The following is a 143,118-nucleotide window of genomic DNA, read 5'->3' on the forward strand; positions in this document are numbered from 1 at the left end:
GTCGTCTGTTTTAAAATGATATTAATTAGACAAAGTGACTATTGAGCTATTGTCAATAACCTTTTCAAAAGCAAAACAAATGTTTGATCTGAAGTGTCATCAGTTTTGCACAATCTTATCTCACATTATAACAATCGAGTGTTACTGTTTATCCAAGGGGAAAACCCCAATGAATTACACATCCTGCTGGCATGTGCAGAATGTGTCTGCAACGAGCCGCAGGTTCACTGCCCCACACACAGATACTTCACTGTGGGGCAGTGACCTGTGAAACCAGAAAGCTACGATGTGGCAATCATTAAACCTCCGAGCAGAGGCAGAGAGAGTGGGCAAAGTCCTCCAGGATAGTAGGACCATTCCTCTGACCAAGCTGCATCGTCCCCATGCAGAGGTTTACCAGCTGTGCCAGCAGCAATGAACATCCTACATGGCTCCAGTGTGCACAGAGGCACACAAAAACAATGGTGAATTGTTAGAGAGAAAAACAGATCTAGGAGGCCCATGTTGAGGCTACTAGTCAGAAGCTTCTGGGATTATCCACAAGGCCATTTGCAAGGTAACCCAAACAGAGCCGCCAGCATGTTGACCAACAGAAAGACAACAGTTGTTTCTGTGTCAATGCAAACTGTTCCCACTCCTCTTTCAGAGAAAACAAAGCATTCATTTATCAGAGCAACTCAACTATGCTAATTTCAGAACTGAGTACTTTCAGGCATGTTAAAATCATAATTGGGAACACTTACTGAAAGCAGGCGTTGTGCCAGGTGTCCAGGAGGACTTTCATTTGAAACGAGTCTTGGATTTCTCCTCCACATCCTGCACAGTTACAGCTCTTAGTACCTGTAAGAAATGGAAAGGTATTCAATGGAGCAGCATTGTATGCTTCAAATTCTGGTAGTAGGTATAACTGTATGTGGAACAGGCAGTGGTGTAAAGTAGCTAAAGTACATTTACAATTTTGAGGTACTTGTACTTTGTTTGAGTATTTCAATGTTTTGCTACTTCTATCCAACTGCCATTCAGTGATAAAAAAAAGTGTACTTTTACTCCATTACATTTATTTAATACCTTTAGTTACCTTGCAGATTTGGATTAATGTTGTGTAATATTTAATCAACACTTAAATAAGACTTTAGTTACACCTGGAGCAAATTCACAAGCTACCCTGCAGCATACAAAGGAATTAAAATGAGCCACACCTTTACCAGCTTTAATAAGCACATTAATGCAATAATTATAATATGTTTTATGCTGTGTATGTAATTTATTATATGTAATGTCTCGTCTTTTATCTATGCAATGTATTGTCTTTTATCTTCCTGGTCGAATGCACTTATTGTAAATCGCTTTGGATAAAAGCGTCAGCTAAATGCAATGTAATGTAATCTGGACCCTGAGTCTGTAATAAAGTTTTGATTGATTGATTGATTCAATCAAAACATATAATTGATTATTATTTTGGTACTTTAACTATATTTTGATGCCAATACGTTTGTACTTTTCCATGAGTAACATTTTGAATGCTGGACTTTTATTTTGAACAGAGTATTCCTACACTCTGCACTTCTACTTGTATTGAAATAAAATATCTGAGCACTTCTCCCACCTCTGAAAACAGGTATGCTCGATGTAACATTGAAATGCACAAAATGAAACATAGTATCAACTCGCCGTGTAACACGATAGCCTATACAAAGAAAATAATGTAACCTCTCGTCTTTATAAGTTTTAAGTTACAGCTTGAGATATACCTCACCTTCTGGTTGCTCCATCTACTTTCTCAGAGTGTCGTCGTTATTGAAATCCTTCACAAGCTGTTCATACTGAGAGCTGCGATGCGCCGCTTCAATGTTTGATTCCTCCACGTCGTTCACCCAGCAGGACTCGCGACTGTGGATACCTCAGGAGAAAAACAAATCCCTTTAATTGTTCACAGGAAGAAAAACAAATCAAAAAACTAAGCACACTCCTCCTGTACGAGGCTGCTTTCTTGTCGCTGGCAGGATAACTGACGTAATGCAGTCTTCACATTCCTGTACGGAGAGCGGAAGGGCTCAAAGCAGCACCTGGAAGCAGGAGAAGAAAACTGAGGTTTGGGACAAAAAAACAAACTCAAAGCGAACAACAGTGGCGCCATCTACAGACACAACGACCACACTGCAGCATTGTTCTACCAGACACTGATTTCTACATAACATAACATAACGGAAACTCACATGTAATGCCGGGCAAGGGAGACAAGACAGCTTGTCCTAAAATTATATTATTTTCCTTTTACAGAAAAGAAAAATTGTATTATTGATTTTGTTTGAAATGTTTATGAATGTTATTGATGTCGTAATTGTACAAAGCATTGGCAATACTGTGTGTCATTATGGCCGTGAAAATAAAGCTATTTGACTTGAATTGACAGTGTTCAAGATGTAAACTTGTTCAGTCTTGTATAAAGGCATAGCATACAAAAAGATAAACATAAAATACCATCATTTTTTGTTTGTTTTTAATTTACGTGTCAATTACCTAGTTACAATTTGTGTTTAGTCACTTACTTAACCATTAATCTAAATGCATTTGGGATAATAATAATAATTATTATTATTATTTCTGCAGCCAAACGTTGTTTTTATTTCTTTTTGTTGTTGTTTGTAATTGTTTTAGTAACATCATTTGTTAAAGTAACCCCCCCCCTCCCTTAAATAGATCAAGTCCTGCTTCATAGGGCCCTACAGAGCATATTTAAAAAAAAATGTATTTCATGAAAGTCAGAAACAACAGACACTCTGGCTTAATATGACTTTTTATTATTTAATTTGATGAGAGTATCACTCCCCTCTTTAAGATGATAATAACAGTAACTGAACTGTGGCCCAAACACTACTGCCTTTTGCAGCAAGGCTTTTATTTTGAAAAGAGGCGTGCCTTAAACCGGTTTACTTAACAGTAGCCAGAGCAACAAGGATGGAAAAAGACATATGCACTAACAGTATGTCACATAAGACAAGTCTGTGCATGAGGAACAAACGTGGTGGGCTTTACACGTGCATGTTGCCGGTCTTTGTGTTTAAGGCTACCCTTATTCTCGCGCATGTTTTAGGCATTCATTGAAAATTACGCCTCATTATTAAGTAGCCATACGTTAAGAGACCTCATGTTCTGAATAGACCACCATAGATTTTTTTTCCCTTGGGAAACTTGACACCTGGGTTATTTAACGGAAACAATTTGTCTCGATTTTTCGGATGTCCGTCTAGCAGTCAGTGATTCGCTACTATTTCTCTCATCACTAATTAGCCACGATGGATCTCGGTGCAGAACATTTAAAGATCCCCGGCTCTGATGAGAGAGATTTTGCTCTAAAGCCCTTGGATTTCAAAGTAACTGGCAAGGAGAGTGCAGAGGCGCAAAGACCCACATGGAACAACCGGATGGAGTTCATCCTGGCGTCCGTGGGGTACGCTGTGGGTCTGGGCAACATCTGGAGGTTCCCCTACCTGTGCTACCGGAGCGGCGGAGGTGAGGCTTTCTAATGTTGTAAATAACAACCGGGGGTCTTACAGGGTTAAAGGGTCAATGGTGTAGCATGGAAGATGGTCTGACTGATGGTTTCAGGTGTATTGCAAATGTATTTTATCAGGTTAATAGACACAAGTAGGTAAAATGTATTATAATACAAATACAATTAAAATAAATAATGGTTTCTCTCTGACAGATAAGACACAAGGCAACAGAGTCGATGCAACAATATAACATATAACATATAATATAAAACCCCATAAAACAAAGTGAACATATAGGTACAACAGAAATACAAATGAAAAGATTAAAACCTATAAAATAAATAAAACAATATAAAAGTAGGTAAATAATAAAGAATAAAAGAACATTTAAAGTGGGGGGTTGCTAATAAAAACCTATGTCATGCACTGACTTGGCCTCTCTGATGTTTCCTGGTAGAGCAGGGGTGTCAAACTCAAATACACAGTGGGCCAAAATAAAAAAAAATGGGTACTAGTCAAGGGCCGGACTGGTTCAATGTTTATTGCAAAACTTATTGAAATGAACTTATTGCACATATTAAACCTGGAACTAACAAAGCTTAAATTATTGCCTATACAAATTAAATCCACCAAGGGCCTGATTTGGCCCCCGGCCTTGAGTTTAACACATGTGTGGTAAGGTGTTCCACAGTTTGGGAGCGGAGTGGATAAAAGCAGCCTCACCCATTTTATTTTGGGGGACTTTAGGGATGAGTTAGCCTACAGATTACATACATACAATTTACATGAACACATATAGGAAAGTTAGTACAAACTACAAACCATTGTCTTTGCATTCAAATGTAATTGATCACGATGATGTGTGATGTACCAATAATGTCTAAAATGCTCCTTTAAAGATCATGTTATTTATTATTCAGACTAAAAATGTTTATAGCTTTTTGTGTATAAATGTACAGACTCCTCACATGCAGTCACATGCAGAGTGATTCATATGAGTTACATGACAAGCTCAGTCATTAGGGTTTAAACAAGTTAAACAGCATTTTTGAAGCATATCTGTTTATCATTCGTATCCTTTATTGAATTTGTGTTTTAAGTCATTTGTCATCCAACCAGCCTTTCATCCATTCTGTATAGAAAAACAACTTTGTTTAGAGGGCGGTAGTGGTCCCAATAATTTACTGGCCAGGCAACTCTGTACAGGGTGGCAAGTATGCGTTAGATCTCACATGTACGTTCACACCATTTGATAAAAAATAGTCCCTGCCTTGTTTTGGACCGTGGGAAATATTCAAACTTATGAAACAGGTCTCGTTTTTAAAACTGAGGTAAAAAAAATTCTCTTCAAATAATTGATTAAGAACACACTACATATTTGATAACTGTATGTTTAATAACAATCACTCTACAGAAACATTATAAAGTAAATGTTGTCTCTCATCTATTGCGAGCTAGGATGACTCAGCACAATTCGTCTCAGCATGTGGCTGTGATTAAACGAGCTTCAGCGCTCACCTTTTATTTTCACTGAATTGACGTGAGCTTTGTAGTTAATCTAAAGGCATGAGTGTAAATCACTTATCCTGCAACTTCCAATTAAGACATACTGTATTAATAATAGTTACTTACATATATGTGCTAGTATTCTACCTGAGGAGAAACAGCTACGGATGTATTTTTTATGATTAAATATTTACATCTTTAAAGAATCATTTGTTAAGCAGAAACTTGTCACTCAGTGAATGTTCTTTTTTCAAAAACAGTATTCAACTCAGTGCAGAATGCTACATCTAAACGGCATGTCTTGCATTATGCAAATCGTAAATACTTTAAATAGTTTTCCTTTCTTTTGCAGGTGCCTTCTTGTTCCCTTATCTTACCATGGTGCTCCTGTGTGGCCTTCCTCTGCTCTTCATGGAGTTTTCTATTGGGCAGTACACTCGATTAGGGCCAGTGCATGCTCTCGCCAGAATCTGCCCCTTGTTGAAAGGTGAGTGACTCTCCAGGCCAAAGGCTCCTCTCATGTGAGGGGATGAACACAAGATGGTTTCCCTTCAGTTTCACATATTTGGGGACAGTCTTGCAAATAGACTTTGCTATTAAAGTCTGTTCAGCAAATACTTTACATATTTGTTTGTACCCAGTGTTGGACTTTTAAATAAAATAATCCTCTCTTACCTTCATAAAACCTCTGTGTACTCAGATAATATCAGCCACTTTTTTAGGCAAAGTTAGAATACTGTAGCCAGAGGAAGAATAATTGGAAAATCAATTTAAGGGAATGATTGTTCCTTGTTTTTATTATCTGCATGCATTGAATAGTGACCGCTCTATCGAAATCAGTCGGAAGTCGCAACATTTCAAAATAAACGTGGATTTGTGTAAAAACATTGTTTGTCGGGGTTCGGGTGTTTAGTTTGATTTTAAATAAACAAAGTCTTGGCTCTCAGAATATTAAACTTGTTTTGGCATATTCAGATGATAAATACAACTTTGAAGCTTGTAACGGCATAATTACAAGCGGAGAACGGAGTAACTTGAGGTCACAGCAGGCATAACAACAGCCGGTGTTCCTCGTGAGGGTTTTCCCCGGGAAACACACACAATACACACAAACGTAAAATTACACAAACACACACACACACACACGCATTACATACACACACACTCGCAAGCTTCCCCCAGACCAGTAAACCAAACGAAAATATCTTCCCTCTGTAGTATTTTGATAATTTGCTCCGCTAATAATCAATCAGATCGATTGATTCCAGAGAAGAGGAAACTTTGAAGGCCTTTTTCTCAAAATTATGACTCGGTGAAGATCATTATATAATGTGACATATTTTGCTTAATATTTGGAGTACAAAAACAATCCAGATATCATTAGAAAGCTAGGAATATCCTCTTTCCAGCAGTGTATACAACTCAAAATGTGTCTTCGGGTCAATGCGACTGATTTCGATGGAGCAGGTCACATCAGTTGGTATGCAATTTATTTTACTGCAACCTATCGTTAAGCAAATTAAAGCCCAAAAAGTAAATGATCAATCAGAGGTCCTAGAAATCCCTGTTGATCAATTAAGTATTTCAACAAAGAGAAAAGAGTTTAACATCGGTGTGTCTGGCAGAGCCTACATTACATAAAATGATAATTGACTTCCTGTTCATAGTAGTGGGTGGATTTCTGTTTCGTTATCCTGGGCACACCTGGGTTCTTTCTCATATTCTCACCTGAAGAAAAAAGCTTTAAAGGAAGATCAGGTTACAACCAAACTTAACAGACGCCAGTAAAAGATTACATTTGATGCTAAGATGGGCTGTTTCAGTAGTTTGATATCGATTAAACTTCACATATGAGAGTAGTTTGGAAACTGCAGGTGATAGTTTGTGTCTGTCAATGAGGTCATGTCTTTGGTCTGTAATGTGGGTCCGTTTGTTTGGATATCTCAGAAACAAACCAGATTTCATTAAGAAAAAATAAGGTCATGTGTCAAGAAGGAAACTTTTAAATAAACGTTTTTATGACATACTTTTATTCTATACTAATGAAAAGTACTTTGCACATCCCAAACTGATCTCATATTAAATGCAGATCTGGATAAAAATCCGGACTAACCTTTTATACAAAAACAGTTGTTTTAATAAGTCATCACTCATCAGTGTAGAGGGCAGTGCTACATCTTTGGAGTGCTTTCTATTATTTTAGAATATGTTCTGTCTGTTAAATGAATCTTTTTCACATGTTGATGGATGGGAACTTGTCTTGAGAACATTTCAATCACTGCTGTAATCCCTGTCTATTTCTTTATCTTCAAATTGTAATTGTACATCCTCTGGCATTGAATGAACATTTATTTATCTGAATGAAAATGAAATGTGGGTCATTGAATACGTTTTTGAAACAAATTTGGATAATCGGGCAAATCATGTGCATCAGAATGAAGAGTTGTTACTATCAAAAGTTTAAAATCATTCACGCCGGATTGTATAGGCAACATTTTAAACCAAACATTTGAATGAAGTGAAATGTGTGGACCCAGAGAGAAGGGGCAGATAAAACAAGAGCCCAGCCATCAACAAACAACACTTGGGTGTAAATTGAAAATGCTGTATATCTTGTTCTAACTCAAATGTTCTCGATGGTTTTCTTATCTCCTTAATGACAGAGATTGTCTACCCGATCAAAACGTTTGGGTCCTCACTTGATTTATCGCTCATTTCTTCCTGGTTAATGCTCTGTGCTTAACAGGGGCCAAAAGCAGGTAGTTTTTTCCCCCTGTATGTTCTTTGAATTGATTTCCATTTGCACCTCACTGCAGTTTGCTGTGATTTACCTGTGATCCGTGATTTAGATGCTTAGAAATATCTATCACAAATCAGCAAAAATGTCTTATTTACTGACTTATGCCTGATCGCAGCATTACAAGTTGTTTACATTTCCTGACTCAACTTTGGTAGTACTAAGTGAGGGCATTTAGTGGACAGGTGAGGAATCACAGGGTAATATTCATTGAGGACAGCTCCTTCATATTGCCTCTATTTGTTTTTATATCTGCCTTGTTTTGGAGTTCAGAACACTGATTTTAGTTTTAAATGACTTCACCACTTAGAGGGTGTCTGGTGTACCAGTGGAGCAGTCAGCCATGAAAGCTGGATGCTAAAGTGAGATAGGCCAAAGGCAATAACAAAGGAAGGAGCGCTTAACATAAACCATGCGCAGTGGATGTAGCTGCTACCAGAGCTCAGGGGGTTTCCTTTGGTTCTTTCATTATGATGACACAGAGTGGTTTTTCAGCCACCTCTCTTACTATTTTACTAAATATTGACACTGCATTCAGTGGAGCATGGCATTCCAGTCTACAACCTGTAGAAACATTGTTTTTATATACTGCTGGAAAACAGAGAGACATTTTAACATTAGACAGTGTTGAGATCAGTCGGGGGGAAATCCCTAGAAGTTCCAAATGACAAAGATAACAATGAAGGTCATGATAACATGATACAGTAATAATAGTTAATTAGTTTGAAAAAAATGTAATGCGCTTTTTGATGAGAGTTAAATGAGAGTTTACCCCAGCAAAGTTTATTTGAAGCCGCGTCTAGCAGCCAGATAAACTTAGCATGAAGTCTGCAGGGGAAACAACAAGTGGCTCAAACCTAAACATGAAATAAAAAAATGACCATTCCCTGTGCCAGAGGGTTTGTGCAACTTTCTCTTTACTAGGACCAGGAGATAAAACATGGAGATAAGCAAGATTTTAAAGGACATAGTAAGATCTTTGGAAAAACAACAAACCTGGCATTTTCGAGTCTTAGCTAAGCTAATCCGCAGCGAAGAGTAGTATCAGTACCGGTAATATCAGAATTATTGACACAAGAAAAAAAGTGTTTTCGTAAAAATAGCTATATTTCCAGAAATGTAAGTTTGACAGAAACATAAAAAAAGTGACCTAAACAGGATAATCAATGCCTTTCCTGTGTTTAAAATGGTTCAGGATAATTATAACTGTCCACGGCCCACTGACATCTCTTTGACCAAAATAAGTAGCCTCTACCGGCCCTAGAAGCCGGGCTCTTTAGCTGAGTCATTGCTCTGAAAGCTGTGTATACACAGACACAAAGACACAGAGCAAACTGAAATCTGACACACAGCTCAGAACCACAGATGTTACAAGACTGAATAATTTACATCTGTTGCCGGACTTTGATCCCACTTTTACCCATTTGATCAAGAGCCTGTTATACTCACAGGGTAGGATCAGACCAGGGAATTTCTAATCCATGGCTCCAGGAATCCCTTTTATTCGAGTTTGCTTGACTCCATCTTTGCCATCATAACCAGAGATGAACCCGCAGTAGCCTACATAGACTGAACCCAAAACTTTAACCCTTGACCCAAATTATTGACCCTATGGCAGAGATTGCTTAGCAGTTTTAGGAAGTAAAGTGTACACATGTTCCCCCACATCTGTTCTTATTTCTGCCGAGTCGTGTCTCACTTTGTGTCCCCTCCATACGTGTCACTCTGCAGGTGTTGGTCTGGCCACAGTTGTCATTTCCTTTGTGTTCTGCACCTACTACAATGTGCTCATGAGCTGGGCACTGTTTTATTTCTTCAACTCGTTCGGGGCGACGCTGCCCTGGACTTCCTGCAACAACACCTGGAACGTTGTCGAAAACTGTTCCAGTGGTTTCCCCGGCAACATCAGCCACCTGCAGTCTGCCAGCCAGCAGTTCTTCGAGTGAGAAATATACCTTATTTAATATATATTATTATATTAACAGTATGTGTTGCAATACTCAAGCTGTTTTTTTAACATGCACTGGAGGAAATAGCCGTTTCTAGATGATTTTCATAGAGGGCCCCTAAAAAACGTTTTATTGGTTGTCAATCATGAATAAAACAAGGAAACCCGTTCATATGTCCAAAGACAAACACACAGGCTGACCACATACAGTAACATGATGTAATAATGACTGAATTCATTTAAAATGGTTGACAACAATACAGAGAAATATCTATTTTAAAAACAGCAAGTAAGTAGAGTAAAAATAGAAATTGAGCAAAAGGGATATGAAAAAAAGCTTCTCAGAGATGACTTATTACAGACATTTTAATAAATTCACTATATCCATAGAGGACATCATTCAAGGTTCAAGGCTTTTATTTGTCATTATGTACATAGCTACAGTGTAGTTATGTCGAAGAATAATATTAGGTCACAGGCTCCTCCAACAGTGTAACACAATAAAACTGAAAAAATAGTGCAAGTAAATACAAAACACATTTTGAAATAGTGCAATAAGAGTCTATATACAATTGGAATATGATATATTGGATACATAGTTTGTAAGTTGCAGCCAGATTAATGTTATGGATGTTCTTTCAAAAGTTGAATATATTGTTAAATATAGTATTACTGTGGAGCAATATGAGTTGTTTTTGTCTGTGCTCTTCACTGGTGTATAGTTTGTGGTGCTTAGATGGAAAAACATTGCTAACGTTTCTACACCAATCAGGATTCAGCAACGACATTTCATTGATAGTTTTTGGTTTGTATGCAGCTTAAGTCCTAATGAAGGGTTACGGTTTCCTAACTTTAACTATAGTTTACCTTTTTTTAGATTTATGTTTTCAGGGGCTTCTAGGATACAATATGGGAATGACTTTCTGTTTGTATTTTCACATTTATCCATTATTCTCGTCTTTCTCTTCCAGTCAAAGACTTTTGCAGAAAACGAATGGCATTGAGGAAAGTGGCGGAGTGCGCTGGGAGCTCTTTGGCTTTCTCATTCTTTCCTGGGTCATTGTGTATTTGTGCATATTTAAAGGAGTCAAATCGACAGGCAAGGTCAGAACATTTACTCATGCACATTGGTAATTATTCCTAATGTTGTGCCTGTGTCAATTGTATTTGTAATTGTTTGATAACTTTCTGTCCTTCTGATATTTTATCACAATTTATGATTATAATTCAGAAAATTTTGACGCATAGATAATGAGGTTTATAGGAAAGGTGTTCATTTTCATGCTGATTAAAGGGATATGTTGTCTGTTGTTCATAGGCTTAGTTATTATGTGTTTTCAGAATTTAATTAAAAATAACATGCTTGTTAGTGTTTAACTATACAAATTTGTGTGCACCTTTTCCTTAGTATGTCAGTGTAAAAGAGCCTCAGTAACTAACTGTTGCTACGCCGCCTACACAACACAAACCAACACATCCATCAATGTCTGCTTCTTTCTGTTTGTGTCCCACAGGTCGTGTATTTCACCGCTGTTTTCCCGTACTTCATTCTGTTTGCCCTGCTCATAAACAATGTGCAGCTCCCTGGAGCCAAGAACGGCATCCTCTACTTTGTGACACCCGTCTGGGACAAACTGTTTGAAGTGAAGGTGAGACTGTTAATGAATGAGTGAAAAAAGTAATATGAACTGTAAGACTTTGGTTACACATTGGCATCACATCATTGAAATCAACTTTTGGTTTTCAAATTAAATGAATTATAATTATTTGTTGGATCAAATATATCTTTACTGTTTATGTCAGAGAATGAGGAATTATATTGAATTCCATTAAGCTTTTTTCTTGTGTTTGCTCTAGCCTCAAGCTTATCTACATTACATTACATTACATGTCACATGTTAGACGCTTTTATCCAAAGCGACTTACATACATGCAGTACTTTGGAAAATCCCCACAGGAGCAATTTGGGGTGAAGTGTCTTGCCCAGGGACACAAAGAAATGCTGACTGCAGTGGGACTCAAACTTGCTATCCCCTGATTTAAAGTTCAGCGCACTAAATTCAGCGCACACTCTCACTGAGCCACAGCCTCCAGAGCCAGAAAGTGTGAGAGGGAAGAGTTTGTTAAAGAGGTTAACTCAATAAACATCTTAAGTATGTCCCAGGATTTATTGGAAAATTAATAATTTGCTTTAAAGATTTCAGGGACAGAATAACATTTTATGCAAAGCTAAACTAGATTCAGAGAAAAACGTGCTCTTTCTTGTCCCTTACAAAACAACATGAACAATTAAGCTTGATACTTACTGAGGTGAAAGCATGACTTCCAATCTTGGATTTCTCACGCTCATTCCTTTGAACTAAATATGCAATCAGACTTGTACAACAAGTTGTTCTTGAAACGCCTCAAACACTGTTATCTAGGAACTTTATTAAAAGTATTAAATGAAACTACCCAGAAGTTAATCCTCGTGCTCCTCTTTCTCTTTACCAAAGGTTTGGGTAAATGCAGCGGCCCAGGTGTTTAACTCCATCGGAATAGCATTTGGCTCCATGATTTCAATGGCTAGTTACAACAAGTTCAACAACAACATCCTCAGGTAAACACTATGTTTGTTTGTAAAAGCTGTTCTGTGTCTCTGACTATGTATATCCTCTGAAGATTTGTGTCTGTTTTTAATGCTCGCAGTTTACATATAAGGAAATCATCACACACTTCCAAAGATACAACAGAAAATACATGCAATAAATATTTACCGCTTTTCACAAATAATTTCAGGACCTCCCACTATAAACTCAGCAATATGCTGTGAGCTGAGAGCTGCTAGACTCACTACAAGCCACAAAGTTCACCAGAGAGACATTGAGAAAGTATGAGGCTATACTAGACTGAGTCTCATTAAACAAGAAGATTGTTTTTATACAGTATATGAAGGCTAAAGCTTCTCTGTGGGATGTAAAAAAAACACACCTGCTGAGACAATTTGAGTTTTCACTGCCAAACAGTGAGCTTGTTAATCCAACACACAAACCTCCTGAGTTTCTAAGTTACTGTAAACTGTACTGACTTAAAACTGGAGGATTTGAACTGGCTCAAGGACTCAATTGCAAGATCAGACAAGTTCAGACTGAACATCAGGCAAGGACAAGATTGAGGTGAAACTAGGAAAGTCCAGAACAAAAACAAATAATGAAACACCAGAAGAGCTGTCTGCTTGACAATATGTAACCAGAGAAACTGGCAAAATCAGAATCAGAAATCCTTTATTAGTCCAACAGCAGGGACATGTACAGTGTTACAACAAAAAGTGTCATAGCGGGGGAAAAAAAAAGGCATGCAATAATAAAGAATAAACTAACTTATTAAATGTTGAGAAGAAAAGCACACATTAGTTGTACTATACTCAAAATAAAGACAAATGTGTAGGTAAGTGCACAACCATGGCTTATAAGGATGAGCAGCAACTCAACCCTCCGGTATCACGGTGGACGTTTTTGTCCATATGGGTCATTTTTCACTTTTCATTTTGCAATAACTTTGGTTGTGTTGGTGCAAATGGCCTGATTTTTTGTGACGAGGCTATTTTCTCGATCTTTTTTGGAATTCCAATTTAAATTTTTCAAATCGGTCTTTAATTCACTGTGTAACAAATCGACTACGCAAATTATTCATTCGAGACAAAAATGTCCACTGCAAAATACTTTGATAAAAACATTATATTAAAAGGTTTTTTCCACAACTTTTTTGGGTTAAATCTTTAAAGCAATTTCCGCCCTAATAGAAAATACCAAAAATGTAATCATTTTCAGGATTTTAACCTTTTAAAGGCCATTTTGAATACATGAAACCGCTGTTTTTTTTCATGATGAAAACAGAGAAAATTAGTTATTTTCCAAGATTAGCAGCAAAATTGATTTTTTTGCATTTTTAGTTTTTGCAAAAAATCAGATTGAACAAAAAAGTCACACATTAGTCATTCAGGACAAAAATGTCCACTTCCAAAGACTGCTCTAAAATGACAACAGATTAATATTTTTTTTAACTTTTTGGGGTTAAATCTTTCAATCAACTTCAGTCCTGATAAAAAATACCAAATGTTAAATTATGTTCATGATTTTAACCCTTGAACTGCCAGTTTGAAAACATGAATTTGCGTTTTCTATGAAAAACATGCACAAAAAGGCAGTTATTTTCGATATAATAAATGTTGGGGGGGTCGGCTTTTTTTTTTTATCACAGTCTTGGATATGTCAAAGATTAGCAACAACATTGATTTTGATTGATTATTAGTTTTTGCACAAAATCAGATTAAACAAAAAACTCACACATTAGTCATTCGGGACAAAAATGTCATGTCACCAGATATGTATTTTTGGAAAATAAAATCTTTTCTCTGTTTTCATCATGAAAAAAAACTGCGGTTTCATGTATTCAAAATGGCATTTAAAGGATTAAAATCCTGAAAATGATTACATTTTTGGTATTTTCTATTAGGGCGGAAGTTGCTTTAAAGATTGAACCCAAAAACGTTGTGAAAAAAACCTTTTAATATAATGTTTTTATCAAAGTCTTTTGCAGTGGACATTTTTGTCTCGAATGACTAATTTGCATAGTCCAATCGAATGATACCGGAGGGTTAAGAACTTAGTGACATACAGTATAATGTTAGGTGTTGAGACATTATAAAAGATGTGGGATATTCATTAAAATGTAGTGTTTTTCAACTTGACTGACTGAAAACTAAATACACTTAGCATGCGGGAAGGATAGTGAGCGACAGGGAAATTAATCTTGGTAGCCGATGGAAGTAAGCAACGTTTTGGAAAAGGAGAGCATATTTAAAATAAAACTGAATGATTGAAATAAAATTTAACAAGAATAAACATGACTTATAGAGCACGCTTACATTATTTATTTTGTCCTCCTTTTTTCCCAGGGATGCTTTGATTGTATCGTTTACCAACTTCTTCACTAGTATCCTGGCTGGGTTTGTGATCTTCTCAGCTATTGGCTACATGGCTCATATACATAACCTCCCGGTGGACAACATAGCAACAGATGGTAAGCACAAAGCCCGTAAAGAAAATGGCACCACAGTTTTAAAGCTTTGTTTTATCATGGGCTAAATGTAACTAAGACGTCAGAGTGTAACAGAAATAGAGAGGGACAAACAAATATATCCCAGCCTCTGTTTTCCTTTCATCCTCCTGGGATCCTTTCTGCCCTCCCTTTCACGGAGAAACAAGCCACAGATTTCAAGACGTGCACATCTGCTGTGCATATTTAAAGTAGGCAGGTCATACGGGGACATTTATGCTGCGTTTTCCATTACAGTTTAGGAACTGGAGTAGTAACTATAGTAACGCAGTGCCGTGATGTCATCTTCAATGCGAACCACAGAAAAACAACATCAGCCGTTTGCTGTTAGCACTCAGAGCTCACAGTTCCTCATATCTGTTCAGAAAATATACAAAAGTTAAACAAGTACAAACCACAGACTGTCTGTGTCATGGCGAATACAGTCGCTGGTTTATTTATGTCTGTATAGGCCGTTGTTGTGAGTGTGGACGGTCGGAGCATATAGACAACGTTAGCTTAGCCGATCTCCATTCAGAAAAGACGCATTTTAAAAGGTTTTCGCCTGCCGTCTTGTCTGCAGACTTGTTCATTAATTCATGGTTTTTACTAACCGGTATCAGTATGTTGTTACTTCGGCATCATTTTGAAACGTGCATTACAATTAAATAACGGTAAAATATGTTCATCTTGTAGTAGTTGCCAGCGATTCTCTCACTAGTTTAGCATACTCAGCCGGTTGTCGGCCCGGAAAGAACCTCGGTTTTGGAGAGCCAGAAAACTGTGAAAAAGTATCCGCTAGCCGGAACTACGCCAAGTGGAAACACAACCAAAAACGGGCCGGGCACGGCATGCTTAAACTGCGCTTTAGTAGAAATGCGCCATTAGTGGAAGTTTACAATTTCTTAAAGCAGTAGGCCTACTCTACAGATTTTACTTATGGAGCTCATTTTACACATCTTCAGGTCTGGGAGTACTTCTCAGGCTGCTGTATACTGTCTTTAATAAAAACAACTCCTATAATGCAAGTACTGCAATAGAAACTTGATGTGTGTAATGAATACATGTTAAGGCTGCATTTTGGGAATTCTATATCCAATGTTATTGAGATTGACCCAGAATAGTGACTAAAAGTGAGGATATGTGATTCTCTTTCTTGTTTAATTCACTCTTACAATAACTGTAAAACTAGACTCCCCTTCCCATACTGACTAAAACAACTCCCTGACTAAAATGGGAGGTTGTTTTGCTTCAATAACCAAGTCTTCAGATAACATCAGAGGGGTTTAGTCAGGGCCTGAGGCCATCAAAACAATGTAAAACTGCTCTCTGGAATGACTACCTGATCTGATCTTCCTGTAAATATGTTTTGAGTAATCTTAAAAGTATATAATTTGTGTGTGTGTGTAGACAGGGTGGGCCAACCAATGCATTTTCTATATTCCTCCTCCTAAGAAAAGCAATGCCTCTAAACCCTTTTAGTGTTTGAGTTTAGGACCTTCTTCAATGCATGTAAAGGATTTTAACCTGCAATCACGATACAACACTGACATTGCATCGTGTTTAAATGTACAACTTGCTATACAAGTCAACAAGTCAAACAGGGTTATGCACTCTGTCTTCCTTTAGTAGCCGTAACTCACACCATCATTCATTTTTTATGACCATAGCGTGTAAAAAAAAAAGTGTTGTTTGGTCTTGTCCTTCAATTAAATAGTACACCAAGGTGCTCTTTAACTCCTCATGCCGGGCGCAGAGACTGAATGAACTAGTCTTGCAACATCCCAGTAGCCTTTCAACCAGTAACTTTAAAATAGCTGAGTTTAAGTTTAACCACAGGTTCATGAACCTAGCTGAATTTGGGTATATTTGTTTAAATGTGCATCTCGGCTTACTAACAACTCCTGTACTGTGTGATGTCTCAGGTCCTGGCTTGGTGTTTGTTGTGTACCCTGAAGTCCTCTCCACGATGCCCGTCCATCAGCTGTGGGCTCCTCTCTTCTTCTTCATGCTGCTGTGTCTGGGCCTGGACAGCCAGGTGAGCATCTCTCACACACTCATATAAACACAGTGGCCCGACTTTAGTTTTTAAGGAAGCAGGCAGATATGGGGAAATAGCGCAAAACGGTTTTACGTTACTCAACTCATGTCTTCATAAAAATGACAAAAGATGTATCCCCGGTTTCTACAACTGTGCACATTCAGGTTGACTATTTCTCTCTGCCTGTTAACCCAACTGTGTCCACCTTTTGGCCATTGACATGGAAAAAAATAACCACTTACAATTTGAAGGTGTATTACATTACATGTCATTTGTTAGACGCTTTTATTCAAAGCGACTAACATACATTCAGTACTGTGGACAATCCCCACAGGAGAGATTTGGGGTGAAGTGTCTTGCCCAGGGACACAACGACATGCTGACTGCAGTGGGACTCGAACTTGTTACCCCCTGATTCCAAGTCCAGCACACTTTCCACTGAGCCACAGCCTCTTGTATTCAAGTGTATTTATTTAAAATGGTCAATCTACATATTGGTTCAAGTATAATCTGCAATCTTTAGGTGATTGATATCTTTTTATATGCTAAACAATTATTTGTATTCCTTTCTCGCACTAATCTCTTTTGTGGCTACACAGGTCTTTGCACAGACTCCTAATTGCATCCTAAAAATAAGTGCTAGAATGAATTAAAGCCAAAACAAATCAAGCGGAAACCACTTTTGACACAGTCATTTTCATTACTATTTTAAAACGCAGTTTGTGCTTTTTTGTGTGCCACAGTTCGCCACAGCTGAGGTAGCCATCACGTTCATAAAAGACGAGTTTGGCCCCCAAGTTCTGCGTTTCATAAAGAGAGAAGAGCTGCTGACCCTGGCTGTGTGCATCGTTGGCTTCGCCCTGGGGATTCCTCATGTGACCCAGGTACCGTCTGTGACAGCTAAACTCTTTTACGTCTCAGAGAAACATCTCTGAGGATGTGTGGTAGCCTAGTCATGGTATGGGTTGGTCATGTTTGTCTTCCTCTTCCTCTTGTCCTACCTGCACAGGGAGGTATCTACGTGTTTCAGCTGATGGACCACTACACGGCCGTGGTCTCCCTCGTGTTCTTGGCTTTCTTCGAAGTTGTCGCTGTCTGCTGGATCTTTGGTAAGATTGCGTTATTTGGTCAAAAGCAGACGCTACCAGAATCTGCTTTTGCTGGATATTTATTCAACTGAATTCTTACATATATTCACAACAGGAAGAAATCTAAATTACTGGTTCTCTCTCAAGTGTTTAATCAGCCTCTCCCATCAGGTGTCCCACGTATCTGCTTGATGATCACGAGGATGCTGGGAAAAACTGCAAACATCTACTTTCGTGTCTGCTGGGGGCTGCTCTGCCCGGTATTGGTGCTGGTGAGGGTTAAAGAAGATTATCTGTGCAATAATATTATTAATGATGGTTATTTAATACATTTGTTAAGACTGTCCTTTTCCCTTCATAGTGTATACTGATCGCCAGCGTTGTCCAGTACACTCCTGCTCACTATGAGACGTACATCTACCCGAAGTGGGCTGAAGGGGTGGGCTGGGGGGTCTCTCTGGTCTCCATTGTGTGGATTCCAATTGGAGCCATTCATGAGATCTGCAGCACCAAAGGCTCATTTCTTCAGGTAAGTGAAAGTCCTTATCAGATAAATGAAGGAAGCTTATGTTTAGCTTTTTAAAGTCTCCTGTGCCTGTGAGATTAAGCTCTAAAGGCCCACAGCAGTGCCTAACGTCATGTATAATGCTAACGTGCTGTGGATTTAAGTATGAAGCTCACCATCTCAGCATCTGTTAAGTGACACAAAACAAAGAAATGTAGCTGAGGCAGATGTGAATGTCATAGATGCAAAGGAATGTGTAGTTAAATAATGTGATGAAAACAATTCATCCTGAGCACATATATTTATATTTTACAATCTATCCAATAGTTGATAAGATTAAGACCCCAACAAAGTGATGGATCGACAGACAAACATTGCCATTCATACAGTCACAACAGGGGCTAACAAACGGGAGATATCAGTGTGTTTCGTGCAAAGCTGGGGAATACAAGAAATAAGAAAAACTGTTTTGTTCCGTTTGTACTTTAAAAACATTTTCTGAAAGGTTTGTTTCTAACACAGTGCTTTCTCTCACCCTCAGAGAGTTAAAACAGCTATGATTCCCACACTAGACCTGGATGCTGACTATACCCTGCCGGAAAAACAGATCATAGACTACCCGGCGGCTGAAAACTTGATGACTTCAGTGGCATGACAAGGAATACAACCGTATCTGTGCGTATATACAAAACAAGCTCTGTGTTAGGGCTTCTGGTGATGGCATATTTACACTGTCATACACAATCTTTTTGTATATCATCACATTACAATGTAATCATATTTGTTTTACCAAAAGACCGATACTTTACTGTACCTTTTGCACATTTGTAGCTGCCGTTGACTTAAAAAGCACAAAGAGCCTCCTTTTACAGATGGGAGAACGAAAACAGATTTTTAAAGAGATTGGATATGTTGTACACCAAGTAAAGAATACTTTATTTAATTTAGGTATGAGTGATTGTTTGCCCTGTAAAGATTATACAGGGGTTCATTCCAACCAAATATAGCCACTTAAATGATTATTTCATCCCCATCCCAAAAAGTGTATGTTTGTGTTGTGGTGATGTTTTATCTACCAATGTGTAAATAAGAGTCGTATCAATGATAGAGGCATTTAGAGGCATTTCAACTTTTTAAAGAGTCCTGTTTGAAGCTGGGAAATAAGTCTTATTTGGCCTACATGTTATGTTTGTGGCCTTTAAATCCATAACACATCGTGCTGTTATGTTGTTAAATGTAGGGTTCAGGCAATCTTCATCTGCTTAAAAATTTAAGAAAGTTGAGCATTGGCTAGGTTTTCTGGTTTTAGTGGTCAGCACCTGAAGCAGTCTATACAAAAACAATTTTCATTTCAAACCTTTATTTAACCAGATCGGTCCCATTGAGATCATAGATCTATTTTTCAAGGGAGACCTGCAGCAAATAGGTTCCAGATGAAACATAAAACAACATACGACATATTTACAGGCTACATTTACATACTTATCGACATTTACAAGTACCCATAGTTTCAAAGAGCATTTCACTTTGACTAGCTTTAAAAACATGCAGAGGAATGAAATTGCTCAGTTTCAATTCTAGCTGTAGACTGTTCCAAGCCAGTGGAGCTGCGCACATAAAAGCTGTCTTACCTAAGACAGTCCTTGCTCTTGGCACATCTAACAAGACTACATCATGCGATCTCAGACAATAGCTGCTTGCAACTCTCTGTGTTATCAGAGAGCAGATATAATACGGGAGTTTACCCAACAAAGCTTTATAAATAAACGTGTACCAATGACTGTGCCTCTTTACAGTAAGTGATGGCAAACCTGCCTTGGTATACAATGTACAGTAATGCAGTGTTTCCCCTAGGTTTACTGCTTTGAGGGGGTGCTGCCTGGGGGGGGGATATTGGGATTTTTTTTTTTTAAATCCTCTGGAGCAGAGAGAGGAGCTGTGGATTATTGTTATTGATTAATGCATCAGTGTTTCTTAGGGTCAAAAACACTAGACTCACAACTTAAAGTGAAAGCGTTTAGTTTATTTAATAAAAGAGCACATGTTCAATGTGAAAAGTGACAGTAGATATAGATTAGTTGCAATTTGGTGCTATATATATATATATATATATATATATATATATATATATATATATATATATATAAAAATATATATATGATATATATATATTTTTTTAAACACCTTGAATTTCAGGGGGGGCGCGGGACTCCTTTGGCGGGGTGCAGCGCCGCTCCAAGACAATGGTAGGGGAAACACTGGTAATGTGTAAGTGCTTTACAATTAGTGACAGATCTCAGTGCGCTGTGATGGGCAGCATCTGACTTGTTCAGGCAATGGGCAGGTACATTCATATAGACCAGATCACCAGAGGCCAGCACAGGTAAAAGGGTCACAGTGACTAGCCTTTTCCTGTCAACAATGTTGTTGAATATAAAAGTTAGACATAACTTCTCCACGGTTGGCAGCTGAACGTGTGCTGTTATTCCCAAGACATAACAGGCAAAGGTAAATGGGTATACGGACTGTTACCCTTTAACACGGTGTAAAGGTGGTCCGTGTTGTGTCCGTGTCTACATTTACATCATGTCCTAGCTGCTGGTACATGCTCGAAAACATTTTAACTTTAAGAATATCTTTAGTTGAAACTCTGGCTGGAGTTCCAACTAAAGATATTCTTAAAGTTCAAATGTTTTAATTATCATTTCAGCAGCAGGTTGTCGGGCCTGTCCAGCCTGAATTAGAACACAGATAGCATCCTTCCAGCCTGAAGGGATGGAGATAAAGACACTTGTCTAGATGTCAAGGTGTCGTTCATTTTTGTAAAGCATTTTTAATTGCCTTGTGTTGAAAGGTGCTACATAAATAAACTTGCCTTGCCTAGGTGTTTTAATTGCCTACGTGCCTAAACTGCCTTCACAAAAAATGAAACTCACAGTTTAAATAAAAACCATAAGCATAAACAGAACCAGACAAATAGCAATTTCTCTCAAATGCACTCGTATTATCTTTTTGTAATGCTGTTTGCTGTAAATCTTCAGGGAGACTCAGCAGGTTAATGTTATACTGATGAGTACTAAGCTCAAAGGACAGTGAATCTGTTCTGGGATTTCGTCTACAGATTGATCAATGGGTTAACGTTATTTTTCAGCCATGCGTGTGACATTTTTTTCATTCAAGTATCATGTAGCAAGAATTTTAGAGATTAAAAGTGGTGCCTTTGATCTGCTTTCACAAAGCTGAATTGGGCTGATGAGGGTAGATAATCTTTAGGAAACGTGTCCTCTCCATTCAGCGTTCCAGATGGTATCGGCCCAGAAGCTGCTGGTATTCACTGACAGAGAGGGAAGACAAATAGTTCATTAGTAGTATCATTCTTTTTCACCTCAAACTTTTTTTGTTTTTTAAATGATTGACCTCATCTCTCTTTGTCTAGGAAGACTTTAAATGCAGTTTGTGCTAGTTCAAATGAATAAAAAGGGTTTAGTCAGTGTTGGAAGGGCAAGCTTTGGGTAATATATAATGTAGATGACCTATCTCAACTGGAAATAACCAGAAGAGATTGACTAAAGTGTTGAGCCCTACATTGTGCTCTTGGCATTTCCTGTCTTAATAGGTAGCTGTCTTAACAGAGCCTCATCCGGAGGGCCGAATGTTATATTTAATCTCAACATGTATTTGTTTTAACATTTGTGCAAGAAACTAACATGTAGAAATTAAGAAATCTGAGGCTTAATACGGTTTGGGAAAAGTTACAAGAAAAGCATCTTGTGACTTAATGTTAAGTGCCTTTTAATGAAAGAAGTTTTGTGTTTAGTTGTTCTATATTGAATACAAAAACCAAAACCTGTATTTAGGATGTTGCATGTACATTCTGCTGTATTTAGGATGTTGCATGTACATTCTGCTGCTGTTGTAAGCTGTATGAGATGTAGAGTAGAGTGTTTGGATTTTGTTAAGGAAATACTGTGGTTTTGGGTAATTTTGAAAAAAGGAGTGGTGATGCCTTCGTTCATGATGTGCTAACAATGTTGGTTTTTCAACCAAAAATCACACCTGCTGACCTCACTGATCCTCTCCATCAGTGAGGTCAGCTGTGGCAGTTTTGCTAATATGTTACGTGTGTATGTTTAAGTTCTCACACAATGTAACAGTGAGCATGCTAATCAGACTTTATGCAATACAACTATATTTGTTAGGTGGGATTTTTTGTTTTCTCATGTTTACGTTTGTTGAACAAAATTGTACAAATCTCTGCCGAAATCCAATGTTTTTCCAAGTAAATATGTTTAATTCCTCTTACAATTTTTGTTATCTCATTTCTAGTATGTTGTTGCTCCACTGATTTATGGTGTCTTAACATTTTGTTCAATAAAAAGCCTTATTTCTTTCTCTGGTGTGTTAATATCTAAATATCAGCGCCCCCTGCATCACCCCACAGAGTCACTGGGTGGCAGTAGAACAGCAAAAACAACACCAACACCAATCTATTCTGCTCTTGTGTCACAATGTGTACATCTTAAATAAATGATTTGATGATTCTTTGTACAGCTTTAAATGGTGACAACATATTTCATCATAGGGATCATTTAAGCAGCACACACACATGTGTAAAGGCATGTTTACAGCAACTCTCCAGCCCTGCTTTAGTGCTTTGTTAATGCTCTTCTAGTGGTTTGATTGTGTTTTTTTAGTTCTATTGTAATGCATGCAACATTGAATACAACAATTCAGAATGACTGAATAACATTTCGCTGTGTGTTCTTACCCGAGTGAATGTTAGAAAAAAACACTTATTACTACGTTTGGATGTGCTGCTGTTGTTGTATTGTATGTATTGGATTTTAATAAATCCTGTTGGAAATCGTACAGTAAGACATTTCGATGCACTAAGGAGGTTTTATTGATTTGGGTTAATGGTTTCATTTAAACTGCCTACCAGCACCACCAGTTCATATATTTTCAGAACGGATGACCGCACTGGGCCCTATCAGTGCACTGAGCTGCAGAGTTTAAACCAGAGCAGAGCCAGTATAAATGTGAATGCGGTGCTCTAGGGCCGGGGAAGTTAATCAGATCTCTTGTCATGGAGTGGTGCTGTAGCAGCGCCCTTAGCACAACTGTGTGTTAATCAATACCTCCTCCCTGCTCCCTCATGACAGCGGATCATGGGCACTAAATTAGCACTGCGAACGCTGGTTGATCAATTGCCACAGACAGTGCAGCTCAAGGGGAAGTAAATCAACGTTTATACGTGGCAGAGGGGTGGTGTTTTTGAGTCTGAATGGGCAATCAAGGGGAGATAGGTCACTCCTCTATGAGGGGTGTGAAGACGTTAATCTGTGCCAGGTCGAGAGTTTAACCAGTGGCTGCTGTTGGAGCTGTTTCAGGCGGACTTTTCTTGAGTAGAAATAAATTGTTTCCTACCGTAGCACTTTCAGCCATAGACTGATATCACCGATAACCACCACACAGCGCCACAGGAGGTCTTTCCTCCCAGTGGCGATCAAACTCTTTAACTCTTCACCCTTAAGTAAAGGGAACTGAGAACTTCCACACCAACACTATGTGCAATATACATATCAATATAATTGCCATCATTACAATACACTCGCTGCTGATATATATAACTATGTGCAATATTATTAGTATTATTAGTATTATTAAAAATGCTATGATAACGTGCAATTACGTAACTGCCACTACGTTTAATTGTTTGCACTACTAACTACTAAATACTGCTAATAATTGCATTGATTGTGTGACCATCTATGTTTCTATGTTTCTACATTTCATGTTGTCTGTAGATATTTAAATTGCTCTTTTTGCTGCACTTTTAGTGTACAGTTTTGCTGTTGTGCTGCTGTGTTTATTTTGTTTATTGTATTATGTTACTCTGGCACAACAATTTCCTTCGGGATAAATAAAGTCTTATCTTATCTTATCTTATCTTATTGTGCAGGAAATCCACTCATCCTCGCTGCTCCACAAAACAACTGAGAGCCAAAACTGGGTTACTGTCTGTTAATGAACTTCAAGGGGCAACGTTTCACTCCCTTGTGACAACTTCTTTTTCTTTTCCCTCCTCTAGTGTTCCTCTGTTACTCTGAACCCTTATTTTGATACTTCCTTCCTGTGTAAAAGGAAGATGGTATTTGTGTGCGTTTCTGTCTATCTGTGTGAATGTTGGTGTAAAGCTGATTAACAAGAACAGATCAAGGTTGATAACATACTGCTTCTGGTCAAATACAATACAAGACAGGAGTTTTCCCTGATCTTTAGCCTCATCTTTCACATGCATGATGAGTTCATAGTGATGGTCCTTCACTGCAGCTGCTTTCCTCAAGCTCTTTGAGGAGGATTACTACATTACATGTCACTTGTTAGATGCTTTTATACAAAGTGACTTACATACTCAATACTGGACAGTCAGGAGCAATTTGGGGTGAAGTGTCTTGCCCAGGGATACAATGACATGCTGACTGCAGTGGGGTTTGAACCTGTGACCCCAGGTGACCCCTGATCCCAAGACTAAGGCTCTATCCACTGCGCCACACACCTCATCTACTATGAGTAAGATATAATGAAACCTGTTTCTAGTGAAATCAGCTTTATTTTTTTTCGCCACTCTTCAAAACCCTTGTGTGTGTGTGGGTGTGTGTATGAAGTCAACTTGAGGTTAAGATGTCATTTTATTGTCATATAGTAAAGGTCTGTAAGAAGTTCAGGGCAAAAAAACAAATGGAACTGTCGAACAAGTAAAGTTTTGATATCAAACTGATATCTGAATATAAGAAGGATACCAGAACCATCTCAATGAGCGTTTAAATATTGTAAGAAATCTACACATAGGAGTACATGTATGAGTGGTTGTATATACCATAAGCTCACACAGATTTGTATGTATAAACAATATCTGTATGTACATACATTCAAACTCCAGTTGTTTGTGATGAATTAATGGAAATATTGTTGCACCTGCAATGCTAATTAGAGATTTCCTCTCTTGTGTTTTCCCAATCTACAGGCAGAACCGATACACTAGTGGGTTCTTACAGTTCTCTATAGTGAGGAGGTGTAATCAGCATAGAAATATATGCAATACAAAGGTTTGTATTAACATTGCAAAGAACGAGGATGTAAAAAGCATTTGGCCTGAATCCCACTGCTTGTGAATTAATGTAACCTTCATCACATCAGCCTGTTCAAAGGTTTTACATGGCAGTCTTTACATTGAATGCATACAGGATTTGTCTGAGCAAGCCTAGTTGTTTATTTATGGTTTCCATTTCAACCAATTAAAATGCTAATCAGTATATCTTGCCAACTATTCATATGCAGATAAGAGCTTTGATGCTACAGTGTGCTGCTGCTGCATAACTGCCTCTGTTTAACTAGGACTTTTAGGGCGCTTTCCTTCAGTCTGTGTGTGCATACATAACAAGTTTGTCCCTAAATAGAGCTCACCTTTTGCTGGTTATGAGGCCAAAGCTTGTGATATTAGTTGGCCTTCCTCCTTAAAATGAACTGCTGTTACACTAACAGAGATACATTTGACTTTTCATGAAACATGGATGTGTATTTATGTTTACATGTACATCACTCATTGCTGCAATTAATTTTCCCTATACAATAGTTTCCATTCTAAAATAAAACTAATCCTATCGGGTACATCAGTAAGATGTATTGTAGGCTGATTTTTAGTAGATCTCATTTATTTTTAACCAATTTATTCTATTCATAATGTTTTACTTGTGGCGTGTCCCTTTTTAGTTGTTGATTTGGATTAATCGTAAGTCGTCCAATAGTCCCATGACTGAGCTTGTGGCTGAATGTGTCCGAGTTTGAAATCATGTGCAGATATTTATGAATATGCCTTGACTTCACAGCCCAGAACTGATCTGAGCTACGCCCTCCAGGAAAGTGAGAGATCTTGCTTTTTGCTTGATGGAATTAAAAAGCTATCTTTTCTGATTGTGGATGAGAATAGATGTTGTTGTATCTGCATACATATAAGGAGAGCCTGTCTTTTATCTCTCTGTCTTTGTATCATAGCAGAAGACAACATTTTTCCGTGTCTGTGGGTGCAGGACCAAACTGCTTCTTCCATGCTAACCTAATGAGATTGCACAGAAATTGCTTTCATAAAGTTGGCAGGGAATTGAATTTGGCCCCGGGGCTGATGAAGCTTCTGCATGCCATTCACATCCACATCCCTTTCAACATGAGGATTGTGGTGTCTGCCTTTATTCAATTTAAATTACATTTTGTAAATCAGCATCCTAGTTCAATTCATTTTATTATCTCTCCCCTACAATGTCCCCAAATATAGGCCCTCATTTGCATAATATTGGAAACCTTATTTCGCTTTTATGTTTCTTTAGATGGAAGACACTAACAAACGCTGGCCTTACCTGACTCATGCTGTATGTATCCCTTAAATAATGACATAAAAGTGGTTTTTTCTCTCAGTCACAAATATGCTTCTCCTTGATGACAAGGATTCGTATCAGAGAAAACCACATACTTATTACCGAGATTATCTTTTGCTTCATTGAGTAAAGATTATCCTCCTTACTTATGATACGCAGGAATGTCTAATCTCCCACTCTCAAATGTACTTTTCTCAACTCATTGTAAACATGGCAGTTATCTGATACTCGTTATCTCCACTTTTGGTGTGGATTGCTTATCCCCACACACCACATGCAGATGGCTCGTCTGAATGCTCCTTTTACAAACACAGCATGCTTTATATTGTTGCCCCATCGCACATTCAGGGTAACAAAAAGAGTAAAAGAAGCAAGGTTCCATGCACTGATCCTTGGGGGACACCTCAAATAAGCCTCTGTCTAGGATAACAAATGTGTTCAATGTGTTCTGTTGATTTTGCTATAATATTTCTTGATGTCCTACAACCTGGATGGACCAGTAAAAGGTCCAGTATGCTTCAACGGAAGAATGTTAATGGTTGAACACCTTTTGCTTGAACGCTTTTTCAACATGCCACGTTAAGGTGCAAGAAAAGGCGTGTTTTCATGTTTTTAAGTTAGATACGAAGGAGACCTTGTATCATGAAGCAGACTTCTCTCCTGCTCAGTGCAATAGTGAGCTCTGCCTACAATAGAAAGCTGGCATTACTGCTTTGAGCTGGATTTGGTCAGCTGTAAATAGATAATGTCACTATATTACATCAAGTTGATGCATTATGAAAGAATATTGTAAATGTTGTGCTTTAAAGGGCAGATATGTTTGTTAGTTTGCAACTTACTTTCAGTCGGACTCGACTAGAATGTGCTATCCATGAACCGTGTCAACAGCAGTGCTGTTTCTTTTTTATATTGACTGTGTAACAGTGCCAACAAGGACAGAGAGAAACAAAGAAGACAACTTCCTTCCCTTTTGAGGTCCCCTTAACTTCTTTTAGTTGATGGTGGCAGCAAAAGACGTGAAAGTAAGGGAGGATATCAGCGAGACAAATTTCACCACAAAGTGGGTCAACTCTCCTCTGCATGCTCAGAACGGATGATGCTGACACAACTGCCATTTGACAGCTACTTCAAAATATATATATATTGTATTCATTCAGACATAATAAACAACAGACGCCCATAAGATGGTATGTGAGTGCTCAGAAAAAAACAGTAAAAGCGATACAAAAATTAAGGGGAGACGTTTTAACAAAAGATATGACTCACTCAATGTTGTGTATGTGTGTGTTAGTGTGTGTTAGTGTGTGTGTGTGTGTGTGTGTGTGTGTGTGTGTGTGCGTGCGTGTGTGCGGCTTGCGTGTGTGTGTGTGTGTGTGTGTGTGTGTGTGTGTGTGTGTGTGTGTGTGTGTGTGTGTGTGTGTGTGTGTGTGTGTGTGTGTGTGTGTGTGAGAGAGCGTTTCTGTTGCCTGTTGCCATGAACAGTAAAGCTCTGGTATTGTAACTGCACAATTTGACACCCTGCAATATGCTGAAAGACACAAAGTCCAATTACCATAATGAGTTTTTGTTACACAGGATACATACAAAACCAACGGCTGAATGAACACAGAAAGAAAATCCTCCTCTGTAAAGTAGGTTAATGCATATTGCTCACAGATGTGGAAATGCGTTGAGGTCAATCAAATTGGTTTGGGATCGAAAGGCATCACTGCATTTACTTTCCACAACACATGAAGTCAATGGCCTTGTTACTGCTTTTGTCAGACAGGCTTAGAGTAGCAGTAGTGTGTTGTAATGTTTACAAAAGTGGCTTTAACTGTATTTCTCAAACTTAGGAAGAAGATTGCTTAAAGAGGATGTTTTTTAATGACAGGAAGCTGCAAAGTACTCAGATTTGCACGAATGCACTTTATTTGAATTGCTATTTGAGGAAGTTTACTTGAAGTTGTATGGGTAAATAGAAACATTGTGAAACACTGTTTGTTATACAGTGACATCAAACAGTATTAAATGATTTCCTAAAATCATGGAAATCCCAAATATGTGCATATGTAAGTATATGCTACAATTGTTTTTTTGAATCGTTCCATAATTCTCAAGTTTTATAGCTTTAATATTTACACACACACACACACACACACACACACACACACACACACACACACACACACACACACACACACACACACACACACACACACACACACACACACACACACACACTTCTTCTTTGTCTGTGTTGTCACTCATCATGCAGACTGCAGTCATTAATAATACAAGGCGGGAGTCAGTGCGGACAAAAGAAAGGGTGGAGCTTTCACACAGTTTGGCAGATAAGAGGGACTGCAACAAAGCCTCTTGAAAGCATGTGTCAAATCCAAGCCATTTATCATTGTCTGCAGTTCATCCCCAATTGTGTATGCTCTTGAAAAGAAGGAAACATCTTAGTATTATGGCTGGCGAAAGTAGCTTAGATTAACATCAGCATACCCTACTTTTACAGGAATGTGAAATGTTTTAATAAAATAAGCAAATATATACCAAGTAAACAGGATGTGCTTTTCTCAAGAGGGTTTGATTTTGTCGAAGCTGAAGCGCTGAGTGTGAAACTGGTCGCACAGGAAGCGAGACTACCGGCAAAAACATCCCAGATTGTGTCAGCTGTGTCTAATGAGAAAAGCCAGGCAGCAGAGACAAAAGGATCAAATAAAACTCAGAAGAGATTTTTTCATGCTGACTGAACGATGTAGGTCTCCGGTAATACCACCCCTGGCTGCAGCAACGACATTGAGACTCGTCCTGAATAGCAATTACATCCCATGGCTAATTTCAAAGCCTTGGTCTTCCAATTGTTTTTAGCGTCTAAAATCGACAGTCAAATATGATCTGTCCTTGATCGTCGGAGTGCTACTGCCAGTAGTTTAAGTTGAATGCTAAGGATAATCTCATTATTAATTCATATTTCTAATTAAGTCAGTGTGCACTTTAAATAATGCAGGATCTATTTTTTTTTTTGAAGTTTCAGAGACTGCTGAATTATTAATGCCAGCAGCCATCATCAGGTTTCATAGAGTTCTGCTACCTCCGTAAATCCTGCTACACCTGCTCCCTCCTCTCAGTCTTCATCTCTGCCCATTTGTCTTAATCTGAGTGCATTTAATCACCATTTCTTACATTACAACCCAATATGTCATGATAGTGCCTTTAGCTGTCCAAGAGGGTTTTCAGTGTTATTGTTATATGAGTGCTAGTGCTGAAACCTCACAGAAAGGACACAGTTTGAGAGAGAAGTCAGCTCTGCTCTCTGTTTTCTGGTACTTAACCCAGTCAGTCACAGAAAAACTGCTTCTCCAGACTGTCACTTCCATCACACAGAATATGGACTGACATTGGGCAGATGGATAAAGTCATGTTGAACAATTACATACTTCACTACATGACAAAAATTGACAGACTTGTTTCTGGGTTTCTGTGGATACAGGTTCACCAGAGTGCTAAATATTTACAGGAAGTAGTGTGAAAGTCTTATTTTCAGCTCTAAACAGAGATGATGAGGAAATGATTACTGTTAACATAAAGCAGCAGCATGGATAACACTCTTTCATCACTCATCATGTGGATAATGAGAATAATTGCTTTGCAAGGATAATGTTATGGTTGTCAAGGAAAACAACCTGGTAGTTAGAGCAGTGTTTTGTGGTCATGTGCTTTGTGCCTTAATCTCTGAGGACAATGAGAGCTGTAGTTACTGTATACATCTTCCCTGTTGTCAGAGGGAAGCTCACCAGGTCTCATTTCAAGTTGTTTGGGCCTTTGCCTGAGCAAATGTTGTTAGAAAGGAAATCAGCATGCCGTATTCTGAGCATTGACAGCTTCCAGTGCTATAATAGACAAATGTTCATAAACGTCCTCGCAAAGCAAACTGAATTGTATGTTAAAAACACTTCAACCGACGATAACTCACAACCTAAAGCTGTAAACTTGCTTATGTAATTGTAACTGTTGGTGCAGTTAGCTGCAGGAGGAGTGGGAAGCAAGTGGTTATTGGTTTAAATGTCAACAACCGAGTGCAGCAACTACACTTATCGACCGTGTTATCCTGTTATGTTTGAAATCAATAGGAACTATTTCAGGAAGGAACTGTAAGGTTTCTCATCAGCTAGAAATGATTACCGCAGTGCATAAAAGGACAAAACACACAGTGGTAGTGATGCCTTTTTTTTTAACGTGACAGACTCAGGAGCTTTTACTGTTGATGAGACCGGAAATCATGGATCGGCCCCATGAGCGCATGGCCAACAGCCAGATAATAAATCACTACATCGATCAATAAGCATGACAGGGGATTATCAGCTCATTGACCTGAGCAGTGCAAGTATCCCAGTGGAAAATGAGAAGAGGAAAACTAAATCAATTGTCTTTGTTGTATGTGACTCCAGTCGTGATATAGGCCTTCAAAGTGTTAGCTGGATGTGGACTGAGCAAACAACATCAGATCATAATGTAAAATTCATAATTTCTAGTTCCAGCAATTAAAAAGTTATCATTATCTGTTGTGATAGCTAACCTGAAGGGAATATCTTTGCATCCGGTAAGAGTTTGAGCATCTTTTCACACCGTCACATTGCAAGACATGTGACAAAATACATTTCTCATATAAAACTCCCAATAATGAAGCATGAGGTTCTGTTCACAGAGAAAAAGCTACATTGTTCTCTTGGATGAAAGCTTCCTCCATACAAACAGGCGATGTGTGGGATTTATGCATAAAGTTATCTTTGATAGACTTTGTACAAAATATATTTACTGCATTGTTTGTGCAAATCTAAAACCATGAATTCCCCTTTAGTTATTTTGTGTTTGTTGTGTGTGCTATCTGTGCTGATAACACCCATATGTCAGATGTTGTCACTGAACAGAACCCCCAGAAGCACCATTTAACCGGGCAAGATCAGCCAATGAAAGAACATTTTGTCCCTTTTTCATTCCGCTGCCTACGTAACCCCATGAGAGAGCAGGGTTTTGACACAATGAGCCCATTATCGTCTATTTACTTCAGTCTTCTGCATCTGACGGGCAGATAAACCAGTGGTGGTCACACACAGGCCAACGCACAATGTGCACAATGGAATGAACGCTGGCTGGTGATGCAGATGTATGAGGGTGGGCTGGCCCTGGAGTTTTATCTCTTGCACCACATGATTGACCCCCCACATCCGACCTCTAACAATGCATGCGTGTGTGTGTATCCTAAAAAATACAAGAGTTGTTTTGCATCAATCTGCAGCACTCCGCAGTGCAGTTTAACTTCCATAAACATCAGCCTGACAGTTTTAGGATTCTGTTGTTTGGCTGCTGTCCCATCCTGTCTGCCTGATTCAGCTTGAGTAATATCACTGATGCACACTGGTGATTTCAAGAGTCCCTCTAAGTTGGAGTGCTTCGCTGAGTCACCATGCAGACCAGAGTAATTGTAGGTGACAGCGCTACAGGCGACAGACAGCACAGACAGCTACCAACCCATGATGCTGATGCTGCTGAAATATGCAGAGTCATCTTCTGTTGTGTCAGCAAACCATGACTTAAGGACAGATCAGCTTTAAGCTTGTAATGACTAAGTGGCTTATTCAGACTGCAGGGTTTTCTAGAATAGATTTAGCAGGCTTTGAATAACCACATAGGTGAGACAAACCCATAAAACTTTTTCATTTAAACGTATTATTGTTAGACCCATTTTCCGGAGAAAAAAACATCAGGAGGCTGTTTTGAGGCTCAATATCCCCTGGAAGCTATCTGTGTATTTATGTTCATTCTGCTTGCATGTGAATGTCTATTTGTGTACATGCCCTTTAAGGATCTGTGTAATGCAGTTGCTTTAAGCCATTGATTCAACAGCCGGGACTCTCAGGGACACAACGATAAAACTGATTGAAGTGCAGTTTACACACAAGGAGATTTGCAGTTAAACACAATGGATGATCACCCCGATCTGACGCCGGAAATCCTGTGAGCAGCAGGGAAACACACAGCAGCTGAACATCTGGAGCTGGGTCTGAGAGGGGTGAAGCAGAAATCAGGATTAAAGTCAGACTGCAGAACGAGCAACAAAAACCTCTCACTGTTAATACAATATGACAGTGGTGTGGTATAACAATGTTGCTCACAGTGAGTCAGGAGCGGGTTGAGTGTCTGTGTTTATGTATTTACATTAAGTGACGTTCTCTCATAGACGCTGGAATCATAGTCAGTGAATGCTTTGGATGCTATTACACACAAATACACAGATAATATAGACAGATAGCTGCCACACAATCATCTCATTATCTCATGATTTTGAGAATGTAAGGACTTCCAAAAGCAGACATAAATGAATTAAATGTAACTGTAAGGGACAATAAAGAAAGAATAATGTACACATTGTTGGTTCAAGTCTTCTTCTGTATATTTTTTCATCAGATAAAATGATGATGTGACAGCACGTAATTTCACAATACAGACAAAACATTTTCCTCATAGGCTAATGGAATTAAACGGGGTCCAGCTGCACTCTAAACTAATCCTAAGCCTACTGCTATCAATACCATTTCTGCCGCACATCAATTTACCTTACCACTCTCCATTGCTGAAATCCTGTCAGCTGAGAAAGCACACTGCAGTAACAATGGCTTTGTATTGGTTCAACTGAATATAAACAGTTGTTGTTCTTTAGAAATGTAGTGATGATTTATAGTTTAAAGCAGTGGTGTAGAGAAACTAAGTACATTTACACAAGTACAAGTATAATTTTTAGGTATTTGTACTTTACTTCAGTATTTAAATGTTTTGCTACTTTGTACTTCTACCCAACTTCAATTCAAAGGTAAATCATGTACTACATTTAGTTACTTTGCAGATTTGGATTAATGATGATGAAAAGGGCCGATCTGCATAATGAGGAGGCTGTAAGAGCCATTTATGCACATTATTTTATGGTAATGAATTATGTTTTTGTGCGCGAATTGAATATTCTTTAATTTAACTTAAATGAGCTGAAATACTGTGAAATATTATTATACTGTTTTGTAACGTGTTATCTTGCTTATGGACAGCTCTAGTTTATGTTTTGTTATTTATAGAAAGCAATCTTAGGGCGTGCTCGGGTATAAATGACGCGGCCAGCATGACACAGCAGGAAGTCTCGAGAGAAAAGTTTTTGACCGTACAAATCCGTAAGACCGAGGGATCTTGTTTGTTTTCTTTTGTTTTAAATACTGTGCAAATGTTGCACGTCGGCAGTGGGCCGCCAGCTGATGTTGAACCTCTAAATAAAGCACCTGAATGGAACAAGCAAATATCTACTTTTTTGAATATACGCGAGTCAATAGGGGAGAGCGGGGTAATGTGGGACACCGGGTAATGTGAGACACCCGCTGTAACTAGGCAAAGAAACAAATTTGCGGTCATGTGACCATAATGTTTTCAAGCCCCTCCCACCCCCCACTTGTCATGAAGGAGAAGTTGGTGCTGGTTCTGTGGTAAGTATTTTTTTTCACAAAAATGTGTTTGTTGCATGTAAAAGTAAATTTTCTTACTGCGAACGTAATCAACTGTAATATCAAAGCAAATTGATTCAGGTTGAAAAACTTATATCATACATGTTGATGAACTTCCAACATATAAAACCATGTGATTGATGCTAGTTAAAGATTAGCCTGAATTGCCTAGAGATGTTGTTTTTTCTAAAATGGTGGCTGTGGGGTAAAGTGAGACAGATGCTGTGGGGTAAAGTGAGACGCTGACTCACTTTACCCCGACATGAAGCACAAGTTAAGTTTAGTCTTATATATATTTTAGTGTAATATTACAATACATATGTTTTAATTTTAATGTCATAAACATTGTAGAAAAGTCATCATGCCAAGACGATACATCAGGAAGACAGCTTGGGGCCAAACACCCCTCACAGAGATGGAGAGTGCAGCTGCAGAGGTCATGCAAGGAAAGAAGTCCTTAAGACAAGCAGGAAAGTGTTAAAATGTGTTCTTTATTCTCGCGTCCAGGAGAGAAGCTTTAAAATGAGACTAAATGGAGTCTCTGAAAAGATTCAAATGGGATACTTTAATTAAAAAAGGCGCGGTAGTGTTACAGACAGAATATTGTTCCGTCAGACAAACAGCTGTGGTCCGGTTCTCCTGAGCAAGAAAGACAGCGGATCTCTCCCCCGGCGCTGCTATATATATCCTCTGCTGGCTCCTCCCCGCCAGCCGGCTCACCTCGTCTCCAATGTCCGTTATTGCATTTAAACAGAGGATAGGTTCTTTTCACATTCAATATATGCTTAACACGCCGTTTCTCCTCATATTCTCTTTCATCACTTTTCATTTAACACATTCTAAACGCTGTAATCAATACTCTAAACAATACTTCTCGGCTCGTTTGGTTGCCGGTCATTCCGGATGTTGTCACATGCTACTCGTCTGTAAACAATAATGTATTCAAATAAACTGTACCTTCATTTAATATTCAGCATGGTAATATCTCGACATCTATAGTTGTAGTGTTAAATCAGTAGGCTTCGGTTTGCACCACTCCATATCATTTCGCTACTAAATTCACCTCTTCAGGAAATCGTATATTAGCCACATGCTACATGCTAACCGTAGATGAAGGATTTTCAGAATAAAAGCTTAACTGCTTGTGCACAAGAATTTCTGGTTTTTCACTATAAAAGAGCGTTTGAACTGACGGTATGTTTAAGCTACATTATACCATCAAAACATTGATTTTAATTTCTAACAGTCCCTCCTTACACACCTAAAAGGTGTGTATAATACTGAAATCAATGAGTTCTTCATCTGAACTTTGCATATTACATATTAACAAACATACAATCAAATGGAATGGTTTTACAGCCGGCTTTACAAAAATACAAAATAAATTCTTGTCTGTGTTCAAACATAAAAGTTTTCCCTTGTGCATAACTTCTAGTGTTTACATTCAATATCATTCTTCAAAATAGCAGCAATGGCTTGGTATCAGAACATTTCTTCCTCCCTCCTTTCACAGAAACCGTTCTCATACCACGCTCAGTGTTAAGGCACTTGTTTTTACAAAGTGAAAAGAAACAAACCATTTTAGAATAGCAATGATTTATACAACATGAAATCTACCATATTAGAATAGTATAAAGTAATAAAGTCAAATAAAATGGACTATCTTAGAATAGTGTAAAATTAATTGGAATAATAAAAATATTAAAAATATGCTATCTTGGAATAGTATGAAGTAAATTGAAATGGATTCACTCCATTTTAATTTTGCTCACTTCTTCACATGATTTCATCATTTAAAGAATCACATCGGCTGGACATTCATTGATCAATCTCATCTCCGAACATCCATATCATTTAAACTAACTCATCATTGTCATCCACATCTGTATACGGGGTGGGTCGTCTTGTTCTGCTAGCATTTGTAACCGTCTCCTCCTGAGAAATTTACCCTCCCTCCTTTCATACCATTTAAGGTATGAAAGTAATATGTTCTCTAGAAGGGGCCGTTGTACGTTCTACTCTGGGGTACGGCATTCTAGACAGTCATTTCTGGGAGAAGATTTTGCTCAGTTACAACAGTTGTAGAGTTTCATCACTTAAAAGTTCCTTCTCATTACCTTTGGGTGGTCTGTTCTAATGCAGTGATAAAGTCCCTGAAATGGTGTGAGAACCAGTGGAATATCAATAACTCATTATACTAATTTATTTTCAATTCTTGTCTACTTAAATAGCTATGCTAACCCCTTTTACAGTGTGTGGAACCTTGGGTGCCCGAGCATGTGATAATCACTCCCTCCTTTAACAAGGACTTTAAAACAGAAGTCATTTCATTAATGGTTTGCAGTTCAATTCCGGAATTTACACTTATGGCAGATATGTTTCTCCTTTAAATAACATCTCTAAAAGTCAGGTCATCACTGATTGAATGGATGACCTTTAGGAGCTGGTGGCGCTTGTCTTTTAAAACTCATACTCTGGTGCCGTGCGCTCCCTCTGAAGCTGCAAGTAAGATTTAAAACATCTGCAGGGTGGGTTGAGCGACCCCTTCTCCCTAAACGATGTTTGTTGTAACAAATATGCACCATCACAATGAGTGATCCAAGGCCCCGCATGTATTACTCCCAACTACATTAGTTTGTTTTTTTTTAATTAAACTTTGCTTTCGCTCTTTGCCCAGTGTCATTTTAAAACTCTACATCTTGGACGAAAAACAAATGTTATTTCCACCTTAATCTTCCCTCCTGAGGTAATAACCATGCTACAATGGAGAAATCAATACTCTAGATTGGAACACTATCTTTGGCTTGGTACTAGCTCTACCTTTAACATTTTCCATACAAATAAAGATTTGTCTGCTTTTATAGAGTGGTTACTAAAACCATCCCTTTAAACTGTAGGTCTATACTGTAACAAATTAAATCTTCCCCAAATTCACACATGAATAAAAAAAACTCTTAAAGAATAATTTGTTCATATTATGAAAAGATTGAATAATATGTTCTACCCTCAGTGTGTTTTTAGGGTTATTTAATAGTTTCCTCTTTTTTCTTTATAAATTCACCAATTGATTAATTCATGGCTAATAAATCTTTTTCTTTACGTATTTCTCGTTGGTGAAGAAGTGTGTTTATGTGTAAACTCACTCACTCCCGTTTTCCTTCTCTCCCCCTCTGGTTGTCGCCACGACCCCCTCACATTCTGCCGGACCATGCCAACTCCTCCGTTCTTTCCTCTCCTCCGTCCACCTTCTCCTCAGTCCATCCGCTCTTGGATCCTTCCGCTGTAACTCTTCTCAGTGTCCCATTTGCTTTGCTTTTCATCTCCTCCTTTACAGTCTCTACTTTGTTGCATGGAGGGCGTATTCCGCTCTCATGTCCCACACTCTGCTCTTGTGTCCAAATCTTGTGGCTCAGCTTGGAACTTCATGTCCTGTGGGGGACCGATGAGAGTGTGCCTTTTTATGTCACCTGGTTTTGGTTCTTGGTGCCTCAGGTGGAGATGGTTCTGGATGCAGCGTTGGAGTTGTTGGTTCAGCTCTGGTTCTCTGTCTGTTCTATGGAGGAGGAGGAGTCTTCCGTGGTGAGGTCTTTTGTCTGCTTGGACGATGGGGTCGTAGCGTTCTGACAGGTGGAGAGAGAGAGATCTCGGGAGGCATTACGTATAGTTAAATTCTAACACACTGAGGTAAAATAAATCCAACCTTTTCCACTCTATTTTCCTAACCATGCTATCCATCTTAGTTGTTAAATGCCATCTAAACACAATTCATGTCTACTAATAATTTTACCATATCCCTAAACATTGCCTTCACCCACTGTAACATGTTTATTCCAATTAACTCTTTCAGGAAACCATTTTCTTCTATACATTTAAATACCTAGATGTTTCAAGCACCACATATTTCACACACTATAAAAGAACGTCTCCATATTTTCTCCATCACTTTAAATCTCACTGTTATTTAGAACCGTAGTAACTTTTGTGACTGGACATATCTGCAATGTCGCCACTATCTGCTGGGGAATCTTGTTCATAGAGTTTGTACGTACAAAGCTGTACTTGTGGGTTAGTAGCCTGTGTCTAACAATCATTTTCAATAATTGTGCTCAGGTCACCGATCGGTTGTTCATAGCTTAACAGGGGGTGTTTCTGGTACAGACTAAAACATGGATCCAGTGTATTTAGAGATTCCCCTAATCTGTAAATCCCCATCACTTACATATCCCAATCACTTAAACCCATCTCATCATTTGATACAAGAACTGCATATAAGGGGGTGAATCATCTTGATTATAACCGCCTCTTGTTTGGGACCGAGTATTTCTAACTCCTCCTCTTATTGCTCAGCTGATCTTTTGGCTCTGGGGATAAGTGAAAGTCTCTGAAACCCAGCTGGAGTCTTGTTAGTGATGTGGGCATTCTATGAGTGAACTAATGGATCCATGCCTTACATAATATTGTACTCCCCTTCCAACCAGAAAGGTGCCAAGTGTAATGAGCACAATCAACAATGCTATTCTGACTCTTATCCCTAGGGGACCCCACAATTGGTTTGGCTTTGTTCTCATCATCTCTATTTTAAACCTGGTTGTGTCCGTTACAGAATTTAAATAATGAGTACAAAAACAACATAACAAATTGGACTCTTTTTACAGATGTAAAACAAAAAATAGGTATTCACATTAATGTACAATCTATAAAAATCTATAGACAATTTGTCTTTTGAGCTGTTTCTATCTTTATCTTATTTCTATTTATTGTTTTGTTCCAGCTCTGCCAAATCAGTCCTAACTCCCAATAATGTTCTGGAAGTTGCCAGTGAAGGGTGACAATGTGTGAGGTGGTGTCAATTTGCTCCTTTTTCTTTACCTTTAAACCGGAGCGCGTGTGAAGTTTGTTACAACCTTTCACGCTTCCGTCCACCGGGGATCAGCCCACTGTCTTTTGTGAACTTTCACCCTCACCCAATCACCTGGCCGAACAGGAGTCTCTTCTGGTGTCTCGTCTGGTATCTCTGTAGTTTTCCTAGCCTGCTGTGTAGACAAAACTTGCATAATATTACTCAGAGTTCTGACATATTCATCCACTTCTATTTGTCTAATATCTAAAACTGGACCACTCCCTCCTTGGAGAAGGCCCGAGCTTCGGCATACCTCTTGTTGACTACATGTTATTATTTATTAACTACAACGTCACTGAAATCAACATCTCTGTATAATCATGACACTCCCTCCTTTGAGCATAAAATGCTCAATTAATATTGCAATGATTACCCTATTCTGTACAGGACATGTAAAACTCATAACGTTGCATTAAATAAATATAACTTCTCCGTGTACCCACAAGGGGTACAAAAATATCGTATGATTTATGGTTTTCTGATGGTATAAATGCATATTCACTATAAAAAAAAAATCAGCAATTAGCACTTCTAATAGTTTACTTGTTTCAATAATGGCTTTTGTAATGGTATTATGCGTCATCGTTGCTGCGAAAAACAATACCCCTGGTGTCGCTAATGCGTCTCAATAACTCTAGGATTAGAGGATTGGTTGACACTGCTGAACTAACATATGATAAAATAATATTTCTCCAAACTGGAGGGAAAATATGAACTATTCTCTCAGAGAGTGACCTGCATGAAGGGCTGGTGCCCCTCACTCAAATGAGATATTGCCTTACGCACAACACCACAAATCAGTAAAGTTACTCAAGAATAAATAAATAAAGACTGATTCTTGAAACTGTTAAAGCATCTGATCTGATTTTTACCCTTTCCTTGATATCTGCAGTTGAGCCTGGCCCTGCGTCTAGTCTCAACTTAGTTTGTTTTGGTGACATGTTCTCTAATTATTTATTAACCTATCAAAGATGAAGCACTAATCTTCTGACTAGCACCGTCGTTGCTGTTCGTCCGAACTTTAATTTTTTTTTTTTTTTTTTTTTTTTTGCTCAAAGTTTTATTATTTTTATAGATGTCTTTTTTTTTTTTTTTTAAGTTTAAGGTAAAATATTAATAAAGTTAATTAATATATAAAAATATGCAAAATTAAAATATGAAATGTTAAAATAAAGTTGTACCGTGTATGGTTTTGACTTTGAAATATGAATTTGGTTCAAAATCACAATGTTATGGTGTTTCCGCTATTTGGGTAATAATTCTGTACTACCACCAGAGTGCGCTATTTTAAATTCCAGCTTAATCCACTAGGGAATAGCTGTTTCAAAACTGACTCGTTTTTGACAAAGGAGAACGGTTGTTTCCTCAAAAATATCTTTAAAATAGGAATTTACACTATGGTTAAACAACACAACACATAACCGCCAAAACACATTTGCAAAGAAGAATATTCACAATGTTATGGTGTTTCCGCTATTTGGGTAATAATTCTGTACTACCACCAGAGTGCGCTATTTTAAATTCCAGCTTAATCCACTAGGGAATAGCTGTTTCAAAACTGACTCGTTTTTGACAAAGGAGAACGGTTGTTTCCTCAAAAATATCTTTAAAATAGGAATTTACACTATGGTTAAACAACACAACACATAACCGCCAAAACACATTTGCAAAGAAGAATATTCACAATGTTATGGTGTTTCCGCTATTTGGGTAATAATTCTGTACTACCACCAGAGTGCGCTATTTTAAATTCCAGCTTAATCCACTAGGGAATAGCTGTTTCAAAACTGACTCGTTTTTGACAAAGGAGAACGGTTGTTTCCTCAAAAATATCTTTAAAATAGGAATTTACACTATGGTTAAACAACACAACACATAACCGCCAAAACACATTTGCCAGCAGAAGTACTTCCAATAGTTCTAACTCTAACAAGAAGTATGATGTTCTTTAGAAGATGGAATGCCCAGCCTCAGTGTGTTAAAGCAAACAGAGTACTTCAATTAGCATTTCATGAAATGGTGACTGCCGTGGCTCACCGTGAACATGAGGTCAAGACAAAATGGCAACTGGTTTTCCAACCTTTGACCTGAAGAACAAAGGGATTTGAGAAAACACCTGGAGTTGAAATTGGTGAGGTGATATTTTGTCTAGTAAATTCAACACACAACACTGTAGTTTAAAATAACATTTCCATTTAGTTTACAATGATAAATGGGCCTCATACCCTTACGTCATAGCCCTCTACCCATGTACGTAAATTTTTTTGACTTTAAGAGCCAGTATGGTCATTTCTTCTGTTTAAACACGCTATTTATGGGACAAATAGGACGCTAAGCAAACACAATTAGAAGAATATCGTCTATCTAACGCACGAATGTCGCACTTCCTGCCGTAATCCACAACGCAATGTCTTGAAAAACAGAATGGTGTAACCACTGAGAGCTTCAAACTGCTCAGGCCTTTTCCTTGAAATAGGACTTTTTTAAAACAGCCTCACGCTGTTTGTTACACAAAACACTCACTCCAATAACCTTAGCTTCAAACTTTGGCTGTGTCTTTCCCTCAAGCAGTCCCGACTGCTTAATGGCCTAAAACCATTCACGTAAAACGTAAAACGCCAAAAAAAGACACATATAGTGATTGGCCTCTAGCCGACATGTACTAACAGACAAACGAATAGCATGCAGGGTTAAATAGAAAAAAAGAAATTGAACTCACCCTGCCTGTAACAAAGCAACGCCACGTGGTAGACTACCAATATTTATCAATTTAGGCTTGTTTTAACTTAAATTGCACAGCTATTTTCAGGATCCGCTGGCCGCCGTCAAACACACAGAACTAACATTGTCCTACATTAACTATTGAAGAATTCGATATAACAGGTTTCTCCTTACCTAGTTGATTTGAGCTCTCTGTGTGCTGAACGGATGCCAGCGGGTCCAGCAAGCAGCCTGCTGTAGTCTCTCCCGGTTTTGCGAGATCCTGGGCTAGCTCGCCAATTGTTAAAATGTGTTCTTTATTCTCGCGTCCAGGAGAGAAGCTTTAAAATGAGACTAAATGGAGTCTCTGAAAAGATTCAAATGGGATACTTTAATTAAAAAAGGCGCGGTAGTGTTACAGACAGAATATTGTTCCGTCAGACAAACAGCTGTGGTCCGGTTCTCCTGAGCAAGAAAGACAGCGGATCTCTCCCCCGGCGCTGCTATATATATCCTCTGCTGGCTCCTCCCCGCCAGCCGGCTCACCTCGTCTCCAATGTCCGTTATTGCATTTAAACAGAGGATAGGTTCTTTTCACATTCAATATATGCTTAACACGCCGTTTCTCCTCATATTCTCTTTCATCACTTTTCATTTAACACATTCTAAACGCTGTAATCAATACTCTAAACAATACTTCTCGGCTCGTTTGGTTGCCGGTCATTCCGGATGTTGTCACATGCTACTCGTCTGTAAACAATAATGTATTCAAATAAACTGTACCTTCATTTAATATTCAGCATGGTAATATCTCGACATCTATAGTTGTAGTGTTAAATCAGTAGGCTTCGGTTTGCACCACTCCATATCATTTCGCTACTAAATTCACCTCTTCAGGAAATCGTATATTAGCCACATGCTACATGCTAACCGTAGATGAAGGATTTTCAGAATAAAAGCTTAACTGCTTGTGCACAAGAATTTCTGGTTTTTCACTATAAAAGAGCGTTTGAACTGACGGTATGTTTAAGCTACATTATACCATCAAAACATTGATTTTAATTTCTAACAAAAGGAAAGAAATATCGACAAGACAACCCTCCAAAGATTCATTAAGAAAATAGAGAAAGGGAGAGTTAAATCAGTAGCCTGGGGTGCAGTAGCTGAGGCAAAAAGAATACTGACAGATGAGATGGAGGAGGAGCTTGCCCAACATTTAAAACAACTGGCTGACCAGTTCCATGGCCTTGCTCCAGTTAAGTGCCGTGAACTGGCATTTGAATATGCAGACAAAAACCATATCCCTGTCCCTGCCAATTGGATGGAGGAACAATGTGCAGGTAGGCTAGGGTGCGCAAGAGATCACATGATTCTGTAGGTCAACTTAGGCCAACTGATCTTGCCACAAAGCTTATCTTATAATAACGAATTGTCCACTCTTTAGGAGTAGAGTGGTTTGGCAGCTTTCTAGCCCGTCGCCATCTCTTTGTCCGAACTCCGGAGGCAACATCCCTGGGAAGGGCTACAGCCTTCAATAAGACTACAGTGGGGGAGTTCTTTACAAATCTGGCTGTAGTGATGGACAGGTGACAGAATTAATTCTTTAGTTGCAAATGTTTTATGGAGGTTTTACCTGTAAGATTTGGTTTTGATTCTGATAAGGTTCTTCCCTTGCCTCTCTTCTTTAACAGACACACATTTCCTCCACACATGATTTACAATGTGGATGAAACAGGCGTCTTTACAGTACAAAAGCCACGGCAGGTAAGCTACTAGAGAGCAGCAGACTGATACTGAGTGGCTTGTGATAATGACCAGCTAGCTATTGGCAGAATGCTGAAACTAATGCTATTAGTAATGTTGTGAGCCTGTGAACTAGAAAAAAATGAATGGACTGCAACAAAATAAAATGTACCTTTAGACCAATAGTAGCCTACTGATTGCACATGCCATTGATTCTAAACTTTCTACTTGATTCAGGTTGTGACAGAGAAAGGGAAAAAGCAAGTTGGTTCTATCACATCAGCTGAGAGAGGAGAACTGGTGACTGTGGTGTGTGCAGTGAATGCTGCTGGGAATGCCATACCTCCCATGTTTGTCTTCCCCAGAGTTAGGTTTAAGGACGACTTCATGATAGGAGCACCTCCAGGAGCCAAAGGTGCCTCCACCAGAACAGGATGGATGAACGAAGACACCTGGCCTGAGTTCCTCGATCACTTGATAAAGCACACTAAGTGCACTCCTGACCATCCCATGCTGCTAATCCTGGATAATCTGAGAGCTCACATCTCACTCAAGGCAGTGGAGAAAGCAAAGAGTAATGGTATTGTTCTGCTCACCCTCCCACCCCACACATCCCATCGCTTGCAGCCTCTCGACGTGACAGTGTATGGCCCGTTCAAGACCCTATACAGCCGAGCTCTTGATGGGTGGATGAGATCTAACCCTGGTAAAACAGTCTCCATCTATCAGATTGCAGGATTTGTGAACGAGGCCTTCTTGTCAGCAGTGACACCACGCAATATCACCTCTGGCTTCAAGTCCACTGGGATCTTCCCATATAACAGAGATATTTTCCCTGAGGAGGCGTTTGCACCATCCATGGTGTCAGACCGGCCAAACCCTGAGCTGCGGCCTGCATCCACTGGTCCATCCACTTCAGATGATCCGGATGGTCCACGGCCTGCAGATGATCCACCCCCTGCAGATGAACCACCTGCTGCAGATGCTATTCCACTCGCTGATGCTATTCCATCCACTTTGCATGGTCCACATGGATGTGCCTCGCCAGCTGTCTCACGACCTGGATATGTGTCTCCTCAGGAAATCATACCACTTCCAAAATGTCCCCCCAGAGGACAAACAAAACGAAAGCGTGTGAAGACAGCCATCTTAACAGATACTCCAGAGAAGCAAATCATAGAACAGGCTTATGAAGAGAGACAAAAGAAACTGGCAGGGAAAAAGCAAAATAGCAAAGAAAAGGGAAAACCGAAAAAGAAGGCACCCAAGAAGAAAATCATAGATAGCAGCTCGGAGGAGAGTGATGACCCTGTCCCATTTGAGGATGATTTTGAGAGCTCTGAAGATGAGAGGAGTGACCCCGGAAACAAAGATCTGTCCGTGGGTGACTTCGTCCTCGTCAATTTTGCCACAAAACACCGAAGTATCCGTTATGTTGGCATGGTTGAGAAGGTTGAGGGGGACGAAATACTAACCCAATTCCTCAGAAAAATCCAGGGAAACAACAGAGAGTGGGAGAGACCCACGTTTGCTATGAAAGAAAAGGATGTGGCACATGTTCCTAAAGGTGATGTGGTGAAGAAGCTGCCTCAACCTAATAGGCCTGGAGGAACAACACGGAGAGAGCAACTCTTCACCTTTCCCTGTAACCTTCAGGGCTGGAATGTAGAGTAGGCCTTGTTTAAATATGCGGCTGATGTTCATATCATATCGTGTTCTAATCTAACTGGTTAAATGGTTAATTGAATGTTTATTAAAGCACTTTGAAATATATTATGTTGTATTTGACTTTGTTTGGAGTTACTTTGTTTAAAAAATGTGCTAAATTGACCAATCCCCATGATTATGTTGCGCATCCGACATTATTTTTGGAATGTGTGGTTGTCAATCTATCTGTCAGGATTCTAACTGTTACAACATGTGTTGTTTTTGTAGTTTAAAAGTGGAAAAGGTAAGTGGTTCACTTTACCCCCTTGATTTCTCTAGTCTGTCTCAGTTCACCCCTTAGCTGGGGTAAAGTGAGACACAAGACCACTTTTTAAAAAACAATCATATTTTCACTGCCCTTTGTCCTGAAGACATTCTGATCATTTCCAGTGCTAGGAAACATCCTGAATTAATGGGAAATGTGTACATTTTACTGATATATCATTTTAGCTCGCCTACAGGAGAGCAAATGTAAAAAATGTCTCACATTACCCCGCTCTCCCCTACTCGAACTCACCTCCTAGACTAAGTGGCCTTTGAACATTGATTTTCTTTTGGACAATTGGCCACTACAGAGTCGTACTTTTACTTTTGCTACTTTAAGTATTTTAGATGCCAATACTAATACTAATTTGAATGTACCAGAGTATTCATACACTCTGGTACTTCTACTTTTATCTAAGTACAAGATCTGAGTAACCTCTTGTTTAAAGGGGTGCATGGAAGCTGCTCCACGTTGTGGGAAAGTACTGACAAGGGGAAATGCTTGCAATCGCAAAACTGGTCTGGCAACATCTGATTTGGACGAAAGTACCAAAACTCGTCCATTAGCAGGGCCAAATATTTAATTTTTGACCAGAGAAGCCGAGCGGCAGCCACACCGTGTCGCTGCTGTGTCTCTGTGAGTACAGCAGGCAGTGCTGTTGATCCGCGCGGTGCGTTGGGAGCGCGGTGCGCACGGTGCGGCGCTGCCTCCGCGTCACACAGCCTTCATATCGGCCAGGCAACAGAAAAGACAGGTCGACCCAGCGCCTGAATCACATCCACGCTTTGAACAGCTGACTGGAGCGAGTGAAGCCAAGAAGGGACTGTCTGGTTTGGCCGGGGTCTGCCTTCAGGCCATTACTCCTGCCTTCTCCGAGTGAAAGCAAGAAGCGATTTGTCTGCGGTAGCGTACAGTAGATTATTAACAGGACTGAGTGGCTATGCGAGCTAATGAGGGAAACTAACGTCGCTTTTCTGCGGATGGAATCACAGTAAAAACTGCTGATCAGAAAGCATAATTGGCGGATTGATCGTGGAGATGAAACATCATGTCAGAGCCTGAGATATCCTCAGCTGAGTTGCGACAAGTGAACTGCATCAAACCATCAGCAGGAGCTTCCTCTTGACTCGTGTGTAAGGTAAGGTGAAGAAACGGCACATCCTGAATTAGATTTGATAAAACCCAGAAGAAAATCGTTAATTTAAGTTGTACATAATCCTGTAAAAGGTTCCCATATGTTTTTTTAATTTGTGGTGTTTCAGAACCATAATTATGCACTCAGTCTAGCTGCACCAGTATGAACACTGCTGGTTAACATCCTCGACGTAGACCATAACCCACAACCCAGCATTTGTTATTGTGTTTTTACAGTTTATAATGATCACCGGATTCTGAAAGCAAAGCCTGAGAAGTAGCTGCAGTACCTAAGCTTTGTTTATTCTAAGTCCATATGCTTTGAGATTGAGCCTCAAGTGATATAAATACCTGAGGGAAGCAGAGGTAGCAGCCCTTTCTGTTTCTGTAGCAGTAGGCCTAAAGTTCGAATATATTATAAATTGTATGATTTGACTTGTTATGTTTGGGTTATACTAGCAACTGTAGGGTTTGTATGCTGCTGTGTGACAGGCGTGAACATGTCCCTGCTCTCTATCATTGCACATTCATGTTCAGTGAGCAGTGAAATGCTTTTGTCTCTAACCAGGTGCATGGTTTGTGGCACCACAGGTTGAACACTCATTATCCCCAAAGTGTGAAGTCGCTGACTTTCATTAGAGCACTGTTGCTAATTTTTAACCAGAGATGCAAACACAAACAGACGGAACCCACTCTGCATTTCCAACCTTCATTTGTTGGTTTAAGAAAGTCATTTGTAGATTATTTTGGATCTAATAACATTCTTGTTTTCGCAAGCAATTTATTTATCATGTTTTTAAAACAACAGTTGTGTAACTCTGTCTGACAGACTGTTTATGTTTAGTTTTTGTGAACTAGGCTCTGTTGCAAGCCTTTCGGATGCAACCATCTACTAAATATCTTTTTTTTTTTGTATAATTTTAAATTGAATACCTCTGAGTTACTACTTTTTGTGGACAAACATATTTGAACATGTCACTGTGTTCTCTGAGAAATTACCCTTTTGCTTTTTTCTGACATATTTTAGACACAGCAGATTATTGAATGAAAAATAACCATTAAACTGGGTAACTGCTAATGATTTTAAGAAACATATGCATATTCAGCCCCCCCCCCCCCCATTGTTTTTGATCCCCTCAGTCATTTGATTGAACCAACCATACTGTGTTGTGTCAAAAAGAAGAAGAGCATAATGGTTGTTAGGATTGATCACATTGCTGCTGAAATCAATTTACAAATGGCACTAATTGCACATGCTCCTGATATTTCAGCACCCGGCATGACATTAATAAAAAGCATAACGCACAACAGACCTCTTGTTATGGCAGCACTTAGTTAATAGCCTCTGAATCTAGAACAAGCAGAACAGATCAATATCATGAACTGTCACTGTGAAATAAAAATCAAAGCTCCCCGTTCTCCTTATTTTATTTAAACCCTCTGGTAATGGGAGCGTCTATCCCATCATATAGTAATGCGGTTCCAGCTGCACATGGCAGAGATCTGTGGGCGCTCATTAAAAAAATAAAGTCACATAGATTGTATTGTTGCTAACAGCCGTTGTGCTGCCCTGAGAGCCCAGTCCTTTCAGAGGCAGTATCAAACAGTTGCAGGGGAATATGCCAACATCTGAGAAACATATTTGTACACTGGAGAATGAGGGTGCTGCTGCTGCTGCCTCAGTGAACAACAAAGTCTCAGCATCACCAAGAGAAGCCGCGTTGCAGTGGAGCACCATCAGATTGCACTAAAAATGTTGAATCCTAAAAGAAAGAAAGACATGTTTATTTTCACACACAAGCTGAGCTGTGGCTGCAGAGGAGAACTTGAAAGTGGCTCACATATGAGGTTCCTTGTGTAGTGATGAGGTTGCCGGAAGCAGAGTGAGAAGGCCTTGAATTCCTCCAGAGCTTATCTCTCTGTCCCCTTGGCGAGCTCTCAGGGACGTGCCGCTGATAATATCCAATGGCCTGCAGGCTTTGAAGATCGCCAGAGGAACTGACAGGAATTATACTTTGCATGCTTGTGCTAGCCATCGCACTGGAATAACAGTGGTGCAGTGTGAGCTGTGTGTGAGCTGTGTGTAGGCTGGGTGCTGTGCTCGCTCCTGATATATCACCATCAAATAAGGATGTCAAGATCCTCATTAGAGCTCCTTCAAAAATAGCTTGGCGTTAAATACTCCGATGTCTTTGCCATTGACCTGCTGAAGGTTTCAGCCTGTTTCTAGTGTCTTAACGTTAAAGAGCAGAGTAGCAGCTTCACACTCAGTGGCTTCAAATTATATTTTGTGTGAATTCAAAACACAAAAGCTATGCCTTGATGTGTTTAGTTTAATGTGTGGTTTAAAACTGCTTATTTAGCTTTTCCTCAAAAGTAAATACATTTCTTGAAAGAGGATCATCTTGAAAACTGTGTTACAGTTACACAGATCAGAGTGGGTCAGCCTCGCTGCATGTGCATCTCAGCCAGATTTTAAGATTATAGGAGGATTATTGACAGCACCAGCCCGTCCTCCGTAAAACGTATCATTGCCTAAACAGGTGGCAGGAAACACTGGGTGGTAGACATCAGAACAAAGCCTAAACTTTAACAAAAGGGTTTTGTTGATAGGTTTGAACTGCATATATTAAAGTGTATGGCTTCAATTTACACTCAAACCTTGATTTAAGAAACAAAGTAGTTTATTGAAATATGTGAAATGTTATGTATAAGGTTTTGTTATCCATCCTACCTGCTCAGACTTTTCTCTCAGACTGAGAAAGGTACCCTGCTGAGGACGTGGTGGTTGTTTAATCCAAACAAAGATAATATGAGGCAAACAAAGGTGTGTTTATCTGCTGTTTTCAGGGAGCACGTTTTCTGCTTCTATCTTGTGTACCTCCAAACATGTTTGGATGCAAGGCCAACCCAATGGTGTTTACATGGAGACATGTATCATCGTATCGTTTAACATTTTAACTTTGGGTGATCCAATGACCCCTTCACCCCTTCACCACTCTCTATCCTCCTACTATACATGATGCCCTCTAACCACACCGTCCACAGAAATATAAACACTTGGTTTATTTTTCTAAACTGTTCTGCGGTAGTTCCCGCTACGGTAGGAACATAATTATAGTGATCAAACTGCAGCATGTTTGTTTTTGAAGTTACATCATTTACACAGCATAATCATTTGCAGTAGAAAAACCTCTCTTCTCTTCCTACACTTTCCCCTAAAACGTGGATAATGAATGAATCATGAGGTTAGATCCTGAGTAAACTCTGGCTCCTGTCAGTCTGAACCACACTTTCTGTTTGCCTGTCTGCACCATCAAACCTGAATCACAACCTTGTGAACATCCAACACCAACCACTCAGGAGAGGCAGAAGGCTTGAAGAGCAAAGAGAGTGTGAAAGCAATGGAGAAAATAAAAAAAAGACAAGGAGAAAACACTGAATGTGAAAGCCACGTCCTCCGTGTTCCATGCGTGACCTTGAGATGCTGCCAGCCCCAGAGATCAGCACATCACCACTGTAATTGCTCACCTTGTGTAACAGACCATTGTCCTTTCTTTAACCTGATCCCTGCCTCACAAAAAGGCCTTTGTTGGCGTTAAAGTGCTTGGCACTGTTGTCTGAACTTGCTGCTCCAACAGAGCTCCAACCTGGCAACAGCCGAGCCTTTAATAAAGAAATGTTGTTTACTAACTCCACTTTTAGGTAACTGGAGGACAAAAGGGTGCGAGTGCTGCCTGTGTGTTCGACTGAGAGGCTTCTTGTCTGGGTCATGCTGAGCCTCAAACTAAAGCGCCATTTATAATCCTAAATGAGTCCCACATTAAAGGTATTTATTTCGTAATAGATATTAAAAACTGACTTTCATTTCAAGGAAATTGCTTCATAAAGACACTTTAATTACAGCAATCATATAAATAATTTTTAAAAGCTCTTTTAAGAAGGCATTAGGAGCAGCGACGAGTAGCCCTGAGGGGCTCTCTCTGCTTTGAGAACATCACCTTGAGTCTTAGTTCAAATCTATCCACATCCATACTGCACTGTGAAGAATTAGACAGGCTTTTTGCTTAAAAGAGGATGTCAGGAGATTATGATAAGCCCCGTCCTAACAACGGCGTGAGCCCGGTATGATAAAGAGTCAGAAGGGGTGGAGCCCCCTCTGGGTCTGTATCAGATATCTCTCCAGAGTGCAGGGCCCTAATTGAGCTCTCACACTTGCCAGATGAATTTGTCAGGTTTCTGTGAAATGAACTTGCCCAAATCAAGATGTGCGTGCCTCCACTGCTATCATGGTTTAACAGACAACTCTACCTTTTAAACAGATAAACTACTTTAGCCAATTTCCTGTTGGGAGTATGTCATTGCAGTTTACTTTGTCATGATAATTTTGTGCAGAGTAATTGCATCTTCTGGGATTTAATTTGTAAGATGTGCAAGCGTAACCAAACCCAGTCTATTTATACACTCTTTAAGTAAGGGCTTATTATTCTTACACTCAGCCTTACATGTTGTTCCATTAATTTCCAACAGCAAGCAGGATGAGCGCCTAAGTCTATCCCCTTATCAGCTACTTTTCTGAGTCTGGCAGTAAGCAGTGCACACACATGAGCTCCTCTGCTAATATTCTCCATCTGTCAGTGGAGCTGCGCAGGTTGGCCGTGATGTTAGGAGCTATCACATGCAGTAAATGAAGCACGCCTGGTCAGCCGCGAGCACATTGCCACGCCTCGTCAACGCCCCCCCCCCCCCCCCCCCCCCCCCCGCTCTCTGTGACCGTGCAGATTACTTTCCCAGGTTGCTTGAGGGTGGGATGACTCAGCTCGAGCTCCCACTCAGCGCCTCACTGACTCCCGCTTCAGATCAACCCTTAGACCGAAGACAAAACACAGGCTGCATTTTTTGTGTTACATTACATCCTCGAATGTAGTGATTAACTTTTTTCTCTATGATAAGCATCTCTTTATTGTCCCTCTCCAGCAGGGAGGCTTGATCGAGTCTTTAGGTAATAATTCACCACATAGAAAAACACAGACAGGCGGCTGTGGATCTTTCAAATATACATTATACAGGAACTGTTGATGATTAAACTGTCATTCTTTATCATTTGTGTAAGTCTCTCTCATACACCTTCTGGTTTTGAGAAGCAGAAACTGGATCCAAACTATTTTTTTATTATCATGTTGGCAAGTAATAGCAGTGTGTGATGCTCAGGTGTTACAACAGACTGGTTGGATGGAGGATTGCCACTGTTAGCAGAGTACGCTTCATTGCTGTTTAGCATCCAAATAAGCGGAGGAATAACGAAGCATCCGAGACAGTGGCATTTCATTCAACGGACACTCCCATTGGAGGCGTGGCTTTATTTATACCCATCATTGAACTTTAACCTGGTTCGCTATTGGCTGCCAGCCATGCACAACAAATCCCAAACACAAATTGGTAACACATTTACCTGAATGTTAACAGCCACGTTGGCCTTTTGATCTTGGATATTCCTTGCAAATTGTGACTATAACTCGATTCAAATGTATCATTGAAAAAGCAAAACTGTGTATTTTCTCTGAATTATTTGCTAACCGAAGCTTAAATTCTCAGTTTAGCCCCTTCCTGTTACTGTGATCTATCCATGCAGAAAGTTCCAGTTTTTTAAAACTTCTGCCTCATTTACAATTTGATTTGAGGTGTAAGGAATTTTGTTTGTGGTGATCACATTAAAACATCTCTTTCCATAAATGTCTCAGTTATGTAAAATCCACATAACTCACTGAGGAATGTTTTCTTTGGATCTACTGAAGAAAGAGCCTCTTTAAGTTTCTTTGGCAACATGTCAAAGCTTGGCCGCTACAGGGAAGTGAGAACATATTTTTTGGGGATATGAGACCATAAATAAAAGCAACCACCTCAGTATTGGATTGAAGCGCAGATATTTTTAAACAAAATAATCAAGCACCTCGCTGTTATCTCTCTCTGTTCTTTTTTAGATTTTTTTTCAGTGTCACCCACATAACAGCGTTCTTCCGTTGCTTCAGAGATGTTGTCCATGTTGCTTCAGAGCAACAGTGAAATACTGCTGCGTGCTCGTCATATTTTATTCATCTTATGAGACGCTGCAGCACCGAGGCTCGCTTCTTTCATGCGAGCCTAAAGGAGGCAGCTGCCAGAAAGCCTGAATACGCACACGCACACGCACACGCACACACACAGATGTAATGGCATAGTATATGGCTCCCCTGTGATCTGTTAACACACATACATGTAACTTTTCTATAATTGCAGAAGTCACCCTATCACAACTTCCTTTAGATTTTTTTTCTGTTACTGATTCTGTCAAAAAATGCTTTTACAGTAAAAATAACAAAATAGTTTCACAGGAACCCTGCAGTGAGTACATTATCAAGAACAGTATTCACAATATACTTTATTTTGTCCTTTACTGACACATTGTTTAATATTCGGCTTTCTAACATGGCTTGAAAATAAACTAAACAATAAAAAACCCATCAGTTAAAGTAGGAAACAAAAGTGAAATTGCAGATACTAGTGACTCAATTAACCATTTCTTAAATACACATACACACTTACACTTTCATAAATCTTATTCGTATACTTCCATATTCCTCTGCTGCAAAAGTTGTATTCTTATAACTACAGATTTGGCTTGAACATACATTACTGAACTATTCTTAGTTTAATCAAGAGTTCAAATACATGTTAGTTTAACATGCTAATTTGCTCAGTCATTGAATTGTCATTCCATGTAGAGCTGATGGGACAAACAGTGATGACATATTGATAGCTTGTCAACAACAACAACAACAACAACAACAGTTGTACAAAACAGGCTGTATGAGCAACAAGGACTATAATGATGTTCCCATGTAATTGGAAAGGATATGTCGACAGCCGGCCTCTGGTGCTGCTCGACCTTTACACGCTGATTTGCCTGATGCTGATGAGGTCCATGGTTCAGTACACATTTAGCAGGGCATTGCTTACAGAGCACCCTTCTACATGCACACGTCATGTTGCTCAGATGATTGCACCCAGACCACTGCACCCAGACCACTGCCCTGCGTGACTGTGCAAACTGGAGAGCTTATCAAAAACTGCTAAATGGCTTTCGTACATCAAGCTGACTGCTCTCGTGCCCCCCTTTCATTCTCCTTTTATTGAAGAAGATAAAGTCAGCGCTGATGTTCAATGCCATTCAGTAACTCTTTTGCTATAAAGTTATCTCTGATGTTCTTCTCGTCCTTCAGTTCACTTAGTGTTCATTTCCCAGAAAGACTTTGAACAGCATCAAATGCTTCCCATTCTGCTGTAGGTTTTTACATGTAGGTGGTGAAAGCAATATACAGTAGACAGCATAGAAACAGCAGGAGTATTTTTGCTTTCAGTGGAAAAAATAAATGGTGTTGGCAATCAAAACGTGCTTCGACCGGATACACCCTGTTCCGTTGATGCTCCGGTCTTTGTGGGAAAAAATTAACCCCATGCTTTTTGTTTTTTCCTCATATAACTGTCAACTCTCATTACAAAAACAGGCTTGAATGTTTTTTATTAAATATGTTTGTTTTATAATTCATTCCAAACATAAACGAAAAAGAAGTAGAAGTAGTTCCTAAAACATTTCCCTTTAAGAACTGCAGGTATGTACTATGTTGAGGTGCTTGTACTTACCTTAAATAATTACTAAGTACTTTTAACAGTGGTAAATGACCTGAAAAAGAGCAGAACATTACCCCTTTAACTGAGCTTTACGATGAAAAAATGTTCTTGACAGTGAGCTAAATGAATCTTAGAAAGCAGGGGCAATGGTTTTTGTGTTTGAAAATGAACTCAGCTTTGTAACAATAATCTGTGAAACCAAACCGTTGTTGTGTAAAAGAGAGGACTCTAGCAAAGTGGAAGTGAGATTTTGTCAACACCGATAACTTCAAACGCAACCATCCTCCCCCCGGCGCAATCTTATTCCCCCCCCCCACACACATTTACTGTAACAGTCGGTGCCATTGGCCGAGTAATTTCAGACTGAATCGTCATTCACCATCTTTCTTTCCAAATTAAATCCAAAAGCTTTTCATTTCTCTCTCCGGGTGGAGGGTTAGGGGTTGTTGGGACAATAGTGCTGTAGGACTCAGCTCCTTGCTTAGGGACACTTCAGCTCGTTCATGCAGGAGCTCGAATGTGAGGAGGGTCTGTATCCCCTCTCACTGCCCCCCCTGAGCACTCGCCTGGTTTCTTTTCTCACTCTGTCCAGCAGAGCAGAAGAAGACGAGTGATACCAAAAGATAGTTGTGTCAACTTCTTTCTCTGAAAAAAAGGAAACAAAGGATACTGCTGTGTTCATTTTGCTATCGTCCAAAAACTAGAGTCAAATCAGCTGGATTGAAATCTCTTTAATCAGTGTTTTATATCAACAATGGATCAAATGATAATGTGAAATGGGTCGCTGGTAGTTATGACGATAATGAATTGGAGACTAAAGGTGGTGAACATAATGGAGCATTTATCAGCTATGATAGATATTTATTGTAGGAGTCGAGAACAAAACAAAGCTTCAACACAGGGAATATTGGACTGTTCTTTAATTGCTGGCTAGTTTAATAAGAAACTGTTTGCCATCATGTTGGCCGATTCGATTTAAAAGATTGTAACCATGTGAAGAGTCAGTTTAGCTTAGCTTAGCATAAAGACTAGAAGTATGGAGAAGCAGCTTGCTCGGCTCTCTCCAAAGTTCATAATATCACGTGCAAAAAACTCAAACATTTACTTACCATCAATATAACAGATTGCAGTTAGGTTTTTCTGGCCTCTTGTTTAACAGAACAGTGGTCCAAGCTCAAAAATAATAAATACTGAGTCACATTTATATTAAAATATTAGATAGCAAGTGGTTCCAAAAATAACTGAGCCAAACACCCACTCTTCGGTGATGCTGAAGGCACTTCTCCTTAGTAAATGAAGGCTTTCTGGCTGTTCGGCATGGACAAAGAAAAGGCCTTGTTCTCACTTAATAAATAACTGTATTTCTGAGCATGCACTGCCTGTGTGCTGCTTTTCATACTTTAACTTAATGATATGCTACTGAAGATTGCCTCAAGTAATGTATAAAGGCATTTTTGTATTCCCCCCCCCCCCCCATCACTTTCTCCTTCTCACCAACTGAACATTGGCTGAAACCCACCGCAATCCCCTCTTAAGTCTTTCCAAAGCACAGAGTTCTGAGATTCGTAGCCGAACTGAGCCAGGAGAATTCACTTTTAATTAAAAAAGCAGAGAGATCTTCTGTGCTGGGTGGAGGTGGGAGAGCAAAGGGGGGGAAACGCTCTTATCCTGAAGTGAACTGCAGATATGTAAGGCTCTGAATGAAGAGCTTTGTTAGAGGAAGACATCATTTGATCTCCCATAGACAGCGCCTTCCCGATGTAGAATAATTACTTCTTTTATGAAGCCGTTAGAGAGGGCCGATTCAAGTGATTGTTTCTCAAACGCCCATCCATGTGGCCAACTGGTAGATATTGAGGGTGGGTCTGGAACTCACACCGCAGGCATCTGGGATAGTTGTCTCTGTTTGGGGCTGTGTGACACATCATTAGTGGCAGGACTGTCTTTCCTGTTGCCATCAAACTATTTCTTTTAACACGTCTCCCCCACAAATGGAAGGTTTTCTCTCTCCTTTTCTTTCTTTCTTTCACAAACAGGCTCTGCACGACCGGACAAGTCTACAAATAGAATAATTACTGCTAATCCAGATTTGTGGAGATGACTTTGTTTTGTTTTTGTCTTTCTGCTCATGCCTAATTGAACTCGGCTGCTTTGTGCCTTCAATCACAATCGAGCTTTTATCCATTCAACCCCATGTCTTTGTGGTTTTGTCAGTTGCTTATCACGGGTAGAAATTCTGATCATCAGTCACTTGATTACAATGCTGCAACTTAACGCTTCTGTGCATCAGTCAGAGAAGAGGATTACATTATTTTTCGGACCCTTTAATTGACCTTTTCTCTTTCAGAATAAAAGGTCACTGCTGAGCTTAATGGACCATTGAGTATTATCAGGATTACAACGAGCCTTTTTCCTGCCGTTCTGGGCTTAATTTTTTAAGCTTCACAGGGTATACTTAAAAGCCTCAACTGTGATTGGTCTGTTCAACCTTTTTATTTCCAAATGTACTCGTATTTCTAATTATCTGAAAGCTTTAGGAGGCTGTAACCAACAGGGAAATATGATCTCATGGCAGCAAATGATCTCTTTAGTGGGGGCCTGTTTCACATTTTCCAAAAAACTAATCAAGAGAACCAGACTCAGTCTACCACACAACCAAAGGGATGAATCTCGATTTATGTTGGTGTGTGTTGACCCTGTCTAAAACCAATATATTAAAAAACGACAAAAATATGTGCTGAAAACATTTGCTGCTTTGGGACTTTAAAACCCCTGATTTTACATTTCACGCTTCTACTGTCAGAGCATTGTGGGGAAAAAAGAGTTGTTATTTTATTTTTTACAGTAAGCTGTTCAGCTATTTTTCCACTCTGTTTTTTTCCAACCAGAGCTGCAGGATTTATACTCGTATGTGGTGCAGTGGGTTGTGCGTTGGTGTTGGGATCAAGGGGTCACAGGTTCAAACCCCACTGCAGTCAGCATGTCGTTGTGTCCCTGGGACACTTCACCCCAAATTGCTCCTGTGGGGATTGTCCACAGTATTGAGTATGTTAGTCGCTTTGGATAACAAGTGACATGTAATGTAATGTAATGTAACTCAGGCAGGTGAACTAGAGCTTCACAGTACAGCTGCCACTTGCTAATGTTGTAAGTCAAGGTATCAAACATAATATTATAAGACATTCCATAAAATAAAACCACAAAGGTCATACAACTCATGAAAAGTTAAATATTTTCATGACATCTTGTTTATTTAACCGCTCATCAACCCCTCATTAATGAATTAGAGGACACGGGATGTCTCACTGATCTGCTGACTTTCTACACTCAACAAAGTACAGGTTTGTCCTCTTTAATCCCCTGTTTGTCCCACATGTTCAAGACTGCAGACAGAGATTTTATAAACAGATAACCTTCTGATGAATAACAGCACTATTTGTGGACAGAGAAAGTCAACACTGAAGCAGTTGTCCGCAGTCAAAATTGTTCATATTTGTCTATTTTTGTCGAAAACTGCTTTTCTAGCTACATAAAATGTGTCACTATGCAGCGATTCTCCCAAACATCTTTGCTGATGAGCTTCCTTTTGAGTGGCCAACAGTCATTAAGTGTGCTGGGCATTAAGCCAATCGCTAATGCAGTCACACACTGAGATCAGACACAAGTTTAATTATAATGGCTGACTTGAAAATGGGAAGCTAAAACTGTAGCTCATATCGTGGAAGAATTAGCATTCAAAGCCAACAAAAAACTGCTTTGGCTGCGTGATCCTGTTATAATGGAAAGCAGTCATGTTCACACTCCAGTTTTCAGGGGTCATGCTCTCCTTAAGAGTTGCCATCTGCGCTGAGCGAGTGCCTGAATCTCTTCTGCAATGTTTGGAATCTAAATCTCAGAAGTGAACTGCAGCAGTCTTTCCTAGACTGCAAAGATCTTCAAACACGTGTTATCGTTTCACCTGCACCACTGTGTACGAAAACACAATTATCTTGTATTTTTCACATGCATTTAAGACTTTTTCAATGTAATAAATCATCGTCAGGAAATCACCATCATTAGGGTGGTCTTGAGTTTTCTGTTAGGTCTGTAATGAGGCAATAGGCTGCCTAAGTAGCATGACTTTAAACTATTTATCTAAACATGAACACAAGCATGGCCAGTGTTATCTCCCGGGGAGGAATGTGATCTTTAGTTTGATTTGATTTGACAAACACTGCTAATGCGCACTGGCAGGCCAAACACACCAGGAGAGCGGAAAGACCGGCCCCAGGGGGAGGGGGTGTGGTGGGGGTCAGGGCTGCTGCAGCCAACACTGTTAACCCTTCGGCTGCTGAACAACCAAGCATATCCAACATGTAACAAGTACAGTAGTCTTACAGGATGGGACTTAGCGTTGTGTGTGTGGTTGCTAATATAGAAACAGGAAGTTGAAAACGGGGACAATGAAAGGAGCCTCAAGTGGTTTCCTTTTCCCACTAATGCTTACAACCTCTTCTTCCTGCCACTGTTTCTGTCATAATAATGTGGGTTTCCCCCCTCTAAAAGCCCACTGTTACACATTTGTTTGGTGCAATTTATGTTTTGTTTTTTAGTTAATTAGCTTTGACGTGGTAACAACATGGGTATGTGCTTTCTTAATAACACGTTGATATCTGTTTCTGAGTTGTTCTGTCTTCAGGGGCTGTTCACATGAATTTTCCCGGTCTGGAACTCATTTTTGCCTCACCACATGTATGTATAGCACAAAGGGAAGGGAACATTTATTTATGTGTCCGCCCTTTTATTCGGACCTGCTCCAAAATGTAACATGTTGTTCCTTAGCCCACGCTACACCTCACCCCAAGTTTCATGGAAATCAGTCAGATAGTATTTTCATAACTCTGCAGACACACAAACAGAAAGACAATCCGAGATGAAAATATAACCTCCTGGGTGGAGGCAACCCCAGGAGAATATCACAAGTAATACAAATCAGATGGTGTTATTCGCATTGGGGATTTTAAAGTCTAACATTTGAACCCCCTCACCCAGGTTGGAGTGAGAGGAATGCTTTCCTGGCAATTGTGGGACATGGGGAATGGAAAGTGAACACATCTGCTGAATCAATTAAAAAAAATGTTTTGTTGTCTGCTTCTATTAGGAATAAATGTCAAACCTGTTATTATTCAACATGTGTTAGTAAATCTAGTCAGCACCCTTTGAGGATATAACAATGAGACAGACGCCTGCATCCAGTGTCTTTTTACTTCTTTTACTTTGTGTCTTTCCTTTGAAATACAAAACACTAATGAAAAATCACCCAGTTAGAGGCTTTTCATCGTCTCTGTTGTTCTCCCCCCTCCATGCTGGGATGGCGGACACTTATGTGTTGTCTCTGAACTGGAGAGGCGTCGCAGAGTTAGCCCCAGCTCTGTGTTGCTCCACCCGGCCCCTGGTCAATGAGTCCCAGGACGGATACAAAGAATATTTAGGGACTAACTTGGGGAGCCATTTGCCTGCAGCACGAACTAAGCTGGATGTCAGCCCGCTCTCAACAGATTAACTTTGACGTTTCCCCCCCTAAATCCGCTCTTGATTAAATATTTGCTGGCTCATTTAATATGAATGTGAATTAATGGTCAGTCAGTGAGTTCATGTCTGCTCCACTTGAGTAATTGCCATGATTTAACAGAAAGACCTTTGCTGCACCTCTAAGGTCTTGTCTGTTGCATTTCCTCCTTGTCTGCCTGTCTGTTCAAGAGTGTCACTCCTGATTTATATTCACATATTCTCTTAATGTGAATAGGGTTCGACCGCTAGTGTTTCTTAACAGCACAGACTGCAGAATGTGAAGCTGCAATGTGAGGGCCTTTCTCACATTCACTGAATCTCTGCCACGTAAGCGGCATGACTCTAGGGATGACAATGTCCATCTGTCAGTCGTTCTGTCCAACACTTTGGACCATATATCAACAAACATATCAATAACTGTGGGGAAACTTCTGTGTAGCAATGCAGGAGGAGTCACCGATTCAAAGGAGACACGGGGAGAGCTGGAGCTTTGATGTCAAACACTGATGGGTTTATTTAGGAGCTTCGGCCGGAGAATTCATAAAACAAGTCAAAGAGCCAGAGGTTCTGACTTCACGGTAGAGTTGCCGCGTCAATTCTGAAGAACTCTACCCCAGACTAGGGCTGCACGATTTTGGGAAAAAAATGTAATTGCGATTTTTCTGACAAATATTGCATTTGCGATTCGATTTGCGATATTTGTGTTTAAGCGACCCAACGGAAGTTTATTGTAAAATGCGGCCATATCTCCGGCTAGGAAGGTCGTATCCACGTGCTCCCGTCTCTAGCACCCCCGCAGCCCGAGCTAAAAGTGAAAGAACTAAACTTACATGAATCTTCCGTTGGGCTGCTTTAAAGTCAAGCTTCAGTTTAAGATTCACCCTGTAATAGATGTGAAACATGTGATGGAGCATTACTAACCTGACTCAGATGGTTTGTTTCACCAGGCCATCTAGGAAAGCTCCACTGGAAGCCATTTGGAAAGGGCAAGCACTTTCAAAAATACTTGGCAGGGGATTGGATCAATCTGTCTATCACCTTCTATCATGGGCCACTTCTGATTGGTTAAGAATGGCTGGTACATGTGGAGCACAGCACTTCTGATTGGTGTGGATGACTGACACACAAGAACAAAAAACTACCCCAGACCCATGTATTTAGCTAGTTTAGAGAGAATAATCAACATTGTGCATAACAAGATAGAATCATAACACCTCTATCAGCTGACGCCAACAGGCAGGAACAGGGAGACAAAACACTGAGAGCACAGCAGCCAAGGTTACAGGGGCGTGTGCTCAGTCAGGACAGAATGAACTGATAAACTGGGTCAAAGTTATGGGCCTTGGAAAATATTTCCCAGACAATAATTGTACACCGCCCCCTCCACACACACACACATCATGTTCCCCAGTCAGTTGATATGATCTACATGATCTCCTAAATGTCCTCTTGCACCACCTTCCCATGACCTTCACATGCAGGTTCTCATGAAGTGTCAGTTTGTACATATATTTTGTTCAGATATCCTCAGGATGAATTGTAATAATGTTTTTTTTTTTTATCTTAACAAATCCAATACTTGGTTTTATGACCAAAAAATGACAACCCCATCATCATCAGCTTTAGTGTATTAATGTTAGCATTTTGCTTTAAGCACCACAGTGCCTGAAGTGTAACAGATCTGACGTGACTGACATTTCACACTCCAGTCAGTGTCATTTCAACCTGCATATTACAGCCACAGGAGCTATTTCTATTTCGGATGAATATTTAACACCAAACCTGAGTGCAGCCATGTTGAGCGGGGAGGTGTCACATGTATCCTTATGTAATTTTCTCTATTTGCTCATGGTCATAAACCTTTTTACTGCGTTTTAACAGAAGGACCTTGCTATATTTTACCTGTGCACACACAGCACATGCTCTCCTGTGTATCTTTGCCCTCAGGACTTAAATCCCATCAAGAATACACTGTGGGAGTAAGAGACATATTGAAATCTGCCTTTTTGTTTTTCTATTTAGACCTTGCAACGCTGTAGGGAACCACATCTAGATCAATCTCTCCAAGGCAAACTAAATATGGAGTTTAAAACAAAGCCTAACTTGTGTCAGAGTTACTGTGTCTAGTTGTTGAAATATGAGTCATTTCTCCATCGACAATGCAATGAGCAAAATACTGACACAGGACTGAAATGGTTACTGGGAGAGAGTGTAGAAGCCACTTTTTATCATGATTTTACACCTGTCAAAATAAATCAAATAATATATTATATTGTGTACATGCATGTACGTGGACCCATGTGAAGGGGAAGCTGTTCATTAACGCAAGTTCATTGATGTTTTAAACACAAATGTGTGAAAAACGAGTTTAGGAAATCTGCTTTCTTCTTCCTTCAGTTAAATATATAGCTTTAGCTGATTAGTTGAGCATAGTATGAACAAATAGTCAGGGATATAACACTCCACAACCGTTTTTACATTCATGTTTTTGTATGTATTAAACAAGATATCACATGTCACAGGTATTAGTTAAATCTAAAGGTAGCTGAAGTTTTCCCTATAAGGCTAGGTGTTTTTGCTCCGTTCACAGCCTTTGTGCTAAGCTAGCTAACCAGCTGCTGTCTCTGACTTCAGATTTAGCACATAGACATGGAAGTGGTGTCAAACTTCTCACTTCAATCTCAGCAAAAAAGGGAACAATTACTTTTAAACAGGTGCAGATTTATTTAGACATGTTTTGAAATGTATTATCTAACTCTATAACAGCATTCAGACACCATAGCAGTTTATTTCTGTGTGGGGTTTTTTAAGCTGTGAAGCCTGTAAAATGTAATGTCTTTCATATCCTGTTTAAATTACTTACTTTGTTGTTTGTTAGTATTGACCCGTTGTGGGGGAAACTTCTGTGTAGCAATGCAGGAGGAGTCCCCGACTCAAAGGAGACACGGGGAGAGCTGGAGCTCTGATGTCAAACACTAATGGGTTTATTTAGGAGCTTCGGCCGGAGAATTCACAAAACAAGTCAAAGAGTCAGAGGTTCTGACTTCACGGTAGAGTTGCCATTCAATTCTGAAGAACTCTACCCCATACCCATGTATTTAGCTAGTTCAGAGAGAATCATCAACATTGTGCATAACAAGATAGAACCATAACACCTCTATCAGCTGACGCCAACAGGCAGGAACAGAGAGACAGAGCACTGAGAGCACAGCAGCCAAGGTTACAGGGGCGTGTGCTCAGTCAGCACAGTATGAACTGATAAACTGGGTCAAAGTTATGGGCCTTGGAAGATATTTCCCCAACACCCATCACAGTATATGTTAGAACATGAAGTGTCTTTCATGTGGGAACTTAACAACACCTTGGTAAAGGGATCTTAAAAAGAACAAAATACGAAATTATTAAAACGCAGACGTCAATAAATCAGTAATGAAATCTATCCTTGCAGATATTGAGAAGTGCTGAACAGGACACAGTGGCAAAGCTTAGAGAAGGAGGACAGGATGTGGATTGTCCTTGTGCCCGGATGCTGAGGCTTTGAGAACGCAGAATGTGATCCGTTTATCCTTGAGGGTCCCAAACTCTTCCCAGACTAATAGAGGGGTGGAAAGCCATGGGAGGTCTGCAGAGCCATTCAGGTCTCAGGTGACAAGTATTCTGCAGATTGTCCCATGGTAGACAGAGAGCCACAAGGGCGAGCGTCCCCTTGAATGTTCTCGAAATGTCCCTCACCCTTAGGAGTGTAGCGTTACACCTTCCAATTGTAGCCTCCCGGGCTCGTCTCAGAACAGAGACTCCTTTGAGAGGCGCTGCTGAGAATTTGGGAAGTCAGCCAATTAAAAAAGAAAAGGTTATCAGGGTAAAATCTAAAACAGAATTATGATGAGCAGCTCTTTAAACTCTGCATTCTTTGAAAATCTTGTGAGCCTGGTTTCCTTTCAAACATTCACACACAATTAGCATTGCTTAGTTTGTAAAGACATCAGTGAAAAATGCCAGAGGGAAGATCTTTGTTTTTGTTTTTCCCCCTTTAGGCTTAACCTAATTTATTTAAGACAATATTAAACGCTGATTTATTTGTAGTGAAGATTTACGTCTGTTTTGTGCAACTAATATCAGAAACGTTTCCCAAATACTTGATTGCTTTGAACCTTATTTTCTTTGCAATTCCATATTGCATTTTCATGAATAAGTTAGTTTGACAGAATATGAAAGAATAAAGACAATTGATCTTGTGATTCCCTGTAACAGCAGTGGTATGAGGATGATGTATTTCCTTGCAAGGAATCCTCCTTTATACACCTGCTGATTTTATTTCCCCTTTTCCATGATAAAGCTTTCTCAGGTGTGTACTCATTCTTCCTTTTTGTTGTGTGTGTCTTTATTGCAGATGGTGAGTCACGCCCTCTCTCAGTGAATAGCCGCCCTCACAAAGGCGAAAGGATCTCAGCCTGTAAATAAAACCCTCTTCCTTCTGCACAGCGTGGGAGAAAGTGCCACTGTGGCATCTCTGCAGGCTGATAACTGGAGTGAGGCATCATCTTTCACTCTGAGCCACTCACCTTTCATGCAGCGAACCCTGAGCCGGCTCTCGAGGCTGGACTGTCAGCACAGGGAGGCTCACATCATCTCCTCTTCCTCATGAGAATGCAGAAGCACACATGAGGGAATAATCATGCTATTGTTTGCATAGTCGTCATACAGGATTAAGACACCTTACCTGATTCATTTTCACTTTTTTTGGGGCCCAGTGGGGCCGTGTGTTGGGAACAGAGACAGCTGGTGTTGACTCTTCTGCTTTATGAGTTTTCATCACTGGCAGGGGGAGCCAGCATGGCCAAGCCTCTGCTGAAAATACAGCGCTATTTCCGCAGGAAACCTATCCGATTCTTTTCCCTCATCCTCCTGTACCTGACTGCCGGGAGCCTCGTCTTCTTGCACTCTGGCTTCGTCGGGGAAAGCCGCTCCGGGGCCAGAGGAGGCCGAGACTCCTTGGTAGCTTCAGAGAAGGGAGGCCGGACTTCACTGTCAGACGCTCGGGGGCTTGGCATCATGAGTCGAGTGTTTAAGGAGACTCGCAGGTCCGGGCGGAGGTACGGCCCTCCGTGGATGAAGAAGCCGGGACAGGAGGGCCAGGACACGGTGCGCAGGGGGGGAGACTACACCAACAACTGGAACCGGGCCCTTAAAGCACGCAGCGCCAAAGATGTGGACGATGGAAGAGGTGGGTTACACAAACACTCCTTCACGCTGTTTCAGTGGGATTGTTTGCAGCCTGACAGTTTTTCAAATTAAACCACCAATCATGTTTGAAACTAGTTGATGCATTATTAAAATATGGTCCACATTTATCCCTGTTTTCTCCACTGTAAAATTACCTATCAAAACAAGTATGATAGCTCCATGTGTGCTCACTTAATCAGATCAGCAAAGCGTAAATAGAATGTACTGGTACAGTATAATAACATTAATTTGAAATGAGGGAATAATCACAACATGCAACAGCAATCTCAAATATAATTGCAATGTTGCAAGATTAATGACTGCTCAGTGTTTACACCTGAAGTTTTATGTAAAAATAATTAGAACAATAATAATTACGCATTGTCGCTCATAAGAATATTGAAAAAATATAAGTAGGATTATTTAAAAACATTTGAATACAGGCTAATGTTCAATGCATGTTCCCTGGCAACAGGCCGCACTTGTCTCTCCAACACTTCACGTTAATAAGAAATTGATCCAAAGTAATCTGTAATTACAAACGGCACTTCTTAATGGCTGAGGATTTCTGGTTGTAATTGGTGGTGCAGAAGGTCTCTTGAGAGGGGAGTGAGATGATTATTATGATTAAGTCCTCCGTCTCGTCTCAGAGCGAATCCTTCGAGGGCCGAACCCGCAGAGCTTCATCTGCAACACAATCCCAACATCTAAATGACTTCATGATCACAGGATTTACAGTTTTATCTTTTACTGTGCTACAACAAAAATCCTGACAGAAATGGTTGCATGTAAACTCTGACTGGCATGTGACATCTTACTGAGTAACAAAACGTTTTGAAAACATGAGTGTGAGGACAGGGAGTCTCCATCCTCAGCCGACAGCTCTGACCTTGGATGGCACGACTATCTGTCTTTTTCCTTAGCCAATGAAACATGATCAAATGAGCTCTCTATCGGGCTCTCTTCCCCCTCTCGGCTTTTCTTACGCTGTCAAACACTCTCTCCTCTGTTGGAGGAACTATAAAATATTAACAACATAGTCAAACAGTGTATCTCTCCGACATCTGCTCGAGAAGTAGTGCAAGACCCCTACTTCTCTCACCATGAGGAAACACAAAATAGTGTTAACAATTTCAAAATAAATAGACCCTTTCACTTTTGTTAAAAAACTCTGTTACAATTAAATGTCCTTCATTTGTTTATAGTGGAGTATACTATAAACATACTTTCAAGCACTCACACTGAACACTACATATAATATTTAGTTGGATTATCATCACTGATTCTAATATTGCAACTGAGTTGGAGCACATTTGTGAACTACTTGATATACTAATGGGCAGTTTTATATATTAATCATGAGTTTTGGCACTTTCAACTTCAATCTTCTTAGTAACTCGGGTAGAAAGTCTATCTGTCACGTAAATGTAGTGGAGTAAAAACAATTGCACATTCGTAGTGTGAAATTAGGGGAAGCAAAAGGTATGAAAAAGGATATAGTCACATTTCAACATTGTAGTTGAAGTACATTACAGTAACCTAATTACTTTCGACTGCAGATTTTTAGACGCTGTCATAGATACCATTTCTAGTCCGCCAACTGAAATAAATAAAGCTCCTCACTTGCGACCAAGTAAAGGCAGCATTACCAAAACATAAATCTACTAAGTTACAGTGTAATTCTATGTATTCATATCCAGAGCATCTCATAATAGACACTGAGGAACCATTCCTTTCACCATAACCTCATTGTGGTCATGTGGGGTTCTGGTTTCTCTCCAGAGTGCAGGTGCATAATCTAAACTGCCCATAAATACGAGGTGTGTGTGTGTGTGTGTGTGTGTGTGTGTGTGTGTGTGTGTGTGTGTGTGTGTGTGTGTGTGTGTGTGTGTGTGTGTGTGTGTGTGTGTGTGTGTGTGTGTGTGTGTGTGTGTGTGTGTGTGTGTGTGTGTGTGTGTGTGTGTGTGTGTGTGTGTGTGTGTGTGTGTGTGTGTGTGTGTGTGTGTGTGTGTGTGTGTGTGTGTGTGTGTGTGTGTGTGTGTGTGTGTGTGTGTGTGTGTGTGTGTGTGTGTGTGTGTGTGTGTGTGTGTGTGTGTGTGTGTGTGTGTGTGTGTGTGTGTAAAATGTGGAGGCAGCTTTCATAATTATTATCTCACTGTACTCGGGCAAAGACTCCAACCTCTCTGAGCTTAAGGAGTAAGCAAAAAGTGATTCAATTACAAAAGCCCGGAGTCACAGCACAGTGCCGTACCCTGCTGCGCATCAGAGTGTCGAGTATTAAAGAACAATGTTTTTCTAGTGTACTGCTGAGCTATTTCTTTCCCAATTCAGGGCAGGGTAAATAAACACGTTTACAATGTACATTCAAGCTTTGGGTGGATGAAATGCAGGCCTCTCAGTCCCCCCCCCCCCTCTCCTGAAGCCTCACAGGGCTGCCACTGAAAGTGATGATGGAGTAATTAGCAGCTTCAAAGCATTCGTTTGCTCTCATACATCCAGCACCTCTCATTACTTTGCGATTTTTTTCCTCTTATGTCCTCTTCTCTCACTGCAAATGCACTCTTTCCCACTGGCTATGAATTTAAATTGAAGGGAATATTGCAGCATAACATGCCGACTGCGGCACATAAACACATTTCCACTGTGTGGTGCAGTGGCACAGAAGCATATACTGAGGGGAAAACAGGAGAGGACTGGGAATACAGATGAACCTCTGCTGACTCTTGTTAATATGATCAACCAGATGCAGGGTGGTTATTATATTGAAAGATATAAACAGATACTATCATCCGGTGCATCTGTCGCCTATCCTTTTCCCTCATAGTATAAAGACCATATCAAATATTGTCGTTGCTTCATGTAAACCAGCGTTTCCCTCCATCATAAAGCAGATTATTTTCCAGACCACATGCTGCCCAAATGCAAGCCTTTAGTCCACAACTATTAAGGTAATGCTAGGTCCGGGGCTCAGAGGGGTAATGGCACTGCACAGATGGCGAGAGGTTTGTTTGTTATAGGTATAGTAGAGCCAGCTAAAGTGACTGGTGTGTTTTAATGAGAGGGAGGAAGCTGTCTCGCTCTGCAGAGGTTCACTGGAGCCCAGCCCCCACACAGAGAGCACAGTTACACTTACAGGCCACTAGAAGGGGATGTGTGTCTGCCCCAGTTTGGACTCCTCGTGTGCTCTTTTACAAGTACATTTACTCAGGTACTAGTACAACTCTGAGGCGCAAACCCAGCAAATTGCATGAGTTTTTCCTTTTTATGCTGCTTTAATTTCTACTCCACTACAATTTAGAGGCGTAATTGGACTTTTAACAACCCTTCATTTATTTGACAGCTTTAGTTCCAAGTAACTCTGTAGATTCAGATTCTTAACAGTGTTTCCGCTGCGCCCTGCCAACGGAGCCCCGCTCCCCTCCTGAAATTCAAGGTGTTTAAAAAAAAATATATATATAATTTTTTTTAAATATTTTTATTTTATATATATATATCACCAAATTGCAACTAATCCATATCTACTGTCACCTTTCACATTGAACATGTGCTCTTTTATTAAATAAACTAAACGCCTTCATTTTAAGTTGTGAGTTTAGTGTTTTTGACCCAAAGAAACACTGATGCATTAATCAATAACAATAATCCACAGCTCCTCTCTCTGCTCCAGAGGATTTCAAAAATATATATCCCGATGAAGGCCCCCCCCCCACGCTCAGGCAGCACCCCCCCAAAGCAGTAATCCTAAGGGAAACACTGCTTAATATACATCAACTAATAAATGATGGTGTATTAATCTTTGATGAAGACACCCAGGAGGAGCGTACTAATGAATATAAATAAGTTACGCCTTTACCAGCTGCAACATTATGATTATTAATAACACATAATGCATAAAGAACTATTACTTAGTGATATAATACATATTAATATGCATAATGAGTACTTCCTTCTTTTGTACTTTGATGTACTTGTTTGTTTTGATGGTGCAAATACTTTTTACTTTATTGCTGTTTTTAATGAAGGACTTTCACTTGCTGCAGTATTAATAGTTTCTCAACACTTCTTTCACTGCTTGATGTTTCTGCACTGTGTCAACATGTGAGGAAGACCCCGAATGTTTCGTCTGTTTGACACATTATTTTGACTGTGTTGTACGGCAGCTGAAGGAAGTGTAATGTGTATATCTCTGTATTTTATTTAGAAAATATGTCTGTTTTTTAAATACATGACCTTGTTCTCTTTTTCAGCAAAGTACATTGGCTGCCACATCGATGACACACAGAAGCGAGCGCTGAGAGGAGTTTCCTTTTTTGACTACAAAAAAATGACTGTATTCCGTTGCCAGGACAACTGTGCAGAAAGGTATGGCAGCAGCAAACAACAAGAAAACAAGCGTCCATTAAATATCCTCTCTTTTTTTATTTCTACTTTCACACTGATATAATACAATAGAGCCATAGGCTGTATAGAGCTGATGCTGAGAACAGCTGGAAGAAAGTGTTTGTCATTAGTTTTTATCCTTGTTGAAAACACTACGCTGAAGAATAACAGCACTGTGCTTTAATAACATGGACTAAGGACAACATGAGAATAGACTTGTATGGGTTTTTTATTCTTGGTTTGGGCTGTCATTATATTTTACACAAAGCTACCTGTAAACCTCAGTTCAAAATGCTTTTCTTATTAAGATAATATCAATCAATCAATCAATCAATCTATCTATCTATCTATCTATCTATCTATCTATCTATCTATCTATCTATCTATCTATCTATCTATCTATCTATCTATCTATCTATCTATCTATCTATCTATCTATCTATCTATCTATCTATCTATCTATCTATCTATCTATCTATCAATCAATCAATCACTGTTTATTTATATAGCCCAATATCACAACTGTTACATTTGTCTCAGTGGACTTCACAGTTTGTACAGAATATCAGTATGACAATACGACACCCTCTGTCCTTAGACCCTCACATCGTACAAGGAAAAGACTTCCAGAGAAAAACCCCACAGTTTAAAGGGAAGAAAATGGGAGAAACCTCAGGGAGAGCAACAGAGGAGGGATCCCTCTCCCAGGACGGACAGACGTGCAATAGATGCCGTGTGTAAATCGAAAAGATAATACATTTTACAACATAGGTAGACCAAATGTTTGGAAATGCATGTGTCTTTAATAAGAAGATGAATCCACGAGGATGTCAACAATCCTGTGGGAGCCATCAGGGAAGTAGTATGATGAGAGTCAGGCAGGACCGCTGCAACAGGATAAGCCACGACTCAGGATCCCGGCGTAGATAGACACCAAAAAGAAATTTGGGGGAAGCTGGGTTATTCGGAACATGAGAGTACACAGGTACAGACAGAGAGAAGGAAGAAGTAAGGTGTCCCCCGACAGTCTAAGCCTATAGCAGCTGAATTATAATAATACAGAATTGAAGTAAGTAAACAGCAGAAGACATGCCATCAGAAATCATAATATCTAAGAACAAGGGCAGATAATTAGAAAATATTGATAATATGACAAAAGTGAAGTCATTTAAATAAAAAACAAAACCCTAAAATATGTAATAATTGTAGTAATGTAGTATGGATGGACTTTTTGATTGGTCATTAACCTAGCATTTAGACACTAACTGTGAATCACTGCAACCATGAGAGTTCATTTAGCATGCAGAGATAAATGGGAACAATACATCTTGTTTTTCCCGAAGTATGCAGGATGTGGAAAGACAGGACCGAACATGATCCCTCTAAGGCCTGTTGTGCTGTAGTTAAACCCTCTGGTGGTTATTTGCACGGAAGAATTGCCTGCACACTGACAGATGCAATAAGAATCTATTTATTCCAGGTGACAGGATGGTGAGACTTCATAGGGTATATTGCACATTGAATCAATCAAGAATTTCCTTTTCTCTTTTTGTCAATATGCATGTCATTTTTCTGTCAAATGAATATGCTGATTTGAGCCCAACACTGGGACATTTTCTTTTGAAAGCCTGTATTCAGGAGTGCCAACCCTTTTACGAGTATTTTTGCCCTGTGGTAGCTGCCTGCTTTATTTAGTTAATAGTCCAGCCGTGCAGATTGAATAGAAAAGTCACCTGAGGGTCAGACCTCATGGACCAACATCAGCACTCAGACTTAATCATGCTCTTAGGGCTGATTGGGAGCAAATGCTTGCAGCCAGGCTCCAGAAATCGTGCAGACCTGTGAATACTATTGGCCTCACCAGGTCTGTAGAAGAATCACAGCTCCTATATCAGCGTACTATTACCCATAGTTTTAAAAAGACTTGTTTAACATTCATATTAGTGTAGTTTAAAGGTGGCCGCATATATTTAACTATATAGAACAATTCATACAATATTTGTAACAGCCTGCTGCAATTGTATTAAATCATTTTCATTTATGTATATGTTTTTATTTTTTATTTAAATATTTATTCTACTGTTTCACAATTAGACAGTTTACACATCCAAAACAAAAAGAGAGGGCATAGCTTATACAGGAGTAGCCCTCCCGTTAGTCATCCTGTTGCAGGATAAAGTAAAAAAAGATAATTCCGTAATTAAATACTCACCCAGATAAACAAAATTCTATATACATACACATACATACATACATACATACATACATACATACATACATACATACATACATACATACATACATACATATGTACATACATACATACATATATACATACATACATACATACATACATACATACATACATACATACATACATACATACATATGTACATATGTACATACATACATACATACATACATACATACATACATACATACATACATACATACATACATACATACATACATACATACATACATAACGTAAACCCATTTATAGAATGAAACATCGGCATCAAATCAATGGTTTTTGTGCAGGATTTAAATCATACAAGTTTACGTTTGCTCCAGTTTTGAAAGCCTTCATGTCTCTTCCCATCTCCTCATATTTCTCCACATCCTGTCTCCCCCCCTCTGCTACCTCACCCATCTTTCCTCCACCTTTAACCAGGGCTTTATCTAATGCATTGATTACACAGACTGCGTTTCAAAGAGCAGAAAATAGGAACGGAGGGAGACGCTTGTTTTCAGCTCCTTCCTCGTATAGCTGCTTGCAACCTGCTCGCCTTCTCTCCTGCAGCGGGTTCATATAAACAGACAAATAAATGGCGGGCAATAGCAGGGCTCAGAGGATTGGGTTTGATTGACAGCCCAGGGGATTTGTGTGAGGGGTGTGTTCGGCGTTTAATTGCACCCCAAAGGCCTCTTGGGAGTAAAATCCTTCATGCAGCAACAGAAAGGAGAGAAGACACCGTTGTCAAGTATATTTATAATTGCCTTACATCATCTTCACCACAGTTAGAGATGTTATTCAAGAGAAGATGTATTTTCAACTACAGCATCCTCCATGTGCACCGTTTGGTTGTATTGATGACTGCTTATCCAGTTGCTCTGAATGATAATCTGTGTTGTCATGAGGAGGCTTAAGACACATCATCACGAGGCTCAGAACAATCACTTAAAGCTCTCTCTCCTTTGTTTACTAACCATGCTCATGCCTTTTTTCCCTTTCTCTTCCCCTCCAGAGGGTACATGTACGCAGGCCTGGAGTTCGGAGCGGAGTGCTACTGCGGTCACAAGATCCAGGCTCCCAATGTTTCAGACAGCGAATGCAATATGGAGTGTAAAGGAGAGAAGAGCAACCTATGCGGAGGAGCCAACCGACTGTCCATCTACAGGCTGGAGCTGAGCCAGGAGTCTGCGCGCCGCTGTGAGTGTGACTCTGCAACAACTACACACACACCTGAGTCTGTCAAATACACAAAAGAGAGCAATGTCAGATTAATACATTTGTTGACAACATTCTTATGAATTGATGGCCGTGGGCTTAGAATGAGCATTCCTGAGGTGACCGACAGCGAGGCACAGAGAAGCTATTTGATTTAGAAATACAAAAGCCCCGCTGTTTGTCAGGGAAATATTTGTTTTATTTTGGGTTGAAGCCAGAGATGGGAGCCTGCTGCTCTGTTGTGTTTACCCCTTTCCCCGGAGCACCGTGCTACCTACGTATCACAGCCAGTCCCGGTCCCATCCCAAACACTGACTGCTGCTAGAGAACTGAAGATGAGTGATACAAAAAAAATCTGAGTTGAGGTAGATTGTTTTAAATTAAAAACAAACAAATTCCCGTCCACAGTGGGAAGTAACTTTGGACACCCGTCCTCCATCTCTTTGCTCTTCCTTACCTTCTCTTACCTTCTGCTTCTTAGAAATAATCTGGTAATGCAGCATACACATTTATGACTAATATTTAAACATCTAAATGCTCTGGCTCGTCCAGTTCAGTGCTGTTTGTTTGTTATTCTTTTCATTTCTGCTTTTTTCCCTCGAGGTTTGCCTTCAGACTGCTGAATACGCTATTCGTGTTTTTGTTTCACCTCTGACCCGGATTTCTGTCATGTGAACATCAGAGAGGAAATGCTGGCAATGTGGTTTTTCACCCTTAGGGACCATAATGGTCACTTGGTTTATTGTTTTCAGCCAAATGTAATCCTACAAAGATAATATTATGCATTTGCTTCATTGTCACACAGCCCATCTGCAATTCATCATGGTTACAGTATGTTCTTCTACATTTCACTCAGCCACATGTTTACATCAAATATCTAATTATGTTGCCCAAGACATGTTTGGAGGCTGCTTGTTTGTGAGGCTAGTCAACAGAGCACAAAACAGCATCTCAAGATGATTTAATAAGCTCCGCCATATGGGAGGGCAAAGAAGGGCCGAACAGAAAGAGGTTGCAGTGAAGGCATACTGCAGGGAAACAAAGAGCAAGGACATTAAAAATGCAACTTTCAGCCAGGGAAAAAGGTCAAAAATAAATAAAACATTAGATAAGAACACATGGCTGGAGCTAATTTGCGAGGGGTGTTACCTTGTGTTAAAGCCTCTCAGCACAGATGGCTAATACTAGCAGTCTTGGGAAGGTGCAGGTTTTTGGTAGCATAAAATTAAGTAGCGAGAATTTCCGCCGACGCAAAGCTCCTTGTGCATATTTTATTTAGCTGCGTTTTAGCAAGCAGGCTGTCTTCGTCATGGTATGGCACGGCAAAAAGCTTTTAGTGTGTGGTTTCCCTCCTCTGTTATTAATGCACAAGCCTCTTGACAGCAGAGAAAGCTTTCTATGTACATCAGCACATAAGCCGTGTCGACAGGCTGAAATAAATGTGAAATGGATGTTTGGATTTACTTCCGCATTGACAGCATTTTTCAACCTGTAATGAAAAAGTTTTGCAGCTTTCTGTCACAGGCTGCAGATGATAAACGCTTCAATGCTGATTTTACCACTTGTTTTTGTTGAGAATTTGCATTGAAAAATAGCAGAAAAACAACATTTGACTTCCAAACTACTTACTTCCTGCTAAAGAAGGAAGCATCTCTTCTCTGCTGTTGTCTGTCCATCATAGGAGAGTGAGTATCTGAGATTAAAGGTCATAAACACACTGCAGGGAAGTGAGCGCTGCTATTGGCCGATGTGCTGGCAGGTCAGGGTCCCAGCAGAGTGGAGGGAGTCCCAGTGGGATCCCTCCATGTGGGGTCAGTGAATAGAGGCCAAGCTGCAGAAGCTGTGCTCAGTAACTATAAAACCGGAGTACTTTGAGTTTGTTCCCCTCCTATTGGTGTATGACATTTGTTTGTTCTGTGTGTTTCAGATGGCAGCTCCATTTTTAAGGGGTGTTTTCACAGGCCGGACAATGTCACTCTGGCACTTCCCATCAGCGCAGTCATCCAAAACATGTCTGTGGACAAATGTGTGGACATGTGCACGGAGAGGGTGAGGGAGTTAACGTGATGTGTGCATCCATGCGTTGTCATTTACACAAGAGTGTGTTTTCAGTGTTTTAATGGCAGCTGTATTTCAGGAGAAAACGCTGGCCGTCCTGGGGGGTGATCGATGTCACTGCGGCTTTCCGACCCCTCTCTTCTCGCTTCACGAGCCGGAGGACGAGAGTCTGTGTCTCCACCACTGCCTCGGGGAAGAATTTGAGACCTGTGGGAATGAAGAGTACTTTGTGGTGTACCAGACGCAGGTTCAAGGTAACATATGGTGTCTCAAAGGCCTATATAAAGGGCCCATAGGACAAAGAGACATGTCAGGGTGCATCATCAATTAATTATTTATCTAATATATCATATTCCAATTACTTGTAGACTCTTATTCCACTATTTCTATTCTATTTGTTTTTATTTGTAATGACTTGCACTATTTTAGCTGTTTTTATTGTGTTGCACTGATTTTCATCGATATAACTAGACTGTAGCTATGTACGAATTACAATAAAAGCCTTGAATCTTGAATCAGCCACACCCTGCGGGCAGGAGATACAAACAACGACCCTAAAGTAATGTTACACGTGTGAAAGTGCTGAGTTCTTAAAGTCCAGCAAAACTCTGACCCTACCCATGTTTGCCATTTTGTTTTTCTTTGACCCCTGTGTGTACTAGAGTCGGTATACATCTATATATCATCTATATTATATTTGTAAGAAATGGACATACACATTTCTGTCTATTCTGGATATAGATTTGTTGTTTCTACTTTTGTTTTACTCATGTTTGAAATTATTTTGTTTCCAACAAAGTTTTTATTTTCCACAAGGTTTTTATTATAACAATACAAATATAAAATAAAACACAACTAACATGCTCCATCTGTATAATACAAGCTAATATTCTGACAACATTATGCAGAAAAGGACACGCATGCATCTAGTAATCCTCTTGAACATTAGATACATTTAGATCCTTAACATAATCAATGAAGTGCCTCTTTTCCAACAAACCTATGTATAAAGGCTTTTCACCGTGTAAAGGTTGATCTAGTCCAGCTGTAAAATGTCCTGTCCCTAACGTACCTTAATCACATTGCTGTTCTTTGTATATCTAAGTAATCATATAATCATTGCGTAACCATATCTTTGAAAAATGGATAACCATTTTTCTTCCTTTCCTAAATATTGTTATCAGCCCCAGGGGTTTAGTATCAGTCCTTCCCTGGCAGAAGCATTTGGGAAGATAGTGTTTCCTCATCGCAGCTGGAGCTTAGATCAGCAGAAAAACAGCACCCAGTAAACAAAAAAAGGAGGTTTTATGCTGTGAACCAAAAAAACAAGAACATACTGCATCGGGAAGTGAACTTTATGTAAATAGTCTGGTCAAGCTGCACTACCAAATCTGCACATGTTCTGAATTTAACTCCAGTATTATTCTAGAGCAGGGGTGGGCAATTATTTTTTCCATGGGGCCACATGAGAAACAAAAAATATTGTGGAGGGCCGGGCCAAAAGGCTGAACTCAATTCTGCATAATATTAATTGTATTTCTTTATAAAAAGCAGTAAATAGCATTGTTTTGACAAGCTGGTAAGAGTATATGTTATAGTTGAGCAATGAAAAAGTGAGGTTGCCTTACAAAAAATGTAATTTATTCAATCAAATTTCCCAAAACAATGGTAAACAAAATGTGAACGTTTTTCACCATTTCTGACTCATATTAGTGAACATTTTCAGTCGCATTCACTACAAAACACATTTTGAGTTTCATATACTGTTGGAAAGTTGTGTAAAGGTTCTTAGCATTCTTAAGACATCACAACATTGTCTTTGTGCTCCAAACATTCAGCAAGATACATCATATTGAACTGTCACTGAACATCACTGAACTGTGATTTTGAGAAAAGGCTTCCAAAGAAAGTGTCCCAGTTCACTGCTAGTTGGTTCCTTTACATGCCTACATTTGTAGTCTAACCACCTCATTTGGTGTTTTTAAGTTCTTTTTTCTTGTTCAGTGAGAGAAATCTAGTCTCTGCTGGGCTTTAACGAGTGCATCGAAGTCAGGTTGAATGTCTGAGGTGGAGATGCGAAGCACAGCTGACAGATGATCATCAGTGAGAGAGGATCTATACCTGGATTTCATAAACTTCATCTTTGAAAATGTTTGTTCACATATGTAGGTAGAGCCAAAGAGAACCAACATCTTCTGAGCATGTCTCCTCATGTTTGGAAAGTTCTCCTCCTCGAGAGAAGAGTAGAAATCCAGCAGAGATCCTGACTTAAAGCGCTCTGCCAGTACTGCATCAGACTGCAGGTCAATGAGTTCCAGCTGAACATCACTGGGTGCATTATCCATACTGCAGGTAAAGGGAGAGGAAATCATGAGCATTTCATCCTCGATTGTTCGGAGATCTTCAAATCGCCTTGAAAACTCACCATGCAATGCTCCTAACATGGATGGATTTCATGAACAAAAAGGCCCTTGCCTTGCAGTTTGGTGTTCAGTTCATTCATCAGTGCAGTCACATCAACAGCAAATGCAAAATCTGCCATCCAGTCCTCGTCTGAGAGCTCTGGGATGTCTTTGCCTTTCTTCTCACAAAACTCTTGAATCTCTGCTTTCAGGTCCCAAACTCTTTTTAGCACTTTGCCCAGGCTGAGCCATCTGACAGCTGTGTGGTAGCCGATGTCACTATGCTCAGTCTCATGCTCCTCCAAAAGTGCAACAAACTGTCTGTGATTCAATGCCCGTGCCCTGATGAAGTTTACTATTTTAGTAACAACATCAATAACATGGTGAATTTTTAGCACTGACTTGCACAACACAAGTTGGTGTATAATACAATGCAAAAATACCAATTTCTGATCTGCGTCGATTTCAGTCACTTTATCTTGCATACGTTTCAAAAGTCCAACATTTTTACCTGTAAGATTTGGACAACCGTCTGTTGTGACACCTGCCAGTCTGTCCCATTTCAGTCCCAGCGTGTCCATGCACGCATTTACCTCCGTGAACAGATCGCTCCCTGTCGTCGTCCCTTTCATCGGCCGCATTGCTGCCAGCTCCTCCGTAATCTTGAAGTCCGGCGTTATCCCACGGACAAATACGAGTAACTGCGCTGTGTCGCGGACATCACAGCTCTCGTCCAAAGCCAAGGAGAAAAAGTCAAAACTTGCCACTTCATGTTGCAGCTGAAGCTCCAGATTCCCCGCAATGTCCTCGATCCTTCTCGTCACGGTTCGCCTGGACAGCGGGACTTGCTCAAAGGCTTCTTTTTTTTCAGGGCATATTAGTGCTGCAGAGTCCACTAAGCACTCTTTGACAAACTCCCCCTCTGAGAATGGCTTACTGTGTTTAGCTATTTTGTGGGATATCACGAAGCTGGTCTTGGTTGCTGCATCCTTGGATGTGTGAAGCTTGGTAAAAAAGCCTTGCTGCTTTTGCAGTTTAGTTAGCAAAGCGTTCGATGTGCGCGCCCTTTCAGCATCAGTCAAGTTTTTGTATTTCTCCGCGTGTTTCGTCTCGTAATGCCGACTCAAATTGTAGTCCTTGAACACGGCGATCTGCTCCCCGCAAACTAAACACACGGCTTTACCTCCGACTTCAGTAAATAAATACTTAGCAGTCCAATTTTTGTTGAAAACCCTACATTCGGCCTCTACCTTTCTTTTTTTAGCATCAGCTGACATTTTTGAGCGCTAAAGTCGTCTTGTGACAATTATCCAATAACGCGCACGTCTTGATTTGGCGTATTGCGTCATTATGTACGTGAATAAAAAACAACTTCAAAATAAAAGCATTGCAGCTTTAGTCCATGCATGAGGTAAAATTAGAAAATATGTTTATTTTGTAATTTCCAATTAACCTTACACGGGCCGGTCAGAGTCAACCAAAGGGCCGTATGTGGCCCGGGGGCCGTACAGTGCCCAGGTCTGTTCTAGAGTATAAACATCACACAATAATCAGTGACTGGGTATTGGGGGAAATGTTTTATAAAGAGCAAACAGCCGAGCTATCCCACGCAAAACAAAACGCCAGAATGAGGTTACTTGTTCTCATATGATGTTAAATGTCCTCGCCACAAACTTCCAATGTTTCAACATGACTTATTTTGTCTTTTCAACATTTGTCAATAAACAGGAAGTAACTAACCTTCAGTATCTATATGAAGCTCGATTCTGTTCTCGTCAAATATTTAGCAGTGTCATAGTTCACTGTCTTTCACCCCACGTCTAGACTCTGTCAAAGGTCGTATCAAGTCGATCATGTTTGCTTGATTGTGTTTTGATCACGTTTTGTTGCTTTTAACCTCTTATATATATTTATTAAACTGTACAGTGTCCTATGGTATCTTAAAATGTGCCCTTAATATTTTATACATCAACATGTTTCCCCTCTGTGTAAAGAGACTCTGAGAGTTTCAAGAACAAAGATTCTCTCTCTCTTTTTCTCCTGATCCATTTACGGTATATAAAAACCTGTCTGAAAATGAGCTGATCAGATTTTGGCCACTTTATGATGTCATAACGATGTTTTGGCTTGTTCAACCATTAGCCAATCACCAACCAAGGTAACCCCCCCCCTACACCTTATCACCTGAATCTCCTCCTAGAGCTCCATTGTGTTCTTTGTAACCAAATATCTCTCAGAGGGGCGTGGGGAGGGGCTCCTTATTTTCATCTAAAGTAACAGACAGAGAATCAGCACTTTGGAAGCAGGGCTGAAACAGAGGGGATTATGGGATGCTGCAATGATCTGTTTGGTATTTCAGACAAACACTTCAGAGACATGTTCTGTATATATCTGAGACCTATAATATATTGATGAAAAACAGTGTCATAGGGGACCTTTAAATAAAATGTATTATTATCATTATCAAATCAATAATATGACTTATCTGTGTTTGTGTTTCGTCAGATAACCGCTGCATGGACAGGCACTTCCTCCCCACTCGGGCCAAGCAGCTCGTGGCCCTCGCTAGTTTCCCCGGAGCCGGCAACACGTGGGCGCGTCACCTCATAGAGCTCGCCACCGGCTTCTACACCGGCAGCTACTACTTTGATGGCTCCCTTTACAACAAAGGTAGACATTTATCAAACACAAACAATTCAATAAAAAAATAAACCTTTGTTGGTTCAATATATTTACTGTGGGGTTGCCATTCTTTCCCAGGATTCAAAGGGGAGCGGGACCACTGGCGGAGTGGGAGGACGATCTGCATTAAGACTCATGAGAGCGGCAAGAAGGAGATCGAGTCCTTTGACTCCAGCGTCGTCATGATCCGAAACCCCTACAAAGCCCTCATGGCTGAATTCAACAGAAAGTATGGGGGCCACATTGGATTCGCTTCCCAGGCCCATTGGAAAGGGAAAGGTGAGCTGCTCGAGCCACAACATTGTACAGTAGTTGTTCCAATGCATCCTGAACACCTATGACACTAAAGAAGTTTCATTAACTACAGTGCAATATTTTGATGTTCAGACTGACTTTAATATAGGACACATCTTGTTGATGTTGATGCTGTTTTTAAGCATTTTCAATCTCAATCACTCAGAAAATAAGAACAGCTTCCAAAGGCAGACTAGATCAAATAACATTTATAAATAATGTGCTACCAATGTCTTCACTGGTAGTTTATTAAAAGAAAGAAGTGGGTGAATGATCCATGCTGACGTAGATTGGTAAGGAAATAGAGGAAATGTTTTAGTGGTTTTGACCCCTTAAACCAACATGGCTGAGCCATGAAGTTTTGAAAATGTTCAAAACCATTTCCAACCTTATATCAAACACAATCTGACGTTTTATAAAAAACAAGAAATGAAACCAACCAACCATGATATCAGTCAAACTTATTAAATCATGAGCTACATTATTTCACCAAGTCAACCAGCTTCTTCCTCAGACTCTCGTGCTACTTTAATTATTAAGTGTGATGAGACGTGGTGTGTAGAAAACACAGAAAACTGCCAGCCTGGTTTTGTCCAAAGGTACAAAATCATGATTTGAAAAACTCACAAATGAACACACAAACACAGCAAAATGGCAAATTGCTGTTGTTTTGCTCGTTTGTTGATCCTGTTCAGATGAATTGCATTAAATATATATGCTAAGTGGTGCTATGCTGTTTCAAGTATTTGAGAGGCTCTGCTGCCTGCTTCATATTTAATAGACGGATGTGTAAGTGGTATAAAACTTCTTATGTATATAAAATATCTATATGTTTCCATTATTGAACAGAATATGTTTTTAAGGCTTGTGCATTTATCTTTAATGTTACTGCATGTAAGGGTATCTTGATCTAATACTCCAGAAGTGTTGTTGTGTTTTTTTATAGTTAGCCACTTGATTTAAAATCATGTTGACATTAATAAATTATATTAAGAAGATGCACTGTTACAGAATGAATTCACTTCCAGCATGTAACCCATCATTGAGCAACCACTTAATTACGTGTCAGCACAATCTAGTGAAGTTAAATTCCTCTCAGGTCTACTTGTTTTTTAATGGTATCATTAAGGAAATGAACCTCTTGGTCGAGTACATCTTATCCATAAAACGTTATGTCCTTTTGCTAGAAGATTTATTTATATTTCCTGCATAATGTGCGTTCCTCGCTCCTTCGCCAGCTTTAGTGGTGTCTCAGTAACCATGACAACGAGTTTTGTCTAGTCCGCTAACCGTCTCTCTGACGTTCTGCAAGGTTTTAATCGATTTTCTCGAGGCAGGAGATTTGCCGACCCAGCAGTTGTCTCTCTTTGTTGAAACATCAGCACATTTGGCCTGCCATTCCCAATGAGTGTTTATTCCTGCTGTTGGTGGGGAAAATGATGCGGTGACATCATTAAAGAGAAAAGCTTCTTGACAGCTGCCACTTCCAATACAGAGCGAGGATCCCGTCTGAGAGTCAGCGTGACTTTGAGTCTGGGGCGTCACATCTGGTGCGCTCACCTCTGCAAGGGGAGGCCGGGGGCTTCGGGTGATGTTACCGACACTGATGCCTCCTTTTCTTGCTCAATAAGTCCTCTCAGGGGCGAGTGCAACTTGTTTTGGAAGTCATTTTACAAAGCACACTCTGTTATTTTCCAGTATTATCTGATGGCTTTACTTAAAGGCTCTTACATAAATCCCTTTATTTGGGTTTTAAAAGTCAAACCCCTGCTAATAAGAAAATAAGTATCTTAACTTAATCTGATATGTTCAGTCAAACATTAGCAGAACAGGCTGTTCAGGGGGAAGTTAATGATGTTGGTTCCTTCTTATTTGAAGCCCCTGATGCTTTTACAAGACTGATGGAGAGGAGAACAAACTCATTGTGGTCAGAGACGCGGTTCCTCAGAGTTTCTGCACAGCTACTTGTGTTTTTAGATGCATTCATAATATTCTGTCCACTCTCGTTGGTTCCTGACACAGCACTGCCAACTCAGCGGGCTGTAAACTTTAACGACAACCTCTCCCACAGTAAGATGTGTGCTAATGCAGCTCCTGCCAGCAGCCGGCTTTTTTTAATGGGCCAGTAGATTATCAATGAGTAAAAGTTGCAAGCCAAGGGTTTCTGCTAAAGTGCCACTGCAGTTTGATTGACAACCAAGAATGTCCACTTCCCTGTCCAAAGATTATAGAAATCACTTAGTGTCGGTCGGCGAATTGGTCCACTTCCCAAGAAAAATGACATCAGCTTTACGACTCTCACTTCCCCTTCATCCAGTACCCAATCTTTTTTCTAAAGGTCTTTTTGTTATTTTTGCATTTATTTGATTGCTCTGCTTTGAGATTGGGGCCTGTATTTATCAAACTGTTTCTGCTCTGAGCATGCATTTGATTAATTGTGTGTCCACTAAAGAGCTATTCCTTAACATTACTCATTGACTTCAATGTAATTAGGAGGAAGTTGATTAATTTGCTCCATTGTTACCAAAGACAGTTTTACTTGCTCTGTGTATTTTCCTTCTTCAATACTTCTGTTCGCACTTTTGTAGTACATTGACAATCACTTTTCCTCTCGTTGATTCATTTCTGTCCTCTCATTTGTCCCGCAGAGTGGCCCGAGTTTGTGAAGAACTATTCCCCTTGGTGGGCGTCCCACACGTTGGACTGGCTGAACTACGGGAAGGTGGTCCACGTGGTCCACTTTGAGAACGTGAAGAGGGACCTGTTCTCCCATCTCAAAGGGATGGTCCAGTTTCTGGGTCTGAAGGTTTCTGAGGAGCGCCTTCTCTGCGTCGAGGGCCAGAAGGACGGGAACTTCAAGCGGTCCGGCCTGCGAAAGCTTGAGTATGACCCGTATACTCCTGAAATGCGAGCGAGCATCAATGAACTGGTCCGGAAAGTCGACGCTGCCTTGAGGAAGAGGAACATGCCCGGAGTTCCAGACGAATATATGCCAAGATGATATACGTGAACCCTTCATTTAATTCCCCCCCCCTTCCTTTAATCGGACTGTTAATTGGACAATCTGCACCACATTTTTAGGATAACATGACTGAAATAGTTTGTTTCAATAATTTTGTAGGTAAACATAGGTCAAAGCTGTAGTCTCTTTACTCTTACTATTTTAATATTAAGGTTCTTTCATTTTCTGTTGAACCTCAGCAGCTTTAATAGAAGAGGCAGTTGTCCCTAGGAAGGTTTCTTTTTCTCTTTGTCTAAATGAAACGCCCTTCCTATCCTGCTCTATGCACATGTGCTGTGTAGGCATGTGAAAATGCCTTAACTCAAAGGAGGTACAATAGCTGTGACCACAGAGAGGCTCATCTGACGGCACTGGCTGATTCGTTGCCAGTCAGAAAAACATGTGACCGAAAAATCATTATACAATACTGCAAAGTTTGATGTATGAGCTTATTTTGTGCTAAAGAGAAATATGAGAATGGAAAACTTTAAATGTATGATTCTTGTGTTGCTGTCAGTTACAGAAAAATACTATTTTATACATAAACTTTAAAATGTTCCGCCCTTTTGTCAGAGGGAAAAATGCAATATGCAGGTTATAACTACTTGATCATGATACTGTGTTTCCAACTTTTTATTTAAAACAATCAGGAGTAAGAGGAATCTGTATTTTCAATGAAGAGGTTAAGAACTCCTCTTATTCAAGAAGATGACGCATCCCTCTTGAAGGCACTGACTCGAGGAGAGGATTTAACTTGACAGCATTTATTTATCTGTGGTGTGCAGTGTCCACTCGGTTGTGAAATGTTTCCTTAACACTGGACTTGATGCAGAAATCCAAAAAGCACTTTTCTGTGCAACACTCGGCCCAAAGATCACTGAGGAATTAAGCATTACACGTATATTAGATTGGAGGTTTCCTTTAGCAGTAGTGATCTTTATTGATTTATTTTATGACAGTTAATCATACTGAATGTGAAAACTGTTTTTACTTTTTGTTTTATGTCTTTGTTGTATAAAAAGCTATAACATAGTCAAAGCTGATAATACATTTACTCCTCATAATTTAAAAAGAATATCCACAAATGTGTTAAAAATTCATCTCACATTTTATAAGCGGCACGTCTGATACTGGTACTCAATGTGCTATGCGGTATGCTTTAAAACAAACAAATATATAAATAATTAGATACACAAATATATAAATAATTAGATACACAAATATATAAATAAATAAAACACTGGTGATTGAGAACCAGGAAATATTAACTGACTTCCATTTTCAGAATGATATAGATATATTTTTATAGTGTTTGCTGACACTTTGACAAGATTTGTATTGCAACTAGCAAAACGGGAGAAGTTGTTTCTATTTTTAAAACATGCTTTAAACTTTATTGGCTCTCGCTTTCATTGACAAGCAGGCACACAGTGTCACATTTGAATGTATTTTTTATGGAATGAATGTTATGTGATAAGGCCCAATAAATGAGTAAATAAAATAGTGTGCTATAGTCCGCTGTCATTTCTGAACAACTGTTGGGAAAGGTCATTAAAATGTGTATTCGAAGATCAAATAAATGTTTTTGTTGTTGGATCTCACTAGAGTTTCTCCAGGCCCTTCCATAGATAAGCCAAACAATAAGAAACGTACATTAGTACCAAAAATAAGCAAATAGTATTGCCGTCCACGTCCCCATAGATGTGTCAAAGCTGAAAAATAAGAATTTGTTGACACTAACAAATGAGTTATAATTAAAAAAGCGAACAACAGGACAAACTGTAACACAACATCTATTGCAAACATGTTGGCATGCAGGTGAACACATACAGCAGATGTGATGCAAAATGATCATTTACTTGGAGTTTATGAACATAAGTCCAATATTTAATCTACTTTTAGATAGATACTGTAGATAGATAGATAGATAGATACTAGATAGATAGATACTAGATAGATAGATAGATAGATAGATAGATACTAGATAGATAGATAGATAGATAGATAGATACTAGATAGACAGATAGACAGATAGATAGATAGATACTAGATAGACAGATAGACAGATAGATAGATAGATACTAGATAGATAGATAGATAGATACTAGATAGATAGATAGATAGATAGATACTAGATAGATAGATAGATAGATACATAGATAGATAGATAGATACTAGATAGATAGATAGATACTAGATAGATAGATAGATACATAGATAGATAGATAGATACTAGATAGATAGATAGATAGATAGATACTAGATAGATAGATAGATAGACAGACAGATAGATAGATAGATAGATAGATAGATACTAGATAGATAGATAGATAGATAGACTTTATTGATCCTAATTTGGGATTTGTTTGCGTTGCAGCAGCATAAAAAACGCAAGGCAATGTACATAAGAGAAACTTAGACACAAGAAATAAACAGTCCAATATATTTCAGAAATATAAATAAAATAGCATTTTAGCTCCATTTTGGTCTCCACCATAACACTATAATGGGTGCACTTGTTAATAGAAGCTCTCAAGGTAAAACTCTGCCCAGGTTATATTGTGATTCTCATGTCACCTCTGCAGTCTGGGGCTTCCCCAATAGCTTCAAGGTTTTTTTTATTTGTCATACGAACATAGCTACAGTGTAGTTATGACGATGAAAATCTTAGGTCACAGGCTCACTCCAACAGTGCAACACAATACAACAGATAAACAGACAAATATTGTGCAAGTAAATAGTAAATACAAAAATAGTGTAATAGTGAAAATAGTGCAATAAGAGTCAATATGCAATATATTAGATAAATAATTTCTAAGTAGCAGCCAGATTAATGTTGTGGATGACGTTGTTTCAAAGTTCAGTTTCAACATAAAAAAAACTCCAGGCACTCCCGCTGTTGTTATTCCTTTAATTGTGTTACTGAGAATAAAATGAGATTACTTATATGCAAAGGTACAACGCTCACAACACAAACACATTTGATCTTTTTGTGCTTCAGGTGAAAACACATTTTGACTCTGGAGGTGTTGCAATAGTTACATTTGTTGTCTTGAGCCTGATATAATCTTTCAGTCTTATTATTTCACAAGTGAACTTGATATCGACAATTGAGTAAATCAGAGAGCTGAATTTTGTTTTACTAGCTTTATTTCAGAAAACAGAAACATTATCTACAAAGTGACATTCGCTGTACAGCTCTGAAACACAACAACACAGAAATAGAGGTCCATTAAACATATTCTTTATGTCAACTGGTAATAGCAGCTGGGTGTGGGCTTTCTCTATGACTCATTGCACGTATCTCCACAGCAGACCACTCCTCAGCACACACTGTTTGGGTCAGTCTGACACAACAACATACTTAATGCTTCAATACAAAATAGGTTTTTGATCGGTTGAGGTTGTATGTGCATTATAAAGAAATGGAAGTATTCAATGGTCTTCTCCTTCAGCAACAGTTCCTTTCTGTCTTCAGTTTGTTTCCCAATGTGTGACCTGGTGCCTATTGGTTTAGTTCAAAGGTCAAACGATAACAACAATGTATTGCACAAACAGATGAGCAAAATACTCACATCCTGCCGGACCTCATGCCATTTACCCTCCTTCTCATTTTGATTTGTTTTCAAGAATGAAAGTAAATGCCATACTTGTTGCAATTCATGCATGAGCATGGAAGAGAACATTGTTCATAAAAGGAGCCCCTCAAGTGTGAATTATAACACATTAAAACAATTTATTATCAGAAACAATAATCCCTCATATTTTACAATCCTTGTATTTTAGAGAAAAAAAAGAAATCTCTTTGCTGCAGGAATGACTGCCGGAGAACTTTCCACAACTACTGCTCCCAAAACATTCTTTCTACTGCAAGAGATTTATGTCTAACTTGCAATTCCCAATGTTTAACTATTGGCTCAAGCTTACATTCTTCAACTACATTATGTGTTTGTATGCCTGAAGAACAACAGCTTTCTCCATGCTACCAACAGTAAAAGAGTACAACAAATAAGATCATTAGCGCCATGAAGCTACACATAATTCATTTCATGTGTCAATCAATTGCATATCGGAGGGAAACCAGATAAATATCTTTAGATGTGAGTAGAACCCCTCGCGTCCCAGGAGCTGGACCTGGACAGGTATCGGCTGGTGGTGCGGCCATCCTCTCCCATCGCGTTCTCCATCTTTGAGAGCACGGAGCTCTTAAACTTCCTCTTGAAGTCGTTGCCCATAAACACATACAACACCGGGTTGAGGAAGCTGTTTGCTGCCGCCATGGATGTGCCTACTTTGAGTCCGGAAGTCAAAATGCTCTTTTCAAACTGTTCATTGTTGACCTCAAGTAGGACGAACACGTGGAACGGCAGCCAGCAGACGAAGAAAGCAGCGACGAGCGCAGACATGACCTTTAAGGGCTTGTTGGATTTAGTCATCCTGTTGTTTCGAAGTTTGAGGATAATGATCGAGTAGCAGATGATGATGACAATAAACGGGACAACAAACCCTGCAAAGAAGCGGCTCACTGCAACTATCTTGTGACTGTGTTGGTGTAAGGTGTAATTATTGTAGCAAAGGGTCCTTCCCAAGTGACTGCTAACATCCCGAAAGATGGCAGAGGGAAGGCTCAGTGTGACAGCCAGAAGCCAGGAGATGCAAACAACACCCGTGGCTTTAGTCACAGTGCGATGGTTCTGGGCCCAGACTGGAAACACGACTGAGACGCAGCGGTCCACGCTGATGACCACCAGGAGGAAGATGCTGCTGAACATGTTGAGGGACATAACCGAGGAGGTGAATTTGCACATGAAGAGGCCGAAGACCCAGTCCTCCATTGCCATGTTGGCGATGCTGAATGGGAGGAAGGCGCAGAAGACAAAGTCGGAGATGGCGAGGCTCAGGTACCAGGTAGTGTTGACCGTCTTCGTCATCTTGAAGCCAGAAATCCAGATCACCAGAGCGTTTCCGAAGAAGCCCAGCAGAAAGATTACCACGGTGACCACGAGTAAAAACACACACAAAACTTCCTTTACACATGTTGATTTGTGCTGAAAAACCTGTTTGTCTTGTGGAATGTAATTGTCGATATCACTGTAGTTATAATCTTGATAAGAATAATCTTGAAAATTATCCATTTTGCCGTCTGGGGAGATTTCTGTAAAAGAAAAATAGGAAAACATTTGAAATAAACAACATCTTATCAAATTTAACAACATTTTCCAACATAGTGTTCGAATATAAAATACTATATTATCTCCTTTATGAAACAACAATGCGTACCTGCAGCAGCACAGACCTTCTGGTGTGTCCAGTTGGGTGTCAACAGAGATGTGCTGTTTCCTTAAAACTTGTTGAAACATATTACCCTATCTGCCTCGCAATCAGCTGACCGGGTGTTTCTCAACACTTCCATCCCCTGAATACTTTCAGTACTGCATTTTGAGGTTTGAAAGGAATCTCACAAATTATATAACATTTAGAATGTGACAGAAAAGAAAAACGAAATCTCTTAATATGAAATAAATGATATTTAACTCCTGATTAACAGAATAAAGATTGTGTTATAAAAGGAATGAAGTCCTAAGCTGTTTTTGGTTAAAATAGTTCTGTGAGTGCTAAAGATATATGCTGTGCTATAAATAAACTTGCCTTGCCTAAAGAACATTATTTTATTGAGCACACACACTTATACTCCCATTTTTTCCGAGTCTTGTGATATGGCATATCTCCTCTCTGCCAGATGCATGTTATTGGCCATGTGTAACTGTTCAAAAAGCAATGCAGGGGAGGCATGCAAGGCCACAGTATGTATTAAACCATAAAACATTCTGAGGCAATAAACACGTTGATTTTAATGTAATGTTTCAGCCTCAGCTTTTGATGCAGATGTTTCTAGTAACACAGCTGTTTGACGGAGAACATGGCTGTGGTTTTCCTGCTTCACGGAGTCATGATCATCGAGGCAGATGCATCCAGCCAGCGAGAAGAAGAACCGCAGATGGCAAAGTTACTCGATTTTGAAATAGGTTATAATAAGGGAGGAGGACAGCAACATTTTGTCAATAAAAACTTGAGTCTTCAATTTCATCTAAAACCACATTTTCCAGAAATGAAGAACTGATTTAAAACGTGTTGGTGAAACTGAAAAAAGCAATCTTAGGTGTTTTTGTTGTATTTCACTTTCAATGTTTCTTCACTTTGTATTTCTTGTTTTGATTTGAGGTGTTTGTTTTGATTTCAGTTATTCACTGGAGACGATACGGCATCACCATGAAAAAATACCTAAGACATTGAAAGAGATTGAAAACACTGGAAATAAAGGAAAAGATAATACATCGGTGTACTATTCAGGGTACATTAAAGCTTAACAATGTCATTTATTTTTACAATTTACTTTAATCGATTCATTTTCCCATCATCCCCCCCATTTCAGCTTTATTGAAGAGATGATCATATGAATCGGAAATCTTCAAAGCAACAGTCTTAGATGAATTTTAAATTAAGCTTTTAAAAAACATAAAGCGCACTACATGGTTTATAAATGCAGATATTTAATAAATGAGACATCCTGTATTGCACACCCATTGTGAACACACACAGGTGATTTTAATTTCTTCATTTCATCTAAAACCACATTTCTAGAAGTGTCAGAAAATGAAGAAACTGACTTCAAACGTGTTGGTGAAACTGACAAAAGCAATCTTAGGTGTTTTTCTTGTATTCACTTTCAATGTTTCTTCACTTTCTATTTCTTGGTATGATTTGAGGTGCTTGTTTTGAATTGTCTGGAGACTATACGGCATCACCATGAAAAAGACCTAAGACATTGAAAGAGATTGTAAACACTGGAAATAAAGGAAAATATAATAGGGGAGAATGGGGTAAGTTGAGCCATTTTTTAGTTATGTTGTCCTCTAAGCAAGGAGAAATGACACATAGTAAAAATGAAAACACACACCTATAATTCAGGATGTCTCCTATCAATGGCAATGATAATAATTCATATTTGATCAAGGGCAGTGAAAATATCACTTCTAAAAAATATCCAATACATCTTACCAATCAAAGACAGGGTGAATTCAACTTTAAATGTAGCCTACAATCAGCTCTTATTATCAACTGGGCCTACTTTCATTCATTTCTCCATTGAAAAACTGGTTCACTTTACCCCATTTTAGAAAAAATAGTCTAGCATTAAAATTCAGAGTCATCTTTAGCTTAATGATTCACATGGTTTAATACGCTGCCAACACATCAACATATACAATATATGTGTTTAATACTTTTTTTTTGACATGAAAGCCGATATAGCTGACATCTAGAAAGTGTACTTTGACAAGTAAAAATTGTAAAAATGTTTACTTACCAGACCACAATGAGTACCTCTCTTTCACAGGCAATGAGAAATGGGTGGAGCTTGCATAATTTCTGGTCACTTGATTACAACTATAAGGCGTTGCCTGGTTACAGGGGGTGGTTCAATATACCCACTGGCTCAACTTACCCCCTTCTCCCCTACATTGAAGGATTATTCAGGGTATATTTAAAGCTTAACCCTTAGATGCATAAGTGGGTATTTTTGGACCCGGCGAGGTGGTTTTCTTGAAGTATCTTTCTAATTACATTTTTTTATCATTTCATATTCCAGCTATTCCTCAAAAAACATGTTTTGGATATCATGCCACTCAAATTTTAAATTTCAGTCAGACAACTCACGTATGTCTTTAACATGTTTATTAGAAGCAGCATATACTTGAGTTTGGCGTCTAGGCCCGGATCTCATCACTCCACAGATACACATAGCACAATGAGTGATGATTGAATAACTAACCCCCGAGCCTACAGGTGGGGTGGAAGCTGGGGTGGTGGTGGGGCAGGTAAGCAGCAGTGACGTGGAAGTAGCTGCAGCAATAGCAGCAGCAAGCAATGCAGAGAGATCTGGCAGGTTAGAGCAGCATATTAAGGAGACTCTGGCCGTTTCTCAATCGCGAGGAAACTGGCTTCCAAGCCAATATTTCAAGGATACTACGTCATCGAGTGCCGCCGAAGGACTGTTCCAATCTCCATCATACTTGGAATTCCACCGGGGCCGCGTCCTTTGTTTGGGGGTAATTTCCAGGCTGCACATGGGTAGACTTCGCGTCCTTCAAATCCCCACAATGCTTTGCACACGGACCAATTTCCCCAAATCTGTGGCGGAAAATGTAAGGCCAAATCCGGCCTGTGAATTCATTTTCTGTGGCCCCATTGCAAATAATATTATATGTTTATTATACAGTTACATGATGATTTACAGAAGCACGTTGCCCATAAACTACATGTCCCTAAATGCATCTCAAATTAGACTTTTTTTCAGAATTTGCCTTTTTTTTCCTAAATATACCTTTTTTCTTAGAATGTGCCATTTTTTCTCAGAATTTGACCTTTTTTTAAAATGTCACCACCTTTTTTTAAATGTCATTTCTTTTTTTTGATTTTGACTTTTTTTTCCAGAATTTTGCTTTTCTTTTAAAATCATTTTGTGACACTCTCACTGAAGAGACTTGCAATTATTTGCCCCCGACTTCTGCTTTCAGACGTAGTTAATTATGAAGTTATTACCTTATCTGATAATAATCCAATGCAGTGGCAATAATGTAATATAATACATTATTTTACATATATATTTATATATGTATTTTTATATAGTCTTAAAGTTACAACCGGCCCTTTGAGTGCAACCATAATGGGAATGTGGCCCGTGATTAAATTGAGTTTGACACCCCTGGTCTACTCGATAAATGAATCACATTTTTTTCTGAAAATAAAAGCAATTCATTTTCCACACTTGAAAACAAGTCACGCAGAAAATCATTATTTGTGGAGCTAACGACATCAGTTTCATGCTTAGAGGAAAAAAACAGAAAACATTTATTTATGTTCTGTCAATTATTATAATAGTAACACAAATGTTGCTTATGCTTATGCGCGTAAATCCTGAGCCACACGCAGCTCTCTGGTAAATTAGGAAAGATGCCATTTTCACATTATGTCCACCTGACCTATTTTAATGTGTTTCAGCTAAATCACCTTCACTGCAGAGGGCAGGGACCTGCTGGTGCCCTGCAGATTAGACTTCCTAATGAATGCTTGGGTTATAAAGAAGAAAACCCCCACTAAAGAACCCCACACCTTTCTCTGGTATGCACTGCAAGGCACACACCTTCATATTTCAAACGATGCTCCAAGCAAATTCAGGGTATTTTATTCCATACTTTCGATACAGTTGATTTAAGCATTTATGGTATTAAAGGGGAATTTACAGCACTAAGTATAATGGTGCTTGTAAAATGTTTAAACCTCAGGTTCAGTGGAGGGAATAGCAATCCTTACTAACATTACTTAAATGTATCATTGGCCAATTCTGAATTATTACGTTCACACAGTTTTCTTTCCAGTGACATCTGAGGTTCAGACAGGTGGCAAAATAAAAAATAAAAGGAAGCCATCCTTCGACAGACAACTTCACTTTAGGCATCCTACGCTTCTCTTCAGAGCACACAAGAGAGAATAGATAAAGAATAGTATCTTTATTTCCATCTTTATCAGTGATTCTGCAGAGTGTAAAGTGGGGGAAAGCAAGATACAGGGATAAGGGTTTTAACAGTTTGTGGGTCAACCATGGGCCATATTGCACTGTAATGTTCCGATACAGAAAAAATACTGTGCGTACATTTGATATATTTTAGTAGAAGAATACTCAACCTTCTAAGCTCCTGATCTGTAGCCCTATCTGCTAAGGGTGTGAGCTATTTTTGAACCGAATATAGGCGGCTGTGGCTCAGTGGGTAGTGTGCTGGACTTCAAATCAAGGGGATAGCAAGTTTGAGTCCCACTGCAGTCAGCATGTCGTTGTGTCCCTGGGCAAGACACTTCACCCAACATTGCTCCTGTGGGGATTGCCCACAGTATTGAGTATGTAAATTGCTTTGGATAAAAGTGTCTAACAAGTGACATGTAATGAATATAAGGCTATTCTGTCCGGATTGCAAAGGTCAATTTATAAATCTTGACTAATACATTTTTAAGGAAATGAAAGCAACTATGTCTTTAACGTCTGACATCATAACCTGCCGTTTCCATGGTACCTGTGGTAACACAATGACCACCACTTATCCATTTCTCTCGGTCACATCGATGACTGTACACAGTTCACACTGAATTACTCATACTGTATTAGCTGATTTTTAAATAATTTGTCCTCAGGCTCGGCCATGACCACTACAGTATAAAGACAGCACAGATGTGTCTCATTTATTTATAAATCGTTCCTGTGTGAAATACCTCTGGATAACAATCAGCCACTGTGCAAATCAAGCTTCAAAACCTTGCAGCCAGGAAACCCTTTTATATATTTCCTACAATCAGGAGTGGTCTCCTCTGCTGCAGATGCTCGAGGGTCCTCTGCTGAACGGTATCAGCTTCCTCTCCTGCCAGTTTAATTGTATTTTGAAGTAACCTGAGTATTATCGCTACATTAGTCTTTTCTGCCTGAAAGCCATTATATAGATTAGAGTGTAGCAGAGATGCACCCGCCAACAGCATTAATCTTTTCATGGAAAATCCAACTCCACAATGCAGATTAAAGTGGAGTCCTTGAGTCATAATATCAAAAACAAAAGTTTAATTGTGTTGAAATCATCCGTGGAGCAAATCACAGAAGCCTCAGGATGTAATGTTGTAACTTCATACAGTACATCTTACTTATTGTTAGGTGAAGCTACAAAGTCCACGTTGAAATGTGTAAAGATCATCATGGCAGAGATTAAGACAGAGGATGACTCACAAGAAAGATTGTGCAAGTCTTTTGGGATGTTTGATGATGTCTGAATTTATGCAATGTAGGAAGTCTTTGACTGATTGCCACAGTGAGCTATTAGGGCCTGTCATCAACTCAGCTGCAGGGGAAGGCTGTACAATTATTGATTTTCTTTGAATAAAGGGAGGCTGTGGCTCAGTGGGTTAGTGCGTTAGGGCGCTGATCTTCAAATGAGAGGATAGCAAGTTTGAGTCCCACTGCAGTCAGCATGTCGTTGTGTAGCTGGGCGAGACACTTCACCCCAAATTGCTCCTGTGGGGATTGCCCACAGTATTGAGTATGTAAGTTGCTTTGGATAAAAGCGTCTAACAAGTGAGATGCAATGAACGTGACATGATCATCTTTAAAAGAGCGCTAGTTTCACTTTAGAACTTCACTTTGGTAACTTAAAAAGTTGTTGGCAATATGACTTGTTTTAGCCATGCTATGCTATGCTGCTTTTAAGCCATTCAGCCTTATTAGGTATGTCATTTTTCTTAGCGCTAATTAGCAATTGTTAGTAGCTTAAATGCTAAACTAAGATGGCGATAGTGCTAAAAGGTTCAGCAGCCTGTGAAGGGTACATGAAGAAAATCGTGAGTACGCTTGATTTTGGTCACTTAGCAGCTCACAGGTGGTGCGGTGATAGATAAGGTTACATATGCATTAATTGAGGTACAACTATTTGTTAACCAATGCAAAGCCAATGTAATTAATCCAGAGGGATATTGTTCCCTAACTGCCCCCATACACTGAAGGTAGACATTTCAAACATGTATCATTTACACATTAAAATGGTCCCCCCTCCGCAGCTCGGCCACTTTCAGGCCTCTTCTCTGCTGCAGCTGCTCATATCTCCTTTCTTTTGTTACATTCAAAAGAGTAAATGTGAAGTAGGGGAGAGCGGGGTAATGTGAGACATTTTTTACATTTGCTCTCCTGTAGCCGAGCTAAAATGATATATCAGTCAAATTTACACATTTCCCATTAATTCAGGATGTTTCCTAGCACTGGAAATGATCAGAATGTCTTCAGGACAAAGGGCAGTGAAAATATGATTGTTTTTTAAAAAGTGGTCTTGTGTCTCACTTTACCCCAGCTAAGTGGTGAACTGAGACAGACTAGAGAAATCAAGGGGGTAAAGTGAACCACTTACCTTTTCCACTTTTAAACTACCAAAACAACACATGTTGTAACAGTTAGAATCCTGACAGATAGATTGACAACCACACATTCCAAAACTAATGTCGGATGCGCAACATAATCATGGGGATTGGTCAATTTAGCACATTTTTTAAACAAAGTAACTCCAAACAAAGTCAAATACAACATAATATATTTCAAAGTGCTTTAATAAACATTCAATTAACCATTTAACCAGTTAGATTAGAACACGATATGATATGAACATCAGCCGCATATTTAAACAAGGCCTACTCTACATTCCAGCCCTGAAGGTTACAGGGAAAGGTGAAGAGTTGCTCTCTCCGTGTTGTTCCTCCAGGCCTATTAGGTTGAGGCAGCTTCTTCACCACATCACCTTTAGGAACACGTGCCACATCCTTTTCTTTCATAGCAAACGTGGGTCTCTCCCACTCTCTGTTGTTTCCCTGGATTTTTCTGAGGAATTGGGTTAGTATTTCGTCCCCCTCAACCTTCTCAACCATGCCAACATAACGGATACTTCGGTGTTTTGTGGCAAAGTTGACGAGGACGAAGTCACCCACGGACAGATCTTTGTTTCCGGGGTCACTCCTCTCATCTTCAGAGCTCTCAAAATCATCCTCAAATGGGACAGGGTCATCACTCTCCTCCGAGCTGCTATCTATGATTTTCTTCTTGGGTGCCTTCTTTTTCGGTTTTCCCTTTTCTTTGCTATTTTGCTTTTTCCCTGCCAGTTTCTTTTGTCTCTCTTCATAAGCCTGTTCTATGATTTGCTTCTCTGGAGTATCTGTTAAGATGGCTGTCTTCACACGCTTTCGTTTTGTTTGTCCTCTGGGGGGACATTTTGGAAGTGGTATGATTTCCTGAGGAGACACATATCCAGGTCGTGAGACAGCTGGCGAGGCACATCCATGTGGACCATGCAAAGTGGATGGAATAGCATCAGCGAGTGGAATAGCATCTGCAGCAGGTGGTTCATCTGCAGGGGGTGGATCATCTGCAGGTCGTGGACCATCCGGATCATCTGAAGTGGATGGACCAGTGGATGCAGGCCGCAGCTCAGGGTTTGGCCGGTCTGACACCATGGATGGTGCAAACGCCTCCTCAGGGAAAATATCTCTGTTATATGGGAAGATCCCAGTGGACTTGAAGCCAGAGGTGATATTGCATGGTGTCACTGCTGACAAGAAGGCCTCGTTCACAAATCCTGCAATCTGATAGATGGAGACTGTTTTGCCAGGGTTAGATCTCATCCACCCATCAAGAGCTCGGCTGTATAGGGTCTTGAACGGGCCATACACCGTCACGTCGAGAGGCTGCAAGCGATGGGATGTGTGGGGTGGGAGGGTGAGCAGAACAATACCATTACTCTTTGCTTTCTCCACTGCCTTGAGTGAGATGTGAGCTCTCAGATTATCCAGGATTAGCAGCATGGGATGGTCAGGAGTGCACTGAGTGTGCTTTATCAAGTGATCGAGGAACTCAGGCCAGCTTTCTTCGTTCATCCATCCTGTTCTGGTGGAGGCACCTTTGGCTCCTGGAGGTGCTCCTATCATGAAGTCGTCCTTAAACCTAACTCTGGGGAAGACAAACATGGGAGGTATGGCATTCCCAGCAGCATTCACTGCACACACCACAGTCACCAGTTCTCCTCTCTCAGCTGATGTGATAGAACCAACTTGCTTTTTCCCTTTCTCTGTCACAACCTGAATCAAGTAGAAAGTTTAGAATCAATGGCATGTGCAATCAGTAGGCTACTATTGGTCTAAAGGTACATTTTATTTTGTTGCAGTCCATTCATTTTTTTCTAGTTCACAGGCTCACAACATTACTAATAGCATTAGTTTCATGGCATTCTGCCAATAGCTAGCTGGTCATTATCACAAGCCACTCAGTATCAGCTTACCTGCCGTGGCTTTTGTACTGTAAAGACGCCTGTTTCATCCACATTGTAAATCATGTGTGGAGGAAATGTGTGTCTGTTAAAGAAGAGAGGCAAGGGAAGAACCTTATCAGAATCAAAACCAAATCTTACAGGTAAAGCCTCCATAAAACATTTGCAACTAAAGAATTAATTCTGTCACCTGTCCATCACTACAGCCAGATTTGTAAAGAACTCCCCCACTGTAGTCTTATTGAAGGCTGTAGCCCTTCCCAGGGATGTTGCCTCCGGAGTTCGGACAGAGAGATGGCGACGGGCTAGAAAGCTGCCAAACCACTCTACTCCTAAAGAGTGGACAATTCGTTATTATAAGATAAGCTTTGTGGCAAGATCAGTTGGCCTAAGTTGACCTACAGAATCATGTGATCTCTTGCGCACCCTAGCCTACCTGCACATTGTTTCTCCATCCAATTGGCAGGGACAGGGTCTGCATATTCAAATGCCAGTTCACGGCACTTAACTGGAGCAAGGCCATGGAACTGGTCAGCTAGTTGTTTTAAATGTTTGGCAAGCTCCTCCTCCATCTCATCTGTCAGTATTCTTTTTGCCTCAGCTACTGCACCCCAGGCTACTGATTTAACTCTCCCTTTCTCTATTTTCTTAATGAATCTTTGGAGGGTTGTCTTGTCGATATTTCTTTCCTTTCCTGCTTGTCTTAAGGACTTCTTTCCTTGCATGACCTCTGCAGCTGCACTCTCCATCTCTGTGAGGGGTGTTTGGCCCCAAGCTGTCTTCCTGATGTATCGTCTTGGCATGATGACTTTTCTACAATGTTTATGACATTAAAATTAAAACATATGTATTGTAATATTAGACTAAAATATATATAAGACTAAACTTAACTTGTGCTTCATGTCGGGGTAAAGTGAGTCAGCGTCTCACTTTACCCCACAGCATCTGTCTCACTTTACCCCACAGCCACCATTTTAGAAAAAACAACATCTCTAGGCAATTCAGGCTAATCTTTAACTAGCATCAATCACATGGTTTTATATGTTGGAAGTTCATCAACATGTATGATATAAGTTTTTCAAACTGAATCAATTTGCTTTGATACTACAGTTGATTACGTTCGCAGTAAGAACATTTACTTTTACATGCAACAAACACATTTTTTTGAAAAAAAATACTTACCACAGAACCAGCACCAACTTCTCCTTCATGACAAGTGGGGGGTGGGAGGGGCTTGAAAACATTATGGTCACATGACCGCAAATTTGTTTCTTTGCCTAGTTACAGCGGGTGTCTCACATTACCCGGTGTCCCACATTACCCCGCTCTCCCCTACTTGCATTATATGCATGAATTGAGCTATAAAAAAACACAAATGTTATTCTTATTCTTCTTCTTGTGCAGTAGACTGTGTGAAAGAGTTTTAGAAAGAATAGGTTTAGTAATATTTGACTTCCTGTGTCACTTGAAGGTTTGTACGGCACATTGTTGTGTTATTTTTCACATAAGTGATGCGAAGAATCCTGGTAAGTCCCGTGATTATTTGTTGATCTATTCTACACCAACCATAAAGGAGGAAATTAGATTCTTTAGGAAAATGTAACTGAGATTAAAAGAGGCTCCAGTCATGAAGGTTTATTTCTCTTGGGATTGCGTGTAGAGAGGGAGTAGAGGGAAAAAGAGAGACACAACAGGACACATACATGCATTGACATATGTGTTCATACACACACACACACACACACACACACACACACACACACACACACACACACACACACACACACGCACACGCACACGCACACGCACACACACACACACTCCGGAGGATTAGAGCAGGCTGTTTGCACAGATGGACAAACATGCCTCAATGTTAACTCTTTACATTAACAGGGTTTAATCCCTCCAGACCACAGTGTGAGGAAAAGAGTTCATCTAAGATACATCGGACTCTCACTGCCCTGACGTTGTTTTCCCACAATGTGACAATAAAACAATGTTCACCCCACATAAGCAGCCATTGCAGGTCATCTTAAATGAACCTCTGATGATTCACTGACAGTGACCACTTTGCTTTAAAAGGAGAATACAACACAGAAGCAGAGCTGATGCAAAACGACAGGCTGGTCGGACCACTGATGGACCTCAACACAACTTCAGGAGAAGTAAAGTGCAAAATACAGATGTTTAATCTCCTTTATTCCTTTCTTTATCCGTCGTTTTACCTCTTTCTAGTTTAATATGTTCTCATTCATTTCATTGTTATCATCAGCAATACCAATAAACAATATATCATTGTTTTGGAGATATTGGAGGTGTCATCTGTTTAGAAGACCTGCAGATACATGTGTTTGTAACTTCCTACCCCTGTATGATATCTTATTGAGAACCCGCATTCTACATTGAAGCATTGTTTAAGACATTTTTTTTTTTAGGGAAATTGAACTAATGGGACAAAGCTGACATTTCATAAATCACGCTGCTATGATAATCCAATATGGCTCTGGATCTGGGGCGTTATGCGATCATCTGCTCTGCGTTAACCTTCTAATTCCTGTTAGAATCTAAGATCCTGTGGCACTGAAAAAGTCAATTAAAAACTCTAATCCTCAAAGTGACCCAGACTCATGATCATGGGCTTTCTGCTTGTAATCAGAGGGTCACAACAGTTGGTTGTACCCATTTATATATTTATATATATTGCCTCCAAACTGTTTATGGTAAAAGTACAACAATCTCTAAAAAGCACAACTTAATGATTGACGTGTGACTTTTAAGGCAGCAGGCATTTGATGCAGACATTGTGACAAATTATAATATGTTATCTCTGACAGTTGGCTTCAGACAGCCACATCTCAAAAACATTTCAAACAGGGGGTTGTGAGAGTGTGATTTGTTTCCCCTGCAGCAAAATCATCAGCCTGCATTTGCAAAGGCTCCTAAACAAGTTACAAAACAGCCTAAGGCAACAATTTCAATGTAGCACACATTAGCAAACAATGCCATCCTGTTGTAGTGTGTTGTATTTAATCGTGTTATAAGGAGCTTTCTTTTTATTTTGTGCTCCCCCCCTGTAACTTAACTAACAAAAATAACACAAAGTCACCAGCCGTCATCTCTGGGTGGGTGAAGGAAATAATGAGCCACCCACAGCTGCTGAGTCATCGCTGTGTGTTGTAAGATATGCCTGTTAGTGCTGGATTTGGTGCATCTGACGAAGCTGGCAGCTTGCACACACTTCTCTGAACGGCACAGGATAGTGTGGAAGTTGGATAATAAGGGAAGCAGCAAGACTCGCCTGAGGGGGGTCCCTGGTAATCACTGCCCCTCAGAGGACACCTTAATTATTTCTGTCTCCTGTCTTTCCGATGGATGACTCACTTATCTCTTGGCCTGCTGTGGCTCTCCAGAAACCGGCCAGCCTGACCGAGCATGTGAACCGGAGGGAGAGCGTCTTATCTGAAGGTATAGCTACAGCTGACAAACAAGAACATGTCATCAAGACCAACGATCACATGTGAAAACCCTGTCTGTCTACTAGCCCCAAACAAACACAATCCATTGAGAAAGAGGACAGACAGCTAGAAGCATGGATTTAATAATTCATGCGTAGTCTCTCCAGGCTTCAGGCAAGTCATGAGGAAAAAGCATCTGCACTACCTTCTGCAAAGTCATTCAGTCAAATTAATTACCCATGATCCCTCTGTCTTAGATCATGTAATGCGTAAATGTATTTAGTTCACTCAGCCACCTTGGTATACCCCTGCTTCCAGGAAGCTTGTGGACATGACAGACTGTGGGACTTCTTTAGGAAATCCCAGAAGAGACACAGGAGTGAAGCAGCAGGTGTTTTTATTGCAGCAGAGTTCACAAAGGCACTGAGCAGAAAAGTGAGCTGGAGGACTAACAGCTTATTGTGAAGGCTGTGTTGTATATAATGTCTGTTGTAGCCAGTAAAGGACTCTCGAGACCCACATGAGTAGTCCTCTTGAACTGCAATGTATCCGTGGATGTGTTACGAATCAAAGTTTAGGGACAGATGCAAATCAGAAACTCACAGATTTCAGAGCCTGCAAGCATTGTCCCGAGTGTTCGGGGTTGTGAAGGGTTTTCAGTGGTCATTAAGACAAATAACTAATATACATATTTCAAAGGACTCTCGATAAATGAACAACAAAAGTTTTAATATAGTCAGTTAATTATTGTAATATTATTAAACTTGTTTGCACAGTAACAGTTTAATTTACCATGTGAAGGCAATCATTGTATTTTATAATATTGAGAACAGTATAGCGGGGGACACATTTACATTCACAATGAAACCTATCAACTGCTACGTTTTGAAAAGCTGCATCAGTTGTTCATGCACTTCACACAAAAAGTTGGCATTAGTGCCGTTGACAGTGGCCTTCCTCCCAGTGCAGAAAATCACCTGTTTGACACCTGGGGAGGCAGCCTCATCTATGATCTACTCTGAGGACAGCAGTCTGAGCATGCACTGTGGGAAAGAAGGCAATGGAGGAAAGATCAGATTTTTGTATTGAAACACTTGTTATTGGTAAAGCGGGGGGTTTAATCTCTCTGATTTACAGGTTGAGCTCCTAGCGGTCCTCTGCTCCTGTCAGCAGTGAAAAAAGACGTCCCGACCTCCCAAAATGTCTTGAAGCAGCTCTTGTCAGTCTGCCATTGTGTGTGGATATGTCATTTGAGAGCAAACCCCTTCTTTTAGAGGCTGACAGTGGAGGACAGTTGTTGCTCCCAGTGCAGCTTTCCTTCACTGTGTCATGCATTTTTACGGCCCCATCACTCCTTCTCCCTGAGCCATCCATACTCAGAAAGTGGAAAGAGAGCCACCATCCTTCTCCCTCTGACTGTCTAACGAGATGCTCTATCTCTGACACCCAGCTCTGTCGCCCGGAACAAAGCCTCTTCTCAGACACGGAGGCGAGCAGGCTGATGGCTCCGAGAGGTTGGAGGGAAGAGCACGCGCTGGTAGGGGGGGAGGTGAGGAGCGAGTGCCAGAGGGATTTATTCCCTGCCCTGACAGGTCGCATTTTTCCAGGTGGGCAGATGGATTTTTTACGTCTTGAAGCTCAGTTCTAGCAAGTAGTGAAAAGACAGCATGATATTTTACAGTCTGCGGCAGGTCATCTCTGGAGTGTGATTCAAGTGAATGCTCAAGTTGATGCATGAAGCAAATTATTCCTTTATATACTCATATTGAAAAAGTCAGTTCCCCCACGCAGTAAAAGAAAGCATGTCATTTGTGTTGCATGCCTCACAGTCATTTAACTACACTGATATGTGGTAGATTAAAGCACACTGTATTATTGCATTAAAGACCTCGCTTTTCATGAGACCGCGCCATTCTGATAATAATCCAAAAGTGACATTAGGCGTTTAATGGCATAAACAAAGCAAGAACAAAGCATCAAAGATTTTAACTGCAGACTCAGATGTATCTGTTTCCAAAGCTGAGGGGGTTATAGCTCATGTGAGCATATGCCAGATGGGCATAGAATTAGTCCACAAAAAGACCCGAGGGCCGTTCATTTCATGCCTTCATTTCATGCCTTCATTTCTTCTTTATCAGCCGCCCATTCTGCCCTATTTGTCATTGCTTTTCAACTAAAGCCGAGTCTAAACTCAGTTGCTGTGCAGCCTCTTAAAGTGGCAAAGATATCACTGCTTTTCTGTCAGTCTGTAAACATCTGGACTGCAGCCAGATAATAGAGTTGATGTTTCAACCTATAGCATCCATTTATTCTGTTGACCCTTAATTTAAGGAAGAAATATCTTAATTAATTTCCTCCTCACTTATGTGTTGGGAAAGCCATACCAGGGGGGCTTTCACTTTGAAGAAACTAGATCACGATTTCAAAGTCAGCTTCACAGAAATGATTTTAAAGCTCATTGCCAATTAACTTTTCAAAACAACATGAGGCATTAAAACAATTCAAAGCAGCTAAAAGTCGGATTTGAAGATACATCAGTCACAAAAACTGCAAAAAACTAAAATGAGGAACTCTTTAAGAGCTAGATTAAAAATAAATGGTAAACACTGGATTCTTCTTCTCCATAATGCAACACATCAGTTCCTCTTTGCCTGGTAAACTCATGTCTGTCAATCTCTCCAGTGCCAGACTGTGAGTCAATTTGAAGTGTTCAAACTGTAGATGAGATAACGCAGATTACATCATTACTCAGATTTGACTAAAATCCTCAAAGCCACAGAAAACATTAAGCGGCTGCATTCATAGGCTTTGAAGTGTGCCTCGCGGCGGGCAAACTGACAACTTGCAGGAATGATTGACCTCCTCAGAAGAGGATAGATAAATGATGTTGCTTGTCTCCAAATGAGAACACACAACATTGTGAAGAGGCACCTTCACAATGTGAAGCCCTATGCTTTGTAGAGAGTGGTTCAGATGCTGGAGACATCTTTGACCTGATTTCTTGCTTCTTTGCAGATTCTGATTTTGTGAAACACTTAAACAGATGTCGACTGCTGCCAACATTTAAATTGTGTAATGGAATTAAAATGATTCTGGCAGATCTGTTGATTGCTTCAGTATTTACATTCAGGGAATACAGGGCAATTTAGTATACACATTTTCTTTAAGATTATACTGCACACATATAAACTGAACCACATTGAAGCCAGAATCATTGGAAAGATCAAAGGACCATGCATCTGATCTAAGATGCATGGTCATACCCTTTACCAGGTTCTCAGATCAACGTTTAAAGTGGATAAGTCATATTCCTGAGAAATGTAATCGTTGCTTCATGAATAATGTTCTCACTGGAGAAACATCTGAAGGAGGACTGGATTAGTCTTTTTATATATTAATAACTAATACTATTATTCTGTGCAATGGTTCACTGCACACGTCCACCTCTCTGCAGTGTCTTAGTTTATTTTCTGTTTTTCTTTTTTCATTAGTAGTTTTAGAAATATGAAACAATTATTGTTACATTAACTCATATTGATGCCTTATCACCTTTTATATGCATTTAAATATTAATAATGTAAGGTTCTTATTTTTATTTTTTATAGTTTTCATGTTGATGCTCTCTCACCTTGTTATTACAGATTTATAATATTTTACAAAGATGTATGGTTTTGTTTTTAGAGACACATGGTTTCATTGTTCATTTATAAGGGAATCTTAAAAAGTCTATACAAAGTGTAAGATATTTAAGACTTTCTGGTTTTTTGCTCTAATATGAAAAACAAATGTGGAAAATGGTGATGTCATGCAGTTGGCCTGGTTTCATGCATTATTGAGGGGAAAGCTGCTTTCAGGCCTAACAGTAAAAGTGTCTTGGTGCAGTGGCGAAATTATACAGCACTGAGTGTGATGAGAGCCTCACACTAAATTCAGAGTCCGTATCCTACAGGCAACAGTAACTCCTTTCCCTCTACAGTTAATCATTGCCAGCATGTTGATTGCATATTCCCCAGAGGTCTCTTTTTTCCTTTCTGTAACATACTCATCATGGCAACTAACTATTGATATGAGAGGTGTGCGATAGGGCACATGAATAACAGTAAATAAATAACACATCTCAAGCATGGCTGCTCCATATATCCTCCAATGTGAGCGTGCTGTGGGTCAAAGCAGCACAGAGGGACTAGTGTGCGGCTCCACAGCTCACTGTGACTACAGTGTGCAACATGACTTGACACATTCAAACCCCCCGATTTCAGACGGACCCTCTAAATCTCTAACTCAACATAAAATCATCTATATGGTTGTTCATTCATAACTCTCTGTGTGGCAGCATCATGTTGCTACAGAGAGCAGGCTGTGAGAATATCAGCTATTTAGAGGAGATAGTTTGCCATCTGCTGAAGATACATCTTAAAGTGTTGGCGTTGGCACATAGCCAGGAATCAATCCTCCTCAGCACGGGCTGTTCCAGTTGGTGGAAGAGTCCCCAAAGGCAACTTCACTATAAATAGATGAAGCATAAAAGTATAAAAGCTTCTAATAAAAAACATTTAAGATAACAAACTGAATACTGATGGAATGAAGGACAACTATAAATAGAGTTTAAAGGTTATAGTATGCTAATAGACAAGTTGAGGCTGAGGGGGAAGATATTAACCATCCAAAATATAGATTCAGTTTCATTGCATTAACAGATTGGAAAGCATAAGAAGAAATCTTAGAGCGCTAGTGCAGTCTCAATAGGATATGCTCAGACTGATGTTTGTATAACAGAGCAATGCTGCCCTCTTCTGTTTGTTAGTACATTTACATTCAAAGGAAATGCAGAGCATAAGTGATACATTGGGGGCTTTTGTGGTTGGAAAGGCATAATCAGAAAAAACAAAATTGGGGGGTTAAAGTACACACGTCAGAAGAGCTATAGATGTGCCAAATTAATTGTGCCTACTATTCGACCAACCAACATGGGGCCACCTATTCTGTAGTCATCATAAACGCTATCTGTATTTATATGTACTGTTTGTACATATACATTTACATTTTTGTTATTTGCATGTAGTTGTTTTGTAAAATATTCATATAAAATAGACTCCTTCAACATGTTATAAGAATGATGCATTGATTTGGAGTCCCTTGGCCCAATGAATTGGAAGATATTTTCAAAAACAAAACCTTTCTATAGAAAAAAAAGCTTAATTCAAATTAAATAATCATATAAAAGGAGAAAAAAATACTTATTATATCTGTTGGGGAATATTTTCCAAGGCCCATAACTTTGACCCAGTTTATCAATTCTGTCCTGACTGAGCACAGGCACCTGTAACCTTGGGTGCTGTGCTCTCAGTGTTTTGTCTCCCTGTTCCTGCCTGTTGGCGTCAGATGATGGAAGTGTTATGGTTTTATCTTGTTATGCACAATGTTGATTCTTCTCTCAGAACCAGCTAAATACATGGGTCTGGGGTAGAGATCTTCAGAATGTGTTTGGCAACTCGTGGCACAGCGGATGTCTTGTGAATTCTCCGGCCGAAGTTCCAAATAAACCATTAGTGTTCCTGCTCAACTCGTGTCTCTCTGAGTCCTGTCTCCGTTGCTTCAGAAGTTTCCATCATAATAAGCTTACATATTGAAAAATATATATATTGATAGAAAATAGAAAACAAAATATGTTTTAGTGAGTTACTTGGTCAAATGACAAGGAAACTATTGAGGAAAAAAACACATTTCAAAAAATAAATCTGAATGTTCAACAAGTCAACTCGTTAGGTGTAGGCCTATATATTACTAATTAATAATTGTATACAAACAGAAATAAATACGGTAGGCGAATTAACATAAAAAACGTTTAAATAGAAGTTTCTTAATTGAATTGCAAACGTGAAACACAATAAATATCTATCTTGACTATTCCTGTTTTACCTTTTCAAAAGGAGGAATGTTTTTGCATGCTTTTAATTTGCTGCTCTTGCACACTGCGTGGCCGGAAAAAAATGTAACCAATCAGAATCTGTTACGAACCGTTTGGTGTGCTGCGTTTTCAGCCAATCAGCACCGTCCTTCAATAAACTTCTGGCCAATGATATTGCGGGATGTTAACATGTTCGGAGCGAACCAGGAAGTCGATGATGTGTATTATTGGTATTTTGTGAACACAACGTACAAACTGTACTGACGCTGACAATAGGTTAATGGCCGTTTATTCGTGAATAAAGTCGTTGTTTTTAGTTTCAGCTTCGAGTTAAATAGTAGCGACAGAGAGCTAAGTTAACTTAACTAACGATACCTTACTTTCAAGCTTTAAAAGTTTGGTAACAGTTTGGTATATCCTCTGTAGTGTCGGTAGTTTCCAGCTGTCATGGGGACCGCTTTTACCTCCTGTCAGTCTGTTTTCTGCTCTCCTAGCCGGGGTTGATCTTCATGGGGAACCGTATCACTGGAGGATGGAAGGTTTAACCGGGGACCATCATGGCTGCTGTGACGGTGTGTCGTTACACCGGCGGGCGGCTCCTTGGAGGATGGTGCCCGCTGCTGTGTGTGCTCCTCGGGTCTCTGGTGGTGGTCTTGATGCCCCTGGTGCGGAAGGAGGATCAGTGCTGTTCCGCGCTGAGGGGCCTCTCTCTGCTCCGCTGCCGGATGGGGGGCGGCTCTCAGCGGCCTGCAGCGGTGCAGACCACCAGCCTCACGGTCCCCTTCACGGCCCTGGACGTGCTGCCACTCAGGTCCAAGCCGAGCAATGGTACGAACAAGAACAGGTGTATTTATTAACTTAATGTATATCTGTGGTGTAAAGTAACTACGTACATTTACTTAAGTACTGTACTTTTGTAAGTACAACGTTGAGGTACTTGTACTTTACTTGAGTATTTCCATTTTATGATACTTTGTACTTCTACTCCTCTACATTTCAGCGGTAAATATTTTACTTTTACTCCAATACATTTATGTAGTACCTTTTAGTTACTTTGCAGATATAGATTAATGATAAACAATAGAATCAACGCTTAAAAAAGACTGTATAGATACACCTGGATTCAATTCCCAATTATTTGAAATTAGCTCCACCTTTACCAGCTTGATACATATATCAATAATTATAACCTACACATATATTATATATATGATTCTGAAAGGGGCCAATCTGCATAATGAGTACTTTTACTTTTGGTACTTGGTGAGTTTACTTTGGTGCTAATACTTTTGTACTTTTACTTTAGTAACATTTTTTAAAACGGGAGTATTCCTACTTTCTGTTACTTATATTTTTATTAAGTACAGGATCTGAGTGCTTCTTCCACCTCTGATGAATAGACTGTATTATTATCTCCAACTGTTTCACATTTGCTGGAGTTGACCGTCTGTAATGTTGTGTTTGCAGAAATGAAGCTTGAGGCCAAGGCGGCGCTGCAGCTGGCTCTGGAGATGAGAAAACTTGGGAAGCGCGAGAAGGCTCATAAACTGCTGGTGCATGCACTCGGCATGAATCCAGACTTTGTGGATGCCCTGACGGAGCTGGGGACCATCCTGGAAGAGGAGAAGGACGTGGTCCAGGCAGACCATCTCTACACCAAGGCCTTGGCCATCTCCCCGTGTAATGAGAGAGCTTTAGTGAGCCGGGACCGGACTTCTCCCCTGGTGGAAGAGATTGACCAGCGTTACTTTGGCATCATTGACAGTAAAGTGCGCCGGCTTATGTCCATTCCTAAAGGCAACTCTGCCCTCCGCAGGGTGATGGAGGAGACCTACTACCACCACATTTACCACACGGTGGCCATTGAAGGCAGCACGCTCACTCTGTCTGAGATCCGTCACATCCTCGAGACGCGTTACGCCGTCGCTGGGAAGAGCTTACAGGAGCAGAACGAGGCCATCGGGGTGGACGCAGCCATGAAGTACATCAACACCTCGCTGCTGTCCAGAGCAGGAACCATGGACGTCAGTGACATCCTGGGGATCCACCGCCGGGTGCTGGGCTACGTGGACCCTGTGGAGGGAGGGAGGCTGCGCACCAACCAGGTATTTGTGGGCCATCACATCCCCCCCCACCCTCGGGACCTGCAGAGACACATGCAGGAGCTGGTTCAGTGGCTCAACTCCGAGGACGCCCTGCAGATGCACCCTGTGGAGTACGCAGCTCTCGCCCACTACAAACTGGTCTATGTGCACCCATTTGTCGACGGCAACGGACGCACGTCACGACTGCTCATGAACCTCGTGCTCATGCAAGCGCGATACCCACCAGTCACTATCCGCAAAGAACAAAGGGCAGAGTATTATGCAGCTCTAGACACGGCTAATGAGGGAGATGTACGACCCTTCATTCGCTTTATAGCCAAATGTACAGAGATGACGTTGGACACATTGTTGATTTCTACAACGGAGCATGCTGTGGGGCTGCCGGGGGCCAGCGAGGACCAGGCCTGTCCCGACTGCCAACAGACCATTCCCATTCACAACTAGATACACAGGGAAGGGGAGTCTAAAAGCTCTTTAATTACAACCCTACCATGTGTTCAATTGCCTTATGGCCATATTCTACCTTATCCTCTATAATCAAGTTTAGGTTTTAAGGTAATGAATTCATCCACAGGGTGTTGAATTGAAAATGTGCTGTTACGGTTTGTTTTGTCATTGAAAATAAACCTTTTCCCCACTTTTTGCTAGTAACCATATTCCCTTGGTGTTAATGAATTTCAGAGATCTTTAAAATACAATCTACATTTGACCAGACGAAAGAAACATTTTCTTATCATGACATCTGACTTGGTATGCTTTAAGAGCAAATGTGTAGAGTGGGTGTGAACATTTGTTATTGATCTATCTCTCGGATAGGAAATATGAAGTGTCATAACACTGTAAGCACTTGTGTTTCTGATTATTTATTTTAAAATAAACGTGTTCTATTCACTTGTATCATGTCTCTAGGTTATGAATTGTTTTAGACTGAACAAAGCTGTGGCTGTCACACTGGCATCAAAGATGATTGACATGACTTTATTAAAACCAGTTTTAAAACATGATTATTTTCCTTTTTTAAACAGGACCCAAAAATACAAGGGGTAAAATGGTAAATAAATACTTTGAACACAAAAACACCATCTATTCTTAGCCTTTATAGCAACTTCAAAACATTTACTACATAAATTATACAAAACACAGATTAACCTTTTAGTATTAGACAGAAAATAGGTGACGAGACGTATTTCTATTTTTTAGATCAGGCCACTGTGGTGAGAGCAATACATATAGCTTGTATTCCATTTGTTTTGAAAATGTATTTATACTTTATAAACTAACCGGTTAACCTTTTTTTTTAAATGATCATACAGAACATTATGAAAACAAACTTGAGTAATGGTCGGCTCATAACCTCAGAAGACAGAAGAGGAAAAACTGCATAGGTTCTCCTTTCATTTTGAAGGAGCCGCAGACCTGAAGTGTGATGAAGACTTCAATGATTACAAAGTAAACCACGTCACATTAATAAAACTGAACTTAGGTTTTAGTTCCACATATACTTTCTAGCATGTATGCTCATCTAACACCCAAAATGAATGAATGTTTCTTAAATTATAAACCATTTCAGGTAACATTTTTTATTAAATAGTCGATTAATTATTGTCAGCTTGAACAAAAACTATGAAAAATGGCCATCAGTTATCTAGAGCCTAAGATTAAGTCATATTCCTGTCAAAAGTCCAACGTCAAGATACAGTTTATTTACCTAAATGTAAGAAAAATAACAATTTGAACAGCTGAGATACTGAAAATAAACTACAAATCTACATTTTACTTGAAACAATCCATTTTTAAAATACAATATATGTAGATCCACTCATCTTTGCAAATAAAGACTGCAGCCATCGAAAGAGCCACGTAGAAATGTTTCTTATCCGTCGCTCACATGCGAGTGTCGCAAGGTGAGGGTATTATGGGTAGTTTCCAACACAATATAGGTGATTTGATGATGGAGGTTTTCACCCTGAACAGACAGGTGATATTAACAGTGATGTATAAAAGCAGAGAACGTGTACTTAGAGCAGTCCAGTCAATGGTTTGACGTGATGACAGGGAAGTTTATTCTAATATGCCCTCAGGCTGATTTAAAGCCAAATAACTAGTATTGTAATGACCCTGTAAACTCTATAGCATCCTAATACTGATGGTTAATAGCAGATGGTAACTCACAGATGGTATTATGAAAATAAGCTGTACGATAGTCATACAAAGTAATTGCTAGCCTTGTTAACTTTGTCTTCAGAGAAAAAGAAGTTTCCTGAAAACATCTGGAGAATATCTTTTCATTATTGTAGTACATCCATCTTCTGTACACACACACACCCACACACACACACACACCACAGCTGAACTTTTGCATCTCACTTTTTTAAAACAACATTAACTAGTTTATCTGTTACGACTATTTAAAAAAGATACTCCGCTGTTTGCTTCTCTTATTTTGTTTCACAATTCACAACAAAAGAAGACACTTTGCAACACGAGGCGTACCATTTTAGATACAATATATTTACACACAAATATTATACACTTTCTTTTTATAAAATACCCAGCCATCTAGCTTCAAACAAGCAAAATGAAAACAATCTGTCACACTGGTGAAGTCTTTCCGACGGAGGGCAGGAGGTTGGCCACCTGACAGGACTGAGGTTAAAGGGAAGCCAGCTAACCAAATACAGAAAACTCTCAAAGACGTATTTGTAAGGACACAAGATGGCTTTCGGTCCGAAGGCAGTCATATTTCTCTCCTCCTCCTCCTCTTCCTCTCACTTGCTGAGAAGCATCCTGGCAAAGTCTGAGTTTGACAAAGGTTTCGTCTCTCCGGCTGCGCTGCTTTCTCCCGACGCCTCCGCATCTACGGTTCCGTTCTTTACTTTGCTCACAGGCTCACTCTGCCGGTGCAGGGATCGAGGGATCAACGACAGCTGCGTGCGCCCTCTGCCTCTCCTTTGGAAACATACAAAACCTAGTTAGTACAGGTACGGATAATACAGAGGCAAGACTTTCAGAAAATATCCGTTCGCTTACCCTCCAAAGACCTGCCGAGGCATTAAGTCCGTTCTGTCGAAACCGGGTTTATCCATCATATTTCTCCGCGGGGGGTTACTTATCGCAACACAGATTTTGTTTTCCCCGATGTCCATGCCGTCCATTTTCAGAACGGCCTGAGACGCCTGGGTGTCGTCGGCAAACTCAACATACGCCAGACCCTGCAGAGACACACAGCGAGAGACTGTTAATACACCGACAGCAGCTGCCTCTGCTCCATGACTCTGTTCAGCATCGTGTGGTCAGAGGGGCTAATCATTAGCTAAACCAGGAGGACTATATTAAAAGGTCAGGACACTGTTCTGTCTCACCTTGGGTTTTCCAGAGCGATACGTGACCAGGCGAAGGTCTTTGACGGTGCCGTGACTTTTGCAGATTTCCTCCAGTTGCTCTTTAGTGCACGAGAACGGCAGCCCGGAGATGAAGAGTTTTTGCCTCTCCATGGTCGTGTTGTATTTAAAGATCTACGGGGACATTATTGTGGTTACTTGTACGGCTCATTATAAGGGTTTCTACAGGGTTTACGGACAAAAAACATTTATTTTGATACCACAGAAACACATTTAAGATATATATTTTTCTTCAGAAGTTTAGACTTTCAAGACCTGCAGAAAAAACCCAGACATGTCTATATTTTGAAACATGTTCACATTTACCTTAAAGTCGGGATTCTCTTTTTTGTCCACACAGGGAGACACAAACATGGGCCTGCCTTCCACTTCCCGTCGGTCCAGCTTCAGGGCTTCAGCGACAGACACTGCGGATTCAAACTGCACATAGCCGTAGCCTTTGAAGGTGCCTTTGGTCGCGAAGACGGGGCGAACCTGTGCGATGGGACCGCAGCTCTCAAACTGCGCCCGCAGCTTGGCTTCTGGCTCCTCCAGGGTGTACGCCAGGTTGCTGATGAAGACACTACAGTCATCGTTACGCAGCTCTGGCTTCTCATCGTTCTGACTCTGGGCGGCGGACCCCTGCTGGGCTCTTTTGTTGCCGGGCTTATAGCCGGGTGGGGGGTTCCTCCCCGCCTCAGTCTCCATGTTCTCCTCTGTGGCGCCGTCCCTAGTTCCTCTACGTCTTTTAGGAGCTAGTTCCGTCACAAAGGGAAAGAACAATTAATAATAAACCAAGAGTTCCTTTATATTCCTAAACATCAAATTGAAGTGTTTTTTTCAAAGACGATCCCATCCCCTCACAGAACACGGCTCGAAAAAGATCAGGGTGATTACACTGAATTTCTTTTAAATGTGAACTAGCAGGATTTCTCTCCCGCTTCCACAAAATACATAAATATTTCACACATTTCAAATCACTAGGATTATTTTTAAGCATAGTTTACTATAAAACTCAACGTTTTCAAGATCATTTGATTTACTTTATAAGATTATTTACCCGAGTCATTGTTCCAGTCGTTATGGTGATCATCCTGCGTTGCTTTCCTCTTCAACACAGCTCCTGGTCCCTTCTGACCCTTCTTCTGACCCTTCTTGTCTGCCTTGTTCTTCTGCCGCTGATCCCCTCGGTCCTCCTCTTGGCGGGCGTGGTTAGCTTCCTTCACAGCAGCCTAACAGGTGTGCAGAACGAGGTTACATTAGCTAAAAGGCAGCTCAACATTTCACCTGGTATGTGCAGAGCTGATAGGTGCTCTTACCTTCGCTCGTTGCTCATTGACTCGGTTCAGCCGGGTCTCGGTCTTCAGCACCGCCACGTCCCAGTCCTCCAGAGAACCTGTAGATGAGGTCACGAAACACAGACATGCTGTAATCTATGAGAAACGTCTTTGTTTTAATGTTGTGTTGGATTTTTATATCTGGACTCACCTTCCACCCTCTCGAATGTGAGCAGGACTTCACAGACGTGCTCAGGGTAATCTGAGGTGCATTGAACTGCTCTGTGGAGAGCCTTCCGACAGTGAGCGTTGTCTCCATAAGACCTAAGGATAAAGAAGGGAAGAAATGAATAAAAAATAACATCAGGGACACCAAATACAAGTTGTGGCTCAAAACGCATCAGCACTTCATTTCCTGTTTGTCATGTTTGACTTGTTTTACATACCTTTCAAGGTTATAGTACTCCAGCCACATGTTGGCATATTTTGCATTCCCTTTTGACAAGATGCTGTCCCACAGCTCTCTGGCCTTTTGGATGTTTTTGCAGTGGAGGGCCTGGTGAGGAGAAGAAAACATTAAGAGGTGTTCATTTGTGCACATAGTTTCCATATTACACGTGACAGTGAGGTTGTATAACTCAAAATACACAAACATGACCTTGTGTGAATAATACTGTGGCATTTTTAAAAAGTAAGTTGCTGTTTAAAATCAGATCTTATGGTAAATTAAGCACATCTTAGTAGCTTTAGACACTTGAGCTATTACCGGGTTTAAAAATTAGACAGGCTCATTGTAACTATAGTAAATGGTTGTCATAGTAACACTTCTTACCTCGATCCTTGCCCAGATCTGCATTATGATACAAGAAGCATCTCCACTTTCACCAAATCCTACAGGGAAACAAGACAATGAATGATTTGAAAGGCAAAAACGAAAATACCAGAAGTAAACCTCAGTCCGGCGGAAATCCACCTACTTTCTTCAACATCTTGCTTCATGTATTCCAGAGACCGGGCGAAAGATCCTCGCAGCTCCTCCAACTCTTTACTTGATTCTGCAAAATCACAAGTAACACCGTTAGCAAGGAAACAAGAAGGAAAGTCAATAGTTTCCAAGAACAAAGACACATTCAGTACCGCTCTCACCTTTGCTGAAATCAACACGTCTCCTCAGGTAGTCGAGGAATGCCTGCCAAATTTCCACATAATCCGTCGCTTGAATAAAACCTGCTATCAGCGCCTTTTCAAAAACATCTGTGTGGAAGATAAAGACATGGGCAGCAGGTTCAGCGTTACAGGAACAAAGCTCTGGGATTTTGGTCACACATGAAACACAGCAGCATGAAACACAGCAGCATGAAAACAGCGAGGCAGAAAGTGTTTACCTGAGACGGTGGCGTGGTCAGCGTCATACCGCTCCAGAGCCAGGAGGTAGCTCTTCCACAGACCCATCGTCCACGGGCAGTTCCTCACCGCTCGCTCATGTGAGGAGAGAACCAGGTCTTTAAACTTCAGCTGACGGTCCTGAGGGAACAAATAACTAAATGGTTAAAATAATCGAAAACAAGCTAGAGATTTTATTTTAAAGATTTAAAGAGTTGACTTTATTCGTAACCACATTTCTTCCCAGAATTAATGAGTATATCTTCACAACTAAAAGGGGTGTATGAATAATCTTGTTATCAAAGCAATTGGCGCGTTCACACCACAGTACTTTTCCCATTTTAGTTCCGATATAGTTCAGAAATGTAGCGTTCAAACCAAAAAAAATCCGGAACTAAAATTAGTTCATGAGAACCTTTCCACCTCCCTTTCCGTCCCTGCTAGAGAGCAGGGACTTTCGTGGGAGAAAAGGGTTCCTATTTCTGATTGGCTGGGCGGAATGCAAACCACGCCCCGTAAAACTCCCAAAAAGTTTTGTGAAGCCGCCATTTTATTATCCTCGTATTAGCATTATTAGCATTAGCCCAGCGCACAAACGCAGAGAGACTAATTTATGGCAACACAAAAGAAAACATGGGAGCGGTGGAGATGAGGAGGTGTCGGCGTTCTGGCGATTTACTCTGAAGGCTCCAGTAGAAGCTGCTGGGAGTCACAGCAGCTTCTACTGGAGCACAGAAAGGAGCTGTGGATTGTTATTGATTAATGCATCTTAGGGTCAAAAACACTAAACTCACAACTTAAAATGAAAGCGTTTAATTTAATAAAAGAGCACAGAGGACCTTTTTTTTTTTTTTTTTAAACACTTTGAATTTCAGGGGGACAGGGCGCAGTGCCCCTCCAAGACAATGGTAGGGGAAACACTGAAGATGTTGCCGTTTCAGAGTAAATTCAGACTGAACCTAGTAATAAAAAAAAAAACTCCGCCTAAGAAAACCACATTATTTATAGGGAAAACCATCCTTGAATAATGGAAGAGTAGCCCAGATACTTTAGGGATCAGACTCACGATAGGTGCTAATTAAAGTGAAACTTTACATTTCTTAGAGAGGTTTAGCACAGGTAGGTCCAGGCGCACTCACCAAACGGTGCCATTTGACCTTTCTCAGGTACCAGACTGTAAAACTAAATTGTATTAATATATCACTATAGGTATTCATTCTATCCAAATACAACTGTTTTTGAAAATGCACCAAGACCTCTATACCTTTTCCCCCATTCAACAAAAAAAACATACACAGGAAATGAAGTTTGACTCCAACTGGAGCAGATGTATTTATACACAATATACAGAATATACAAAAAAACAAACAATTTAAAATAAATGGCAAAGAAAAGAAGAAAAAAAAATCACTTTTTTTGTAAAAAAACAACACACTGCAAAAACTTTATGCATCCTGAATGTTAGAATAGTTGGTCGTGCCACTCCTGGTAACAGTTTCTTTTTGAAGTCAAGCACAGAGGGACCTGGCACTTCATGCAGAACACAGGTGTCTTCACCCTGAAGATGCCAGAATCATGGCACTTCCTGCAGTACTTCCTCGATTGGGTCCCATCCTCCCCATAATACATGGGCATGCATGTGAGTGGTGGGGGGGATGGTGGTGCTGCAGAGCATTCAGCAAACTCCAACATTTCTGCAGCAAGCTGCTCCCTGAAAGACTTCTGGGTGTGTGGCTTGATGCTGCTGGGGTAATTCCTCATCTTGTACAGCTCCTTGTGGAGAACGAAGCTGTTCATCAATGAAATGTCCATAAAACGAAAAAAAAAAGCCTTGTACCATTTCATGTTTTTGTTGTGAACGTTGTAGTGCGCAATCAAAGCGTCGGACACATCCCTGACGCCCATGTTTTGATTGTGGTCCACTACAGCGTCAGGAATGCAAACAGTCTTAGTCTGCGACACACCAGCCTCTTTCACTTTCCGCCTGACAGTCTGTCCACTGAAGGCTTCGTGCACTGTGGAGCACATGGACACTTCACATCTGTCCATCCACTTCACGAACAGGACTTTGCCTTTCCTTATCCACCGCAAATCTCCCCTTTCAGCCTTTTTCGGTAGGTCATTCGACTCATTCTGTGGAAAACCAATTTGATTTGTTCTAATGGTCCCACAACAGCCAATGTTTTGTGTGGACAAATCCTCAAAGAGAGCAGGGCTGGTATAAAAGTTTTCCACAAAGAGTGCGTAGCCCCCACCGAGCAGAGGCAATGGCAGGAGGTCCATCACGGAGGAGTAGCCGAGTCCCTGGCCTGTGGTGAGCTTACTCTTTCCCGTTTGCACAATGAAATTCCAGGTGTATGCCGTTGAGGAATCCAACAGCACACACAGTTTGTACCCCCACCTTCTGGGCTTGTAGTGTTTCGTGCTGAGGCGGGCCTTGGATGCCACCATCCTCTCGTCTATAGAAATGTTTTGATAGGGCTGGAAATGTGTTTTGCATGCAGTGATTATGTCAGTGTACAGGGGCTTGATCTTGAAAAGTCTGTCGTACTCTTCGGTGTTCTTTTTGCGCTCGTTTTCCTCGTCTTCTTCAGGGTTGCTCATGTGCAGTGACCACAAGATGGCTTCAAAGCGTTCCCGGGACATTTTGTCAGCTGGGAATGGGAAGTCATATAGACTTTCCTTCGACCAGTAGTCTGATCTGTTGGGAATGTGGACGAGGCCTGTGAAAATGACAATGGTCAAGAAAATATAAAAATCCCTCTCAGTCAGCACTTTCCAAACATACTTATTTCCAGCCTGGAATCTCTTCAGGGCGTTTGCATTCGTGTTTTCAATGAGTGTGTGAACCACGGAAGCACTAAAAAAAAGTCTGAAAAGGGAAAAGGGAGGCCACGCTGAGGTGGTGTCAAATGTTGGGCCTGGGACCCTGGCTGGCATGAACCTCAGTGGCTCTGGTCTTTGGTCCTTCTCCTCTCCGTTGTGCCACCCGAGTTCTTCCTCAGTCATTCCAGGAGAGGAAGACTCACCTAGGCCACACGTCCTGGGTTTTGCTGATTTACATGATGCTTTGGTTTTTCTTTTGTTCTGCGTCACTTTGGGTGATTTGGAAACAGATGAGGAAGATGATGGCTGAGGAGGGGGAGCAGAAGCCCGTCGAGTGGGGTGGCGTTGCCGGGGCTGAGGGGTACGTGTTGATGGCCGTATCTTACTGGAAGCAGCCATTTTAGGCACATAATCTTCATCACTGTGAAAAAAAAACAAATTGATTAATCTACTGGCTTATACTTTTGAAAATTCAGACAGACAGTTAACACTATATGGATGTTGAGGTAAATAAACCCTGTAAGGGGAAACCAACACACCATCCAGGTTGAGTGTGTGAATTTACTAAATTCATTGCAGAATAATAAGGATAGATGAATAATATTACACCAAATAAATAAGTAATCAATAAAAAAGAGAGATTACATACCTTTCCGTTGATGAAAGTTCATAATCTGAGTCACTACTGTCCGGGTCCATCCCTGGCTGCTGGAGGTCCTCATCATCCGACGCAGAGTCAACAGGTAAATCACCTTCCCCGCTATCAGCAGCCAGAATGGTCAGTACCTTCTCCGCGGTATAACCCTTTTTCCTTAATTCCTAAATGCAAAGAAATCACTGTTCTTGTAATCTGCTGTGCGTTCCGCTGCGTTATGAGGATCGAGCTTTAGTCAGACCTTATACTTTAAGCGGGGACCTATCTCTGGAACCCATTGGTCAAATTCGGTGATTGACACCTCGTTGTAACCGTTAGAGCCAATAGAATCGAGGGGGCAGTTCATAAATCCATGTAAACATTTCCATTTGTCAGTTAAAATGCACAAACACAGCATGCTCCAAAGCAGACGCCCCAGCCTGCTCAACATTATACCCCGTCTCAGTAATCATTTCAAAGTGACGCAGAGACATTGGATTAACCCTTCAGCAACGTTTTTATGCCCTTGAACACAGCTTTTGATCACAAAACAGCAAAGGTAAGACACATTATTGTTAGACAGTTATGGCTCTGTAAAGTGAAGTTGTTTGTTGCTCTTTCCTGGCTGCTAGTTCAGTGAGTTTTACAGGGATGAGACTTATACCAATGGACTCTGTGGAATCTAAGCCTTCATATGACATGTCATTTGTGCAGATAGCACGAAGTAGAAAAATCGCTATCACCACTTATGTGCGCATGCACCGTTAGCACGTTTTCGTTAAATGCTGATTTAGACGCTTGGTGTTGGAATTTAATTTCCGTTTAGGCAATAATGGTTATTATCGGCTGTTAGCTGAGTTTCTTCCCGTTAAGTGGGTATGCCACATTAATAGGTTGTTAAATGTTAACACGCCCTGGGATTGTGTATCTTGCATAGATGCTGCGTCTGCCCCCGGTACCGGGTGCAATCGGGCTCAAGAGGTTAAGAAAGATGATTCAAATTATTATCAGCCTGATGTTTCACTGGGTTTTGTCCAATTATAGTGTTTAAAGGAGAAAAGACATAACAAAAATGACCCATGAATCTAGTCCAAGAGGAGCTGTTAGAGAAATCACTGTGTAGTTCATTAAGAGTAGGCCTGGGAGGTAATGCTATATGAACAAGTCCAAACTCTACACAGTAAGCAATACAGTCGGACAGGGAACCAATACTCACCAGATAGGTTGTGTATTTGGTCCACATGTCCGGTACCAGGCAGTTCTCAGCCAGGGCCCGCTCATAGATGATCTGAATCCGTGCCGGGTCGCCCTCCTTTAGTTCAAAGTCGAGGAAGGCCTGATACTCCGCCATCTTAGGAGGTTCTGCTAATATCTGGGAAAAGACAACAGACGTTAGGCATTGCATCACAATATTCAAACACTTAAAAAGGAGGAGAAGTGTAAGGGTCAAAATGTTCAATTCAAGTCAGTTACCAGTGCTTCTTCCAAAGGTTTGCACTTGGCCAACTGCTGCAAAGCCTTTCTGTACTGAATCATGACCGTCTCAGCCACCTCCTGTTCAGACCACTCCTCGTACTCGGCAAAGGTGGCTTCCATGTCTGCAAAGCAACAATTTTTGCCAACATTTATAGACACTTTTTAACATTAACAACTAGGGATGGGTACCAAGAACCGGTACTAAGTCAATACCGGTACCTGATTGGACGGTATCGGTATACCGTTAAGCCGCTGGACAAACGGTGCTGCTATCGGTATATCTGTTACGTCTACTTCCTTAGTTTAACTTTAAACCATTCTGGTTGGTTGGGAACCCTCATCCCGTGTGATGTATCCAGTTTGAGACCCCTCTGATTGGCCACTGTAAATGCCACTCCTCATCTCTCTCAACAGCGCTCTTATTATTGTTGTGAGACTCCCGCAGGCATGGCGGACAGAGCGAAGCGATCCAAGGTCTGGGTGCACTTTAAAAAAATGTATTGGCGATAGTGCAAGGTGCAATCTATGTACTCAATTAGTTGCTTGTAAAGGGGGTAACACATGCAACTTAATGAAGCATTTGCAACCGAGACACTCATTGAATCTAAAACGGTGCAGAGATACTGCTAGTGCTAATAGTGCTAGCGGGCTTCAGCCGCGCCGTGTGTAAATGTGACCTGAGCGAAGGCTCGCAGGCAGGTTAGCTGCTGTGCACGGGTAATATGTTTTGTTTACCTGGGTGCAGTCTTGCAAGCACATCGCCTTGTCTTTTTTTAGTTTATTAACACCAAATTATTGAAAAGTATCGATAAGAGTATCGAAAAATACCGATACCGATAAGCAGTACCGATAAAATCCTAACGATACCCATCCCTATTAACAACAATGATACATACACTACATACAGAATTAGCTGATTGTAAAAGGGTGACATTGAGACGTGTAACCTTTAGTGTGCAGCGGGAACGTGTCAATTTGCAATTGCTTATATAAGACCACATAACGGCAGGGAGAAATATGAGATGTTCAGACAAGAAAGGGTTTAACATATTACAGGAAATGCATCTGATGTCTATTCGGCTGGTACAGTAAATGAAAAACAATATTAGACCATCCGGTATCTTTGCCCACTCCTGAAACTAACTGACTCAGTATGCTTTTTTCATAATGCGTACAGCATTTCAAAAAGACACATCACCACCGTGCCAGCCATAAATCATCATGCAACGGAATTTTGTCATTTCCACTCACTCAGCTCTTTGACAACCCTTACAACAGAAATCCAGCTTTTTGGACCAAACAGGCTTCATGCTTACCCATTAAAGGGACGGCCAGCTGGCGGCGAAACAGTGTGTGGATTCGCTCGAGCTGAACATTCAGACGCCCTTGCTCCTCGCAGCTGGGAACCCTGCCAGGGGGAGGCTGGAGGAAAAAAGGCAGAGAAGATGGCGTCACAATTTAGGAAGTTATTTAGTCTAAACTGTATCAATTAAATTATTCGTATTTATTCTGAGTTAAGTGAAGGATTATATTTCAACAGTATGCTTCAACACAATAATAAACTGACCGATACGGATTGATAATGAAATACAGTGCGTTAAATCAAATCTGACGGATACTACACTAAAATGAGAGCGCTGTTGTTAAAAGACAGAGCGTTTCTACGTGAATTCACTGAAATGGGTGAAAAACCTTCCCCATCAATCTGCATAATACAAATGTTGAGCATCTTGAGCAAGGCTTAACGAGTATGATGCTTGATACAGACTGTAACAATGTGCCCATGAATAGAAGCTAGTAAAGTCTATTTCAATAGCAACCCATATTTACCAACAGTCCAGTTTGTGCCAGAGTGTAAATAAAATGTACATGATTGAAATTAAAACTCTAGCATGTGTATGTGTTCAAAAAGCAATCAAGGATATAGAATAAGACCATCTTAGTGGTGGAAACACAAACCTGTACTGTGGACAGGATGACGTTCTCAAACTCTCTGTATGCCTCCCACACCGCCTGTCCCTTCGTCATGTGAAGCCCCACCGCCATCACAGCTCTCTCAAAGATGGATCTCACCTTCTCCATCCCACCTGGCAAGCCCATGCCACCAATTGAATACTGAGCAAATTCGAGCCAGATATCTGGACCTGGGTATAATAAATACATGGGATTAAACATAAGATCATGAAATAACTGACTGTCAAATCAAAGGCTGTTACCAATGGTGGGGGTCACTCACAGATATAGTCTGTCACCGCTTTCTCAAAGAGTTCATATACTTTCTCCCGGTTTGGCTCTTCCTCAGTCAGACGGATCTCATCCTTGAGCCACTCCAGCCAAATCTCTGCAGGTTTTAAGGAAATGTAGTTTCAGTTGCAAATAATGATTAGAGCGGCTGACAATTAGTACTCGATGAGACATGCACCGACCTTCAGTGAGTGGGAAGAGCTCACTCATCTTCTGCCTTGCTTTTCGCAGACGGGGAAGTTCCCCCTCCTGCTTCAGTAGCTTGATGAGATCCACGTGGCAGTTGTAGTCGAAAGCGTTGATAGACAACTGAAGAATCAAACAAAGAATAAATAAGTTAAGACCTTGAATAATTAAACATATCATAATTTACTTGTGCTTCTTTGTGATATAGCACCACAGCCAGAGAACATTCATATCTTAATTATGGATTAAATGATGGCATTTGTGTTAGCAATCTCAAATATTGCACACATAAAATGTATACTTTACCATACTGATTTTGCTAGTCTATTATTTATAACTGGCTAACACTAATGCATGTAATAAATTCTAACATGATTTTAGAATTAAAATGTCATCATCATTAAGGCTGTATTTGCCATTATCCCCAGCACTATCAGGTGCAGTATAGCACTATTCAATTCAGCCCCAAAATTAACATGAAGTTGACTCCTAAATACAATTATTACAAAAACAATATATATTATTGTTAGGAAATATCAATCGTCACCAGCTTGAGCTTCAATATCCGGATACATGTATTTATTATCCTTGCAAGAAGAAGAGCATTTGGTACAACTAGTGTCCTTGACATGCTCATATATAGAGAGGGAGTTACACAGTCACAAGATGGAAGAATACCGGTTCAAAGCAGTATACAATGTTTAGTTTGGATTAGCTCAAACCCACGTCAGAAATGATCATGCTTGTCATATGTCTATCTCCATAGAGGCTGAATCAGCATGTTAATCGTTGTAACGTAGCCATCATATACCTAAAACAGTCCTGATGCTCTTCTAGGTAATCATACATCCGGTTACGTACACAGCTACGTAGGGCCTTTTTTATCATGTGCTACTCTGATATTAGAAGAGAACATTCAGTATTTTCCCAACAATAATAAAAACCTAATGGGTGGGGATCTGTAGAATTACATTAACGCAGTAAAACAAATTTAAGCTGCATGTACATCATTAACATGCATAATTCTGCAGTAACTTTATAAACCTGCTCTCTGCTGATAAAGCGGAAGAACAGGACATACAAAGTTTACTGTATCCTTGCAAAATACACAATTATGAATTCTGTAAAAAGTTGCTATCGGTACATCAGATTATTTCTCTATGCGTCTCTCCAAGTAAAGTTATAGTTTATATGTAGTTTGTTTGTGCCGCTACTTTAGGATGTGCACCTCCTGAAAACTGTAAAGCCCCACTGAAATAAGACATTAAAAAAGGCGCGTATAACACGTGACCATTAGCATCACAGATTAGCAGGTAAGCTAACTAATCACGACAGCTATTTGAATGACGACGTATCATAAATAACATTGAATTGTTTTGGATAACAGACACAGTTTACTTTCTATTAAGCCAAAGCAGTACAGGGCAGCTCATAGTTTTAAATCTGCTTGTGAGTTGACTGTGTTTACCATTCATTCTCATTAGCTCCTCTGTCCCTGAACGCATCTTGTTGTTAATTACCTGCTCCTCCAAGCGTTGGATCTCGGCTTCATTTTCTTTCTCATCATCCGAAGAATCGTCCTCTTCCTCGTCTGAATTTTCCCCTCGCATGCGGTTTTCCTCGTCTGATTCCATCTCTCTCTCCTCCATTCCTTCTTCTTCCTCCTCCATATCGTGCAACTGCGTTTGCTCTGCGCTGCTCGACGCTGCCATGTTGGAAAGTACTCTCTGCATGGAAACAGAAAAGTATCGCGAGAGTTGGAGCTTGAACCAAAACCCCAGGAAGTGAGCCTGAGTGAAAGGCGATGTCCCTCCTCTTCCGGTGTCGGAAAAATTATGGATTGAAGTCAATGGCAAGAGAAAGATTATCTTTCGATCCCGTTTGAATTGTGCCACGAATTATACATATGATGTTTGTCAATTTAAAAGATAATTTTGCAAGTCAAAAAAATTAAAATGTGTCGTAAAACTGTGAAGTAACACATTTTTTGTGTAAAACCGCTCAATTAACAACATCTCTGATCTCGCACAACAACATACGTCACCAAGATGGCCGTCACTACTGTCTTGCCAAAAAAGGGATTGTCTACCCTCACTATCACCACAATGAAACACGTCCAGAAGAATGTCATGCAAAGCTGCCTGCCTTCCTTTGATTCTCCCTGAACGGCCACATATTTTTAATGTTCAATGTCAATTATTTGTGCAGATAGCATGAAGTAGAAAAGATCGCCGATGCTAATGTAGCGTAAGCGTTAGCATTTCTCCACCGGGGGTATCCGGGCTTAAAATTATAGAATGATCACACCGGTGTAACAGTACTCTTCAAATGGTTCACGAAATATGACTACTACTCTTACTGTTTAACATTTTGGGTTACTTAATGTTACTTCATCTTACGGCTAATAAAAATGACAAGGCTAAGGCTGTAATGCTAACTAACGTGCTTGCTACTAGCTAGGTAGCTAACTTGATCCAGCCACTCCTGGTCCTTTCATCTGACGGGAAGCGAAAGAACGAGCAAGACGCACACATGCATTTTAAGTTATCTTATTTTAGCTATCTCTTATACTTTGTCGAGGAAAACAATTATGACATCAGTTATGACATCACTTACGCGACTCTGGGATTTGTAGTCTTTCTATTTGCATATTTTTCATAGTCTTATATTTCAACAGTTTTACAACAAACTGTGACTTTTTTGACATGGAAATGATGTTTAAAGATTGACAAACATCTTCAAACGGGATCGAAAGATAAGCTTTCTCTCCCCATTGACTTCAATACATAGTTTTTCAGAAATAAGGTCCCATGGGTCGGAAGTAGATAGGCGGGACTTCGCCTCATTTTCGTAAAGTGGTTGTGATCAAAAGGTGTTTTTATTCAAGAACATAAATGAACATCATATATTTTAAATACAAAAACATTCACATCAGGGGTAGTCATATACAGTTATCAAAATAAAAAGAAAGTACAGTTTCATATTTCAGATTAAATATTTCTTAAATTACCAATTAGTTTCTATTAATAATGCTGTACTATATTATTTTCATTCTAGGTAAAACATGTATTAATGTCCTCTCTATATATGAATAAAACATTTACCTAAATATAGAACTAACTGTTAACTTGTAATATATACTCTACTCTCGATATATACCCTTCATAATTGATATATATTCACTGTTTTGCGTATTTTGTTTCTACTGCTGTTATATCAATCTTTATTGTTTTTATTTAATTGTATTTACCTCTAATTCATGTCCAATGTCTTATCCAAGCTGCTTTGACACAAATAATTCCCAAATTGGGATCAATAAAATATATGTTATCTTGCCATTATTGCACACTAAATGTAAATATTATCCCACATTTAAATTGTGTTAGCTGTAATTCAGCCTTTCAATAGGAGTTTTATTCATCAGATAGTTTAGATATGTTTTTTTTCTTCAACTCTTATATATTTTCACTCTTTTGGTTCGTTTTGTATGCTATTTTTAGATGTTTATGATTGTTTATTTTTCTACTATTTTCCATTTCTAATGATGTGCAATATTTGTTCAACATGCTTCGGCAACAAAAACACTTCCCAAATTGGGACTAATAAACTATATCTTATCTTATGTTACATGTGTCCCCTGTAGTGGCTGCTGTTCGCCTCTAGAGGGCGCTCCTTTCTCGATGAGCCCTTCTGCACTTGTTTGTCAACAAAGGGTGCTCGTCTTCTTTCGTGCTCACTCGTTGGTTTCTGTTCATCACCATCGTTATTTCAACATGGCGATTGTGTCTCTGCGAAACTCCGCGTCTTCGCTGTTGTTATTTAGCAGACGTTTATTCAGCCCGGAGCTCAAGACACAGTGTTTATATCACATAAAGGTAACTCAAATGTGTTTTAAACTCGTAATGTCACATGTGTTATTGATGTCACACGTTTTACTGAAGGTAAACTACGTTATGTGTCGTGTGAATCTCACGGGGTCAAACCTGTGTCCACACGAGTTAAGACCATAAGACCCTGGGTTCTTTGTATAACTTAACTCATATTGTAAGAGATTGGCAATAGCTGTTTTCAACTTGCAATTTCAATGGGTATAACCAGTTATTACTGCCGATTTTTGGGTTAGGGTTTTATGTATGCACCACGACACCAGGTCAAATTCCTCGTACGTGTAAACCTACTAAACCTGTTTCTGATTCTAACAAGGTACATTTATTAAAGTACTTATGTACAATTTTGAAGTACACCCCTGAGTAGTCTCAGTTTATGCTACTTAATACTTTTACTTCACTACATGTTGTACAATATTGTACTTTTTACTCCACTATATTTATTTGACAGCTTTTAGTTACTATTTACTTTAAATATTTAGATTTTAACCTAATACAAATAATACATCAATTATTGAATACACTTTGACATACATTTATAGGTTAAGATATCCAACTGCAGTATATGAAGTTATTCAAATCAGCTCTACATTTACCACCTGTGATAAAACACATCAACAATCACCCAGTAACTCAATATAAGACTGGAAGGTCTTCTTAGTATGTCAAATATTTTAAGCTGTGAAACATAAATACATACAGTAGGGTAGCTAACTTAAACCTATAGGTCCTATCTCTACTACACTCTAAAACAATTACATCTAATTTTCCGTGTGTCTCGTTCCTCAAGGTGGTGGACCATTATGAAAACCCAAGAAATGTAGGAACTCTAGACAAAAACTCCAAGAATGTGGGGACTGGTTTGGTGGGTGCACCGGCCTGTGGTGACGTAATGAAGCTTCAGGTAAGTTAGAGGTCAAATGATACTGCTGTCATGACTCTCATTACTTTTGTACAACTAGGTGTATTCTATGTTGTTTTTAGATCGAGGTGGATGACCATGGCGTGATTGTTGATGCAAAGTTTAAGACATTTGGCTGCGGATCAGCCATTGCCTCCAGTTCTCTAGCGACAGAGTGGGTGAAGGGGAAGTCGGTGAGTTTGTAAAACATGGATTGAAAGAAGAATAGTGGCATTACAAGTCCTGCTTTTAAAAAAAAATCTAAGTCTGCTTTCATTCTGTAGGTGGAAGAAGCTCTGAAGATCAGGAACACAGACATCGCCAAAGAACTCTGCCTTCCACCAGTCAAGCTGCACTGCTCCAGTAAGTTCAAAGCAACACAATGACATACTGAAAGTAGCACTGTCATGTTCACAGTAAGGGTTATAACACAACTGAACTCTCGTTACTGAAACCAAAAGTATATTCCATTATTTGGTTCTTCTCAGTTTTTGTGCATTTAGAATAGGTCTGGGCTATATTTCTATAGTATTCTGAAACTACAAATCATCTTTTGGATACTTTAATATGGCATACATGTTTTCCAGGGTTTTAAAATGCAGTGATGTCATTGTCTGACCTTACAAGACTGTTAAAGCTGTTTGATTAATTGTATGAACAATCAGTCATTATATCCACTTTACTGATGGCTACTTAAACAAAATCTCATTGAATTTTCTTAGTACGAATGGTCAACAGTTGACATTTCTCAACTCACTTCTTCAGGGTTTTCCTTTCAGTTGTTAACAGGCTGTTTAAACAATCAACGCTTCTTTCATGCTCAAAGTGTTTGTTTAAACTCTTCCCTCCTTTGTTCTTTCAGTGCTTGCAGAGGATGCCATTAAAGCAGCGCTGTCAGACTACAGAATAAAACAACAGGACAAGAAGGAGAAGTGTGTGCAAGCCACCGGTTAATGGGTGTTATTCACAATCCGTTGTGTCTCCAGCCCTGTAAAGTTTCACTGCAGTGCTGTTTGAAAGGATGGATCGCCATAATACTACACCAGGTCTTCAGGGAGTTATACACCATGAATCTCTTCAGAAAATGGCAGGGGTTTTTGGTTATCTGCTTCTCATCTCATAATCAGTCATTGGCTCTTTATTGAGGCTGATTTTGGAGTTGTAAGTTCATGGTAAACATCTTAATTCAAACTCAACATGGCTCCTCCTTTGCAGTGTTTTCTACACAGAAACCAAATAAAGAAATTAGAAACTATAGTTCAAGATTTTTTTCAACACTTGTTGGCCTTTCCTCTTTATTTGGCTGAATCGTATAAAATCACATCTCCATCGTGAAGGATTCAGTATAAAAATGCAGTTAACAGCTAAAGAACGCATACAATATCATTATTCAGAGTATTCTATGGCTGTGTGTGCCTATTGTGAATAAAGTTATTTTTTTTTTTAAAATCCGTGCCTGTGTGTCATTGTCATCCACCAGACCCTACATTAAGCGGCGCCACCTGCTGGTGCCGTAGGAGAACCTTTTTCAGTACGAGCAGCACCACCAGCATCAGGAGAGCTACTAACACACATAACGCTGCCAGCAGGGAGACGACCAGCACAGAGTCTTGTTGTGTGAGCGGTCGAGGGTCCAGAGTGGGCCGGGGTGCATCTCTGTTAGTAGAGAGCAGAGATCGAGTCCCTTCAGCAGGGGTTGTGTTAACGTGAGGAGGGGACCCACTTGTGATGTTGTCTCTGCATTTCTGTTCCTCAGCAGGGACTGAAGTGGTTTTTAAATCAGGTGAGTTAGATGGTTGTGTTTTATTTAGGGACAAACACTCCTCATAGGTGAGGGTCTCTAAAGAGTAGTGGTCAAGTGTCACACGAGTCTTATGAGCATCTTTGGAAAGAAGTCCATCAGTGGTTTCTTCTGATATCAGCTCCGACTCTATTCCCAAATACTGCTTGGGTTTAGATGGGCTTGGTCCCATGGGCTTCACTGTCTCCAGGGCAGAACTCAGGTCCAGTTGCTGTGTCCTCTCATTAGGCTTCACTGTCTCCAGGGCAGAACTCAGGTCCAGTTGTTTTGTCCTCTCATTGGGCTTCACTGTCTCCAGGGCAGAACTCAGGTCCAGTTGCTGTGTCCTCTCGTTGGGCTTCACTGTCTCCAGGGAAGAACTAAGGTCCAGTTGTTGCGTCCTCTCGTTGGGCTTCACTGTCTCCAGGGCAGAACTCAGGTCCAGTTGCTGTGTCCTTTCGTTGGGCTTCACTGTCTCCAGGGCAGAACTCAGGTCCAGTTGCTGTGTCCTCTCGTTGGGCTTCACTGTCTCCAGGGCAGAACTCAGGTCCAGTTGTTGTGTCCTCTCGTTGGGCTTCACTGTCTCCAGGGCAGAACTCAGGTCAAGTTGCTGTGTCCTCTCGTTTGGCTTCAGGACACGAGGACAGATGGCCATGACGGACAGATCCAGAAGCAGGCGGTGAGCGAGATGGACCGGCTCGCTGCAAACCAGGTCTGTGGCCCTCCTCACCCTGCCTCTCAGAAGCCAGCGGTAGAGATACAAGATGTCACACTCACACACCCAGAGGTTGTTGGTCAGGTCCACAGATCTGAGGCGCGGCAGGCCGTCGAACGCGCTCTCTGGGACCGAGCGCAAGCAGTTGCTGTTGATCTTCAGGACCTGCAGGTTGACCAGAGCAGACAGAGAGGGCAGGTCCATGACCGAGATGCAGTTTGCTGAGACGTCCAAATTTGTCAGTGATGGAGGGAGATTTAGAGGGAGGCTTGTAAGCTTGTTGCCCTTCAGAATCAGGACCTGCAGCCTGGGGAGACCCAGAAAGGCCCCCGGTTGGATGGCACTGATGCGGTTTTCCTCCAGATCCAAACGAGTGAGGTTCCCCAGTTGTCGCAGGGCGCCTGAGGTTATAAACGTGATGCGGTTTTCTTGCAGCAGCAGGGACTCCAAGCTGGGGGGGAGGCCACGGGGGAAGCGGGGCAGCAGGTTGTGACTGAGGCTCAGCTCCTGCAGGCCGGAGAAGGGCCGCAGCAGGTGGTCCACGTTACACAGCTGGTTCCTGGCCACAGAGAGCGCCGCGGTGCTGAGAGGGACGGAGCGAGGCAGCGACCTGAGGCCCAGAGACTCGCACAGGACCAGGAAACCTGGGCAGCAGCAGCCGGGGGGACAGGGGGAGGGGAGGAGGCAGGCCAGGGGACCGATGCAGAGAACCAGGAGGACATAAACCTTTCCACCACATCTGCAGCCAAGCATGACTCACTGCCAGGAATAATGAAGACGACCACATTAAACACATTTCTTACATGCTACAACTTAAAACTGGTACTTCAAATGGCTAATAACGGGTTTATTAATGATTACTAGATATGTTAACAATGCTTTTAGCATCAGACATTACCAAAGGCCTCGGGAAAATATCCCAGATATCACTTTTTTCACCCTTTAAACCTTTTATCTCTGACCTTTGACCCTCTAAACAGGAACTACATGAGATGTGAAACAACATCCATGTATTTATAAACAACTGCAAACCTCTTATAAAGCCATTATTAGCAACATATAATAATTTAAACTCATAAAATATTACTTATAAGGCTGAACATGCCCAAAAATGAATTATGAAAGGCCCATACACACTTACCATTTCCTCTTCCTGTTTTATCGGCTCCTCAGCGGAGATGGGCAGGATTGTCCGCACGTGGCCCCCTGTCTCTCTTTAGATATAACCACTGATGAGAATTCCTGGCAGATTCTCATCAAAGTTTAACGGCAGCCTCAAGGTGCTGTGTTACCTATTCTGGATCCTCTTCACCTCTCAGAGTGATTGACAGGTCTGTGAAAGAGGTCAAACTACACAGAGCAAGAACTTCAGCTAGAGATGTCCTGTTAAAGAGCACACGGGTATCCCAGATATATCCTGATCTGACGTTACCAAACTTCCTGTACACAGTCAAATGTAGACCTCGAACAGACAGTGTTGCTGGGTGGTCCTGCAGCTGTGTGTCCTCCCGTCACCAGGTGGGAAGAGTGAAAGTGAAGGGGTTGTACTTTCTCTAATTATTTAGCACCTCATTGACAAAAGAGCGGGGAATCTGACCCCGGTGCGAGGTTCTGTCAGGGCTCACGTTTCAGCCCCCACAGGATTACGTTAGCCTTAGAGCTGCTGTCGTCATGTTGGATGTTTGATCTTTGAAGAGCGGACACACTTTTGATCCAGAGCAAACTTTTTTTATTAACGGATTGTGCTTTAGGAATATTAGCAATATGTAATCACACTTTAATAATGTCGTGACACATTTTAACAATATATTTGCATATGTGTGAACCTGAATCAATGTAAAAGTGGCAGATGGTGTAAAAGAAGGGCATTCACACACATAACTGATATCAATACTTCACACAACGGTTCTTTTTCTTTGCCCTTTAAAAGTAAGAAACCCAAAAGTATTGTCTCTGAATACTGAAAGAAATCAGAGTCTTAAGATTCATACAGACACTACGTGAAGGCTTGTTTAGGATCAAAGGGCTCTGTATGGATCTGGTTCACTGCTGCTGAAATATTTAAACAATCTTGTAGAGTTGCCAGTGAAGGACAACGGGGCCCTCGTCATCTCCAGGCTCCGATACCTTCTGCAGGCCGGGGTCCAGGTGTGATGGTGCCTCGCCACGGCCAACCATAAAAATGTGTGTGTGTGAGAGAGAGAGTGTCTATGTGTGTGTACAGCTTGGCCTTGTTAAGTTGGAAGACAGCTCCTCCCACCAGAGAACACATATACAAATCTGACATTTGGGCAATTACCTTAAAAATAGTTACCCATGATCCTTCAGTGTATGCAGCTCTGAATTACAGTCCCGAGTGGAACATAATGTTCAAGTAGTCATCCCTTTTTTTTTTTTAACCCTGCCTCGCCTATTCTAATCTTAGGTTTCTACGGAGCTGCATGTCTTTCATCGTGAAACCCTTTCCACCATTTTCAATAATGACAGAAACGTTGTTAACAACAATTTTATTCAACACAAGCAAAACAAAACTGTCACTTACAAAGGAAGCATCTGTTAGGAAACATCTGAGGAAAACAATCTGAGGTTAAAAAGTATTTAAAGAGAAAAGTCTGGCCCATAAGGCATACAAACTCACACGTTTAGAGTCATTGACTTCAGTAAGGGGACAGTAAGATGGAGAGTTTTAAAAAATCTTACATTTTAGTCAAACAAAACCATAGGAATATCAAAACAAATACAGCTAAATATAACAGCAAAACAGGCCAACTATCTATCCCTGTACTCAAGCTTTTGACCCATTACTCATTATTACATTAAAGATAAAACCCATTATTTAAATTAAACATAAGTATTACTTATTAAAATTAAATAAAAACCTGATTCACAAAGTTTTTGTACCCCCCCAAAAAGCTGCTTCTTTTTTTTTAAGGCAGATCAGAATTATCAACCAAAATAAATATGTATACAGATAGATAATATATATATGTATATTTGTACTTAATGTAACCAGTAACACAGTTGAAAATTGTGCTTTTGGTGTAAAGCTTTGTGAATTAGGTTTGTGAAGTAAAAAGCAATAGGATATGACGTAAAAAATGAAATAACAAACGAAGATAAGTAAATATGAAAGTAAATAAAAAGAGATTGTTTTGTTAGAACAATCCGGCTTCTGGCTTCTCACTTTGCGTTATTTACAGCAGCAGAGGTGAGCTCTAAAGAGGTCAGAGCTCTGAGCCGCAGGAGAGACGCCGAGGCGAACAGCAGGACGTACGAGGAGATCCCTCGTCAAGGCAGGCATGAGTCACACATCTCTGTGTCAACAACACACGGATACTGATCTGTCATTGCTTTTAGGGAGCCATGGAAAACCAATGGCTGCCCATTTATCAGCATTTTTATTTTTCTCTTTTAAAAACGATTGTATCCATAAAGAAAAATGGTAATTCACGGTTTCAAGTGATGCTACCTTAATGGCACAGTAACATTATATTAGTCACTTAAATACAAAAGATAAGACACACATATGCCTTGTGATGGATAAAAGATCCATGCATTATATCTGTCTCAAAATATTGACTTAGTATTAGAATAATGATAATCTTTCTGAACACAATGACTTACTTATAATCATTAACTACTGGCCAACCACTGCAAGACTAAGGACCACTGAGCCTCTTTAAACTGAAAGGTTGTCAGCGGGTAAAAAGAAAAAGCCATTATCAATTGTTGGCTTTTTAACCCTTTATATAAATCAAAAACTTTGAGATGCAACTTTTGTAGACAGAATGTATGCAGCTAAATTCAATAGTTTAACTTTTAATTTAATTCAGATCAGATGAGAGTTATATTTTGGGAGTGAGCTTTACAAATACATTTCCTGCTGGCTGTTGTTATCCAAAGGTATTTCAGATTCCAATCCCAATGACTTCTTTCCAAATGTGTACAGTATAACCAGTCAGATCTTGTTGTTCTGGCATGGTTGCCACCATCAGCCCTGACCCCTAGTGGTGACCCTTCTTCAGGTGGCAGGTGCAGACGGTGCAGGCGGGGCTGGCGCTGGTGCTGGGGCTCTGCTGCACCTCCTCCTTGGGCTTCGGCTGCTCTTTCTGTTTGGGCTCCTCTTGGCGCTTTTCCACCTCCTCGACCTCCCGGACCTTCTTCACCTCCTGGCGAGGCGACGACCGGACGTCCCGCCCCCTCTCTCCCACCAGAGCCTTGGAGGGCTGGCGCAGGGTCTTGGGGGAGGCCATGCTCTGAGTCTGGACCCTCTTGACGTGGTCCACGGCGTAGGGCCTCTCCACGGGCTCACTGGAGTTCTTGGGTGCGTTTGTTTTGCTTGCCGCAAGCTTCTTGTTTGAGTTAGGGAGGGGTTTGTAGGCTTCCAGCTTGCGCTTCTGACTCATGGCAGAGGCACAGCAGATGATGAAGACCATGACGATGAGTAGAGAAGTCACAACGATGATGATGAGCAGATGCTCCTGCAGGAAGTCCACCACTCGGGTGAAGACAAAGTCCTTCAGGCGGATCATGGTGGTGGTGATGGTGTTGGTGATGGTGGCGGTGAGGCTGGGGGGTCCAGTAGCAGCGGAGATGAGAACGGGGGCTCGAGTGGTGAAGGAGATGGGAAGGAGCTCCAGCCCTGCTTCATCCCCACTGCCGTCCATGGAGATGTTGTACAGCGGAGTGGCATGACACAGCGAGAGCAGGGTCACACAGGTGGCAAGGAAAAACGTGTGGGACTTCATCTTCTCTTCAGCGGTCCTGCAACAACACCAACATCATGAATTTAGCATTAAAATTGATTTATTTGTAATTCTTATCTTGAGGAGATCCACTGACTTAGTGACTTGTGACCCCTTGGAGGTGAGCTTTGCAAAAGACTGACAAATCTAGCCTGTCTCTGTCTTGAGGTCACAGAAGTCCTCTAGCAGCATTGTAAAGCTCAGGGATAAACATTGCATACACTTTCTTTAATCCAAACACAAGCCGATTTTCTTTTAAAGGGAGTTATAAAAGGTACAATAACTTTTTCTTGGCGAGCAAAAGCCTCGTGCAGTGACTTCCTGGAGTCCGCCGGTTGGTGTTTATTTGAACTTTGGTTAACCACGCTCCCTGTGATTTGTCTTTATGCAAAGCTAGGCTATATACCTCCTGGCTTAGCTAAATATTTATTGTAAACATGAGAGTGTCAATCATCTTAATCTAACTATTGGCAATAAACGTTAAACAATTTCTTTAAAGAAACGGACCAAGAGAACAGACGAAGAAGACAGAAAATATAATGTAAAATATGAAGTTGTTTGGAAGATTTTTAATAATCTTCTGATCCCTGGTTTTTCTTGGGACCCGTTTAGAAACTATACTCACCAGTGTCAAGCAGTCTTTAATGTAAACTATGCTAATGAGAGAATAATAATATTGTTTTAAGAGCTTTTTCCATCTGAAATGTAACTCCAGTAATCTTTGACTCAAGTTGTTCTGCCTTTCCCATCTTTCACCAGATCTATTTTAGCAGGCAGCAGAGTAGCCATTACTTATTTGGGGTGGAGACAGTGAGTTTTGGTGCTGAAGGCCTTATAATTTGTAAAGTAGAGGGAGGCCCATCCACCACACCAAAGCCAAGAGGAAGCTATATTCCAGGGGAGCACAGAGGCGTGGGAGACCTGCGGCTGCGGCCTCTATATTTACACCGGGCAGCAGCTGCTGAGCACCAGCCGAGCCGCAGCAGCACAGACGGATGGAGAGATTCCTGCTTCCAGGAAAATGTACTGACAGAACATCTGAGTGTTTACATGTACTAACCCAATATTACCTTTCTTCCATTTCCATCTCAATGTCATGTTGAACTCTAACATAAGGTAGCTAGTGTTGCACAGAGACGGCAAAAGTAGATACAACCTTAATCAAGTAGAAGTACAGATGCTTGTGTTTATAAATACTCTGGTAAAAGTAGAAGTACTGACTAAACTTCATTACTCAAGTAAAAGTAAAGAAGTATGGGCTTTGAAATGTACTTAAGTAAAAAGTACCCATAACTACCAGCCGTTTTAAAGAGTACCTGACCTCCCTTTATATTAATAGAACAATAATGTAATTGTTAGCTAATGAATGTTTCGATGCTGAACAACGGCAACATGACAACGTTTTCATTGGTCCCTCTTCTTTAGAGAAGACCAGGAAATGATGGATACACAGATCGAGTTTCAATCAATAGGCACGCAATGACTCTAAATAATAATGATCACGCCACCAAACACACATTCAAACTAAAGTAACAAACCTGTTTTGTAAGAAGTAGAAAGTACAGGTATTTGTGTTCAAAATGTAAGAAGTAAAAGTAAAAGTCGTTGTGGAGTAAAGTACTGACCCCAGAAAAATGTACAGTAACAAAGTATTTGTACTCCACTACTTCCCACCTCTGGTGTTGCAGGGCTCAGTCTGTCACCATTTACAGTATTTAATTACACGGTGCTAGGATGTAAAGACAAGCTTTTAATCAGCATCATGCTATAGAAACCTGATTTCCACTACAGTGAGATCCCCCTCCCTGTGTGGTCGCTCATAAAGTCTCCGCTCTGCTGGACCACAGAGGGCTGGGTCTTCATCCTTGGATGTACAGCTATAGTACAGCACTGCCCTCTGAATCTTATAATTACAGACATAATTACATTCCCTGTATTTTTCTGGAGGGGCCACATTACCTTCAACTAAATACCTTCAGACATCACTGGGGCGATTCATCCCTTTCATGACATTTGAGTGCTTCATCTCTCCAACTCTTAATTTTCTTTTAATTTAAAAAAAAGCTTTTCAAACCTTATGTGTCCATATGTCTACGATGACATCTTAAGGGCTACATCTAAAAGGAATGAGCTCTATGTCTTAGCTATTATTTTGGACACATTTACACGAATTACAGTCTGGCATACGTGGACGTTTAGGAAAAATGCGGTTTAGACCAAAATAAAATAAAGTAAAGCTTGCCCAGGAAATACACATTTGCAAAGATGGAGCCTCTGGAATAGTTTAGATAATCTCAAAGCATTTTCTTACATACAACATATTTGTTTATCTCAAGGTGTAGGCATTACGTGTACAGAAATACAGAGTGTAAATGAGTCCCTCTGTATAAACATTAATTACATTTCTCATAATTTAAGTAAAGGTCAGTATTGTTTTTAGATGTTAGCAGCGTCAGAAGAAGTCCATTTTATAAGAGGAAACTGCCAATACAACAAGGAAAACATATTATTACAAGTAAATGCTCTGCGTTATGAAAACGTAATGAAGGAATACGACAAAAGTGTTTGTAGCAATGCATACTTTTTGTGTCAAAAGCACAGTTATGCATGACGAAAGATTGCTGTATAATTGTATTAATATAACAATAGAGTTAAAGATAATTAGACTTCTTTAGTTTGTTCTGTAAAAATGCAAAATATTTTATAAATTGAAAAATCTGTCTTGTTACCATAGCTAATAAGTAAATGTGCTTCTGCTTAACATAATGAAGTATAAAATAGCATAAAAAGCATACTAATATGCAAACAAAGATACTTAAGAACAAGCATCTTAAAATTACCATATTGTAATACATTTATCTCCAATACTACATGTTGTATTAATGAATTTGAAAAATAAAATATTACTCATCTTATTGAGCTCTGATGTAAATGAAATTGGCTGTAGACGTTACACTCTTTATAACATCCACTTTAAATTGCAAATATAAACATATACTTACAGAATGTGTAATCCTGAGTTTATCTTGAGTTAGGAATACAGAGAGGAAGAAAAGGGGAGACAAAGTCCGGAGAGGAAAGTAAGAGTGAAGAGTATCCGAGCATCCGCCCTCCCTGCTCAGTAATACTGACCGTTTTTTTACTCAGCCCTGAAAAGTCTGCTTGCTGCGAAATGATGTCCATCCTTCTTTTTCTCCGACCTCCCACCACCACTCTTCATCATTCTGCACTCATGGGGCGTCCATTTGGGATTCAACCTTTTTACTGTACATTATGAATTATGACAGGGAGGGAGCAGCCATGCAGAGTGATTCTGTACATACTTTTACACCATTATTTATTATATATAAAGAAATGCTGAACTGTCTTAGGAAGGGAATTCATTTTGTATTAAAGTGTATTTTACCACAATGTTTGCTGACTTAAGTTAATTTAACTTCAGCCTGAGTTTTCAGCTTGACTCTCCCTGCAGAGATGTCGCAGAGAGAACACGAGTCTCATGTTTTAAGGAAATGTGTATTTCTGTCCTTGGCGGGGCGAGTCCCAAAACTCCTCTGCCTCCCACTAGGTCCTCTCTAATTAAGTGCCCGTAGATTACAGCCTGTGTACTTGAGCAGCGTAGAAAGAAAGCAACCCCTTTCATCCCCAAACACATGTACAGGGCGAACATATAAACGGCACAGTCTTTTAGCAGCACTTATCTCTGGATACATCCCTAAATATGCAGGTTGACTATTTAAAGCTGCCGATGCGTTCTTTCTTATTTCATTCGGGTTCTTTTGACAGATGGTGTGAGATGTTGATGTTATAGCTGGTCAGAGTGGGCTTTCGTTGAGAAGCCAGCAATTGTGCAGGTTCAGAGTGAAATAATCTTTTACACTATTACTGTGTCACACAATGTTGTAGTTTTGAGTTTGTAATGCATGATGTAACAGAGACAGCATTAGTATGATAAGTTATAATTAGTGGCTTAAACACAAGAGTTGTTCCATCACTAACTCTGTCTTTATTTCAAGCTACTGCACTTTCAGTTCACTATCCATTTGGGGCCATCTACTTTATAGTTTGTGCCCCAGTCAATATAAGAGAATACGATTTAAAACAAAGGCATATTAAAACACCTGAACCAAATAATAATTTATCCCATAACAAAGTTTGATACAGCTGATATAAAAGTCAAATATTAAGATACAAAATGTTGCACTAGCTGACATGGTCCTTTGTTGCTATTAGCACTTTAATTTTATTTCGTCCGTCGCACATACAGTAGGCTATACTATCCTGCTGCAGTAAACAGTCGATGTGTGACACACTCAACAGAGCACTAAATATTTATAAATCTGGAGCAATAAAAGGTTCCCAATAAATGCAGTATTTTCTTGTCGGTTTGCAAGTTTCTAAAAACGACAGTAGACCGCAGTTTACGAGAACAAAAACGACATTATACAAGCAATACCATTTTTTTAAAGAATCAGGTATACCTATTGGACAGGTTGAGGAACACACATTGTTGGTCTTTCATTGAAGATTCAACTTACCGTCATTACGTAGTACAGGTACTACTACTATGTAACAAAACGGTTTCTCTGTATTTGACCCATCCAAGTGTTAGGAGCAGCGGGCTGCCATTATGTACGGCGCCCGGGGAGCAGTGTAGGGAACGGCGCCTTGCTCAGGGACACCCCGGTAGCACTTGGTCTTTCCGGGACTTGAACTGGTGACCTTCCAGTTGCCAAGCCCCTATGGACTTCGCCACCACCGCCCTTCATGAGGTTTGTTGACACGAAAATATAGGATAAATTGGAAGTTTGAGTTTTTATTTCTCTTAAGAGTCTTCCTGTTGGTTTCATTGCAGGTTCAGATTTGTCGTACTAAAACTGTGGACTTATAACTGACACAAAACAGTAATGATTGAATGCAAAAGATCAGGCCATTTTAAAAATTCTTTATTAATTTTTCTTATAATCAACGGAGGCTCTGCTTTTCTCATGGTGCATTATGGCAAGGTGCAGGGAACACAGACAAAGGGGAAACGTTTAAAACCCACCTCCCACACAAATACCCTCTTCAGCACAACCACAAAAGAAATAAAATAAGAAAATACGGTCATGTTATTTACAAAGCTTTCACTCAGTTTTTCTAGACCTAAATTACAAACATACATCTATCTTTCAACTGCACACTTCTCCAACCTACAGAGTCCCTTTGGATCGCTATTCACTACTACTTCTCATCTCCTCTCTGTGCCGACAGTGCTATAAAGAGTGGCGGTCTGATATACACGATATGGCAGTATAACAGTAAGCACGCTCAGATGTCCTTATATTCTACGACACGCTGCTCCAAGAAGCCACGATGACTCAAAAAGCGTCTCGGTTTGACATTAGGTGTTTTGAATACCCGTATCCAGATGGAAAGTGTCAAAATGTCACCGTGCATTCTGCCAAACCCCAAGCCTGGTGTATTGTGGGATGGATTGGCAGGAGTTCATCACAGTACTTTAGGAGCAGGGTCGTCTGAACTTAGGTATAGCACCTACAGTAGTGGTTTTAAAGCCGGCCACCTATCAACTCTTCCATTTACTACACATATCTACTCTCACAACAGTCCCCTACAAACACTTCCATGGTTACCTCTATGGCACTTTCAGGTCTTTACAGTGGTAACAAATATTGAAGGCAAACAACAGACTGAACCATTACCCGTCTCAGCTTCCCACTGGGAAACTAAACTAAAACATCGAGAGGAGCTTTATTGTAGCCGTCTGATCAAACCAGCTCAGACTGGACAACACAATGGTTCTTTGATATTCTGATAACTATACTGAACAGGGGCATCTGAGAAATAAACCATTAAAAAAAGTGGAAGTACTAAGAGGGATATTAGCACAGCTGGAACAAGAAACAGGCTAAAAATTAACAGTGAAGCAATATCCCAACGATTCAATTCATCCAAGATGGAGGCTAGTCCTTTTCATAACCCTCCCCCAAATAAGAAACAAAGCAGGAACATCCTAAGTGACAGGTACCCAAAAGACCAAATACATGAGGCACATATTCACACACAATCTAGGCCTTTAAGGTCTATCATGAACAGTTTCTGAAGCAATCTCCAGTTTTACCACCAGAAGGTTTGAAATAGTCAATGTGTGATTACTTGTCGTCATGTCAATTCCTGTTTAGTTTGTTCAGAATGTACAGATCTGAGATGGCAATTAAAGCAAATGAACAGAGACAAAAAAATAATCCCACTACACTTGACTGCAGCTTCTAAACACTGAGGTCGGTGTCTGTACCGGTCACAGAAACAAAGCAGAGCTGAGGTTGAAAATCCACAAAGTTGGTATTTTCAGTGGCAGCACATCGATGTCACAATAACAACCAACCAGTGCAACCGAGTCACGCCAGTACAGTGTTCACAGGAGGAGGAACGTTGCAGAAGTATTTTTTCCCCGACACAACAAAAACTGCCAATAAGATTTGTGGAATGTGTTTGTCCTTTTTTTTTTTTTTTTCTTTCAATAAGCACACGGTGCATGTTAATGAAGCTAAACAGAGAGGAATGCATGTTTACGTGGACTATTGTCACAGCCTGAATGACGGGAAGCGACAGGAATGAGGAGAAATGGCAGAAAGCAGGAATTACTTTGTGCAGATTCAACACAGACAGCGGGAATCATATGTAATGTCTGGGTGCTTGGCGAAGACTGTGGCAGCTAAATCATTCTTCAACCTGAATTTATTTCCCCCTGATTACAGTTTGAGATCTTTATAGAATAACCAAATGATTCAAATTATTTTTATCTCGCAGTATCGATGACCCCCTTACATAACCTGGTCTTCTGCGCTGTTTGCATTTTGACTCCTCCCACACAGAGAGAAAGAAATACTTTTGGGGGTGTAAACAAAATGTCAAATTTGGCAACATTATCATTTTGGGCTATGGTGATATGAAACATTGATACTTAAAAAATATCTGGGTATGCATTTTGGCAAATGGGGACTATTTTCTTGGTCGTATTTCTAAAAATGCAAAGGACTATGTTAGACCTTTTTTAGACAAAAATAAAAAAGCAACTGCCACATGATTAAAGGAAAAGGGTCCTTTGTCAACATAAAGAGTGACACGTCCTTATTCCATCTGAAGGAATGGAATTTAAACTGGGGGTCGGGGGCTGGCTAAGAAAAAGTTCATCTGGAATGTTGCTAGGGATCGTTGCTAGGCAAGCCTCCAACGAAACACGGTCCCCCTGCCAATGGAACGTCCTGAATTGTAGCGGGTCGGGTAAAGGGTCCCTAAATGGCAACTTTGGACATTTGATCTTCAAGTTTGATGATTCTCTTCTCCTGACTGCTGACCAGGTCCTTGAGGGATTTGATTTCTTTCAAGATCTCCTCCAGCTTGGCTTCAGACTTCTGTGGGAGACACAAGAGACGAGAAGTTTACACAAGTACACGTTTACATGTTGCATAATGCACATCCCCGACAACACACAAATACGCTGTTTATTTAGTAAAGGCTGTTAAAACTTAAAGATTTTATTTAATTACAGACGTCATTAGTTGTTCACAAAGCAAACAACCGAATACTTCCAGAAAATATAAACAAATTCTACGTTTTAAATTCAGAGGATGAGCAGAAGGAAATGTTTCTTTAAGCATCAGTCTGCACGGACTACTTTAAAGCAGATGTGTATTTCTGTAGTTGGCGTTAAACTGAGGAATTCTTTACCAAATGATTCAAAGGGCTGTATGAACATCTTTAAGTTTAAGAAAATATATACAGTAAGAATAATTAGACAGTATGAAGATGTCGGGTAACATGTTTTGCTGATGGTAGATTGTTGTGTTGATTTTGATTCCTTGTTACTGTAAGTATTGGTTGTAAGCAGCTTGGATTGACAGGCCATCTATTTTTGAATAAGGGGCAGGTCAAAGAATACTTTCTTCTCCTTGCTCCTATCCATCATGGGCTACAAAAAAAAAAAAACAGCTTACAGTGTACATGTCTTGTTTTATAGTAATTGCCATGAGTGGAATACAACTATTATAATAATAGTATTGAACCAATGTCACAATAGTGCATTAGAGCCTTCCCAGTCTCAGAGTGTCGGAGGTTCAGGCCTGTGGCAGGGTCTGGCCCTCTGAGGGTTAACATGTTTGCTGGAGCTCAGTGGGCTGTGATTACAGAGCAGGCCTGCCTACAGACTCCTGGGCTGGGTCCCAGGCGGGCGGGCTGTGTTGTGGGTGAGGTGCGGCAGGACGCCCAGCAACAGGCGCCCAGAGCAGAGCCAGAACCCTCAGTTTGTGGGTCAGAGAGTGGGCTGAGCAACATCTACAAACCACCTCCTGAGGTCAGCCAGCAATCTGCTCTCTGCCGACGCACACACTGTCTTCTTAACACTGAGCGCCCCAGAGAGGCTACTACAGAGAGGAGGCCAGAGGGAAGGGCATTAATACGTGAGTGATAAGGGTGGGGACTATGAGTATCACTGTAACTGTTCATGGTCTATCACCCTGATGGGAGTAAGTATTTGGTGGGGGTGACAAAGCTTGTACTTGTTCTTTGTCAGTTATCTTTTGATAAACAGCTGAAATCACAGTTAGTGATTAGTTGATAACTCATCTGAATTATTATTAAAGTTTATAAAAAGGGATTTACTGCTTTTCTGTGTCTTATGGGACATAAACTGAACATCTTTGGACTGTTTGTACGTCAAAAGACACCGTATTAAAACGTCA

General features: G+C 40.3%; 12 protein-coding genes across 14 annotated transcripts in view; 5 read left to right on the plus strand and 7 right to left on the minus strand.

The window, feature by feature from the left end:
* limk2 (LIM domain kinase 2) overlaps positions 1 to 2,055 on the minus strand; it is a 20,855-nt gene extending 18,800 nt beyond the window's left edge. Inside the window, exons 1-2 of the mRNA XM_079690797.1 lie at positions 1,757 to 2,055; positions 744 to 840 (exon numbers count right to left, since the gene is read on the minus strand). Of these exons, the coding sequence (XP_079546923.1) occupies positions 744 to 840; positions 1,757 to 1,772 (113 nt within the window). The 5' untranslated portion in view covers positions 1,773 to 2,055. The remainder of the gene's footprint in view (positions 1 to 743; positions 841 to 1,756) is intronic.
* Positions 2,056 to 2,979: 924 nt separating this feature from the next.
* LOC307042348 (sodium- and chloride-dependent GABA transporter 1) lies at positions 2,980 to 20,578 on the plus strand. Its single transcript, XM_079686193.1, has 13 exons — positions 2,980 to 3,513; positions 5,356 to 5,490; positions 9,532 to 9,742; positions 10,720 to 10,852; positions 11,263 to 11,397; positions 12,244 to 12,347; positions 14,685 to 14,809; positions 16,750 to 16,862; positions 17,609 to 17,749; positions 17,875 to 17,974; positions 18,125 to 18,225; positions 18,315 to 18,482; positions 19,000 to 20,578. Exons 1-13 carry the CDS (start codon positions 3,297 to 3,299, stop codon positions 19,111 to 19,113), a joined length of 1,797 nt encoding a protein of 598 aa, XP_079542319.1. The 5' UTR covers positions 2,980 to 3,296; the 3' UTR covers positions 19,114 to 20,578.
* A 22,526-nt stretch (positions 20,579 to 43,104) lies between these two features.
* Positions 43,105 to 45,538, plus strand: LOC307042347 (uncharacterized protein). The gene is made up of 4 exons (XM_079686192.1): positions 43,105 to 43,362; positions 43,467 to 43,608; positions 43,714 to 43,786; positions 44,003 to 45,538. Exons 1-4 carry the CDS (start codon positions 43,215 to 43,217, stop codon positions 45,437 to 45,439), a joined length of 1,800 nt encoding a protein of 599 aa, XP_079542318.1. The 5' UTR covers positions 43,105 to 43,214; the 3' UTR covers positions 45,440 to 45,538.
* Positions 45,539 to 46,301: 763 nt separating this feature from the next.
* Positions 46,302 to 85,093, plus strand: wscd2 (WSC domain containing 2). Its single transcript, XM_079686195.1, has 9 exons — positions 46,302 to 46,875; positions 64,480 to 65,313; positions 69,560 to 69,674; positions 72,941 to 73,125; positions 75,071 to 75,192; positions 75,281 to 75,455; positions 80,109 to 80,273; positions 80,364 to 80,564; positions 83,228 to 85,093. Exons 2-9 carry the CDS (start codon positions 64,923 to 64,925, stop codon positions 83,578 to 83,580), a joined length of 1,707 nt encoding a protein of 568 aa, XP_079542321.1. The 5' UTR covers positions 46,302 to 46,875; positions 64,480 to 64,922; the 3' UTR covers positions 83,581 to 85,093.
* LOC307042357 (general transcription factor II-I repeat domain-containing protein 2-like) lies at positions 76,821 to 80,088 on the minus strand. Its single transcript, XM_079686204.1, has 2 exons — positions 77,627 to 80,088; positions 76,821 to 77,547 (listed from the first exon to the last, which is right to left on the minus strand). Exon 1 carries the CDS (start codon positions 78,878 to 78,880, stop codon positions 77,639 to 77,641), a length of 1,242 nt encoding a protein of 413 aa, XP_079542330.1. The 5' UTR covers positions 78,881 to 80,088; the 3' UTR covers positions 76,821 to 77,547; positions 77,627 to 77,638.
* A 1,383-nt stretch (positions 85,094 to 86,476) lies between the features above and the next one.
* Positions 86,477 to 88,908, minus strand: cmklr1 (chemokine-like receptor 1). The gene is made up of 2 exons (XM_079686206.1): positions 88,861 to 88,908; positions 86,477 to 88,735 (listed from the first exon to the last, which is right to left on the minus strand). Exon 2 carries the CDS (start codon positions 88,713 to 88,715, stop codon positions 87,675 to 87,677), a length of 1,041 nt encoding a protein of 346 aa, XP_079542332.1. The 5' UTR covers positions 88,716 to 88,735; positions 88,861 to 88,908; the 3' UTR covers positions 86,477 to 87,674.
* A 6,620-nt stretch (positions 88,909 to 95,528) lies between these two features.
* Positions 95,529 to 98,794, minus strand: LOC307042344 (uncharacterized protein). Of its 2 annotated transcripts, XM_079686191.1 has the most exons (5): positions 98,658 to 98,794; positions 97,912 to 98,288; positions 97,666 to 97,807; positions 97,488 to 97,560; positions 95,529 to 97,287 (listed from the first exon to the last, which is right to left on the minus strand). In XM_079686191.1, the coding sequence occupies exons 2-5, from the start codon at positions 98,276 to 98,278 to the stop codon at positions 95,851 to 95,853; spliced, it is 2,019 nt and encodes a 672-aa protein (XP_079542317.1). In that variant the 5' UTR covers positions 98,279 to 98,288; positions 98,658 to 98,794; the 3' UTR covers positions 95,529 to 95,850. The 2 variants fall into 2 exon arrangements, with proteins under 2 accessions (XP_079542317.1, XP_079542316.1); XM_079686190.1 differs by lacking the exon at positions 98,658 to 98,794 and having other exon boundaries at positions 97,912 to 98,566.
* An 8,226-nt stretch (positions 98,795 to 107,020) lies between these two features.
* On the plus strand, positions 107,021 to 109,840 carry ficd (FIC domain protein adenylyltransferase). The gene is made up of 2 exons (XM_079686203.1): positions 107,021 to 107,666; positions 108,306 to 109,840. Exons 1-2 carry the CDS (start codon positions 107,396 to 107,398, stop codon positions 109,385 to 109,387), a joined length of 1,353 nt encoding a protein of 450 aa, XP_079542329.1. The 5' UTR covers positions 107,021 to 107,395; the 3' UTR covers positions 109,388 to 109,840.
* A 657-nt stretch (positions 109,841 to 110,497) lies between these two features.
* sart3 (spliceosome associated factor 3, U4/U6 recycling protein) lies at positions 110,498 to 124,138 on the minus strand. Of its 2 annotated transcripts, XM_079686182.1 has the most exons (19): positions 123,870 to 124,099; positions 122,346 to 122,472; positions 122,156 to 122,260; positions 121,879 to 122,063; positions 121,236 to 121,341; positions 119,917 to 120,041; positions 119,660 to 119,815; positions 114,986 to 115,124; positions 114,747 to 114,854; positions 114,578 to 114,655; positions 114,433 to 114,491; positions 114,047 to 114,156; positions 113,812 to 113,924; positions 113,643 to 113,719; positions 113,384 to 113,555; positions 112,651 to 113,078; positions 112,306 to 112,458; positions 111,974 to 112,155; positions 110,498 to 111,892 (listed from the first exon to the last, which is right to left on the minus strand). In XM_079686182.1, the coding sequence occupies exons 1-19, from the start codon at positions 124,080 to 124,082 to the stop codon at positions 111,712 to 111,714; spliced, it is 2,817 nt and encodes a 938-aa protein (XP_079542308.1). In that variant the 5' UTR covers positions 124,083 to 124,099; the 3' UTR covers positions 110,498 to 111,711. The 2 variants fall into 2 exon arrangements, with proteins under 2 accessions (XP_079542308.1, XP_079542307.1); XM_079686181.1 differs by lacking the exons at positions 110,498 to 111,892; positions 111,974 to 112,155; positions 112,306 to 112,458; ... (7 more) ...; positions 114,747 to 114,854; positions 114,986 to 115,124 and adding exons at positions 116,286 to 118,230; positions 118,459 to 118,628 and having other exon boundaries at positions 123,870 to 124,138.
* Positions 124,139 to 126,066: 1,928 nt separating this feature from the next.
* On the plus strand, positions 126,067 to 128,575 carry iscua (iron-sulfur cluster assembly enzyme a). Its single transcript, XM_079686215.1, has 5 exons — positions 126,067 to 126,224; positions 127,027 to 127,140; positions 127,221 to 127,331; positions 127,422 to 127,500; positions 128,000 to 128,575. The coding sequence occupies exons 1-5, from the start codon at positions 126,123 to 126,125 to the stop codon at positions 128,089 to 128,091; spliced, it is 498 nt and encodes a 165-aa protein (XP_079542341.1). The 5' UTR covers positions 126,067 to 126,122; the 3' UTR covers positions 128,092 to 128,575.
* A 3,549-nt stretch (positions 128,576 to 132,124) lies between these two features.
* On the minus strand, positions 132,125 to 137,505 carry tmem119a (transmembrane protein 119a). The gene is made up of 2 exons (XM_079686213.1): positions 137,380 to 137,505; positions 132,125 to 134,396 (listed from the first exon to the last, which is right to left on the minus strand). Exon 2 carries the CDS (start codon positions 134,378 to 134,380, stop codon positions 133,637 to 133,639), a length of 744 nt encoding a protein of 247 aa, XP_079542339.1. The 5' UTR covers positions 134,381 to 134,396; positions 137,380 to 137,505; the 3' UTR covers positions 132,125 to 133,636.
* Positions 137,506 to 139,307: 1,802 nt separating this feature from the next.
* Positions 139,308 to 143,118, minus strand: part of coro1ca (coronin, actin binding protein, 1Ca) — a 30,968-nt gene continuing 27,157 nt past the window's right edge. Inside the window, exon 11 of the mRNA XM_079686202.1 lies at positions 139,308 to 141,792. Coding sequence (XP_079542328.1) covers positions 141,673 to 141,792 — 120 coding nt within the window. The 3' untranslated portion in view covers positions 139,308 to 141,672. The remainder of the gene's footprint in view (positions 141,793 to 143,118) is intronic.

This window comes from Notothenia rossii (genome assembly GCF_949606895.1).
Source record: "Notothenia rossii genome assembly, chromosome: 6".
NCBI lineage: Eukaryota > Metazoa > Chordata > Actinopteri > Perciformes > Nototheniidae > Notothenia > Notothenia rossii.

Bases quoted from the DNA above. Each gene is read 5' to 3' on its own strand.
- LOC307042344 (XM_079686191.1), bottom strand. From the start codon at position 98,278: ATGCCAAGACGATACATCAGGAAGACAGCTTGGGGCCAAACACCCCTC. The intron at 97,808-97,911 runs GTAGGCTAGGGT...TCCACTCTTTAG, and splicing joins GATGGAGAAACAATGTGCAG to GAGTAGAGTGGTTTGGCAGC. The intron at 97,288-97,487 runs GTAAGCTGATAC...TACTTGATTCAG, and splicing joins CAGTACAAAAGCCACGGCAG to GTTGTGACAGAGAAAGGGAA.
- LOC307042348 (XM_079686193.1), top strand. From the start codon at position 3,297: ATGGATCTCGGTGCAGAACATTTAAAGATCCCCGGCTCTGATGAGAGA. The intron at 11,398-12,243 runs GTGAGACTGTTA...TCTTTACCAAAG, and splicing joins ACAAACTGTTTGAAGTGAAG to GTTTGGGTAAATGCAGCGGC. The intron at 17,750-17,874 runs GTACCGTCTGTG...CTACCTGCACAG, and splicing joins GGATTCCTCATGTGACCCAG to GGAGGTATCTACGTGTTTCA.
- wscd2 (XM_079686195.1), top strand. From the start codon at position 64,923: ATGGCCAAGCCTCTGCTGAAAATACAGCGCTATTTCCGCAGGAAACCT. The intron at 69,675-72,940 runs GTATGGCAGCAG...CTTCCCCTCCAG, and splicing joins CAGGACAACTGTGCAGAAAG to AGGGTACATGTACGCAGGCC. The intron at 80,565-83,227 runs GTGAGCTGCTCG...TTTGTCCCGCAG, and splicing joins GGCCCATTGGAAAGGGAAAG to AGTGGCCCGAGTTTGTGAAG.
- ficd (XM_079686203.1), top strand. From the start codon at position 107,396: ATGGCTGCTGTGACGGTGTGTCGTTACACCGGCGGGCGGCTCCTTGGA. The intron at 107,667-108,305 runs GTACGAACAAGA...TTGTGTTTGCAG, and splicing joins CAGGTCCAAGCCGAGCAATG to AAATGAAGCTTGAGGCCAAG.
- iscua (XM_079686215.1), top strand. From the start codon at position 126,123: ATGGCGATTGTGTCTCTGCGAAACTCCGCGTCTTCGCTGTTGTTATTT. The intron at 126,225-127,026 runs GTAACTCAAATG...TCGTTCCTCAAG, and splicing joins AGTGTTTATATCACATAAAG to GTGGTGGACCATTATGAAAA. The intron at 127,141-127,220 runs GTAAGTTAGAGG...TGTTGTTTTTAG, and splicing joins GTGACGTAATGAAGCTTCAG to ATCGAGGTGGATGACCATGG.
- LOC307042347 (XM_079686192.1), top strand. From the start codon at position 43,215: ATGGAGGAGGAGCTTGCCCAACATTTAAAACAACTGGCTGACCAGTTC. The intron at 43,609-43,713 runs GTGACAGAATTA...CTTCTTTAACAG, and splicing joins CTGGCTGTAGTGATGGACAG to ACACACATTTCCTCCACACA. The intron at 43,787-44,002 runs GTAAGCTACTAG...TACTTGATTCAG, and splicing joins CAGTACAAAAGCCACGGCAG to GTTGTGACAGAGAAAGGGAA.
- sart3 (XM_079686181.1), bottom strand. From the start codon at position 124,082: ATGCAGAGAGTACTTTCCAACATGGCAGCGTCGAGCAGCGCAGAGCAA. The intron at 122,064-122,155 runs GTGAGTGACCCC...TATTATACCCAG, and splicing joins AGCGGTGACAGACTATATCT to GTCCAGATATCTGGCTCGAA. The intron at 120,042-121,235 runs GTAAGCATGAAG...GTTGCTTTGCAG, and splicing joins GCTGGCCGTCCCTTTAATGG to ACATGGAAGCCACCTTTGCC.
- LOC307042357 (XM_079686204.1), bottom strand. From the start codon at position 78,880: ATGTCAGCTGATGCTAAAAAAAGAAAGGTAGAGGCCGAATGTAGGGTT.
- cmklr1 (XM_079686206.1), bottom strand. From the start codon at position 88,715: ATGGATAATTTTCAAGATTATTCTTATCAAGATTATAACTACAGTGAT.
- tmem119a (XM_079686213.1), bottom strand. From the start codon at position 134,380: ATGAAGTCCCACACGTTTTTCCTTGCCACCTGTGTGACCCTGCTCTCG.